The sequence below is a fragment of the Vulpes lagopus genome, chromosome 2, assembly GCF_018345385.1.
Source record: "Vulpes lagopus strain Blue_001 chromosome 2, ASM1834538v1, whole genome shotgun sequence".
NCBI lineage: Eukaryota > Metazoa > Chordata > Mammalia > Carnivora > Canidae > Vulpes > Vulpes lagopus.
In genome coordinates this window covers 9871576-10015754 of record NC_054825.1, presented here as the reverse complement: position 1 = coordinate 10015754, position 144179 = coordinate 9871576, and the positions used below count along the sequence as shown (strand labels likewise).

The following is a 144179-nucleotide window of genomic DNA, read 5'->3' as shown; positions in this document are numbered from 1 at the left end:
ATCCCTAAACAGAGCTCACATTTTGAGGATCCTGGCCTCCAGGGTATCAAACCCACACGTGCCTGGGTTCCGGTTTTGGCCTGGCATACGTTGGCAATTGCAGCTTCTAGTCCTCTGCCACCTTCTAAATTCCCAGAAATCAATATATTTGCATGTTGTTTGGGTAACAATGCAACAGAAACCCCCTCAGGGAAATCAGATTTGGAAGGTATCAGGGCAACTCCAAAACAACACCTTTCTTTTAAAAAAAAAATCCAAATGGCATTGCAAACTGATGCTCTGGTTCAGCCGTTCCCCAGGCCTCTGCTTGAGTGAATACATTAGCCTTTACTCCTTCCAATATAGAGAGGTCAGATTACCTGCTGGGAAGCAAAGGAAGCCCTAAATCATTTGATGCTGGGGGTGGGGGGCTGTTTGGGGGAATAGCCAGGAGACTCTGAGCAAGGAGGGGAGCTTCAGATCTCGGTTAGGGTAGGGTCCCCTTCCTTGGGCAACTTCTGGAGGGCTTTAACTGGAGAACCTCTGGCAGGAAAAAGTATGCTGGGGGAAAAAGTGTGCTGGGGGCTTTGATAAAACAAAAACACACAGACACGTTCCCCTCCCCTTTCAGCAGAACACCCCACCCCATGGTGAGGTTGTGGCCATTGGTTTTTGCCAAGAGCAGGAGATCTGATTACTGTTATCTCTGCTTGCATAACTACAAATGTTATCATTACTGCTCAACTGATATGGCTCTGTTTTACAAACACAAAGGAAGACTGTATGTACACTTGCCCTCTTACCAGAGGGGCTGATTTAAAAGAAAAAAAAAAAAAAAGAGGGAAAGAGAAGGAAAGGGAAGAGGGGGCTGGGAACCGAAAGGGATAGGCCTGCTGAATGAGCCTTTCAGAAAGAATTATGTGATAGGTTTTGTGTGTGTATGTGAGTGTGTGTGTGTGTGTGTGTGTGTGTGCTTTTTTCAAACGCGGCTGCCAAAGCTAAGAATTGAAAAGTATTCAATGGGCATCATGTCAGAAACACAATGATTTATTTTGCTGGTTCATTTTCAAACATGAGCTTTCTCCTTATTCCCTGCAATGTGTTTTGGGCCCAAATCTTCAAAATGTGAGGAACAGAAGTTATGCAGAGAGCCCGGTCTGATTCAAGATAAACAAAGATCCGATTATAAATACGACAGTGGCATATCCCTGGCCTCCAAAGGGCCTCATCTGCTTGCCCAGACTGCAGTTGTTTCTCTACCCAACACTATAGAGGGTAGAAGCGGGGTCCCCTCTGGCGAGACCCAACCCCACCTGCCCCCGCCCCCCACACCCCCCAACTCCCAGCACTGAAGACATGGCTTGTAGGCCCTCCCAGCTCCACCATCACCTGCCCTGTCTGAGGGACTCCTCCTCCTTGAGTTCCTCCAAACCAGGGTTTGCACACATACAGCGGGTTCTACCCTCAGTTTTTCAAGTCAGAAGCACAGGAAATATGCTTTTATTTTCTTGGTGCCATCCCACAACCTTCTAATTCCCACTCTTCCTCCAGGATTGCATTGAAGTTCCTGGAAGCTCACTCAGGCCTGGGTATGGGAGGCAGGCCAGGGAGGAGGGAAGATCTGGTCCGCAAGGGGGCCCTGTCCCCAGACCACAGCTCCTAGCAGGACTGCCTTTGGCTGGCCCTCCGTCCACACCACTCTTGGTCGTACTGGGGTGCATAAAGACTCAGGCAAACACAGCTTCGTTTGGGGCCCTCTCTTGTTTGACTTCTTCTGGAACCCTATGCCTAATTTTTTTTAACATATTTTTCTAATTGAGATCTAATTCGCATACCATACAATCCACCCTTTAAAAGGATATGATTTGGTGGTTTTAGTTATATTTGCGAAGTAGTGCAAGTATCACCACTATCGAATTCCAGAACATTTCCTCACCCCCAAAAGAAATCCTGCCTATACCTAATTTTGAACCCATCCTTTTGAATTGTGTTCTAAAGAGGGTCCCAGGGGCACCTGGGTGGCTCAGTGGTTGAGCATCTCCCTTCGGCTTAAGTTGTGATCCTGGTGTCCTGGGATAGAGTCCTGCATCAGCTCCCTGCAGGACTGTGTCCCTGCCTCTCTGCCTGGGTCTCTGCCTCTCTCTCTGTGTGTGTCTCTCATGAATAAATAAATAAAAATCTTTTAAGAAAATAAATAATAAAGAGGGTCCCAAATTGCTTAAGCTTCAAGCCCCATAAAAACTAAATCCACCCCCAGATCAGAGACCTCCTGCAAAGCAACCTCAGGCCAGCCTCCCACAGGCAGTATTCTCTAGTCCAGAGCCAGATACACTGGGTGAGGCGAGACAGAGATCCCCCGGAACTCAGATGCCCAGCCCAGCTGGGATTTGGGGGTTTGCCACCCTTTCCCCAAGGACACTGGGAGCCTGGAGTCCCTTCTAAAGGACCCACCAAGAGCCTAAACTCTCTTTTCTTCCCTGGGGGTGCTTTCCCAGTCCTGAGAACCACGGGAGGCCCTATCTGTTCATCTATCTCTTCTTTTAAACTCAAAAGGCAAGAATTTGCTTCTTTTGTTCTCTGAATTGCATCTCCTTTCCCTGAGGCTGGGAAGAGAAAGCAGTACCTGCCTCACCAAAGGTCACAAAATAACAGAAAGTAGGGATTACTGAAATCCAACTACTGACCTGAGACTCCGGAAACCACACAGCTCCAGTCTGTAAGAGCTTAAAGGTCTCTCACTGCCCAGACACTTCTAAGACAGAAGAGGGCTAAGGGTGGTGCCAAGTGATTTTGCAGCAGGTGATGCCAAGGGACCTTCTTTGAGAACGATGCCATCTCCCCAAATAAGAAGGTGGCTGTATTATCCATCTTTAAAATTTGGGGAGGGAGGTGACTGAAGCAAGTCCTGGGGCCCTGTCTCCCTGCCACCGCAATCTGGTGACAGTGGAGCCAGGGGTTGTGTCTGTGTGATCCAAACCTTACTTAGGGCAGCAGGGCCCTGGGTCCTGGTCAACCAGAAAATCATCCATTTGGGGTTATTTATTCACTTTCTCACTCTAAACCTCAGTTTACTACGTACAAATCACCAAGCTTGGTACTAACCCTTTGTGAGATCTTGTCTCCCTTGAGGGTAACATTTTATTTATATTTTTATTTGAGTTTATCTAATTTTAAAGACTGAGAAATGCATAAGGCACAAAAGAACTCAGAACCCCCCAAAGATGGCCTAGGTCACCATCTGCTCCTCTAGAAGAAGACTAGAGAAATGATGGTGCCACTCCAGGTAGAAGAGCCCACAGCCAGCCCCTTGATGTCGGAAAGGGCAGCCCTGCAGTTGGAGCCACCATAAAGTGTCCAGATGATGACCACAGTAGCAATGATGATAGCACCAGCTCTGCTGCGTTCGCTTCCTGCCGGGCACTGAGCTGAGCAGTTTCCCTGCAGGGCTCTCAGCATCATTCTATGAGAGAGGTACTCTTGCCATCCTTATTTTGCAGGTAAGGGAAAAACACAATAGAGAGATTGAAAGTTTGAGCAGTGTCATACAACTAGATATTAAGAGAGCAGCATTTTTATACTGTCTGCCTGCCTCTAGAGTCTTGCTCTTCACCACCGCTCTATGCTTCCTCAAGCAGGTAAAACCGAGAATGAGCCACCTTCTGGTTCCAGTGCACAGAGATGCCCCTTTCCAGGCTGGACCAAACAATTAAGCGGATTAGGGTTTCCCTCAGGTCACGACTGAACTTTTACTGCTTTGTTTGCTATGAGAAACTAAGGATATCTGACCTCAAAAGCAACCATCTCAATTATCTAGAGGGGAAAGTGAATCCCTACCTCACACCATATAACTAAATAAATTCCAGTTATACCAAAAATAAACAATATACTGAAATCATAAAAACACCAGAAGATAATATTACAATAATGGAGTAGGGAAGGCTGGTTTAAGTAGTCACTTAGCTCAAAAATCTTAAAAAGAGTGAAGCACATTATCTGGAGAAGAAAAACAACATCACTGATAGAGCTAAAAGGTAAATGACGAGTATATTACAGAGAGAAGCCTCATTTGCTTTACAAATAACTCCTGTTAAAAAAAAAAAAAAAAAGAACAATCATCCAATAGGGAAAAAAAGCAAAGGATATGAAAAATTCATAGCAAAGAAATTCTAAAAGGCTCTTAAGATATATTAAAAGGTGTTCAACCCTGCTCATAATAAGAACATTCCAAATTAAAATTACCCATCTGGTTGGCAAAGATCTACAAAGATTAGCAAGGATGTAGAGAAACATATCCTCATCCAGTGCTGGAAGGCATCCACTCAGCCCCTAGGCAGAGCAATAAGGCAATCAACCTTTGATCCTGCAATTCCATTTTTAGGAATTTAGCCTACAAATATGCCCAGATATGTAGGAAATGACTAAATACAAGAATGCTTATTGTATTATTGTTTTTAGTGGTGAAAGATTGGAAGTAACCCAAATATCTGAGTAGAAACCTGGTCAAATAAATTATGGAACAGATTGCTATGCAGATATTTTAAAGGATTCAAAACAATGAAGTTGGATCTTTACCTCACATTATATACAAATATTACCTCAAAATAGATCAAAGACCTAACTGTAAGAGCTAAAACAATCTCTTAAAAGAAGACGCAGGAGTAACTTTTCATGATCTTGGATTTGGCATTGGATTTTCAGACGTGGCACTAAAAGCACAACCAACAACAACAAAACTAAATAAATTGGACTTCACCAAAATTAAAAATTTTTGTGCATCATAGGATATTATCAAGAAAGTGAAGTGACAATTCACAGAATGGGAGAAAATATTTACCAATCATCTATCTGATAAGAGTCCCATAGACAGAATATATAAAGAACTCTTACAGCTCAACAACAACAAAAGCAACAACCCAATTAAAAACATGGGCAAAAAAAAAAAAAAAGGGCAAGAATCTGAATAGACATTTCTCCAAAGAAGAAACACAGATGGCCAATAAGCACACAGAGAGATATTCAGCATCATTAGTCATTAAGGAAATGTAAATTAAAGCCACAAGAATCTACTTCCCACCACTACTAGGTGGCTGTCATAGTAAGAAAAATGGAAAACAAGTGTTTAGCAAGGAGGTGAAAAATTCGGAACCCTGATACACTGCTAGTGAAATGCGAAATGATACAACTGCTTTGGAAAATAGTTCAATGGTTCCTCAAAAAGTAAAACATCGAATTACCATGTGACCCAGCAATTCTGCTCCTAGGTGATACCCAAGAGACGTGAAAACAGTTGTTCATATAAACTTTTATATATGAATGTATATAGGAGCATTATTCATAATAGCCAAAAAAGTGACAACAACCCAAATGTCAATCAGTGGATGAATGGGAAAACAAAATGTGGTCTATCTATACAATGGCATGTGATTTGGCATTAAAAGGGAATGAAGTTCAGACATCAGCTACGACATGAGTGAAGCTTGTAAACATTATGCAAGTGAGGAAGCCAGACACCAAGGGCCACATAGTGTATGATTTCACATATATGAAATGTCCTGGATAGGCAAATCCATGGAGAAGGAAGGAAGATCAAGGTTTGTTGGGGGTTGGGTAGTGACTGCTTAATGGTTATGAGTTTCATCCTGAGGAGATACTTTCTGGGACTAGTTGCTGGTGGTGATGGCTGCAGAGCTCTGTGAATATACAGAAGCCACTGAATTGTATATTGTTAAATGATTAAATCAAGAAATTTTAGGTTATATAAATTTTACCTCAATTTAAAAAAAAAAAAAGGATGAGGAAGTCTTTTCTGTACCAATGGAAATAATCCCCAAGATATATTTTTAAGTTACAAAAAAAAAAAAAAAAGGCAAGTACACCACTGCAGAACATTAGGTGTCCATGGTATCATTTACTTTATTTTAAATGCACCTGGGTAGCTCAGTTGGTTAAATGTCCAACCCTTGATCTCAGATCAGGTCTTGATCTCAGGGTTGTGAGTTTGAGCCTTGCTCTGGACTCCATGCTGGGTGCAGACTACTAACTAACTAAATAAATAAATAACTAGCTAAAAATAAATAAATAAATAAATAAATAAATAAATAAATACATTAACTGACCAGGTTATTTGGGGTTTTTTTGTTTTTTAAAGTAGGCTCTACACCCAGCGTGGGGCTTGAACTCACAACCCCTAGATCAAGAGTCACATATTCTAATGACTGGGCCAGCCAGGTGTCCCTGATAGACCAAGTTTTAAGATAACCCACCGCCGTGGGAGTAGCAGCAGAGAAACAGACCCACACCTGGGCCATCTCCAGACTTCGGGGAATAATACACCCTCCCCCAAGGGCAGTGTAGCCGCCAGCAGAGGCCTTGCCAAGGCTGGTCTGCCTTGTTTACCCGGGTGCACAATCGGCCATGCTGCCTCCACTCTCCCACACTCACGCTGGGCCGCAGCAGGCAGCACTGGCTGGGGCTCACGCCCTCTGATGCATCCCCAGAGAATCCATCATAACCAGCTGAGCAGAGGGACCTGGCAAGCTGACCAACGTGGAGCCGTGTTGTGTACATTTTCTTTCTCCACAAGCAAAACTGACTGCCAGACAGCCGGTCTGATCCAGTGCAGTTGCTTCTGCTCACAAAAGGTGCAAACACAGCTCTGTTCTGGACTGCGTGCTTGTACCACCACCACCACCACCACCACCACCACCACCACCCCCCGCCGCCAAATTCATGTGCTGAAGCCCTCACTCACAATGGGATGGTTTTAGGATGTGGGGCCTTTGGGAGGTGATTAGGTTCCAGTGAGGTCATGAGGATGGGGCCCCATGAAGAGATGAGTGTCCTTATAACGAGAAAGGAGCTAGAGTTGCTCTCTCCACCACCATGAGGCCACAGCCAGAAGATGCCGCAGAAAACGGGCCCACACTGAATACAGAACCTGCCATCATCCTATTCTTGGATGTGAGGTTCTGGATCAGTGAGAAATAAATGTCTGTTGTTTAAGCCACTCAGCTAATTTTGCATATCAGCCTGCATAGACCAAGACATCCTCTAAGAGTGGCCCAGAGAGAGAACAAAAGGGGCAAAGTTGCATCTGTCCAGCACACGTGTGGAGTCAGCATGAACTGGGAGCCCCAGCCCTGCCCTCCTTTCCTGGGTGTCCCTCTGGTGTGAGTGTCCTACCATGCCAAGTGCCATTTTCATGTCAAAAAATAAGCAGTTTTCGTATATCATGGCCCAAAGTACAAGCCAACAACTTCATGTGGGGCCAAACTGCAAAATAAAAAATCCGATCAATTCCAAAACTGGAGGAAAACTGACTCAAGGGAACTTTTTGAGAGACAGCACAGTACTATACTTCATGGGCACTTTTGGAGATTTTCAAGGATAAATTTGACCCTATGTGATCCTTCATCACATCATGCGATGGCTTTTGAATCTTACCCCTGAGTTAGATATGACTCCACTGTCAGAAGAACAGAGTGCAATCAACTTCTCTGCATGTAGAAGATAAGAAATGGGGACATTTGCTTCCCAAACTTTCCCCCAGTACCTCTCGCCACCCCGTCCTGCAAGTAACCTACTACAATGTTCGTCATGCAAGTAGCGCAAGGAAGAGCCTGCATGTGTTCAACACTTTCTATGTTCCTGGTGATCTTTACACAAATCTCATCCAGATGACAATATCTATAGGAAGGAAATAACATCCTCGTTTTATTAATGGGGACACAGGCTCATATTAAGTGAAGGTAAATGGAAGAGTCAATGATGGTCCCCAGTCTGAGAGATCCAAAGCCCGCCATCTATCTACTTCACCACTAGGCCTTCTTAGGCTGACCAGATCACACTGATTATCTCATTTGCCTGTTCCCCCCCCCCACACACACTAATTTTCTCCTTCAATTTATATGCAATTTAGCTCCTTCTACTCAGACAACTTCCTTGTCTGCAAATGCTCACTGGGGAGATCTTAAGACCACACTTACCCAGAAACTCGTTACCACATGTACCCAAGCCAACCTGCTGAGTCCCTGTAACAATGCTCCTGCAGCACGGATCTCTTTCTCCAGTAGCTTCTAAGTCATTCCACTAACATTTGTAGTCTCTCTCTAATTCCCATGGTATTCCAAATCCTGCTCGCTCCCAAGACTACCTACGGCTCTTATTACTTTCCTGTCATTGATTTCGTGCCGGGGTTTCTAACTAACCAATACAGATCCCATGCTTTCATTTCTTTCTCTGTCCTTGGAATCTGAAACATCTCCCAATTTACTACCATCTGCTCCCTTAATTAATAGGCTGTTTACCTCCCCTGTAAGACCTTGTAGTGATTCTCTTGGACCTCATCCCTAACTTTGTGCACATTGCAGGCTCTCATTAGTCTTGGTTTATAATCCAGTTTTCAATCTATTTGACAGCTCTCATCTCCAAGCCAATTTGAATTACATTTTTCTCATAAGATATCATAAGACACAAATACGCTTTTTCGAACCTGGAACAAATGACATCTACTACATTCCCTCTGTCTACTTCTTTTATAATTTGAAGAATAACCCCCCCCCCCGAAAGAAAGAAAGAAAGAAAGAAAGAAAGAAAGAAAGAAAGAAAGAAAGAAAGAAAGAAAGAAAGAACCATCATTCTGGTTTGTCTGATACAAATTCACTGGTTTTCTCTGTTTCTTGAGGTCTCAGGTTTGTGTGACTATCTCTAAGTAGTTCCCTCTGCCACATAGCATGATATGGCATCTTCTCCAGCCCCTCCTCACCCCAGCACCCTCATTAGCAGATCTGAAATGCACACGACGCAATTGTAACCAAATGCATAACCAAAGATATAAATGAATAAAGTGAGGGCTCTTGGGTGGCTCAGATGGTTAAGCATCTGCCTTCGGCTCGGATCATAATCTCCAGAACCTGGGATGGAGCCCCGCATAGGACTCCCAGCTCAGCGGGGAGTCTGCTTCTCCCTCTCCCTCTGCCTCTCCCCCTGCTTGTGCTCTCTGTCTCTCTTTCAAATGAACAAAAAAAAATCTTTGCAAAAAAAATAAATGAACAAAGTGGATGGTTTTATAACTTGAACTGTCGACACCACTTACAGCTAGAGGTGACCGGTGAGTTCTTCAGAAACCACTTAGTATTTGAATTTTGTTATCATCACACGAAATGTCACTGTTGCATAAAATGCAATCATCCTCTATCCTTTCTTCATAGGTCCAGTGGATGAAGGAAGATTAGCATTTCTTCAGCTCCACCTCTGTATCCAGTCCTGAGTGAGGGGTTGGCTTCATACGCTTGATTTCAGTGATGTTTTAAATGTGGCTTCATGAGCATCACCTGAAGATCTTGGTAAAGCTGCAGCCCTCCAGACCTCACTCCCAGATTTTCTAAATCAGTGGCTCCGGGCTGAAGCTCAGAAATCTGTTCTTCAAAAGTGTCATAGGCCGTTTCTTGATTACTAAGTGCATTTGGGAAGCACCGACTTCTCAAAGCAGCCCAGGAATGTCCATTTCAGCTGTTTTCATCAGTCATTGGATGAGGAAACTAGAACCCAGAGAGCTTAAATAATTTGCCCAACATCAAGGATGAGGAACAGTAAAGCCCAACCTTGAAGATGAGTCTATAGGATTCTGGAGCTCATCCTCTCTCCATGATTCCACAGAGCCTCCATTTTGATGGGAAACTTAATTTTGGGTTGTTGTACTTGGAATACCACAGCCTCATTTTTATGAAAATGAATATTCAGCACTGCCAAAAGACATTTGGTGTACACTAATGTTCATAGCTGCATTATTCATGACAGCCCAGATGCAAAACAACCCAAGTGCCACAAGATGAGTGGAATACATACATTATATTCTACTATATTATATATTATATAAATATATTTATTATTATTATATAATATATATAATATATATAATATATGTGTGTGTACATAATTCCTCCATGTAAAGGAATGAAACTCTGACAGATGCTACAACATGGATGAGCCTTGAAAACATTATGCTAGGGAAATACGTCAGACACAAAAGTTCAGATGTCATATGATTCCACTCCTATGAGGTATCTAGAATGCACAAATCCGTAGAGACAGAGAGAGGATACTTGGGGCGGGGGCCAAGGGGATGGAGAATTACTACTTAAAGGGCACAGGGTTTCTGTTTAGGATCATGAGTGGTGGTGATGTTACATTACACTGTGAATGTACTTGGTGCCACTGAATTTTGCACTTAAAAAATAGTACTTTTTTGTGATATGTATCTTATCACAATAAAAAGGCATGTAAAAGACATCCGGGAGTGATGGGAGATGAAGCCATATATTTATTCCCTCTGGAACTTAGACTAGGAGTAGGACGGAAAGTAAGCCCCTGAGACTGTCTTCTACTTACCCCTAAAGTTGGACAAAAAACATATTTCTGGTTAATTGAAGGTCCCAGTTGGTCATGGCATCACTGCATGTTACTCCTAGCTCACTCTTCCTAAGACAAAGACAGGCGGGAGCATTTTGGCACATAGGGATGAAGTTAGTCTGTTCCTGAGACCCCGCAGCTGCGTGGCTTTTCAGTTCTGGGGCTTACCCCCAACCCTTTGGATAGCATCTGTTTTTGGTGCAGGTTTATGGCACCTTCAATGTGAAGAATCCTGCTGACTATGGTACACATTTGGTCAAATGATTGGTAAAACTTCTTTTTTCTAAAAAGATTTTTAGCTTTATTGAGATATAATTGACAAATGAAAATCATATATACTTACGATGTACAGTTGTTTGATATACATACACATTGTGAAACTACAATCAAGATAATTAAAATATTCATCACTTTACATAGTTACTTGTGTGTGTGTGTGTGTGGTGAGAATACTTAGCATCTACCCTCTTAGCAAATGCAAATACACAAAAAAAGTATTAACTATAGTGGCCATACACTACACTAGATCCCTGGAACTTACTCATCTTGCATAACTAAAAGTTTGTAGCCTTTGACCAACTTCTCCCCATTTTCCCCATTGCACAACCCTGGCAACCACCATCCTGCTCTGTGCTTCTGTAAGTTTGACTACTTTTTCGATCCCACATATGAGTGAAGTCATGAAACATTTGTTCTTCTACATCTAGTTGATGTCACTTAGCATAATGTCCTCTGGATTTATCCACGTTGTCACATATGGCAAGATTTCCTTCTTTTATAAGGCTAAATAATATTCCACCATGTGTGTGGCTCACATTTTCTCTATCCATGTGTCAACAGACATTGCGGAAATCAGAAAAAAAAAAAGAGAGAATTTAAACCCTCTGATCCTGAGAGAAGTCATTCCACATCAATTTAAACCAGATGAAAAGTTGTCCTCTGTGAATGAAGTGTCTCCTCGGAGATACAGAGCGGCTAGCACAGATGATGCTTAGCACTCTGTACAGCTCTGGAAACTTCCCAAAGGCAAGATGAGACCAGGAGATAGAGAAGGGAGAATTATGGAATAATTCAAAATAATGAATTTACGTTTTAAATTCAGTTTGAGGAGTTATTTAAGGGCATGTTCTTCTGTGTTTTTCTAGATGATTTCAGGGAAAATGTGATTGCATCCTCCGGATCAAAGCTGCTGAAAAAAAGATGCCTAAAAGGAAGATTCTAGGTATATGACAGTTAGGGCTTGCATGCTTCCACAATCTGTTCTTCCTGAGGAAGCAAGCAAGCCAAAATCTCCTGGGCAGGCCCAGCACTTAGTCCTAGCAGAGGCAGTTCGAGGCGGAGAAGAAATGCAATGACCGTCAGTCCCCGTTTATCCTACAGCCCTAAGTCTGCTTGATCACAGTGAACATCGCGGTGAGGGACATCCATCCCGGGGGGCGGGAGAGAATGAGCAGGCCAATTTCACATCACACGTGAGCAAAACACCATTAATCTAAGCATGGAATGAATCAACATGAGATCTCCTGAGAGCCGAGAAAAGGGGTAAGGCTCAAGGCAGGACCTGCTAAAGCAGCAGACGTGCCATATAGGCTTTAAGCAACCTGCAGGGTTTGTTGGAAATACTTTTGTCCTCTTTTAATAGTTAACCTGACCCCAGCTCAGGAATCCAAGATACTGAGTCGTCTATTGTGCACCTGGACAAAACTTTCAAAACCTTAATTACTTATAATCTTGGTTTCAGCACTAATCTCAGTAATGCTGGTATAACCTTCCTCTTTTACTGCTCCCAGATGCTCCACACCAACATATATCTTATCTCCAGCAGGAGACTCTGTTTTTTATGATTTTAAGACATAGCTTGAAAATGTCTCCATCTTATCTCAGAGCAGAAGTGGTGTCACTTGCCAGCCCAAATACTCTACTAAGAGTTTCCCCTCTCACTCAGCTGCCACGGCTGCTTCTTTCAGCCCAGCCAGACTCCTGCTGAGATAAAAATGCAACTCATTTAGGTCAATGATTAAATTGAAAGTTATAATATCACTAATTAAGTTTGAGCAAAGAGAGAACCAAGAGAAAAAAAAAACCACCCCAAACAAACAAACAAATTCTTTGAGAGGGTCATGCAGCACCTGTCCTGACAATCAGCACCCCTGCCACCCCCCACCCAAAAGCAGACAGTCTCATGAAAGCATTTGAGAAAGCCTCCTCCGTGCCTCGTCACTAGGGTCTCCGCTTTCAAACTCAGAACAACCACTTATTGTCTCCCAAGCACACTTTTCCCCCCTCAGAGCCTGTGTGCTCATTGGACTGTGGAAAGAACCTTCCAGACTCAAGCGCATTTCCTGAGACTGCCAGCCAGGAAGGAGCTGGGGAGGAAGATGGGTGCCCGGTGAAGAAATTGAGATCGCACTGAGAAGGATTCATAATGCATGGAACTCAGGTGTGGTGAAGTCAGGTGACCTGCCTGGAGGTGAAAATAGCCTGAAGGTAAGGCACCTTGTAGGGACCAGGCCAGCAGTAGGGCGCCAAAGCCCCCCACTTCAGGTGTCAAGCCTGCCCTCCCTGCATTTCCTTGAAACCCGTGCCCAAGGCGCCTCTCTGGCCTCGCCTTAGTCCCAGCCCTAGATCCACCGAAGCCCAGGGACCAAGGACAGCAAAAACAGGTTCCATTCTCCCGACATGACCCGTCTAAAAGAAGGCTTGGGGCGGGGGCAAGGGTGGGGGCCCAGGGGGCGCGTCACAGCAAGCCCGGGCCTGTCTGCCTGAGTCGGCGATAAACTAGCAGTTCTCACACCTGGGCCAGCCACGTCCTCCAACCCATCCCACAATCACCAGACACCTTCCTGCTGATTCCCGCCCCAAGTGGCCTGGAGAGAAGAGCTGGGGCTCCCGCCCAGACCCCCCTCCAGGAGGCTCCCCAGCCGTGGGCTCAGTGGGCCTGCTTCCCTGTGCTGGATGCGGAGGGCCCATTATCCCCGTGATGAGGAGCTGATAGTTCTCAAGCAATTAAACAACGCCAGGAGTCTTTTACACAATCCTCTAATTACCAGTCTTAGCACCAGAATTACACCCTCCAAAGCCTGGCTGATGCTACTGTAGACTTTTGGGAGCTACAGACGCTGGGAGAAAGATCCCAAGAGGACAGCTCGTCTGGGGTCATGATGTGGGAGCGGGTACAGCTTCAGTCAGGCCAGCCAGCAGCTCGGGGGCTTCTGCAGAACCATCCCAGCCCCCAAACCACGGAGCCTCTGGCTAAAATCCAGACTGGCAGCGCTGATGTTTTATTTTGCGTTGCATTTTGAAGAGAAGCTTTAACTTTACAGCAAAATGATTGGGAAGTACAGAGTTCCATCTAACCACGGACCCTCCCTCTTTACTTCCCCCTATTATTAATATCTTGAATTAATGTGGTTCATTTGGTAGAACTGATGCACTGATACTGATACATTATTAACTAAGCTCACATCCGGGCTCACTCTGGATGCTGGATGCGGCAAATGCGTAATGACTACATCCACCATTAGAGAATCATACAGAAGAGTTTCAGTGCCCTATAAATCCCGTGCTCTCCCTATTTATATCCCCTCTCCCCCCACACCAATGGGGATATTTTTTGATCCCAAACTTATTAGAGAAATCTGTATATTTTATTTATACAAATTTATTTATAATTTATTTTCCCTTGAACGTAAATGTTGGTGATTCATTTAGGCCATAGGAGCGTCATAAAGCTGAGCTGGCAAATTCTTGTGAGGATTGCTCAAGGCAGCACAGCACCTCCCGTGTCCCTCTACAGTGTGGAGAACAAGGCCTACTCGCTAGACCAGAGCAGCCTCTCTCAGTGGCAGAGCCAAGCTCGATGGCTGCCCACATTCTAACCCTCGTGTTACCTAACAACAGGTGGGAACGCAAGGAGTCCAGATGATGCTGAAGACAAGCAGTGCCCCGAGGCAGTGAGAATGCCGGGAAGTAGAGCCTACCGACTTAGAGCAGTGGTTCCCAAAGTATTGCCCAGGCACCCCTTCGGGGGTCCCTGAGACCTTTCTGGGGGTTCATGGGTTCAAAACGATTTCCCTAACAACACTCAGAAGGTATTTGTCTTTTTTCACCCTCATTGTCTCAGCAGTGTATGGTGTTTTCCAGAGGCCAGGTGATTTGTGCTATTGTGACACCTCGAAGGCATAAGCAGAAACAAGAATCCAGCTGCCTTCTCTGAAGGCAGGTAATAAAGAGTTGGAGAATGTGAAATAATGCCACTTTTCACCATCCTTTTGTGTTGGAAAACATCGTTAACTTTCATTTTCAAAGTTACGCGTGTCATACGTGATAGGTTTACTATTGCTATTTTATGCGAAATCAATGCTTTTGTCTTTCTCAGTCTTAATTTCTAATATGATAAATATCGATAGCTAGAACCCATGCTGAAAAGAGCTTTTTTTGGAACCCTCAATAATTTTTAAGAGAGTATAGGAGTCCTATGTGAAACAAGTCAGGCAGAAAATGACAAACACCATAGGAGTTCACTCATATATAGGATTTAAGCAACAAAACAGATGCACATAGGGGAAGGGAGGGAAAGATAAAGTAAGATACAAACAGAGAGGGAGGCACATCATAAGAGATTCTGAACAATAGGGGAAACTAAGGGTTGCAGGAGGGGTGGGGGGGCGCTGGGCTAAATGGGTGACAGGGGTTAAGGAGGGCATTTGTTGTGATGAGCACAAGGTGTGACACGTAAGCGATAAATCTCGGAATTCTGCTCCTGAAACCAATACTACACTATATGTTAACTAACTTGAATTTAAATAAAAATTTGGCAGAAGAAAAGAGAGAGAGAGAGAGAGAGTATAGGAGTCCCGAGACCGGAGTTTGAGAACCACTGATTTACAGCAAAGGATTTGGAGTCAGACAGACCTGGGCTGAAAACCCAGTTCTGCCATTTGGATGAGTTATTTACCCCCTTCCCACCCTCCCCCCAACACACACCTAGAGCCTTGGCTGCTTTATCTGTAAATGATGATGATAATGTTTTACTTCATGAGGAGGTTGCAAAGATTAATGACCTGACACACGAAGGAGCACCCTGCCTGGTCCCTGGCAGAGACGAGGCAGGCAACAGGCAGTAGGAGAAGGAGGAGGAAGAGAGTTTAAAACTTAGTTCTCGTTCTCAAAATGTACACACAGTGGGCGGCTCATGTTCTGCTCACGCTGTGCAGGAACATAACCAAAGGGGCCCTCTCCCCCTCTCTGAGCTACAAGCAATGGTAGGCCAAGTGGAGTCTTGAGGGAGGGGGGGGGGCTTAAAGAGCCAGAGAGAAGGACATTCGTCTTCTGCTGTCGCAGGGGTATGGCATGACGGAGGCTCGGAAGGAGCGATGAGCAGAGCCACTCCAGGGGATGTTGAGCAGAGTAGCCAACTGGCTCATGTGCACACCCAGACACCTCCTTGCACACAGCAGATAGTCATGAAAGGGATCACATCCCAGATCAAGCTTCTCACACAACCACGGCCTCATGGACACGCAGTTGCCAACCCTCCTCTCTGTTCCTCCTCATCCCTTGTCTGCTCATCCAAATCCCAGGTCCCGCCCAGGGATCTGGATACACCAGGTCTGACGCAGAATCCAGACTTCTGTGTTTTTATACACACTCCAGATGTGCAACCAGACGAGAGCCCTCCAGGGCATCCTGGGCAGGCACCCAAGAAAGACCTGAGAGTTTCTGCTTCAGGAGCATATCGGTAACATAACTGGAAAGATGAGGCCTAGACAGAGATGGCCATGCCACTCTGCTATGTGTGTGGAAAGCCATGGCCAGGGGAAGCAAGACTGACCAGAAATATCACAGGGAGTGACAAAAGAAGAGATGCTGTGCATTGAGGCATCACTGGGGTCTCAGAAGGAACAAGATGGCACACTGAGGTAGGATCGTTCCAGAAGGGCTGTAGAGTGGCATGAGGGGAACACCAGGAACAGTGCAGGACCGTGGCAACGACACCCTCACCACCACCCCCAGGAGCAGTCACTGTACCCCAGGGGAGCCTCAGGTGGTGAAGCCACCTTGAGAGGACCAGGAACCTGGAATCAAGTGGCAATGCCAGTCTGAGGTGACCTCACAAGGAGGTAGCTAGAGATGTAAATGGAAGACATAAATATCCCAAATTCTTCCTTCCTTTCCTCTGGTCCCAAACTCAATGGAAACCAATGGCCTGCTTGTGTATCCATACATGTTAGCCTCTGGGGCAGAAGCAGGGGGACAGGGTGGAGAGTGGTTCCTGGGAGCAAATGGGAGATGTCAGCACATCTCCAATGGTCAGAGAAGGATCCTGAACAATTATTACACGTTTGCCCAGCTCTGGAGAAGGTGATGTGCTGCTGCCAATACTAAAAGGGCTATTAGCAAGCCTGATCACAGCCCACGAGTGCAGAACACACAAGACTTGCCAGCCTGTGCCAGGCACTTCTCCCAGGGCCCCTGGAGCTCCCACAACCCAAACCAAGTGGAAAGTGTCATGTGTGGACACTGAGGCTCTGAGAAATTAAGCAGTCTGCCCGAACATGCAGAGCCACCACCACGCAGGATTCAAACCCAGGTCTAAAGAATGAGAGCTTGGGCTCTATCACCTGCCTCCTCCCAGAAGAGAAGGTGTGTGAGCATGGAATAAGGAGAATTTTCCTCAGGCATCCTAAAGTTGAAATGCATACGATCCATGAACAATGCAGGGATGACAGGCACTGACCCCCAAGCAGCTAAAAATACGCCTGTAACTTTTGAGTTATAGTTCCCCCAAACTGAAATCCTAATAGCTTAACTGTTGGCGCATATTTCGTGCGTAGTATTATATACTGTACACTTACAATAAAGTAAGCTAGAGAGAGGAAAATACTACTAGAAAATCATAAGGAGCTTCATGTAGCTAGACTGCCTGCCAAAAAAAAAAAAATCATAAGGAGAGATTGTCATGGGTCACACAGTTGGTTGAGGGTCCAACTCTTGGTTTCAGCTCAGATCATGATCTCAGGGCCATGGGATCGAGCCCCACATCAGGCTCCATGCTCGGCGCAGAGATTCTCTCTCTCTCCCTCTGCTGCTCCCCCCAGCTCTCTCTCTCTCTCTCTCTCTCTCTCTCAAATAATCTTTTTTTTAAAACAAAAAAAAAGGAAAGAAAATCATAAGAGAAAATACATTCACAGCACTATTATGTAAAAAATCCATGCATAAGTAGATGAATCTGCACAGTTCAAATTTGTGTTGTGCAAGGATCAACTCATGATTAGTGATTGTACCAGTCAGGAGGAGTTAGGCTGTGATACAGTAAAAAAGAAACCAAGTGTTCTAGAGGCTTAATTCCTAAAACTTTAACTCTCGCTCCTGCCGGGTGTCTCATGCAGGGAGGCAGGGGCCTCTGCTCATTGCAACCGGTGGGGAGCACAGGGATCCACCCCCGCGGGGCTTCCACAGCTGCCATAGAAAGGGGCAGGCAGTCTAGCTACATGAAGCCTTCTAAGTTGCAAAGATCCAATCGCTTCTACACATATTTTATTGGCCAATCACATGGCCCCACGGACCGTCACAGGTGGGGAAGCCCTGTCCTCCCAGCTACCGTGTCCTAACGGCCTCCACGTTAACTTTGGATTCTTACCACAGGCCAGCATCGTGCCAGGCAGTTTACCCGTATCATGTCATTTGTACACAACCTGCGAGGTACAGTGTATTTGTAGCTGCACTTCACGAGACACGAGGAGGTTGAATAATCTGCCAAGGTCACACAGGTAGCAGGAAATTTGAATTTGAATCCGAATCCAAGCAGTCCAACACACTTCACCACTGGACTCTGATCATTTATTGACCACCCAACTACTGAGGACCCAGTGGAGGTCCGGAGAGCCAAAGTCCCTTTGCAGGTGGAACTACAGTGTGGAGGACCATGGGTTCTGATGGATTTCATCTCTTTAAGGCACTGTTAGGATTTTAACCCCAAAGCTGGAAAAAAAAACAATGAAGAACCCAACTCTAAATGCCCCCCATCTCATCTTCATTTCATGTATTGGGGGGACTCTCTGCACCAGCCCCTCCTCCTGCCTGGGGGCCTGGAGTCCTTGTGTCAATACTCCTTTTCTCTCTGGGGACAGCTCAGCGGTCCATAGCGTCGAGCCTTTGATCTCCCCATCCTGGAAAGTGTTACCATGTTCTTTGGATAGAAATCAGATCAGGCGACAATGTTTTGAATGCCCCATGCTGCTCCTGGAAAGAATGAGTTTCTATAAAGAAGACAAAGTTCTGGCGGTCGCCCGGCCTGGCCTCCATGTGGCTGCCTCCACGCCGCTTCTGCCGCTAATGCCCTAGATGCCCATCTCCCTGGTCCCCACCCCTGGCCTCCGCAGCAGGTACACCTCGTAGGCGATATCAGGCAGGCCATCCCTCCAGGCCAGGTGGAGACACAGAGAGGTCAACACCCCTGTTTGTGCCCTGTGATAACGTGTGCCTGCCCTCCTGGAAGAGGATCGCAGACCCCCCTGGGAGAATTATCTCATCAGCTCAAATGTCTCAGGTCTTTCTTCTGGTATTGTAACTTTGTCTTTAAGAGAAAACAGCCAGGGACCACAGGTTACTAAATTTCTTTCTTTTCTTTTCCTTTTTTTCCCCCACATCCTTTTTATCATAAAGAGGAGGCCCAGGCACTAAGATTTGAATTATTGCATCGTTTCTCAAATGGGCTGTGTCGAGGGGCCATGCAATCACAGCGCTCTGAGATACAATGAGATACGCCTCATCCTTTTACATTTATACTCTTTTCTTCTATCCTCACGTCCTCCTAGTGAGAATAGGCATCAGAATTCTATCCATTGTACAGATCAGTAAACTAAGTCTCGGGGAAGTTCAGGAGCCGGCCCAATGTCACACAGCCTTTACTTGCAAGAGCTGGGGCTTGAGCCTCAAGTTCAAACCTATCGTGTTGCCACCGTCCCCATGTGCTTGCCAAATTCTATTTCAAGGAAGCATCGTTTAATGATTTGATGGCCCTAGATGAAAGCAGGATGTTTGCTCGACCAGTATATAAAGGATTTCTGGGCCGGTGCTATTTAGGGGTGAGCCTAGAAAGGTTCAGTGGGTGGGCAAACACGGGGGTCAATGGAGGGAGGGTGCATTCGCCATGTATCCTGACAGTATGCACAGTAGCCCAACTGAAGTGCTAACCACCTGGGTGGGCCCTGGGCAGTTCACTCTGGGTCTGCAGAGAGAGGGATCCTGGGACGGGGATGCAGGAAAGGAGCAGGGTGCTCAGGCCTTTGAGCTGGGACTTTGGAGGGGAGGCGGGATGAAGTTTTGAACAGGCATCAAGGAAGGCTGCTGGGTAAACAGCAGCCAAGGCCCAGGTGGGAAGGGCATTGCCAGAGAATTAAAAGTCTTCATTCGTGGGCACCTGGGTGGCTCAGGGGTTGAGTGTCTGCCTTTGGCTCAGGGCGTGATCCCAGGGTCCTGGGATCAAGTCCCGCATCAGGCTCCCTGCATGGAGCCTGCCTCTCCCTCTGCCTGTGTCTCTGCCTCTCTCTCTCTCTGTCTCTCATGAATAAATAAAATCTTTTAAAAATAAATAAATTGCATAAAATTCTTCATTCTTCATAACTTTGGCCAAGCCAAGAACATGAGAACATGTGACCCCAGAAAGCACCATGAATACCCACCACCCGCCCCGGAAGCAGGTGCCCCATGGAAAAGCCCAGCTGCAAGCAACACCTGACAGGGAGGAAGAGAAAGACAGAACTGGAGACCTCGGCCATGCCTGCGCACACATGCACACACGTGTGTGGGAGCCCACACCCCAACTTCCTTCAGCCTCTTCTGCAGTTTCTGCCTCTTTCAAAAATTCTGGCTTGACTGCTTTTCTGCAAAGATGCAAGGAAGGCCTTGGGTCCATCGGAGGCAGAGAGGTGCCCCCCCGCCCCGAGTCCCTTCACCTACAGCTTTGTATTATTCTGTGTCCTCTTCTCCTCCCTGGTATGGGGAGTAGGATCGTAAGTGCTGGAGGGTCTGCAGAGCTGCCATACAGTAAGTGCTTAATAAACGCAGGCTGGGAGTGGGGGAATGGAAGGGAGGCTGGCCAGGGAGGTGGCTGGGAGGACACTGTGGGTGAGCTGTCGGGACCGCCTTGGGCACTGCCTTCCCCTCTCTGGGTTCAATTTCCCTCTTGAAGTAAAAATGTGGCTCGGGTCATCTCTAAGACCCAGCTCAGCTCAGGCCCCTGAGAGCCCTCAGGTGGCTTCTTCCCTCTTCACCCCAGGAGTGCTCCTCAGCAGGCTGGGGGAGAGTAGATTTGTTCAGCTCCTGCTCGTCCTCTCCTGGCCCTTCCTGCCCCAGAGCTCCAAAGTTCGGACAGTGAGCAGAGGACCCTCGGAATTGGCATGAGTGACCCCCCCACAGCCCCCGCAGGCTGGGGTTCAGCAGGATGGGGGCTGGGCGCCGAAGGAGGGACCTGAGCTCTGTGGCACTGTCGTCTCTCAGCCCTGTCACCACCCCTGGCTTGTCTCTCCATGCCACCTTCCAGGGTGACCCGGTGGCCCGCAACAGACGAGGTCTTCTGGGCTGTCTGCTTAAAAATGCATGTGGGTCCCCCGGAGGAAGAGGAGAAAGACCCACCCCACAGCCAGGAGGATCAGGGGCCTCCCAGGCTCCCCAGCACCCATCTGCGTGCTGCTCTGCCTCGCTGGCATCCAACCCAACATCCACTCCCTCCCCTTCCCTCCAGTGGTAGAGTCCTGACTTCCTCTGGAAACTTGGGTATAATCTGATGAGCTCTCCTTCAAGATGGCCCACCCTGCCCAAGCCAAGAGACGGGCACCTGAGCCCAGCAGAGTTCACCACACAAGTGTTCCTTGGATCTGAATCTGAATCATGGGCAGCGAGACCCAAAGTGGGACTTGACAGGGCTCTTGGTACAGTGGCAGCACCAAGAATGATCTACTGGCTTCCACCAAGACTCTTGGGACAGCCCGGGACCCTGTCCTTTGCCTCAACTCCTACATCTGCCATCTGGTTCTATCCCCTCGTCCTCAATGTCCTGTTCTGATGGCCACATCCAAACTATCTAATTCACCCTCCAGCTCCCAGGGTGAAGGGACAGAGGCCACGCACCTCCATGTATCTCGGGGCAGCGGAGCAAGAAGAACCCTGCCTCCTCTGAGAACCAGGACCACCGGTACAGCAAAACCACCGGTGAGACCAGAGCCCCCAGTCGTGCTGCTGCCTCTCAGCCGTGTGGCAACGGGCTCCAGGCTGGACTTCTCTGAAGCCCGGTTTCCTCATCCCTAAAATAGGGGAATGTGCCTACCAGGTGGGATCGGCGGTGAGGGTCAGGGGGGGTGTTAGTAAAATGCACAGAGTGCCTCGCTTGGGACTGGACACCAGCAGGACACTTAGGGAAGGTGGACTGTTGTCATCCCTTTCGTGCGGATGACAAAGTCTCCTTGCTTCTCATCCGTTAACCCCAGGATGTAAATCCGGTCAGCTTCATCCTGAGTCCCGTGCACTGCAGTCATCACGTTTGCGGTTGCACAAAACAGTGGGGCACCCAGAAAAGCCTTCCCAAGCCCCTTTAGGGAAAGTGCTTCTCTTTCTGACTCGACACAAAAAATGAGGCAATTGCCAAACTGCAATAGCGCATAAACCTTAGAACCCACAGATTTGAGGGAATTCTAATCTTGGCCAAAACTGGCAAGAGTGAGGGGGTGTGGGGGAGGGGGAGGATGAGTCAGAGATTCCACCCTTCAGAGGGGGCAGCCTAATATGGCATTGGGGAGCCATGAGAGACGACTTAGGTATGCCTGGACTTTCAGACCGGAGCCACGACGACGCTGGCCTGGGACCAGCCGTGCCCCCACCCCCACCTACCCTCGCACACACATGGAGCAGAGCCTTGGGTGGCAAAGCACCGGGGTGGGTGGGGTGGAAGCCAAATCATGCGGAAGGAGCCAGCCAAGAAACCAGCAGCTTGACCCCAGAAGAGACAGCAACCCCCCTTTCTCCCAGCGCGCCCTCAGTCTTGAGCCAAAGGTGGACCTGTCTCGTTGGGCAGGACGAGGTCTCTGTTGACCCTACTGTCTTTTAAGTGCAGCCAGCGTTGAGTCTGCGGTATGGCACATAAACATGTGAGTAATAGGGAGGCTTCACCCCACGTAACCTCAGAGTGCATGACATTTATTTTCATCTCTGGAGAGAAGGACCGGGTAGGGCAGGACCTTCAAAAGGTGAGGAGCAAGCTTCTGTTGCTCCAATAGCTTCACAGCTTAATGAAAACACAAATGCCTCTTACACGGTGTGGGTGGAAGCAAAACCTGAATTCTAGTCCTGGGCTTGTCTCCTCTCTAGCTAGGACCTTGGGCAAGCCACCTTGCCTCTTTGGACCTGTTTTGTTGGTTTGTTTTTGCTTTCTTAATCATCTCTAAATTGAGTGAAGTAGAGAAGTGGCTCTCCAACTGGAATGTTCATCAGGATTATCTGGACGGCTTGTTTCCCCGGGCTCTGGCTCAGACACTCTGATTCAGGAGGTCAGGGGTAGGGCCTAAGAATTTGCATTTTTAGCAAGCCTCCGGAGCTACAGGATTCCTCAAGTTATTCAGAGGGAAAAGGGAGTCCCGCTGTCCTGCAGTAAAAGCACTGATTGGACTCATTAAAGCCTCAGGTCCAATGAGTCAACCGGTGACTGCAGCCGGGGGAGCCAGAATGTGCCGACTGGCCTGCCTAGATCATGGGCTCCATCTCTGGGGCCAGGAGGTGAATCCATTTCCCCAGAGTCACCCAGATCGTCAGAACAGAGGGTAGGGATTGTGGAGAAGCATCAAAAGTGGGAATTATGCCGGAGAGACACCTACCTTGGTATTGGAGCCACCATGGGAGCCCAGGTGAGACCTGCTCCCGATTCCTGTTCTTTCCAGCACCTGGCTATTTACCAGTAGGCCCTCTATTTAAGAGGCCAACTCTTGGCATTGTTCACCAGATCCAGGTTTCTGTGGTTGGGTGGAACAGATCTGGGAAGAGTCCGAGTTCAGGTCCCCACCTCCAGGGAAGACTGTACCTAAACATTCCAGACAGCTGAATCCCATCCAAATCCTTCTGGGAAGGAGGCATTTACCTCGGTGATCCTGACTGGTGTCCTAGGGAAACTTCAACCACACGGTACAGTCATGCCGAGTCACTCGTGTATAAGCTTGGGTCCCAGACAAACGTACAGAAACCTATCATTCACACTTGGGCTACCTGACTGGCACCGAGTCTATTTCCTGACCTCAGAAAGACTCCTGAATAATGAGGGTGATGATGAAGATGATGATGAGGGGGTCACTGTGTCTCTGCCTTTGTTCCTGCAGTTCTGACACTCCCTAGGAGGGACCCTTTGGGCTGCAGTCCGAGATGAAAATCTCAGGGCCACGACTGGATCCTGGGTTTGAGTGCCCCCTGTGGCCCTCACCTCAAATTTATCTGGTGGTTGATCAGGGCACTTGACTTGGGATTCATTTACTAGAAAACAGAATAATGTCAGGATTCAGCCAGCAGGCAGGCTCTGTGCTCGGGTAGCCTGAATTTAATCCAGGCTGTGTGACTTGAGTCACTCACATAAACTCTCTGTGCCTCCAGGTGTCTCGTCAGCAAACAGAATTCTAAAACCGCTTATACCTCAAAGGCGGTTGTGAAAATTAAAATGTGTAAAGCACTTGAAATGGTACCTGGTGCATGCTAAGCCCTTTATTAAAAAATATTAACTCTGATTATTCAATTCATGAGACACAGATGGAGCACCTTGTATAGGCCAGACACTATTCTTCCAAGTGTTCAGGATCTAGGGGAAGATAAGATCCAAAGAAAGATAATCCACAATACATTATGACGAATCCTGTTGCTGAGCTTTGAGGAAAGTACTAATTCCACCTAGAAGAGACCAGACAGTTTTCCAAGGGATGTGACATTTAACCTGAGCCTTGAATCCATCTGTCAAGGAAAGGAATCTGGGGGAAGCCATTCTAGATATAGAGACCAGAATGCTGATTCTAGCAAAGGGACTGGTTGTCCATGGAATAATGGGTTCAGAGTGGTAGGAACATAAGGTTCCCAAGGAGGGAATCGTGCATGACAGGTCTGGAAAGTTGGTTAGTACGTCATGCTGCAGTTTGGACTTTATCCTGAGACAGCAGGAGCCAACTAAACTTTTTTAGCAAGAGAATGGAATGGGATAAGATGTGACTTTTTTAGGACTCAAACTGGTAGTAGGGCTGGAGGTTGGCTTGGCTGGTGAGAGAGACTGAGACGGCCAGGCTCTCAGGAGGCTGAGCCCAGGCAAGGGATGGTGAGGATGAGATAAGGTGGTGGTGTGGAAGTGGAAAGGTGGGGGAGCCAAAGTCAAGGTATTTTTATAGGGACAAGGGACAGGAAATGGTAGCTAACTGGATGTTGAGAAGGAGAGAAAGGAGGAATCAGGGTAGCATCTAGTCTCCAGCTTGGAGGAAGGGCGTGGATGGTCTTGACCAAGACCGAGAAGAAGCCAAGAAGAAGAGCAGGCTTGAGTAGGCCGGCATGAATGGAACAAATGGAGACATATGGGGTGAGTTACATATGCAGGCCTCCTCTCTTTACTTAAAATGTCAAGTTATCCTTGAAAAAAGAAAATGAACCAGCAATATAGAGTGGAGTTCAGAATTTTCCCGAGGACAATCGTATCAAGCCTGGAGCCCCATTTCCCAATAATTAAAACAATCAAGATAATCCTGAATATCTGCAAGAGGCCGGGTAAGCGTCAAAACGAGAGCAACAGGCAAAGCCCTACTGGGAAGGCAACCCTCCCCTTAATTCATAATTGAATCATGTCCACTCACTTTGGTCAGTTAGCAGAAATCAACACACTTAGGAGACATCCACCCTAGGACCCTGCCAAGGCCTCATGTCAGCGTGCACCCCAACTGGGAAAGAGAGACAAAGTCCCCTTTTATGTAACCCTCCTCCCCTCTAGAAAAAAAAAAGAGAAAATACCAACTTTAACCATGGAAATAAATATAGGACTTGATGGCTTGAAACTTAAAGGTTGGAAAAATGTCATACAGCAAAATCCAAACCCCAAATGTGGTCTAGTGAGCCGCAAACCACACATATTTGCACTTCAAGAGTGAAAGATCTTTTGAAAGCGTCCTTGAAATAAAGATTCCCAGGTTCCACTGGGGGAGGACCAATTTTGTCCAAAACACATCTTTATGGCTGGGTTTTAAAGCCCAGGAAAGTGTTCCTAATGGAAACGCTGACCAGCCTGTCCACACACCATCCCAGCAAGATCTCTTTAAGAAAATAAGACTTTCCTTTACAGCTAGGTCAGCTGGGAAAGAAAGCAAGAATTTCTTCTGGAAAGTTTGCAGTTTTCAAATGGACATTAGGGAAATAACTCCATTACGGGATGGGACGTCTTAATGGTTTCGCTTTTACCTGCAGCCAGGTTAACCGGTCGAGAGACCCGAGAGGCAGAAAAACAGGAACCATCTGTTGTCCAGACATGATGTCTGATGAACGAGGAGAATTAATGATGCCCAGTAAGCAACTTTTTTTTCCAGACGTCCCAGCCGAGGTCCCCACCGAGCCCAGGCAGGTGCATCAAGGAGCGAGGTGGAGGCTGACCAGGTGGGGCTCATGTGCCGGGTCTGAAGGGAGCAAAAGCAACTCCTCTCCAGCGCCTGCGGCCGGGCAGTGCCAATGTCGCCAATATCTGAATTTCGAAGAGAAGCTTGAAATGTGCAGGTTTATGTGAAATCTTCTGAATTTTAACATTGAGAAACAATTCCAAAAAGTTTTAAAGACAGCATAGGCCCAACACTGCCCAGCTCACCGGCGTCGTTTGGGGTCCGTGCTCTGCTGTGTCTGATCATTATCAAGGGAGAATTTCAACATCAAGAGGAGGGAAGAAAAGAGAGGACATACGTGCTGTTCACAATCTTGATGCCAGAAGTCAGGAAACGCGGCTTCCGGGCTTAGGGCTTTGACCTACTCCTCTGTGTGTCAGGGGGCCAGCCGCCTGCCCTGGTCTCTGGGCCTTGATTCCCCCTTCTCTGAAATGAGGGCGTCTGACAACATGGGCTCCCAGGGCTCGTCCTTCTGCAGCCTAGGAATCTGAGCCCTCGGCTGATAGAAGCCATTCTGTGAGTAAAAGGTATGTTCTGGAACGCAGAGGCAGTCTTGGACTAGTGGTGAATTCAGGGAGATGAGGGCCTCTGTACCACCCTTGGGTTTCCGGTGATTTCTTGTGAGGAAGGAAAAAAACCACACGCTGAAGTCACACTGGGTGCCAGGGATACGGTGACCTGTTTTCCCACCTTGCGGACCCCACACGGGTTTCTGGAGGCGTTGAGACTCCCTGCTCCACCACCGCTCCCATCCTCACAGTCAGCCCTGGTCCAGTTCTTCATCTACATTTTGAAGATGCGGAGGTGGAGGCTCAGAAGTGTTAAGCATCGTACCCGAGGTCACACTGCAAGTAGGAGGCCATGGCAAACTGAGGCCGGTCTCTGGGAGGAAAGGCCACCCTTGTCTAGGCCCCAGGGATCAAATACCGCAGGACGCATGAGCATCCGTGTTAAACAAACAAAAAAGAAAAACAGCAAAAAAACGGGCCATCATCATCGTCAGCGCCTTCCCCACCTGCCCCGACACGAGAAGACAGCGGTGGGCAGCCAACCCCATCCTGGGCCACGTTCTGGAGTGTCGAAGGACTCCTTCAGCCAAGTAGCCCTCCTGCCTGCGTAAATCTGCTCAAATACGAATGAGATTCATTACCTGGAAAGTGAGTTTTTCTCCTTTCTCTTTGATGGCATTTTCCTTCAGAAGCCCAGATGTGAAAGAAGACAGAGGGATACCGTCTGTGCCCCTGTGATGTCTGCAGGGCCCCCCCACCCCAGCACCCCGGCCCCGCAGCGCCCAGGCCGCAGAGAAGACCTCGCCAGCCTGCCTGTGTCTCCAGGGAAAACGGAATGAGCTGCCCGGGCTTGTCCTCCAGAACCTCGTGCCTCGAACAACCAGGAGCTGGAGGGGCTGGAGGGGCTGCCGCTGCCGTGTGTGCCGCAGGGAGCCCCCGGCCATGGCCTGTGCACTGACCGCGGCGCCCCAAGACTCAGCCCCGGGGGCCCGAAGCTCGGCCGGGAACCGGGGTCAGGGCGGAGGCGTCTTCTCCGTGGCCCAGATCCAGGGGTTTCTTATTCGTTTACACACATGCTCACGGTTACCCCTCAGCCCGGTACTGTTTAGCCCCCTCCCAGGGCTTTCCCAAAGTCACCTGGTGACAGTTGTGCCGGGGAGGTGGGGCCAGGGCCTGTGTCACGGCCCTGAGGCCGCTGAGGACAACCTGGGGCTCAAGGGGACCCAGGGGCTTGCCCAGGGCCCTGTGGCTGGGGAGGCTGAGCTGGCTCCGAAGGCTTGTTTCCCACCCCACGGGCCGGGCCGCCCGCTCGCCCTGTGACCTCTTGCCCCGCACCTGAAGCCGGGGGCGGGGGGCTCCCTGGGCGCTGTTCTGTGTGGGCGGGCGGGAGGTGCCAGCCCGGGCTCTGAGGCCACCCGCCAGCTCGGAGAGACCTTTAGGGCCTGCGGCCCTGGTGGTGGCCCGAGGAGGAACCCAGCCCTCGCGTCTCTGCTGGACAATGTCTGAGGGCCGGCGTGAGGCCAGGAAGACAAGGAGAGACGAGGACACAAGAGCTGCTGTGGACGGGACTGTGTCCCTCCCAAACTCCTATGTGGAGGCCCTGTTCCCTCACGTGACCGTATTTGGAGATGGGGCCTTTAGGGAGGGAGGTCACTGAAGGTAAATGAAGTCATGAGGGTAGGGGCCTCATTCGGTAGGACTGGCGGGTTCATATGAACCTGCTCTTCTCCTCCCCTCTCCTCCCAGCTCCTTCTTCCCCTCTCCCCCCAGCTCCCTCCTCCTACTCTCCCTCTTCCCTTCTCCTTTCTCCCCTCTCCCTCTCCCCTCTCCCTCCAGCTTCTCCTCCCACTCTCCCTCCTCCCCTCTCCCTCCTCCCCTCTGCCCCAGCTCCCTCCACTCTTCTTCCTCCCCTTTCCCTCCTCCCACTCTCCCTCCTCCCCTCTCCCCCCTGCTCCCTCCTCCCACTCTCCCTCCTCCCTTCTCCTTCCTCCCCTCTCCCCCTCCCACCTCCGCTCTCTTCCCAGCTCCCTCCTCCCCTCTCCCCCAGCTCCCTCCCACTCCCCTTCCTCCCCTTTCCCTCCTCCCACTCTCCCTCCTCCCCTCTCCCCACTGTCTGCCCAGGCACTGAGGAAAGGTCACAGAAGGTGCCCATCTACCAGCCAGCAAGCGAGCTCTTCCGAGAAACCCAGTCTGCTGAAGCCCCGACTTGGGAGTCGAGCCTCCAGAGCTGTGGGAAATAAGATGCCGCTGTTCAAGCCGCCCGTCCGTGGTGTGTAGCCCCCACCCCCGAGCCGAGACCACACAAACCCAGGAGGAGAGGGAGAAAGGACAACCTCCCCGTGGCTGGTGGTCACCCAGGGCGCGTGACGTTGCCTTGGGTTTCCATGCCTAACGCCCCCCTCCCCCAAACTTCTTCCACCTTCAGGGTGACAAGAGATCCTCGGCCCACTCCACGGAGACCTGGCTGAGGTCCGGCCTGTCAACTCAGGTGACTAACTCTCCTTAAAAACTGACCTCCAGGGGGGCAGATTGCTCAATTGCCCTCCGTGGGCGGGGCTGGGGGGTCCTATCGCTGCTGCCCACCCGAGAATGACCCTCGAGTGTTCCTCTGAGCTGAGGCCACGGCCCTCAGCCTGTTCTATCTTGGAGAAAGCCAGCGTGGGTCCCCCGTCACCCTGACCTCGCCCATCAGGGAGGGACCGAGTGTGGGGCAGTCGTCAGAGGTGCAGGGCTGGAGGGGACTTGGGGATCTGGAACCCAGCAGGTCACTGTGCAGCCCAGCTCTGCCCCGGCAGCGGGTGACAGCGAACAGGCTCAGTGACCCAAGGCACCTGCCCCAGGGCAGTGTCGTGACAGGGAAGTGGGAGAGGATGCTTGGAAGACACCCTCCCCTGGCCCCCCGCCCCCTGCAGCTGAGTTCCCTTCTCATCAGGGCCAGGGAGGGAATGGGTCCTGCTGCTCGCGTCCAGCCAGTACCTGGCACATAGAACCTCTTGGATTAAGTGGAAGCTCCCAGCAAATTAGTTCATGAGTACCAGCCTTGTTCTCCGCCAACCTGATTGTAAAATTATTTGAGAGTGCCGTCAAGTCTCAAATACCTCACCCTCCACTTATGTAGCATGTTGAATAGTGGCCCCCACGAAAGTATGTCCGTGTCCTAACCCCCAAAACTGTGAATCTGAATTTGAGGGGAAACAGGGCCTTTGCAGATATCATGAAACTAAGGGTCTCAAGATGAGATCATCCTGAATCATGTGGTAGTCCCTAAAATTGATGACAAGGGTCCTTATCAGAAACACACAGGAAGAGAGCCACCGTGGAGAAGAGGAGAGGCCATGTGAAGGCAGAGACAGAGTGACAAGCCATAAGCCAAAGAATTTCTGGAGCTACCAGAAGCTAGAAGAAGCAAAGACAGATTCTTCCCTTGCTGAGACCTGGAATTGGGACTCTGGTCCTCAGAATGGCCACAGAATAAACTTGAGTTGTGTTAAGCCACCAAGCCCGTGGCAATTTCTTACAAGAACCATAGGAAAATATAGCACCCTATAGGGCCATTTCGTTAATGAATAATAACTAATACGCCCTCCAGTCCCTAGTGCAGGACTGGGCCCCTAGTACATAACTTGACTGGCTGGTTTGGTCGAGAATGAAAGAATGAGCCTGGAAATTGTCCCCGAGGTCGTCCCCCGACAAAGTGATTTCACAAACTGGCTTACAGAGCCATTTCTGAAGACACTGTCCCCCTTTCTCCTTACCTAATTAATGCCAACTTGTCCCAAATGGCCTTTCCTCCCCCCGGAAGGCGGGTGTGACTACACATTTCCAGAAGGCACCATGACCCTCGGCTCTGCCAAATGTCCAAACACCTGCCTCGTGGGAGCTAGGTTAAACACTCCGCCGGAGCCTCCCTTCGCACGGACTCGATAGCCCTCCAGCTTTCAGGACAGACGGGGTCCTGGGCTCATCACGTGGAGCTGGGTCCAGCAGCTGCGGCTCCAGGCACAGGTGAGGCACGACTTCTTAAGGGAGGGGGAAAGATAGTCCAATGCTCCTTCCTACCTGCGGGGTGGGGGAGGCGGGGTGGTCAGGAGAGGGTAGATGGTGGGGGGTCTGGCTGGCTCCTGGGGAGAAGGGCTTGGGAAGGAAACTGCTCCAGCTAATAGGAGTCTTGGGAGTGGCGGGCCAGGGTGGGTGTGGGGTGGCTTGGTAGTTTGCGACACTCCCCGCCAACCTCCAATTCCTCAAATGCAGCAAAAACAACCAAACCACTGGATTTGCATAAAAGGAGCATGTTTGCTACGTCCAGCAGTTCCAAGTCATTTCTCCAAGTCCCCAAACCCCTTCCATGCCAACTCCAGACCCTCAACTCATCCAACGAAGACATTCTGGAACCACCCAGACCAGCCTCTTCTTCCTCGATAGCTGGCATGCTCTGCTGTAGGTGTGGGGCTGATCTGAGCTCTCCTTCGAAGATGTGCTGGAGATCTTAAATAACCAGGGGGGATTCTGAATGTTGTTATTGTTCTGGAAAGCTGTGAAAGCCGAGTCTACAAGGGTACGTGCGCACACATACACACAAACACACGTACCCGCCCGGCCCCTGCCCGGGAGCCCCTTCTCGGGTTCTCCTTGTGTCCACAGGTGCCATGTAAATCAGGCCAGGCCAACAATGTGTACCTTTCAAGGAACACCCCTTACACCCTTGCCTTCTCCCTCACACTCGTCCCAGCACTTGCAAAGGGTCTAGGCTTTCACCCTGGGGATCTGCCAAAGGCTCGGCTTGCCCAAACAGCTATGCACACCCATCCCGCCTTTCCCCTCATCTCGAGTCTCCTGTACTTGACTAAACTCACCTGCTTTCGGGTCAGAAAAATAACGACTTAGTGTTTGATTTGCTTTAGCCCTCATTCAGGAGACAAGGGAATCACTGAAACCAGATCCACGCGTCTTTATTACCAGTCTCCATGACCTGTATGCATTTATCGCATATGTAGATTTTTCCTGGATCTGTATATGTGGGGGAGTTGCGTGCTGATGCATGGGGCAAGTGGCCCTGTCAGGTCAAGCCTGACCTTCCGAAATGTTTTGAATTCCAGTTATTGGGCAGCAAATAGAAGTCACACCTGGTTGTGTGCGTACAGGTGAGCTAGGGCAGCCCCAACGTGATCTGTCCTGCGATTAGCCTTTGTGTTCATAGAAGAATTTGGACAAGGATGTGTGCCCACCATCTCTTCCATGAAAATCCTAAATCACCCAAGAACACCAGAGTGATGGAAAATAAAACCGGGCCAACGGGATTATGGAGAGGGCCATCCTGCCCCCTGACCTCGGTGTTCCCAGCCCTGCCGAGGCATAGAGCGTTGCGATATGAAGGTGCTCCTTAGCTGGAAGAGATCAGATTTACTCCCTGCCAAACGAGCATCATTCAAATCCGAATGTCAACCTCTCACCTTCCCTCCTTCTGGAAGAACCACACTATTTAGCCCTCGGTCTGTGGATCTCTGTGGCAACCTTGTTTGGAAGAGCACTGGGCATGTTGCTACACGGCGCTCCAGGGGAGAAACGGCGCCAGGAAGGCTCGTTTAGACACATCGCAGTGGCCACTAACTGTCTCCAAAGGAACTTGAAACACCCTGCTTGGCCAAAGGGTGTTTTTCATGATTTTCATCCACACCTTCAGGTCTCTCTTTCAAGTGGACCCCATTCTCAAACACATCAATTTCAGGACCCTGTTATCTGCTACTGTCCTTGCTCACACGCCACCTGCGTGAAGCCTGGCATCTAACGTATGTCGTTATCTTAACCAGGGGTCAGCAAACCTTTTGGTAAAGGATAACAGACAGTAAATATTTTCAGCCTTGCTGGGCCGTGCAGTTTCACCGAAACTCTTCAATTGCTGTCATAGTGCTAAAGCAGCTGCATACGAGGCATAAATGAAGGTGCGTGGCTGTAACCCAAAAAATATTTATGGACATTGAAATTCAAGGTTTATCTCGTTTTCCTGTGTCACAAGATGTATCTCTTTTATTTTTTAATTTAATTTTAAAAAAGATTTTATTTATTTATTTGAGAGAGCAGAAGCAGGGGGAGCAGGAGAGGGAGAAGCAGACTCCCCATTGAGCAGGGAACCAGATGCAGGACTCGACCCCAGGACCCTGAGATCATGACCTGAGCCGAAGGCCAACACTCAACCGACTGAGCCACCCAGGTGTCCCACTTTTTTATTTTCTTTCAACCATTTAACAATGTAAAAGCGCTTTCTTACAGCTCACAGGCAGTACAAAAGCGGGTGGCAGGCTGGATTGGGTCTGTGGGCCACAGTTTGTCCACCTTGACCTACTCAAGAGCAGGAAAGCTCCCCCCCCAACCACACCCAGAATCCTAGTGATATCGCTGCCCATTTTGTGATTTAATGTCTCCACTTTGCCTTTTTTTTTTTTTCCTTCACAGCTGTGGCAGCTACTGAGTGATGGTCAGCAATAAAAGAGGGACTTCTGCATTTTGATTAAATCTAAATCCCATACAAAGCAACCAAAGGGCAGCTAGTCTCATGGGGGCGTAACGACGATGCCAGGAAGGAAACTAGGTTGTGACTTCCTCTCCTGCTGGGTTAGTGTCTACACAGACATACTTAGCCTCTTTCCAGAAAAGGCAATCAAGTCACAGCATAGTTTGCAAGGGCAGCTCTCATCCTGCAGAAACTATCCAGCCATCTCCCATTCCACTCTCCCCGCACTCACTGCAGGAACGAGATAGGCCCGGAGTCGACCAGAACCCTTAATGAACGTGCCCACGGAACAGAACAGAGTGTCTTTCAGCCTCTCCAACCCTGTTGGGTAACTTACACTCGTTTCACAATTCCCAAAGATTCAGTGGGACAGCCCCTAAACAATGCACAACCTTAACCCCAGGAGATCTCTGCATCTGGCCTCTTCTGTTTTTTTCCATGTGATATTTCCTTTTGTCACGGAACCCATTTGGATTTGCTTGTGACAACATCACATGCAGAGCTAGAGAGGAGCTTCCCTTGCAAAAACCCTCCTGACCGTTTGCTTCTGATCTGGTCTGCCTTTCAGACCGTGGTAATTCAACCATCCGCTATCTTGGGCCATACAGTTCTACGCATGTCGAATTGTCCCTTAAGCGCATACAGGGCATTGCCTGGCAGTGTTTATAGAGCAGATTCTTGTTTAAAAGGGGGACATATGGGATGCCTGGGTGGCTCAGTGGTTTAAGCGCCTGCCTTCGGCCCAGCGTGTGATCCTGGAGACCTGGGATCAAGTCCCACATCGGGCTCCCTGCGTGGAGCCTGCTTCTCCCTCTGCCTGGGTCTCCGCCTCTCTCTCTATGTCACTCATGAATAAATGAAATCTTTAAAAATAAATAAATAAAAGGGGATCATAACAGGTTGAATGTTTTAAGTATAATTCCATTTTAAAAATTTTTGACCATTTTCAGTGACTTAAAACTTACATGGTGTTTGTTTACCAAAGTGGGAAGAGACATTGCCCTCATAAAATCCACAATTGTCCAGCAATTTCATCGATCAGTTTCTTCAGTGCTAACTATAAACCTATACACACAGGTTTACTTTTCTGTCTGTTGATCGACATCTGTGTTCGTTTACATCTGTGTCCATTAAAAAAATGATACATATAAACAGCTGCTAAGGGGCACCTAGGTGGCTCAGTCGGTTAAGCATCCAACCCTTGGTTTCAGCTCAGGTCATGATATTAGGGTTGTGGGATCAAGCCCCAGGTTGGGCTCCATGCTCAGCAGGGAGTCTGCTTGAGATTCTCTCTCCCTTGGCCTCCATCTCTAACAAAGAAGTACATCTTAAAAAAAATAAATAAATAAACAGCTGCCAGTATTTGAGGGCTATAGCAGGCACTGGGTTCAGGGCTTCCCAGGTAAAATCTCATTTAATTCAACAATCATTTGAGAAAGAGGTATTTGTCATCCATTTACACAACAGGAATACATTTCCTCCTCTATTCTGAATTTATAAATCCCTCAGCGTTCTCTGCCCCGTTCCAAACACGTCATGCTGCGGACTTTGACTTGAAAGGGATTCAGGCAAGGTTTGGTTAGGCGCCCTAGAAGAGGGAGTTAGGAGACAGAAAGCAACTAAAAAGACACGGCCCAGAGGAGGCAGTGTTCTGAGCCAGAGGAGGAAAGCTCACTCACCTGCCTGCTAGCTTAAGCCCCCCATCCTGTCTCTCAGCTGGTAACAAACTCCTGGATTCAGCTTTGCAAATCAGAAGAACCCCACAGCTTGTTATTTCAAACGTCCCCAGATAATGGCAAGGTGGTCAACACTGATCATTCTCACAGCCACTGTCTTCTTCCTACAGCACCTCGTGTGACCTCGGAGCCGGGACTTAGAGGCAATTTTGGGCAGCCCATCAAAACCCCCAGGACCCTCAGGAAGAAAGGACACAAGAAAGGCCCCTTTCCAGAATGTCACTTAAGCCCTAGACGCCTTCTGCAGCCCGTGCCCCGCCAAGTCACTTCAAGGCTTCCTGGGGATGAAATGTGAGAGAAGATAAACTTTGCTTTCATCTTTAAAAACATCAAAAAATAAATAACATCAAAACGCAGGCTGGATAAGGAGGGCTCCGATGCGCATACATAAGTAATGGTGCATTAATCAGTCCCAGTGGATTGCTCAAGCTCAGCAGACTTCATAAAACTGGGGACACGGGACAGAGAGTCAAGGATTCCAGCCAGAAAGCATGTCTACGCCTTCGTATCACGTGGCAGTGCTTCCTTCCTGTCCCAGCCAAGAGGAGAACGAGAACGATCCATTTCTCAGCCTCCCTCCACTCCACTGAAGCCCCCTCAGCATCTTGGCCATCTTATGAGTGCAAAAGCCGGCCAATCATTTGCAGTAAAGCATTTTGCTCTAGAAAACCCGGTAAGGTATTATGTATCTTTGATTCATGATCTGCGTGACATCTCTTCAGCTCTTAAATCCTTAGGAAGACACTTTACACCCACTAGGATGGCTATAATAAAAAATATGGCCAGTAACAAATGTTGGCAAGGACGCGTAGAAATTGGAACCCTCAGACATTGCTAGTGGGGAATGTACAACAGTGTAACCACTTTGGAAACAGCCTGGCAGTTCTTCAAAAGGTTAAACACAGAGTTACCCTATGACCCAGCAATTCCACTGCCAGGTGTACACCCAAGAGAAAGGAAAAACGTGTACCTGAGTGTGCATAGCAGCACTATTCCTAACAGCCACAAAGTGGGGACCCAAATGTCCATCAACCAAGGAACAGAAAAACAAAATGTGTGTATTTCCACACAATAGAATATAATCTGGCAATAAAAAAAGGAATGGAGTCTGCCCTTCCCCCCCACTGGTGCGCTTTCTCCAACCAATGAATACAATCTTTTTTTTTTTTCTTTTTTCTCAATGAATACAATCTTAAAAAAGAGAGAATGAAGTACTGATACATGCTATAAAATGGGCGAATCTTGAAAACATTACGCTAAGTGGAAGAATGGCCAAACACAAAAGACCATCTCTGGTACCATTCCATGTCTATAAAATGGCTAGAAGAGTCAAATCTATGGATAGGAAGTAGATTGATGATTGTCAGGGCTCCAGGGGAAAAGGAAAATAGGAAGTGACTGCTAATTGGTACAGGGCTTCTTTTTGGAGTAATGAAAATATTCTGGAATTAGGTGGTGGTGATGGTTGCGCATATACTAAAAAAAAAAAAAAACCCACAGAAATACAAATGTACAAAAACAAATTCTTAGAACGCTACGGCATCCCAGAGCTGAGCTAAGCTCCTAGAGGTAGCTCCTCGTTCAGACCACAAGGTTGGTGATCACTCGTTTTACAGTCGAAGAAATCACAGCCCAGATAGAATCCCGGACTTGCCCAACGTCACCCAGCTTTAAGTAAACCAATCCAATGCTGTCCGAGTCCCCCATCGGCTCCATGAGGCTGCAGCCTTACTTAGACCATTCCCAGCCAGGTGACCCTCAGGAACCACAAGTTCCTGATCTGTAGTAACAGCAGAGACCTCTGGACTCCCTCCCGCCTTCTGGAACCTCGGCTGTGCGGTACGAGCTAGCAGACCAACTTGTTTCCGGCTGGTTGGTTGGGTCCTCCATCCGCGGCCGTTCCAATCTGCCAGATGTTTGACTAACTGCACGTTTTAGTTTCCTGTGTGTGGGATCAAGGACCTTTCCACAAGATCTGATGGTGGGAAGCTCCCTGAGGGAAAGAGGGATTGAGAGGCTGAGCAGTGGAGAAGGGGACCCAGCTCAAGGGAATCCACAGAACTCTCTGGAAGGCCCCACTCTTCCACCCTGCTCCTCTGTCCTCTCCAGCCCAGCCCAGCCCACCACCAGCTACTTTGTGAGGTACGGCCTCTTGAATGCACCCTTCCCAGTTGGGAGACAGCAGAGCCAGACACTACCCACTTGTCACCAAGACGCCTGAGACTTTTGGTTCTAAGTAAATGAATCGATCTCACCTCATGAAGCCAAATCACACTGTGGTTCAACCAACCTCCAGTGCTTTCCTTAGGTCATATGGTGGGGGGTGGGGGGATGGATGACACACATAAGCTCCAGGATCCTATCACACCCTGCTTCCATCTATTTAAGTTGGGGCAGGGCTCAAAAAAGAAGTATTTCTCGTTCTTCTCATGGACCATACTGCCTTCTTCCCCCTGATATCCAATCTTTCAAAATAATTCAAAAATCCAAATGGCCAGGAGCCAGCATGGGATTCTAACCTATATGGTCTCCTAGAAAGCCATAAACTGCCCCTTCGGTCTCAAAGGCATAATACGTGCACCACTGATCTTGAGAAGCACGCAGACATGGAGCCTGGCTTCAAACTGCAGCACCAGCTAGTCCTCCCTCCACCCTGGCCAAGGCAGTCCCACCAGCGAAAATGCCCAGTGGGCTGCAGAAGCATCACCCTGTACACAGGTGATTCAAAGCTGCTTTCAGGGCAGCCTGGGTGGTTCAGTGCTTTAGCACTGCCTTCAGCCCAGGGCCTGATCCTGGAGACCTGGGATCGAGTCCCACGTCGGGCTCCCTGCATGGAGCCTGCTTCTCCCTCTGCCTGTGTCTCTGCCTCTCTCTCTTATTTAAAGATAAATAAATCTTTAAAAACAACAACAAAAAGCTGCTTTCAATTATTTCCCAAAGTCACACTCTCTTGGGTGGGATTATATAACTCTGCTCTGCCTATAAATAAATGGTGGGTAGCACCAGAGATTGGCAAACACAGAACCAGGACAGTAGGCCACCCTCCAGATAGCTGGCGAGACCCTCACTCCACTAATAACAGCCTCAAACACCATAAAGAGCCTAAACATGGCACTTTTTTAACCATCAAGTTCTGAGACCTGATATTTGGATGAATTTGAGCTACTTCTGTCTCCCCTTCCTGATACGGAGACCGGCAAGCAGGTATAATGGGACCTTGAGTCATAAATTCATTGTTAGCAGGCAAGACACCATTTCCCTCTTTAGATTCTTGGTAGCATGGAAATAGGTCAAATTATTTTAGAATTTGTTCAAGCTATCTTTTTGAAATGTTGAGGCACATTCTACTCTCTGTATATGAGGAGCCAGCCTAAAAGGCTTCAAGGTCCCTCCCCAGTATCCAGATCTGAACCTCTCTCACCCAGCACCTGCCATCCTCAGGACACTTCCCCCATTTGCAAAGCTTCGCCCATGCCATCTCTCGTTTGCTTTTCTAGAAGTTAAAGCCCAGAAAGATACAACGATACCTTTGGGGCCCCAAGAAGCAACAGAGCCAGAGCTTAAGCAACCAAGCTCCCCTGATTTTCCACTGGATTCACCTGTCCCAGGCCAATCCACTGTGGCAAGTCACCGGTGTGTAGCAGACGAGGGACCTTCACAGCTCTGCCTTTCATGCAATCACACCAAACAGCACTGAGTCAACACCTCCAAGCACAGGAAACCATTTGGTGAGACACGAGTATTAAAAAAATAAGCTGCGTGACATTTATTTTGTCTTGTTAACATTAATATCTGTAGAAACATTTTTATTGTCAGTATAAAAATTAACAGGTTTTATTAAATACTTTCTCCAATTTCGTAACAAGTAGAATCAGTGTAATCTGCGTTCATGTTGCATGGCTACAGCAAAGTGAGTAGGTGTTTCCAAAGCAAAACACAATACTTTAAATACAGAACGCACAACACGGCAACATCGTGTCTGACGTTGGTACGAGGCCCGATCTTTTGGTGAGGTCCTGCCAGAATTAGACAGAAGCAAACCCTTAAAAAGATGGAAGTATCTCCAAAACCATCAGCAGAACAACTCAGCGTTTCAATTTCGACGATGACACGTGAAGATTCTAAAAGGCTTCCCTAACGCCAATGAATCTGGAAGCCATTATCAAAATCCACTGAAGAGAATACAGGCTAATCTGATTAACGTGCAACTCAGGGCAGAAGGCCAGCTGCCGGAGGGGGGTACAGTCTGCTATCATCTCAACTAAGGTCCACCCTCGAGGAATGGATTAAGGCATCTTTTTAAGAGAACGCTGGTACCATTTGTCTTGGGAAGTCCAGTTACGCGCTCCATGGGCCCAATGACAGAGCTGCACAGCAAAACAAAATACTTTCCTATCGATGGGTTTGTTTACTGCTGGCATTTGGGTGGCAGAAGAACAATCATCTGACAGCAGAGTTTAAACAAATAAATCAAAACTTCATTTTCCCCCAAATTAGTCATATTCTGTAAATATTTCTCTTTTCAAAGAATCTGATAACTAGTTAAGTCCAAGCAACAGATTAACTAGTCCGATGTGCTGCCTGCATAGAAATGCCGCTTAAATTACAAAATAAAAACAAAACAAAAACTATAAATGATTAATTGTTTTGTATATTACCAATTCATTAATAAATTAACGTTATACCATTTTTTTTTTCCCTGAAAGCAAAAGTACTTTTCCACCTCTGCTCGGTGAAAAATTAAGAAATTCTGTGTAAGAACAGCATTTAGCAAATAGCTATTAAAAACAAAAGAGAGACCGATTTTCTAGGTGCACTGGGACATCCATTTAAAATCAATACAAAAAATAATTCCTTGTAAATATATAATATATATTTATACATAATTTGAATATATTTACATACATCCAGCACCTATATACTGCAATTGTGCTCTGTAAGTGTGTGCTGACATATATTTTCTCCAATTATTACAAAATTCACAAGGAAGGCAAGAAAGTAGGTTTGCCTTGAGTCCAGCTGGTCCACAGCCAGTACCCACAGCGGGTCATGGGCGCGTGGTGGCCCATGGCAGTCCATTGCCCCAGAAACATTCTTCTTCTCCTGGTGAAGATTATAAGTTTCCAACCGTATAAATTCTTTACACGTGTGCCGATTACTTTTCCAATTATTTACTCCTCTGATCCATATATACAAGCGGAGCCAACCGGCTCCTAAAGGCCTGGCCCCGTTGCTCAGTGTGGCTAGGTCCCTGGTGCTGTCCCATGTGGGGACAGAAGGACAAGCTCATTCATGTTTTAACACTGCCGTTTACATGTGGATACTGAGGAAGGCATGGTTCGTAAGGCATGGGGTCTGGAGAGAAAACAGAATCGTCTCCTGAAGAACACGAACTCCTTGTGTCAGGATAACTAGGTGAATACTGTTCGAGAGGCTGACTGAGGTCCAAGTATTCCTGAAAGAAGGGAAGAGAGACGTTTTATTTCATCTCGGGTCAGGATAACAAGGTGAATACGGTTCGAGAGGTTGACTGAGGTCCAAGTATTCCTGAAAGAAGGGAAGAGAAGACTTTTATTTCAAATGCAGGCTCTCGAGATGCTCTATCAGAGCTGAGATGGGACAGGGGCACCCTTGGAAGATTCAGGGACCCGGCCCACCCAGCTCCCGCAGGCCTCCTGGAGCCCCCCGCCTTGGTTTACTCTAGACTGTCGCCCTTAACTCTTCTCTTACGATCCATCATGAATAAACTAGTGGCAAGGAGGGAACATGAAAAGGTTGAGCAGTCAAGTCCACTGACACAGACCAAACAAGCAGCTTGCTACATGCCTCCGAGAGAGAGAGAGAGAGAGAGAGAGAGAGAGAGAGAGAGAGCGCGCACAGGGTTCAAATCCGAGCTCCGGCAAAATGTAATGTGTTAGGGATTCCTGGGACCCCCTTTAAATAGTTGACACCATGAATTATTTATTTTACAAATTACATTTTACTCTTGCAGTTTCTAGGATAATTTAAGGGGAATATGTCTCCATTCAGCGGGTAATTTCACAGATGTAATTCATTACTCTCAGAAGCTCTCGGAGTTGAAAATGTAAACAGGTTCAGAAAAGGTTCGGATATACTCGTGTATACTAAATCCATAATGGACTGTTAAAGAAGAGTTTGAAATTCAAAAGGGGCTCTTCTGCTCCCTACCAGCATCTGCTGGGGTCGCTAGGGAAGAGAGTCCCTGGGTGACCCGGAATAACGTATCTTCCAGCTTATGGCACTTAGGGGTGAGAGTCCACTGCCTGGTCTGGTACTGCCCATGAGCTAAAAATGGCTTTAAACATTTTTCAAGGGTTGGGGGGGGGGGGGGAGTCAAAAGAAGAATACTACCCCATGGCATTAAAAGTACATAAGATGACATAAAATTCACATAAAATTTAAATATTGGGATCCATCAAATTTTATCCTGAACACAGATGCACTACTCGTGTATGCACTGTCCATAACCGCTTTCTTGCCTTGACGGCAGAACTGAATAATTTAGCTCACAAAGAAAAATATTCCCTATCTGGCCTTTTACTGAAGGGATTCACAGACCCTTGGTCCGAAACTATGGAAAAGATTTCTAAACTGAGGAACTTCTGGGTCTGGCTGCCTCCCCCGAGCTCACTCACTGGGCTTGTTCTGCTCACACACCCTGAAGCCAGTGACATTCCAGGACGTGTGGTTTTGCTGAGAGGGGAGGCAAAAAGTGCAGACCACAGCACAACCAGCCCCGGTGTTATCAGAAAAGAGCCCACAGAATGTTGGCGACTATACATTTTGAAAGACCCCCCCGCAAAAAAAATTTTTTTTAAATATAAAGCACTATAATTCATCACCAGGGTTGGCAAGAGAAAGAGTCCCCATCCCAGAATGGGGGATGTGTCAGTTCCAACAACATCAGCATTAACCACACGCCTGGAAACAAACACGCCCACCACATCAAAAGAGAACTTTTTGCTTACAATGATAAAAATGAAATTTTGTCCTAAATGGAACCATTTTTCTCAAGCATATGGTAATGATTTTCAGAAGGAAAGAAACTTCGATTTTTATATCCGTTAGACAATATGGCATTCTGCTTTTTTATTTTAGGATGCTCGATGAAAATTTCAGTATGAATGGGCCCACTTTAAATACAAGCATATAAATAAAGAGCATTGAGCATGGACATAGGACCATTAAAATGGAACATTAGTGCTTTCCCAGTTTCTAAATGCAGCCACTTAAATGTTCAGATCTGATAGGGCAAAGAATAGGGGTATCAGTGGATTCCAAGTCTAGGGTTAAAGGAACTTACACGAGAAACAACAATTTTGGCAAGAGAAGAAAGTTGCTTTTTTTCCCCTTGAACTGTTCCTTTCCTTTCAACTTCTGAAGGTCAGCTGTATTCATTTAAATGCAATCTCTCCTTTTATCAGCTACAGTTAGACGCACAAGATAATGTTGCTGGCTTAAGGCTTCCCATCACAACATTTGATTATTTAACTCCTTCTAAAACTATTAAATGTATTTTAAAATACGTTAAATGTATTATTTTTATTCAAACAATCTTAACCTCTTTTTGTTGGTTAAGACAACGGTGGGTTTGGGGGACTATTTTTTTTCCCCCTGTTGGAAGGAAGGCTGCTCTCTACACCCTCATTAAATATCTCAAAGTCCTTCATTAACAATTTTTTTTCTTGGGATTTTTTTGAACTTGATGGGTTTTATCATCTTTCCTGCTCAGATCATCCACTCTCCACAACCACAGAGACCACTCTATCGGCATGCTGAAGCACTACCACGGTTGAATTTGGTCAGTGGGTGACAGAGTGTTTCTTTCTTTGGTATGGATTATAAATCTTTTACAGAAAAATATTTTAACAAAAAGTCCAGGTTTTCATTAAAAAAATCACAAGTCCATTGCTCACTTCGGCAGCCCATATACTAAAAAAATCACAAGTCCAGGGGAGCCTGGGTGGCTCAGTCAGTTGATTTCGTCTCAGATCATGATCTCAGGGTCGTGAGATCCAGCCTCATAATGGGCTCTGCTCTCTCGGATTGGGTTCATGAGATCAGCCTCATATCAGGGCCAAGTCTGCTTGAGGTTCTCTCTCTCTCTCTCTCTCCCTCTGCCTCTCCTCACTCTCATTCTCTTGCTCTTTCTCTTTAAAATAAATAAATAAATAAATCTAAAAACCTAAGTCCCTCATTATAGGAAGTTGTGTATACGTTCATATACACATAGATGAAGACCACACGCCACATGCCATTACCAGACAGGAGGGTCATGGCGGAACTTCACTGCTTCCAATGGAGCCCAGTAATGGAACACCAACAGCTCCTCCACTAATCACTAGAGCTCAGAATCCAACCAGCACAAGAGCCCAAGCTCCTCACGTGCAAACCCAAATGCTGCTGTTGGACATTTCTTTCCCTCCCGACTCTCCAACAGACCACAGCCGAGGCCCACCACTCGAAGGCCACAGAGAGCCTCAAGTAGGGCCCTCTGTCTGGTTTCATGAGTCAGACTCTCAAAATGCAGTTCTGAGAAAAATCAAGATTGAGGAGAAACACATATTTTAACTCTGCGTGACCCCTGTGGAAAAATGATCATCTATACCACAGACTCCGACAGGGGAGGTTGCATTGAAAAAGCCGCACTGGCCTCCCAAGAAAGGACCACAGGCTTCTGGAAGAGGGTTCTTACCTCATTGGTTGTGAGAGTGAGAATCCGATCCAAGTCCTCTACCAACTGCTTGAACGTCGGCCTCTGTGAGGGTACAGCATGCCAACAGTCCCTCATCATCATATACCTGAGGAAATGGATTTCCTGGTGAATTAATTTTCTAAGCACTAGGTGCACACGGCTATAAGCCAGTGCTAAGAGGCACTACAAGAATAGGTCCTAAATGATGAAAATGTATCAGAACTTTCTAAATGAGAAGGCAGTTATTTGCCTTCCCCCAAAATTCACTGCTCGGTTCCTCTGAAAGGCACTTGCAGCTACAAAAACATCACTTTATCCCAAAGCTTTGAGGACAGTATCTATGCCATTGGGAAAGCCATTTTTTCTACATGTCATCACTGTTGACTTCTGCATTCCTGTGACAGTGACACAGCACAGTGGGTCTCACACCTTTATGGCACTTTTAGACGCTGCAGGAAAAGCCTTATTGGGTCTCCAGTCTGTCCCCAGCACACCCTCCCTTACCCCCCACTCCTGCCCCCAATCGAAGCTACGACACATTCTTCTCCCTGACACTTTGAGTTTTATTTTAAAGACTGCAGCAAAGGTTCTTCAGTTTAAAAAAAAAAAAAAAAAATTCTTTTTTTTAAACCACAACTTTAAGGTAAGGTTTTTATGAATTAATCTGCCATCACTGGGCTGAACATTAACTTCCTGATTAACTCTTGGACGGGCCTAGGGTCCCAGGCCTTATCTTGATTACGGGTTTCGACAGACCCTCCATATTAGAAAAAGCAATAGGAATGACAGGCAGCACAATAAATACCTTTATATAATATACTATAAAATGTGCCATTCATCAGATGTCCACTGTACAGTGAAAAGCACTCATGGGATTATGGATAGAAAATCCCCATGAAACGACACACAATAGACCACAGTCTCCGGGACAATCACTCTTAGCTAATCCTGGGGGGTTGGGAAGAGAGACTCCTTTTCAAAGCACTGGTTCTACTGCACAAGACGTATGTCACCAACACAACATAATTCCACTTGAAGTGTGGGCTCGGTTTTTCCAGAAACTGGCTTATGGTTTTTACAGTCCGATCTGGGACTCTATGGATGGCACCTGGACACATTTTTAATTCTCTGTGTAGGGGCAAAATATAGGTAACCAGACACTAGCTTGCTCTGAAGAGATGTGGGAAACGTTAATCCCGAAGAGTAATTTTCAATGGTCACGAACAAGTTCTAAAGCATCCATTCCCACTGGCCGTGCTGGGGGTCGACTCCAGCAGTGAAGAAAGGCCGTGCTGGTTCTTTAATGCTACGCTCGGTGGGGGCAGGGCCACGGCTTGCTAGCTTGTGTAGGAGAAAAGGCCAGATCTATCTCCCTGCCTCTCTGAGCAGAGATAATAGCACAGCACAGGGGCCTGGGAAGATCAGCCCGGCTCAGGCTCTCAAGTCAGGAGCCCTGGGGCCTGGCAGCCCAATGCCCTGAGTGAAAGCTCACTCTGTACACCTCACCACGATGCTCTCCCTCTCGGACAGTTATAGCCATCAGAGTAGCCATCCACCTCTGTCCTGGGTCGGGCCCAGAAAAACCTTATTAGCAAAAATGCTTCCTGGGGCCTGTACAGAAAGCCTGGGGCCTTGGGAAACCCAAAAAAAGTCAGGGGAAGAGTTAATGGCATGGGGGCCCGCACTGAACCAGGAGAGACAACGGGCCTTACAGTTCATTGGTGCAGTTTGCTGGCTTGTCCATCCTGTGCCCCTCCTTGAGCAGCTTAAACAGTTCCTCCACCGGAATCCCTGGGTACGGTGAGCCCCCCAGCGTGAAGATCTCCCACATTAACACCCCGAAGGACCAACTGTAAGGAAGAGGGGAAACAGGGTTACTGAACCACCCAATTCACAAAAACCTCAGTGTGCCCAGTTAATACAGCAAACGCCCACTCGCTTCTCCTGTTCCAAGACTAATGGCCTGAAGCCTCCTGCAGGTCATCCCACGTGCCCCTCCCTGCCCCGAAGGAGTATCTTCCCTGCCCCCCCCCCCCCCCCCCCCCCCTCAGTGATGACAACCTGAGACATGTTCCCACAGAATTTCCCATCACCAGACAACAGAGTAGGGATGGAAGCCATCCCTCTTTTTTGGGGGGTGTAGGTTTGGGGTGGTTGCTTTTTTTATTCAGACACTGAATGAGGTTACTCCGCCTTAAAGGCAGTGTGATGTGAGCCATGTGAGGATCTCCACTCCTAAGCTGCAAAACTCCTCATGCTCCTCCTGTTCCAGCTCTTCCACCAGCCTGGGTGCCTGACCCCACCCCCCCAGGCTGTGACCCACCAGTACGGGCGGTTGACAGACTAAGCCCAGAAAGCCAATTCTGCAAGGTAACAGCTGCCCAGTGAGGCCAGTGGAACGTCTGAGGACACAGAAGGTCTGTGACTTACTAAGGTCACAATGGGAGTGAGCATCAGGCTGGGATGAGGATTAAGGAATCCTGTGCCCCAGACAAGCTTCTTACAGCAGAAACTGAAAACATCTCTCAGGGTCCCATGTGCACCTGACCCTGTGGAGACCCACGGTTGGGTCTGAGCCTTGTTCAGGACACTCACAACTCCTGATATAATCAAGCCAAGACTCCTGCATGGACCTATGTCACTGTGGCTTTGGAAAAACAGCCTCACGGACTCTATTCAGGTTTAGGGTGAGACATGAAACTCTAACCAGTTTTGTGTAGAGCAAAAGTGGCAGCATAATGCGGGCAGCTGACTCACTCCTAATGCATTCCTTCTAAACATGACCAGCTGTGACAGCAACGGAATCAGTGCCCACCCCAGAGAGCCTCCCGTTCACATAAATAAAAAATAGATCCACTGATTTTTTTCTTAAATTATTTATTTTGGACTAATTATAGACTCACAGGAACTTGGAAAAAAACAGTTACAGAGAGATGCTCTGTACCTTCCACCCAGTTTCCCACAATGGTAACATGTCGCAACCTAATTTCTAAACCTAAAATCCTAAAATATCAGTTGGAGCCTAACCCTGATAATATTTTTAAGTGTATCATAATAGAGACTGTGCCCCACTCAGCTTCTCCCCACAAGGGCAAACCTATGATGAGGTATGACGAACCACCCTCGGGCAGGAGAAGTTTCAAAATTCCTTCTTTCAGGGAGCAAAGAACATGCCAACAGCCTAGCAAATTAGATAGCGGCCTTGTAGTCAGATGTCCGTGAATTGGGGTAGGGGGGTTTAGGGTGGGGGGCGGTACTTCCGCTCTGGCAGGAGGAGGTCTGCAGTTGCACCTCCCATGTACTTTGAAGCCAGGCAGATTAGTAACAGAGCACTGGTTACCAGCCTACCATAAAATCCGTCCTTTCTAGGGCCGGCTCCTGCACCTTCTAGAATTGTGTGAAATACGGCAGGCCTCAAAGAATGATGAAAGGTGAATACAATATTTTTGCAACTCAACCCAATGGAGAAGCCAGAGAGAAAAGGGAGTTACTTACACGTCACTCTGATGGGTGTACACTCGATCGAAAAGGGCTTCTGGAGCCATCCACTTGACCGGAAGTCGCCCCTGCAAGTGTGGAAAACAGGTAAAAACCACTATATTAAACCAGTTTCCTTTAGCTGGCTTGAGAGGCTGTGCCCTATTTAGAGCTGATTGACTCATGATTTTTCACTGCTCAGTTCTCAGAGCAGAAATAAGCTCCAAGGGGGCCTACACCTAATGTGCAAGATGCACAGATTTGGGCAGGTTAGTAAGATGCCATTTCTTCGGATTCTCATTCTTATCAACCTCTCAAGCACATAAAACACACCCTGACCACCTTCTAGGCAAAGATTAATCCAGAAACTCCCAAGCTCTAGTCCTGGCTAGAGAAGTCCTTGGCAAAGAGCCCGATGAAGACCAGAGAGGGTGCTGATTATTCTATACAGAAGACTGTTTCACATTTACTAAAAGTCTCTTAAATAGAGCTTCAATTTGCTTATTGAGAAGTTTGTCGAGAGTATGGCAAAAGAACAGGGATAAAGGGCAGAGGAATGAGCGCGTATTATCTTTCATCTGGAACATTCCGTGCCACCACCACCACCCCCTCCCTTCCACCACATTGCTGCCATGGACTTACATTTGTGGTCTTTTTGTAATAGTCTATATTGTTGATATCTCTGGCCAGTCCAAAGTCTGCTATTTTCATCACATTGTTTTCTGTTACCAAAACATTTCTGGCTGCTAAATCCCGATGAATACACTGAAATCAAGAAAGGACACATTTCAGAATGTTTCAAGAGTAAAGGGGAAAACATACTCACTTCTAAGAATAGAGAAAGAAAATATACCTTAATCAAAAACTGGTATTCTGTTCTAATTAGAAGTAACTAAAAAAACAAGGCCCCAATCATTTCAAAGAGCAAAGCTACAGCAAGCAGCCAATTCTCTTTTACGCACCATCGACTGTCAATACGGAGTCCTTCCTACGAGATCTGTACTAGATTATTCTAAAATCTTTTCTCTCAACACTTGCTCTCCTGCCCTTTACAGCCAAACTTTCAACGGAGCTGGTTAAACTCCAACACCACATTGTCTTTCCCTCCTGGTCAGTCCGCAAATATTTTGAGTCCATCCCTGCCCCTCCAAAAGTTTATGTCAGACCTAAGGGAGCGCTTCTGATGCCTCAATGTTTCCCTCTGCAGCTCTGGACACTGTGCTCCTTTCAGAAAACGGTCCCCCTCATCCCTTCTCCTGGCTCACCTTCTCCATCTAGCTCCTCTCCTCCCGTGACCCTCGAAATAGGAGAAATGTCCCATTAATTGTGTGTATTTCCACATATCCCCAGAGCTTCCATTCTTAGATACACACAAAAGATCTGCAAATCCTTACCCCTTTCCTAACTTCTCTCCCAGGACCTCGTTGTCATCTTCCACAGGCTACGGGACATTTCGACATTGACATCCCTTTGGCACCTCAAATCCAAGGTCTCTGCTCCCCTAATCCTTACCCTCTTGGTCTCTCTCAGTCCCGAGAGGTAGTCACCAGAGTTCTCTGCACACTCCTCCCCAGTTCTGTTGATGTTGGCTCCCAAATACCTCTGCAATTTGTCTACCCAGCTCTGTCCCCACTGCTAACCACGGAGCCCAGGACATCGCCACTGCCCACCCCCGTCCCCACGGAGAGCCTCACCACCTGCCTGACTGGTCTTCACACTTCCAAACTCAGCCCTACGGTACCTGCTATGCTTCCCACAAGTTGAGTCTCTCAAAGAACTGACCATGTCCTTCCCCGACTCATATCATGACCAACGCCCGTCTACCCACGCCCAGGCCTGGAGGACACCAGCCCACACAAAGGGCCCAACCTAGGTCCGCAAAACACCTGAGTGGGTGGGGTAGGGGTGTGTGTGGGGGGGTGATGCGGACGTGCTCACTACAGGACAGCTAATTTATAGTTCTGTTACTCACCCTGGTCTCAAGAAAGACGTAGTCATTAGAACTCCCCATTTTGTCCTTTCTACAAATGATAGACGTTTGCACAGTGTTACACCTCAATATAACAAGATTTCATCATGACACATGGTAACGAGAATCCCACATCATCATCCCCTATTTCTGGAAAAGGCAAGGCCTAAGGGAGTGAACGAATATCCCTACCAAATGCTTTGACATAGGCTCCTGGCCCAGTCAACTACCAGATGGAGGAGGTCTTATCAGGCCACTTGACAAGGGTCAAACGGGGCTGGTCGTAGACAGGCTCGCCACGAAATGGCCAGGGAAAGGCAGCAAGCCCAACTCTCCCTGAAGAAGAAATTAGGGATTATTTGCTCCTGCCCAGTGCCCAACGATTCCTTGCTTTTCAGACGCTTCTGTGGCCCCCTGGATGGGCGAAGACCAGGGAAGGGGGAGCAGGAAAGCGCCGCAAGTAAGTAGGCCTGTGCTTGGCCAGGACGGAAGCAGGAAACGTGAGAGCTCCCAGAGGCCGCCTGGGGATCCGGCCGGGGCGGGGGCCATGTTCCCGGTTTGGAGGCCTCTTCAAATTGAACTTCCAAGCCCTCGGCCAAACTCTCCCGGCGGCGTGCTCCCTGCCGACACGAGCTCTGTGCGTTTGGCAAGCTGTGTGGTCAGAAGAATCTGGATTCCCACACGCTGGGCTCCCACCGCACAGGAGGGCTCGACTCAGAGATACCACGACAGCGACCTCCATCCCCCTGTTGGCGGGGGCCAGGCCCCAGCACCAACCTCCCACATCCCACGACGCTTGCAGACACTAACGCCCACCCTCGGGGCTGAACAGTGAGAGACTTGGAACCAACGCGCGAGAGAAAGAAAATAATTAACATCAAGCCAAATTCCCATCATCTGCAGAAATTGGAGCTGTTTTCCAGCGCAGAGCAGCCCATTTACATAACTAGGGCCCTCAGCCCGTTTGGGATCCGTTTCTTAAGTGAGTGGAGAGTAACGGGTCACTTAGGGAAGACGACTAACCCCCCCTGCGGCCCAGACAGTGTGATGTCTGATCGAGTTAAAGTCCCATGGCAACCCATGAGATGGGTACGACTGCACCCATTTTACAGATGGGGAAGCTGGCGCCTGCTTGAAAAAACAAAAAACACCCACTTACGCATAACATCTTAGAATGAGTTTTAACTGGTTTTGGGGTCTGGGAAGAAGAAAAATTAGTGTGCTTTGAACTAAAACCAGGAAGAGCTTTCATGATTTATAGAAGGTTCAAATACCCCGTTACCTTGTTGGATTCTGTGTATATCACGGTGTTTCTTTAATGATCCATCCCCCTGGTTCTACACACACACACACACACACACACACACACACACGCAGCTCAAGGACAGGCCCTATACATTTGGGTTTTTTGTTTTGTTTTGTTTTGTTTTTTTAAAGACTTTATTTATTTATTCAGGAAAGAAAGAGAGAGAAAGAGAGAGAGTCAGAGGGAGACGCAGGCTCCATGCAGGGAGCCCGACATGGGACTCTGACGCCGGGTCTCCAGGATCAGGCCCTGGGCTGAAGGCGGTGCTAAACCGCTGAGCCACCCGGGCTGCACGGCCCTACACGTTCATCCCTGTATTCCCAGCACCGAGCATGGACCTCAACCCAGTAAACGTTTGCCGAGCCGGATTCATAATTGCATTCCATCATAATGAGCCAGAGAGCTCACTCGACAGTTTTTAAGCAGGCCTCCAGCAAGCTCATCGCTAGTGGCTGGGAGGCTGAGTGTGAGCAGGCCCGAATCTGGCCCTTGCCCTGCTTCCTCATCCCCCACGGTCAGGAATAAACCCTCCATTTTTGGAGGCAGGGGACCATTTTTAAGATCTTCATCTACCACCAGCTTCAAACCCGTGCCAGGTCTTTAATTAGCAGGAGATCTTCTGCAAAGGGCTTTGGAACCCTTCAAGCCCTAACGAAACGGCTCTGTCCCTTGCAGCCCACTCTGTTAGTGAACAAAGCCCTGGCACAGGGCATCTTCCCGGTTCCCCCTCCATCTGGGGTGAGGCAGGGATTACCCGAGAACAGGGGGGAGGCTGCAGAGCAGTGTGGGTGAGTGGAGAACCAAAGGGCCTGGTCTGGGGCCAGTACTTTTCTCTAGAGACCCAGGAGTGCCCATCTTGGAAACGAGGACAGTGACGCAGACACACCGGGCTCAAAGGTTTCCTGGCACCTCCTAAAGGTCCCCAGCATCCTTAGCCTAAAATCGCACCTACGTCAGAGGTGCTCTCAGGCTAAGGAGGATACCGTACGTAAAATGCTTGTCCTAGGCCTCGTCAATGTTGAGCTCCCAAAAATCAGTGCTGATGACTAATGCCAAGAGTGGCTATTATCACAGCATTAATAAGGGCACTGGCCGTCTGTCATCCTCAAAGGTTTCCATCTGCCCCCTTTCACAAAGTTCATCTGACTCTTGGCTCCCTCATCACTATACTGAACAGCTCCAAGAGAGGAAGGATCCCAGAGTCCTCAGGGCTGGGGCGTCGGGGGGGGGGGGGGGGGTGGGTCTACACGGGCTCCGAGAGCCAGGTGCAACGCACATCCTTCTCTCCTATTCTGAGCAGAGAGATACTCCACCTTCCAGAAACCCGTTCTGGTGCCCCTGTGAACCACATCCTGCCTGGCCTCCTACCCATGGCCCTTCAGCCTCCGCTGCCATCAGGTGCTTTGAGCCAAGCTCTAGGAATTGAGAGTTTTTCCTACTCCCCCTTTTCTCCGCCTCTCCCCTGCTAGATGACCTCCCATGCCCTGGAACTTCCTTTGCTGGCTCCCAAGGTCTCACCCAGCCCCCAGAGCTGCACTCCGCCCTGCGCTTCCTGCCCGGCATGGGCCCTTGAACAGCTCGCACACATATTCAAAGTGCATCCTGAATTGTCCACCAGAATCTATTCCCCTCCCCCTCCCCCACCCACCTCCCACCCGGGAGCCTTCCTCATCCTGATCAGCTGCACCACCACCAGACCTCTCAAGCTGGGAATCACTAACAATTCCAATAGCAAATATATCCAAATCCGTCTTCTCCAGTGCCCATGGGAGCCAATAAGCCCTGGCCCGAAACACCAGCACCCAACTTCCAACCCACCAGCTGCAAGCAGCGCCAGAGCCAGGGAGCTTTACAGCACAAACCTGATCCTATCACTCTCCCTGGGTGGCTTGCCACGCACCAGGGGAACAGTCTAGAGGCCTTGGCCTTGGGTCCGCGAGGCCTTCAATGAGCAGGGCCTGCCTGTGTCCAGCCACATCTCACGCCCTGCTCTCTGCACACTGTGTCCCTCCCTAGATGCTGTACATGCTATCCCTCTGCGGGAGTGCTCACCAGCCACCTTTGCCCCCGAACCCACCACCACCACCCACACTGACCTCACACAATTTGTTTCCTGCACAGCACGCTTCTTAACCTTTCCCTATTTTTTTTAAAGATATTATTTATTTGAGAGAGAGACAGAGACAAAAACAGAGCATGAGCAATGGGGAGGAGGCAGGGGAAAGGGAGAAGCAGACTCCCCACTGAGTAGGAGGACTGATACGGGCTTGATCCCAGGACCCCAAGATCATGACCTGAGTTGGAGGCAGACGCTTAACCGACTGAGCCACCCAGGTGCCCCTCCATACTTATTTTTATTCCCACACTGATTGTTGGTCTCTCCTGCTGTCACACGAGGTTCCTGCTCCAAGAAGTCCAGGACGACTCCCGCTATGGGAGCGTGACCTAGGGCACAAGGCACCAGAGTCCAGAGTGCTCAGGGATATTCACTTGAAGGATTAATAAAATGACCAAGCCAGCTCTCCTACCACTTTTCTATTAGTAACTGAGTCATGCAGAGTCCAAAAACCACTTCCTCGCCCTCATATCGGGAAGGACACAGAGTGACCCGGGCCCAGGGTCACAGCAGGCAGCCTGCAGGCAGGCCATGCTCCCCAGGGTCTTAGCTAGGGATATGTGAAAGCTACAGCAGAGGTGAAGTAGAACAAGGAAGGTCCGTGGATCGCTTGTCACGCTGGCCCTTTCTCTTCACACACAATCTCAGCCCCCAACACACATACTTTTTTCTGCCTAAACTATTTAAAACTGAGCTGCAGGGCACCTCGGTGGCTCGGCTGGCTAAGCGTCTGCCTTCAGGTCAGGTCACAATCCCGGGGTCCTGGGATCGAGTCCCATGCCGGGCTTCCTGCTGAACAGGGAGTCTGCTTCTCCCTCTGCACCTCCCCCTGCCCATGTGCGTGCTCTCCCGCTCTCGAGTAAATAAAAAAAAAATCTTTAAAAACAAACAAATAAATAAATAAGAGTGAGTTGCAGACCTCACTGATACTTCACACCTAAACACTTGAGCAGAGATCCCCTACCCTAACACAAGACCACGATCACCACCTATAGATTTAACATCGATCCAGTCGTATTAGCTAGCGTTGACCATACTCAAACTTCAGTTGTTCATAAAAATGTTCTTTATAAAAGCTGCCCGCCCCAACCCTGAATAAGGCCCAGTCCAGGGTCACACGTGGACACATAGCTGTCCTGTCTCTTAAGCCTCCCTTAATCTGGAACAGTTTCCTCAGTGCTTTTTTTTGTCTCTCATGACACGGACATTTAGAAGCGAAGGCTTGTCAAACGTCTCACCTTCTGGATCTGATCCATTTCCTCATGTCAAAGACTTTTCAGTGGGCAGACTCCCCTGTGTACGTGCATATGCACACAAAACCATTTGTTTTCTAAAATCTATGCATTAAGAGCTTTCCCAGGGGGGAAAAAAATCTGAAAAAGTCTTCAACTCTGGACTGTCTTAAAAATAAGAAACAAATAAAAAAGGAAATTATAAAGAAAACAAAAAGCAGAACGTGTGGTAGTTCTGGCCATGTTCTAACGTGGCCACAGAAGAAGGGGCTGAGGTACAGCCACCCCTCCCTGAAGCCCTGACACCACGTGGTCGGATATGGGCTGCCTCACTCACCCACGTGACTCGGCATGCCCATGACCCAGCTGGGCCCCCCAGTGACAAGGGCTCCATGCCCACAAGAGAATCTCACTTCTTTGGGGAACCCAATCATCAGCATCCAGCTCCGCTGCAGGTAGGAAGTGACCCCACCTCTGCCCAAGGAGGAAGTTCTGCAACCCTCCCCTCGGAAGTGTGAGCTACAGAAGGGTGCGCCTTGGGTCATCCAAAATGCCCCAGAGGACATCGGGGCACCTGTCTAACTGCTTTCAGAATAACTCAGATGTTTAAAGTTCCATTGCAAGTGGTATGCTTGGAATGCAGACAGTTCACCTCAGGGGACCTGGCCAACTTCTAACCAGAGGGTCACCCCGCTAAATGAGACAAAATAAACCCAGAGGATACCCAGGATTCAGTGTTACTAAAATATCCCTCCGCTTGACCTTTATTCTTAGAATTTAATGCCCTTTCAAACTGAAAACCATAAACACAAGAAAGTCTATGTCCAAAAACTCATCACAAAGCAAATAAAGCCCCTCCCCCCAAAACCCATCAGAACTGAAGGTAGCACCCCCTAAACCAGCTGTTGTCTACCGAGAGCTGAATTCCCAGGAGAAGATCTTTTCTGCCCCTCTATGCAGTGTCACTATAGACTTCTGAGGCTGCCCCGGCTCTTGAAGAGTTCACTAAACCCCAATGTGAATAACGCAATACATATTTTCCAGGTTGTACAGGACATGCAAGGGCTTGATTTAGCAAATGAGCACATCCAAACTGCCTGTTTTCTTCACAGACCTTTTTAACTGGAATGCACCCAACTGAGGAGAATGTGAAGGACTCACTTTCTGGGAAGCCAAGTACTCCATGCCTCTCGCCAGCTGGTAGGTACACGACACCAAGTCCTTAAAGGTCATCTGCTCCTCAGGAACGCGGTTAATGTCATAGGAATACTCCATCCCAGGCGGCCTCCGGGCTCGGAGGTATTCACGGAGGTTGCCTTTCGAGGCATACTCCACAATGACGTAGAGTGGGCCTGTGGATGGAGAGGACAAGCTCACTGAGGCTACGCGGCCAGATCTGCCATTGGGAAGCCCAGTATTCTTTCTTACAACCCAGTCCTCCTTTTTTTTTTTTTTATTTCAACATACAGAAAAGCACACACAAAAATAGAACACCTGCATTCTCCCCAAAATGATAATAGACACTTGGGTCAAGAGAGCCTCAAAAGTCTTAGAGAAACAGACACACAATGAGTGTCCTTCCCCAATCACTCTCGTGCTGGCCTGTGCCCTCCTGCAGAGCAATGGTCATCACCAATTTGCCTTTTCCAGTTCATTTTAATGATTTTACATACATATAAGTATCAATAAATGCTATTATTTTTAATCGCATAAATGAATAATAAAGACAGCTTTGCAGCATTTTCCCCCCACTTATTATCTTTGTGGAACCCAGCTTGGCTGATAAAAATAAATCTAGATCATTCCTTTTAAGAGCTATGTGTATCCTATCCTATAAACATACCACACTTTATTTACTCATCTCCCTTTACTTCTGGGCATTTACACTGCTTCCAGGATTGGGCTGTTAACAGCACACAGCGAACATTTCTGTCTGCCTCCTTACACACACGTGCAATCCTTTCTCCGTGGCGTAGACCAGAGGTTGGCAAACTACAGCCTGCAGGGCCAAATCCTGCCCACCGCCTGTTTTTGTAATTAAATTGTATTGGCACACAGCCAGGCCCATTCACTTCTGTATTGTCTGTGGCTGCTTTCTCACTACAATGGCAAAGAGGAGTAGTCGCCACAAAACCCAAAAATATTTACAGTCCCCCTTCACGGAAAGTCTCCCAACTTCTGGTACAGACCTAAAACAGGAGTTGCTGAGGCAAAGAGAGGCGTTTTCAAGTTCATTAATTATCAAGAGAAGTCAGGGCTCTCTCTCCCTTAAGGAAGATAAAGTGTCCCTTCATTCCACGCTCTCCCTCTCCTACCCTATTCTTGGCAACCCATCACTGCTCATAGCAAGACACGGCTTCTTCAATCATCATTTTGAGGGATTCATCAACCAACACATAGGGTCTTTTCCCCCCCTCCTTTTTTTTTTTTTTTTTTAAGATTTTATTAGTTTGAGAGAGAGAAAGACAGAGAGCATGAGCAGGAGGAAAACCGAAAGGAGAGGGACAAGCAGACTCCCCGCTGAGCAGAGGGCCCCTTGTGGGGCTCGATCCCAGGACCCCAGGATCATGACCTGAGCCCAAGTCATACACTTACTCGACTGAGCCACCCAGGCACCCCCATAGTCTTATTTTGAGAAATCCCCTCTTAACGCTACAATACAAAAACAAGGAGACTGTCTTTTCCCAGCACCCTCCGGGTTAGGCCCTAAGAACAGAAGGACTCTATAAGGCCCTCCCATCCAAGTCGCCCAACGCCTACCTTTCCCCAGCCCCCCAGTGCAGCCACAAAGCCCCCTTTGTGTTCACAGCCAGGAACATCTTCCTAAGGGGATTTTAAAGAGAACTTTAAACATGCACTTGAGGCGCCCTAGGAGCAAGATCCAAGAGTCCAACCGTTTCTAAAATGATGTTAACACTGAAGCGTAAATTATTTAGATGAAAGCATTTTTTCCTCCTACTCACCATCCTGAGTACAGGCTCCAAGGAGATTTATGATATTTTTGTGTTTTCCAATCATCTTCATCATCTCCATCTCTGACACTAGATCAGAAAGATCTTTCTCTGTGGCATCGTCTACAAACATGAGGTAAATTAAAAACGAGTTAGTTTTCTCTCACCCATCAGCTGCTGCTGCTAGTTGCCAAAAACTTAGTTGAAAGACCATGAAATTGAATTTTAGAACCAGAAAACACTTTCCAAATCACCTCCCTCATTTTATTGGTAAGGGGGCAAAGGCCCAGCTGGGGAACTGCCCTGATCCGTGTCAAATAGCTAATTTGGGGCCAATGGGGTCAAAAGTCTGAACTAGCATATAGGCGTCTGATGCTAAGGCCAATTCTTTTCCAGCAAACCTCACAAATGTGGGGGTGTTTTAACTTTATTGTGAAATAAGTCCATCTACTGGCAGGTCTAAGCTGCCTCAAAAAAAACCTTATCACCCTTCGAGTGTCTGGAAGCAACTGTGAGTACAACACAAAGGAAGAGGCAGCAGAGGAGAAGAAGCAGAAGGAGGCACCTCAAATCACTACAGGCTTTCTCCAGACCAAATGCTGCTAATCTGAGCCCATATAGAATCTATAGGCAGGTTCAGGGGGCACCTCATAACTGTTTACAAAAGTGTATGTGTACACGTGCATTTTGAGCGGGCAAAGATTCGTGCCCTCCATGGTGGGCTTTCTCAAAGGGGGGCTGTGATTCCAAACCTAAAAAAAATAAAAGTCTTAAAAACCTCTGCTCTGTAATTGCAAGAAAAAAGGCTAGATTCCACATTCAGGGGGATGTAGCTTCTAGAAAGTGGCAAGACTCTTTCCCATGTGCCTCCCTTCGAGTTAATCCAATACAGAAAAATCTGCATGTACTAAAAAAATGAAATAAGGAGATGCACAGGGGCCATGTTGCAAAAAAAGCTCTTTCACTTCACAAAAGGAAGAGCAATGCAATTGGCTGGAAGGCAAGATCCACACAGCGGCCGAGGAGGGCTGTACTTGTGCTGTGAGCCACTCATTGGCTGTAAAAATAGCCAGGGCCCTCCCAGGGCTCTGGGGCTAATGTCCCTCTCCATCCTGAAAGGGAAGGCCAGCCTGAGTATATCCAGAGAAATAAACACCCAGATCTCCAGTTTGGAGCTCCAAAAACCAAACAAAAGTTCTGCCAAAAGAGGCTGGAAGCCCGGGCCTTCCGCACGCTTGCCCCGGTACGTGGCCAGGGGCTGCTGAGGTCGGCTGTTGCAGGGCACGCAGCCCAGCACACCTGCCCCGCAGGAGGGTGAGGGCACACGAGGCAGGCCCTGGCCACGCAGGACAAAAGCCAGAGGGCCACCTCTGTCGGTGGAGGTGGAGCTGAGACACACGGGGTGAGCAAACACAGTCCTCCATGGCATCAAATCCCAAGGGGAAGAGCTCAAAACACCCAAGTTTTCCCTGGGAGCCATTCAGATCAACAGCTAACAAAAATTCATCTTCTCGACTATTTCCACCCTGCTACCTCCCCACTCGAGGACAAACGACCATCACATGGCGGCCCATGAAACAGAAAAAAGCCTAACTCCAGGAGAATCCACAGCCAGTCACCCCCATCCAAGAGCAGGTGTCTCTGCCCAGACACACGGAGAAAACTCTGCCCATTTTTTTTTTTTAACTCTGTCCTTTCTAAGAGCCCTACCGCAGGACTTGGAATGCAACCGTTCCCTGGAGCTCTGCTCACAAAAGAACATTGCGGAGGAGAAAGGTAGAGGTTGAAGAGCTGTAAGCTCCTCGGACACCGGCATGAAGCAGAGCTGCGCGGTCATCACACGAACGTCATGTGATGCTCGCATTTCGGGGTGACTGTTCACACATCCCAGAACGTGCCCGGCCTCCGATCCTGCCACCGATCCCGCTCGTTTCCCTTTTAGCTTTCTAAGGGACTCTCCCAGCCCCGTGTCCACTCTGCTCAGTCTCTTACAAAGGAGAAGGTGTGTCCCCCTCGCCCTTCGCCTCCTCACTCCCTCCACAAGGCCAACCTTCCTTTATTTGTAAGTTAGGGCTTGGGTCCCCAAATGCAACATAGCAGCAGGCATCTAAATGAACCAGTCAAGGTGAGCTGATACCTCTAAGCACATACAAATACAGAGGGAATAAAAAATCACGGTCATCTATAAGGAGCTGATGAAGGACAATCTGGAAGGCTACCACTGTCTACCAAAACTGGCTTTTCTTTCTTGTAAGTACACACAGCTCAAGATGAATCGTCTGTCCAGGATGCTGATTTATACTGAAAACTCCTCAACCCCTAGGTCAACTATGTGCTCTCTGACCCCCTGCCATGATAGAGTTCACATGCCACAAAAGGAACATTCTTGATAAGACTTCCCACCCCGTTCCCACCCCTACCCGTCCCCCGTCCCCCTCCCCACGCACCTTTCAACATCTTCACCGCCACCGTGACTGCTTCCTTGGGCTTCTCTTTGTCAATTCCCACCGCTTCGGCCATGACCACTTGCCCAAAGCAACCTTCCCCCAGAGGTTTGCCCAGCGTCAGCCTAAATGTGTAAATAGGGGATTAGCGCACAGCATCTGGTGAAGGGGAAATTCCAGAACTAAATATAAAAATCTTTCAGCGGCTTGCAAAAAGCATGGAGCATTTATCATATGGAACTAATGAGACCCGGGGTATACACGCGCTCGAGTATTTTCTTAGTGACGTTGTAGAGAATGTCAATTACAGGCGGGACAGCTATTAAATTTCACATTTGTGTTCACGATTTATTTTCTTTGTGGAAGGTATCCTTGCTAGTGAGGTGGTCAGGGTTCTTAAGTGCTAACAATGAGGAGCTTTTGATCTTGAGCCAGTTGAATATTCGCAATTTAGAATGTCTCGAAGAAAAAATGTTAAAGCTGCTCTTATTTTTTTGTCTCTGTGAAGTGACGTCTTTTAAAATCACTATTATTCAAATACCAATGGATTTTACGGTCATGTTCCTGGCCAAGTTACATGATATGAATCTTAAACACATTTCAAGGAATCCCTAATTTTTCCCTAGAGAACAAAGAAAATTCTAGAAATCGAGGGGAATCGTTTTTTGACCTAACAGCTTAGAAACCCCTGAACTACCCAAAATTAATAATGAAGAAAATCCAGAGTGAAACTGTATTTCTAAGCTCAGAAAGCTCGGTGCAATGTCATACTCATAGCCATATATTGTCTTTGGATATCCTAGAAGCTGACAGAATGGAGAAATCTTTGGAATACTCATGAATGTGGGGTTCTTTATTCCACTTAAGCACGACGCAACCAAGTATTTAGTAGCCCTTAGTAAATAAACCGTATTTATGGTAAGTACACAATGGTTTACAAAAGCTAAATAAAGACTTAGGGCAGTGTAGGCTGTGCTGAGGTCATTCTGTTTCTCTCCTGAACTAAAATTAAATTTCATATCTTGGCAGAAAATAAACATTTGCATTGGAAAAATGGCTAATTTATGTCCTATTGCCCTGCTACTACAAGCATAACAATCCTTTCTTTGTACCACTTCTGCCTCCAATCTAATAAACTGCTTCTAAATAGCCTTCATTCACTGGAAATCGGCTCCACCTACGTTTGTGCTCAACTCTGTTCTGAAATGCTTAGCACTCAGATTTTCCGCACTCAGGGACCCCCACCCCCTGCCAGGTAGGAACTAACAGTTACGCACATACAGACTTCCGCTGTTGACTGCAGTGTCACAGCAGCAAAAACCGTGGACTGAACCTGAGAGAGCAGTAACTGTTTTTTTTTTTTTTTAAGATTTGTTTATTCATTCATTCATTCATTTGAGACACACAGAGAGAGGCAGAGACACAGGCAGAGGGAGAAGCGGGCTCCCGGCAGGAAGACCGATGTGGGACTTGATCCCGGACTCCAGGATCACGCCCTGGGCCAAAGGCAGGCACTAAACCACTGAGCCACCCCAGGCATCCTGAGAGCATAATTTCTTAAAACTCCGAGTTCAGCCCTGTGCATGCACACGCATGTGCACACGAACCCTCCTACTTGTACACTCAAAGTTGGGACCAAGGTGACTCCATAAGGAACAACCTCGTTCCGTTCTCTTTCCACATTCTCCAGGTAAAGAAACCATTCTTTCTGTTTTCTCCGATGCCTCCTCCCAGTTGTTCAATAAGCAAATCCTGAATGAAGGAATGATGTTTTCACTAGGGCACACAAATACACTGGAAATTACCTCTATTAACTCTCTTGACAGAGGGGTACCTGTACAATTATTTGGTCCTGGCTTATGGTGCACACCAGTATCTCCAAATCAGCTTTTGGGAGACAAAACTGGCGTGGAGTTGCGGGAAATCAAAATCACAGGGGGCCACGTAAGCTACCTCTCCCAAATAGAGCTCATCAGACTTGGTCTCTAAGGGCATCTGGGTGGCTCAGTGGTTGACCGTCTGCCTTTGGCTCAGGTCACGATCCGGGGGTCCTGGGATCGAGTCCCACAACAGGCCCCCTTCAGGGAGCCTGCTTCTCCCTCTGCCTATGTCTCTGTATCTCTCAAGAATAAATAAATAAAATCTTTAAAAAACAATAAAAATTTTTTAAAACCTTTTTAATTTAAAATAATACTTGGAAAAAAAAATAAAAAAAAATAAAATAAAATAATACTTGGGTCTCTAGAAAAGCTCATCTTGGTACCTCTAAATTTGTGTATGAGTCTCTTCTATTGTAATGAAAACACCTCTCTGACACAATCTCAGGAGATACTACTAATGTCAAGACAAAGCGAGAGGAGAAGCTATAAAGAAGCAAAGCAAAAGCTTATTCCGGTTGATGTGATATAGATGGACAGTCTGTGTTTTCCACCTTCCACTACTCCCAAGGTTCAAATTCGAGGGACTACAAGTGGTACCCCAGAAGTGAGCCAACAGTCTTCAAGGACCATCATGCTTTATTTCGGAAGGTAGGTCTGGGAACTGGTCCCGCCCAGCAGTGGGAGGGCTGGGAGCACAAGATCTGCCTCACACACTCTCCGCCTAGCGCCAGCAAGTTGTCAGGTCTGCAGTTCAGAGCTCCCAGCTCACCACTGCAGGGAGGGAAACAGAAGACAGGGAAACTCAAGAGCCAAGATTTGTACTCAGTCCTGGGAGGCCTGTACTATGATCATCATTTTACAAAAATGAAATTCAGAGAATCAAGGTTGCCCAGCCACTGGGGCAAGCGAAGCCAGGATTCAAATCCAGTCCAGGAGAGCCCAAATACACGGAACTGAAGCCAGGTCAAGAGATAAACAGCTCCCAGTAATGCCTTCAACAGGGCCTGGAGGCTGTGCTTTGAGCATATGACTGAGACACTTCCACATCATCCAATGAAGAATATATGGACCACAGTCAAACCTTCTACAGTACCATATTACATTAACAACCCTTAAAAACAGCAACATGGACTGAAGATTCTTAAGGCCGTTTGTATTTTATACCCAATTTCTCCAAAGAAATGAACTAGAGAACAGTCATGTCATAAGCAGAAGCTGGAATGATGTATCTGTTTTACAAACGGGATATAGTCCTTTTAGTCCATGTGACTGGGTCTTAATTATCTAAAAAAGTGAAAAGGTGCTAACCAGGTACTATCTAGTTTGGGGACTAGCCACGCCTAGTTGCTATTTTAAAGGAGCTAGTAAAAGAGAGAGAGAAAATAAATTCTTTCCTTCTTCAGGAATTGGCTATTTAGAAATACAATCTCACTCACTCCTGTTACCACCGTCAGACGTGATCTTTGCAGTTAAGGATCAGAAAAAGAAAATGTCAATCCAACATTTGTACCAAGATTCCATTTGAGGATGCGTCCAATAGAAGTACTCACTTATCTCTGGGAAACTCCCACTTTGGATCTTCCGGCAGTTCATACTCGGAGACCCCTGCCAGCATGGGGGTGTCTGCTGTTGAGGAGAGGCGCGTGGTTATCCTCACCAGCGGAGTGTTGGAGTTCATAGAGGAGCTGGACTCAGCAGACACCTGGATACAAAATGCAAAGACACAGGTGTAATCCTGGCTCCACCTGAGAAGCCTGGCGGCCGGCCAAAGCCCAGCCAGATGTTCGATTCTTAGAAAGGAAGAGAAGTGGGAGTGCTGGCCAAAGTCAAGAATTTCGGACCAAAACCATTGGATTCCAACTCCTCTGTTCCCATCTAGGCGCTACCAGATTTCACCCACATCCTACATTCCTAAGACCAGGTCTGCAAACATTTTTAGACAGGATCTGAGCAAAATAGAAGTCAGCTTTCTGACCTAATTCCTCAAAACAAGCAGCTGAGGACAGAGCATCAACCCCACGGGATTCATTATTGCCTTTTCGCCTAGAACTGTCCCAGAGCCCTGCATGAGCAATCAATCTCCCTGGAGACTAGCTCAGATCGTGAATCAATTCTGTGCCTATGAAAGTCCATGAAAACATTTTAGAAAATCAGCTCTTCAATATGTTGTCTGCCTTTTGGAAGGAAAAGCCGAATGTCAGCTCTAGGATTTGAATGTGAAGGGCCAGGAGCTCCAAGTGCCTCAATTCCAGGTAACTGGAGACCCAGGCACCAGGGGCCGTTCTCTGCTGCTCCCCAGTCCTTCCGAGAACTGGTGGATGCCCAGGCCATTCGGTGGACATCAACTGCCTCTTGTTAATTTTGCTTTCAGAAACTAGTGGACTGAACGTATGGGATGAAGAGTCAAGGAGCAAAAAAGAAAAAACGAAAACGAAAAAACCCCCACATCCTTGCTTTATCATCTTGTGGGAAAGCTCCTCTCCCACCTGCGGCACACAAGGGCTGCCCCGAGTTTTCTCATTCACCCTCACTCGTTTCCATCTGCATCTGATAAAATGGTTACTTCTTAGAGCGTCTTTCCTGTGCTGGTTTCTGTAAAGGAAAACACACGCGGAGCCTACCTGAAGACTAATTTTGAGAATTACTCACAATCCTGGTACCATCATCGGCTGCTTGACCACTACGTTATTCTAAACCATGAACGAGACTTGGAGTTCACAGAAGTTGGAGCATCAGGTTTAACGTGGCCCAACAAGGCGGCCCACCCTCCCTCCCTGGTTCTGTCCCTTGCGTGACTGCCCTGGTCAATGGGACTCCCCAGCTGTGCTGACAAACACCTTTTAAATTAAGGTGGCAAAGATGGAACGCAGAATAAACTTAGTTGGGGTGACCACTCACAAAGTAGAGCCTGAACCATTCCCACTGGGAACCAGAAGACCTGTACTTACTTCCCGGGGAACGTCCTGCTTGGAATCCCTTCATTCTCTCCTTTGGAAGGCCAAAGTCTCCTTAAGGCAAAGAGAAACCCAAGAAGATGCCCAAGAATGGACTGGGGGAAGAATCCGTTTAGGAATCAGAAGCCAGTTTCCGTATTAAAATCTAGTTGTATGTGCTGTTTAATCCAGGATTTCTATTACCTTTTAAACTGCACAAGAGAATGGGCACCTGTATGGCTCAGTTGGTTAAGCACCTGACTCTTGATTTTGGCTCAGGTTATGATCTCCAGGCCATGAGATGGAGCCCCACGCTGGGTTTCCCACTCAGCCCAGTTTGCTTTGAGGATGCTCTCCTCCCCCTCTGCCCTCCCTCCCATGCTCTTGTTCTCTTTTTAAAATAAATACATAAATCTTTAAAAATAAAAATAAAACATACAAGAGAACATTTCTGAGCAACCTTCTGACGGGGGAGTCACTCCTAAATTTTACTATGCAGACAGTATGAGCAGTGTTAACAAGAGCACTATAAACATTTTCTTTAAAAAGAAGCTAAAGAATCATTAATTTTGGAACTGAGAGAACCTTGTCTATAGATTAGGCTCCAAGAGGCTGAGTGGTTGTGTGTCTGCCTTCAGCTCAGGGCATGATCCGGGGTCCTGGGATCGATTCCTACAGTGGAGTCCCCGCAGGGAGCCTGCTTCTCCCTCTGCCTATGTCTCTGCCTCTTTCTCTGTCTCTCATGAATAAATAAATAAAATCTTATATTTAAAAAAATGGCAGAAGCAAGGAGGAAAGCACAAAAGGTTAACTGTGTGGACTCCCAGAGAACCCACCCCTGCTCCCCACTAACACCAGGGACTAGGCAAGGGACCCCACCCTAGCCAACAGACAACTTGGAACACGCCTCCAGAATCCACACGGGGCCCAACACACTGCACGACACTGACTCAGCTGTAGGACTCATCCAAAACCTGGCCTTTCAAAGAGCATCAAGATCTACAGTCTCCAGTGACCACACGAACATCTTTGCGCTCCATCCATAGAGAAGACACAAAAGATTCAGGACTGAGTTTGGCCAAAGATGTTTCCCCAAATCCTAACATCCCGCATCAAGGCCGTGTGCTATGCACACAAAAAGAAGCTGGTGTTTTCAAAGACAAGAAGGTCTTCTGGAAAGTTCTCCCATGTAGAGAGGCAAAAATCACCATTCACTGCCGCAAGAACTTGGAACTGAGGATCACAGACAACAAGGAGCCGCCACACTAGTAAGTCAGCCTCGCTGATGATACAGACCCCAAATGGCTGTGGTCTGGCACAGTCTGCTGCCATGACTCTCTGCAAGGACAGCTGGGTAGCCTATCACCACTGGACCCATGGGATGTCCAGAATTCCACTATCAGTACCAGATGGGCTGCCATCAGTGGAGAGGAGGGGCAAGCCAATGGGGAAAAAAAACACAGGGGCAGGGTTCTGGGTGAAACAGCAGGTCTTCCAAAACCTCTGCTCATATGGGCAAGGCTTAGAGAGGCTGAAAGCAGCCTTCCCTTGGGCGGGGGGGGGGGGGGGGGGGGGGGGGGGGGGGAGACATAGCGTTGTTTCTGAACTTTCAGGAAGGATACAGAAGACATCTAATGGTGGTCACCTTCAGAGAAGACAGACAGCTGAAGGAAGGGGCAAAATTCATCTTACCTTAGAACTTTCCAAGCCACTTCAATTTCATTACCCTGCATACATAGTTCTTTTTTATTTTAGAAGAAGCACTTCTTTAACATAAAAATATTTTTTAGAAAAGCAGGGATCAGAACTGAGGAAGGTGAAACCGCCACAGGAGGGGGGAAAAAAAAGCAAAGCGCACAGGCTTGAAACACGGGGACTTCAATGAGGAGTCAGGAATGACGAGGACACGGCCCCTGCCTCCTGGGCTACCGGCCTGGGTTTTGCTGCATCTCTGCACCCTCCTGCGTGGGCACCTAGCGACCGGCTCTGGCCAAGCAGCTAACCCGAGATGGTACCTGTCCTCTGCTACCTGTTCACGACACGGGGCCCCAGGCAGGTCGGGGGCCAAGCCCCAGTTCCCATGCTGGCCAACCGTGCGAGCTTCAGGAAGTCATTTATCCATCCTAAACTAGAGTTTCCTACCTGTTAAAAGGAAACCAGGAAAGTTCCCGCTCCACAGAGTGAACTTGAGGGTAAAATGAGGTCACACCCATAAAGCCTTCAGTGCTGAGCTGGGCCCTTGTGATGGGCTCAGTTAGTTTTGCTGTCGACACCACAACTGTTTTTCCTAGCACCTTTTTAGAATCCTGTGCTGCCCAGATTCAAGGGAGTTTATGACTGGCACCTGCCTCTGGGGAATCCAGGAGATCTGGAGCACGCAGCTGCTTTTGTGTGGGTGATGCTGTCCTACTGTGTGCTCAGGGAAGAACGAACCCCCGTTGGCATTAAGGGCTGACTGTACAACAGGACAGGCCTGACGGGTTTGGAAGAGGACACCCTCTGCTCCCAGCCAGCATGGGCTGCGGCTCCAGCAAGTGAAAGAGCAAAGCTAAGAAATTAAGGATCAGGGAGTCAGGGGTCGGTCCCAGGGCAGGGGGAGAGCTGGTGCATGAGAACGTCCTCATGATGAATGTGGCTTAGAGGCTGCTTAAGAACAGAAAGACTTAACGTTGAGCCGGACGTTAACTGCTCTGCGGCTAGCCTATGACCCGAGAGGAATCTCTGCCCACAAACCCATGGCAAAGGTTCACATCCCCTTCCAAACAATCTCAACGAGGTTTTAACGTGAAAGCTTTTAAAACAGAAACCCTTGGCAAACCCTGCCGTTATCATTACTTATGAAAACTTGAAAATCGTGCTTGCAAAAAAGGATTACTTAGGAGAGTTCTGTCCAGATTCGATGTGGAGGTTTAGATTCAAGGCACAATGTGGAAAATACTTTTGCACAAAGGGGGGTGAAAAAAAAAAAAAGGTAAGAAGATGCCAGAAGTATAAGAAACTAGAATCTGGTCATTCTGTCCATGGAGGTATATCTTAATTTTACCTCCATGCATTTTTACTGAGCTTTTAAAATCCCCTCTGGGACTGTAAACCGTGGCTGGCTTTCTCTTCACTCTGCTTCTGCCGAGAGCTAACGTGTTTCCGGGGCTTGGCACCGCCATCCTCTGCTGGCGATTCCTCCGTGAAACGCTGCATCTTGCTGGAGTGTCTTTCCTTCCGAATATGTCCCTCGAGTAATTCCACTGCCCACCCGTGAACCCCTTGACTAACTCAGCACTATTAAATTATCACTTTTTTTTTTTTTTTGGCACAAAATCATGAACTTCCCTATCACATGTTCTATCTACTCTAAAAAATATTCCACTGGTGGTGATAATTAAATTACCAATAAAGAATGAATGCGAGCCCCCTAAAATAAAGCACCCCTCCATCCCAGCAGGCACGTTTCTAGTGCGTATTTGCAGTCTCAACTCCCCACTCTCCAGAATCTCTTTAACACGTGCCATAAATCAAGCTTTTAATGAATTGTGCATTTTGTATACTTCTACAGTATACGTGGGAGATTAAGCAAGGGAGTAGGTAATAGGGGTTTTTTTCCCCCTTTTCTTTTTAAAGGGCCACCAAGAAATAGTGTTATCTCTGCACACTAGGTTAGGACCAAGGTAGGGGACCTCACAGAGAACAGGGCAGGCAGAGGCAAAGAGGGGAGGGGTGACGAATGGCCACGCTAATTCCTAACTCTGAGGCTATGGATCCACGTTCCCAAGCCAGAACTAAGGCCCCAAGCTAACATACTTTTAGCTCTAAGCCCTGCCCACCACTCCCTTGACATCCAAACAAAATGCTTTCACCACTTCCAACCAGGTGCCTGGGATAAAGGTTGAAGGGGTTTCTAGGGTTGGATTCTGTTTCCCTCCATAACATAATTGAAGTCATCAGACAAGGTGGTTTATCACTTTTCTCCAACAGGTCTCTGCCTCCCCCATGAATAAACCCATTGGATCAATGGCTCACCCACCAGTCCTGGACAGGCTGGGTCTTCCTAGAAGATCCCAGTAGCCCAAATCCAAATCAGATCTCATACTGCCCTGTCTGTGGAGGGCTGAGAGGAGAGAGCAGCCCAATGGGGAGGCCAGTGAGGATGAAGCACCCACATGGAAGGGCGGAACCCAGTTAGCCATCCAGAGCTGTCCTCATTACCCAAGTATGTTCTGGAACCAGGGAGGCTTCATTAGACCACCTGACTAGCCAAAACATGGAGAATGTTCCAAGATCATGGTATTTGGCTGCTAGACAGCAAATAAGCTTCTAGGAGTGGAACCCTCCCTCCTCACAGGATCCAGTGTGTTTCATAACCAAGAATGCGCAGCCCCAAGAACTGGCTCCTGAACCACCTGCACCCAGCCAGTCCCCATCTTCTGTCTCGTTCTGGAGGTGCCTGGGAACATGCCACTCACCTCAAAGACACTGTTATAAAAGATAATCTTGATCTACCCGAAACAGCAACCAAGAGGGTGAAACTAAAGTCTCAGAAAAAAATCACCCTCTTGGCCCTTCTCAGAGGCCAGTGGTGGTACAAGTGGGTGCTGCATGCATGTGCGTCCCTACCCAGCAGATGGGTTTATCTGTTTATGGCAAGAGTTAAATCTCCATCCTGCCCTATGGAAACTTCTGGTTCCAGGGAAGGAAGCTGCTGTACCCCCTAAAAAATGGATCCACTGAACCCAGCAATACCGCATGCTTCCTGAGCAAACATCTTTGACCTCCTCTGCATCCCTCCCACCAATACCCAACTGATGTGTTGCAGCACGCAAGAGGTTGAGGCCCTCTCTCGAACTCACGGATGTGCACAGGCTGCTTCCCAGTGACTGTGGCTGTCCACCGGCAGCCCCGGACTCCTACACAAGAGCTGACAAGCTCATGAGGACACCCCCTCTGGCCTAGCCCTCCCGGCCTCCTTGATCACACTGATGCCAAAGGAGCAGGAGCAGGTAAGCCAGTGGCTGGCATGGTATCCAAGCCCCAGCACTGAAAGCATGAGGAGCTCCTGTCAAGGGACACAGAGAGACGCTGTGTGCCACCTGCTTCCCCCAACCAAAAAGTTCTTTTCTCTTTCCTCAAGCATCAAAATGCATAAAGAGCCTAAAAAACTCACACTCACTGGGACATGAACACAAGGAATTTCTTCTTAGCTACCAGAGAAAAGTATTTTTGACTCAAAAAAAAAAAAAAAACTTAAAATGTCTATCTTATGACAGTAAGTCCAGTACAAATTAGTAAATGTCAAGAAGGAAAAATTCACAGTAGGAGAAAGAGAGAAAGAAAGAAAAAAAGAAAAGAAGGAAAAGAAAAAACACGACTCCTCTTGTTCCAAAAAGAGAACAATGATGGATTGAGTTGAGTGAGATATTGTGTGTATGTGTTGGGGGAGGGGCAAGGGTCAGGGCCAAGAAGATAACCCTCCAACTCCATCATGAAAACACTCGGTTACCTGTGTGGTAGAGGAGGCTGGGCAAATACAGCATGGAAAGTGGCCTTGCAAAAAACTAGGAAGAAGCCATCTTCAAGACATCTGATTACAGGTTCACCTGTCGCCAGGTAAAGGCATGCTTGGCATCCCTGTGGTATTTTCTCTGTCATCAACATATCTGTCGGGGCTTTTCATTCCAGCTACAGTCCAATAACCCTCTTTTATCCAGATACCTGATAGACATCTCCTGCCCCGCCAAAGGGGCCGTGCTTACTGATGGAGTGAGTGTGCTCTTTGTAAAGAATCACACAGCCATTTTGACATATATGAGGAGCTGAGGTGTATCCACATTCCTCCAAATAAATTAATCTCTCAGAGATCTGTTTTCTTCCGAGGGACTGGTATTTGACCACTTTCTTCTGCTTCTCTTACTCTACTTGACCCTATGAAAACCCAAGACAACCACATTCCAAATGATGACCCCCAAATAACCTTGGAACCATTGGTGAAGGTGACAGACTATATCTTGCATGGAACCTGGGTTATACCAAGCACTCAGGGAATTATGATAAAGGAATGAAGAAAGGGAGAACAAAGGAGAAAACCTACTGTTCCCTTTGGTTACACAGGGCAAGACCTTTGTATAAGAAGAATGCCCAACTGATGTGGAGACAAAAAAAGGCCAGTCAGCCAAAGAGAAACAAAAGTACGATGACTGGGGTTGAGTCAAGGAGATTTTAAGGGCGGCTATGTCTTTTATATTTGAGTAAAAAGAAGAGCACTTGTAACAGTTGCAGGAGAAAAGATGATGAAATCATGATGGGCCAATGGTCTAGCTACACCAAATTGCAGCTTTCCTCCAGAACGTAGCATTTTCCCCTATTAGAAAAAAAAAAAAAAGAATAATAGAGATCGGAACCATTCCCTTTTAAAGCTCCCCGAGGTCAGGTTCTCAAGATGGTGGCTAGAAGAATGGCCCAGAAGTAACTGGAAAGGAGGAGGGGCGGGTAGGGTTGGCCATAGCACCTGAAGGGCTCCACCTGGCCATGTTAAGAATCACCTTCAGACTGGACTCTCCACTAGAGTCAGGCAAGTGGCCCCATCACTGCTTCTCTAGAAGGCCCCAAGAATGATAGTGGTGTCATTTTAGTAACAATAGCATTTTAGGTGGCAGGAGTGGTCCAACACAATTTGGGCAATCACCTGCACTTGACACACACTCCAAATGCTATCCGTAGCCCCTAAGAGAATAAAAAGCTGCTTAATACATGACTTCAAAGAAGTCAACAAGGACCCATTCAGCTCAGAGCCTGAAGCTGGATTGAGAACACTCAGAGCCATGCCAAAACTGCGGCTGGCCAACTGGTTCCTAATCCGTGCTAATGCCTGATCCAGAAAATGTCATCGCCACCTGAAGTCCCAGGAGGGACTGGGCTGGGATTAACCCAGAGTTTCTCAGACTGCATTTCAGAATCACCTAAAGACCTGCTTAAAATACAGATTCCTGGTCCCATTCTAGATCTACTGAACCAGAATCCCTGGGGCTAAGACTATGGAATCTGCGATTTTAACAAATGCCCTGTAAATTCTACTAAAGCACACACTGCAACAGAGCCAGTGAGTTAGCCATTTCACTTCTTTCAATAGAAATACCTTTACCGGAACAAAGTTCCCAGTACACTTTACTTGTAAACACTTTCCGTTCACATCTACCTTCCCCTTCCACCTCCACGAGCACAGAGAAAGGAGGCAAAGCATATCCTGTCCCACTCAGCTTTGCTGCTTTGGTTTAAAGCAGAGGCAGAGAGGCTCTACCTTGCCCTGTCTCCCCAAAGCAAAATTAACCCAATCAGGAGGCACATGTGAGCAAAAAAGACCAGACATGGGGTTAAGAACAATCTGTTGCTCGTTCAATATAAAAATCATTCTACCACCAAATCCAGAGCCACACTTGTGAACGATTAACAATAACATAATATATGCATACATTTCTATTTTAAGAATCAGAGAGGTCGAGCCAAAACCCAGTTAAGAAAGACATCATAGTCTGTTTTAAATCAAGCAGTAGTTCAGATTCATCTCCAGGGCATAAGTTTCTGACCTTGATTTAAAAAAATAAGTCAAAGAGAACCAGAGTCCCTCCCTTTCCAACTAGTGGCATAAGCCTGTCTCAAAAACAGCATTAGATCACAGAGGACAAATGGCCTATGATTCAAAAAGACCGCTGCACTTGAGCCTCAAACACACAAGGGCATTGCCTCCCCGTGTCATTTCCAGTCCTACCGATTAGCTCCCAGAGTCTCATACTGTCATGCTTTCTTGCCCTTAGAACTTGACTCAGTTGACCCCACTGATGCCCCAAGGCAGGACTCTCTGGGCCCCAATGACTGATTAGAGAGCCACTAAGAGGCACGTCGGGATTGCTCGCACAGTGAAGTTCACAGAAGTAGATGGCATTGTAGCCGAGCAAAAGACCCAAGGGGGGCTGGCTGGGGCATGGGAGAGGAATAAATTTCTTCAAACTCTTTATCTACTTTCTGTTACCTGTCTCCGCAAGGGGATGCGCTTGGTCAGCTTGTGCACAGCTGGCTGGCTGCTGAAGTCTGGCTTCTTGGTTGTGGTCTTCATTCGGCACAGGATGACTGTCACCACCATACAGGCAATTAGGAAGACCCCTATGCAGTAAATGGCTATCTCCAGGTAGTCTGGGGAAGCCGTAATCTCCTTTTCTCTTACAGGAGCTAGAGTGTAAGATCACAGGGGAAGAACAGGTAAGCAGGCCACAAGGTTAGGACATGGGCTTGATGCATCCTGGCAGAGCTAACGAATCACAAGGTGATGACCCTTCCCAATGACTCCATCCTGCAAAATGGCATGGGCTATGGGCCTGCCATGCACCTCTCCCAACTGAAGGTGAGTTACCAAGGGCTCCTCACTTGACCACCAGTGCCCAAGCGGCCGCTATCTCAAGCCTCAATGGGCCTCTGCAATCCAGTTATTGTGATAGGTCAGCTGCCACTAAGACACAAAGGGCAGGCTACAAGGCCACATTCTGTCAGACATTTGGGCAGAGCAGGACAGTCAACCATACCTCCAAAAAAGGGACTGTCTTCTGTGGTGGTCTCTGATGCAAACCAAACTAAAAATTATTAAATATAAATAATGCCCACTTTTCCATCGGAAGAGATGGTACCTCACTCTTATTTGGGTAAGCTCTTCCAGAGGAAGATGTGACAGGGTGATTTACCCCACATGAACACACTTCCATATGAAATGAAATAAATATTCCTCTAGTAGGCTGGTCCGGAAAGGTTTCAAATTTCTTAATACAGTCCAGCTTATTATCCAACTAAATAAACAAATGCATTTGACTTAAAAGACCAAATCGTCTTTAATATAGAATCATTGTGTCCGTGCCACGGAAAGTTTGTAACATTCCTTAATCAATGACCATTTAAGATTTGTGTTTTTGGTTATACTGATGTCACTATAACTTTTCTCTTAAAGAAAAAATAGAAATGGTATTACATGTGAGTAGCCATAAAATTACTTAAGGTAGCATGCTCTTAGATCAACTTCCAATAATATCTGCTCCCTCCTCAGTCCTCAATGGTCATCAAGCTACAAGCAGTGTATTTCCAAACAATATTTTCCTCGAACTGCATCCTTAGTTGCTAGTACTGTCAGGCAAATTGGTTAAGAAGGGCCAATGAGGCACCTGCAGAATGCAGTACTGCAAGTAAAAAGCAAGCTCAACGTAAGAGGCATCTCATTGTCTCAAAGCAAATATTCAGAGCAGACTCACGACAAAAGGAAAAATGGATGCGATGGTATTATTTAAAGCTTATACATTTTAATCGGAAAAATACTTGCAAGATAGTCAAAACTCCTAGCAGCACAGCACAAAATGAAATGATCAATTTCTTTTTACTAGATATAAAATAAGCATGCAGGTAGACACTGTAATCTAAAAAAAATCAGGAATTAATAACTGGAGTGGAACATCATGAGCTAGCAAACCAGTCTAATGCAGTTTCACAAAGGAAATGACAGAGACAGACGCATCAAAGTAGAACGTGATTATCAGGAAGAGTTCAACCAGGACAGAGATGTCAGTTAAAGATTCAGACAGGCAGCAGTATTTAGGCAACAGGGCTTTGCTGACGATTTCCCCACAGGGCGGAAATAACATCAAGCCCAAGATGGCAAGAGCATGCTTTGCAGGAAAGGGGTCCGTTTTATTGCGACATGCGGCAAGCCACCGATTCCCGAGGTAGGTAACACACTGCTTCTGTACGCCCTACATGCAGAGGGGCTTCTCCCCTGGTACCTCAACATACATCCATCTATTTACATAGCATTAAAAAGAGAAAAGTGGAACAAAGTAATAAAAGTACATATGGGATTTTAATGAAATGGAATTCGAAATGAGAAAAAAAAATTACTTTGAATTTTACAAAGTAATTTCAACTTCTTCCTTAAGAGAAACACGATGGGCGAATTTATACATCATCGACTCAGTGACTCAGTAAAAATATAAGATCCCTTTGGGTTTTCGGGATGAAATTTCACTTGATCATAAATGTTGAGTGTGGGATCTCATTGTAAGTGAATTTCCAAAGGCAACTTTCTTATCCCCGGGGGATAATTTCCAACATTTTTAAAAATCTTTATGCCAGGATAAAAGGGGCCATTTCTGAGAACAGAAGCCGTGTTAATTTTATAGCAATCAACCAAGAAAAGGGAAAAAAAACCATGGAGAGAAAGAGCAGTATATACCTGGAAGAACTGTCAACCATGCAGAGTGAAAGGATATCCCAATAGAATTACCCGCCAAGCACGTATATTCCCCAGCATCCTCAAAAGTTACATTCCGAATATAGAGAACCTCAATCTCTTTGTCCGTGGTATTAACACCGGCGGCCTAGAAAACAGGGAAGCAAGAGAAAAGGCTAGACAACACAGGGATGATCGTGGAGGGGGCCGTGGAACCATGAGGCATCGCACCGGGGGCTCCGGCAGGTGCTGGCCACCAGAAGATTCCGATCGCAGCCCGTCCACAAAGCCCACAACCGAGAGACACTGAGCGACACTGAGCAGCTCGCCTCCACAGGCCCGTCACCACACCGGCTTCACCACCTAGACATGCATGCAATCAGACGCATGGAAAAATTGACCCACAGAGATCCGTTCTCTTGGCCTTTGTTTTGCTTTGGATTTGGGGGTGGTTTTCCAAAAGTATGGTACCCAAAGCCCCAGCTGGGTTCTGGTCCTGTTGGCTGCAGACTCCCACCTTGGAAAAAATAAAAGTAAAAAAAAAAGGACGGTTCTGTCTGAATTACTGGGTTATAAAGCAAAGCCCTGGAGACACGCCCCAGCGGACACCTGCACATCCTTCCAGCCCTGTGGGAGCCAACCAGGGTGGAATATTGTGTCAGCCAGCAGACTGATTTTCACTCCCGTGTAACCATTTTGACTCACGTTGCATGAAAGAAAACAGAAGTATGATCATGGTAGCAAAGAAACTGGGTTTTTTTTTTTTTCCTTCTATAGAAACATTTGAACGTGAGTCGTGACAAACTGAGAATGCCAACCTGTTGCCTTCAATGGTGTTCATGTTCATTAAATGGACTGTGTTCCAATTTGGAGATTGCAAGGTCAAGGACAGTATCTCCTATGCCTCAATTATGCAATCAAGGAAAAAATATCGCTGGAAAAATTACATAGTGCCAATATTTCTGTACCAATTTGGGTCAGAAGAAGGTGTTCGATCAGAATTCTGCTAATATGCAAATGTCCCAAATTCAACAGGCATCCCTGTGTGCGTTTAAAATGCTGATGATGTGCAGTAATGATGGGGAATGTGCAGCCCAAACAAGATAAACCAGAAGGAACCACTTAAAAACTGGGTGGGGGAGGGGTGGAGTGTAATCTTTAGAAAAAAATCTGAGCAAGCACTTTGAACATCGTGGGCATTTTTCCATGGCTGCTGGCATCACACCAGCCGCATCACCGAAGAGAGATTATTACAAATATACCAAGGCCACAGAGTCATCCTATAAGCTGCCTGCCGTCTCCCAAAGCACCAAGTCTTTTCAGCTTCTATATCCAGCCTTCTTTTAAAAAAAAAAGGAAAAAAAAAAAAAAAACACAAAACATTGTTACCTTGCTGTTTTGGCAGGACAGTGAGCCAGGCAGACTGGTTGGCCTGCCCTATATAATTGGAGACCTTACATATATACTCCCCAGCATCCTCCTCAGTCACATTGAACAGAGCCAGCACTTCTGCATTGGAACTATTTATTCCCGAGTGCTGGAATAGACACAGGAGAACAATATAACGGCCAACCAGGAAGGACTTTGCACTGCCTAGGGTCCCACCACCAACATACCACAAAAAAAACAAAAACAAAAACATCCTCCATTAGGTCTAAGCAGCTGCCTTCAAGGGTTGTGGGTTTCGATGGAACAAAATACGCCAACTGATGGCAATGGAAGTGACCCAGTGGAGAGGGATGGAATGGTGTACTCGATACCTAGCAAGCTGGTCCTCTTTTTCCAGCTCTTTTGATCATCAGCATTCTCAGCTGAGAAGAATACCTCATTGGTTGAGTTTTTAGTGGAGCTGCCTATGGTTCTACTGGAAGACCGTTCTTTTAAAGGACGTTCTCCACGAGCACCTAGATGCAGCAGACGTGGCAGGCAGTGGCTAAGAAGAGGCTGTACGGACTTAGCTGCTGCTTGCTCTCACCGTCCTGAAGAGCAAGACAGATCTAAAACTTAAAGAGGCCGATGTGATCACCAAGGCCCCTCTTAAATGGGGATTTGCAAGGAACCAAATAAGAAATACCAGGAGAAAGAAAGTTTCCTTGTTCAACATTTCACCGGTGCAAGAACATTTTCTTCAAGTTTATCGTCTAAGCCACATGTGAGTCCATTTGAAAGGCTAAAAGATTTCTTTTAAAAGTAAAATGTAAATCATTTCTGACCGGTGGCTGCTCCAGTTTGAGCCTGACATCGGACAAAGGCGACATCGGCCTAACAGTAGACACTGGTACTGTGCCTCAAGTTTGCAGAGGTCTCCCAGTGCATACCACCCGGTGGACTCTGCACAGCTGCCCCATAGGGGGGGGAACGGCATCACAATCCCCACTTTTATGGATGGGCCACTAAGTCTGCATGTCTTGCCGGACAGTTGAATTATCCTGACCCCCACTTTAATAGCCCCTCCACCACCCCAGAGCTCCCTGTTGCAATTTTACCAGTGAGCCCAATAATCCGCTAATTCCCTAACACACTCCCTCCTGGCCGGTCCAAGAAAGAGAATCATCTTCTCACAGATCCGACAGGAAATCAAAGAACCTGTCCCCAAGTCCACAGCGGAGACCCCAGGCGTGGGTCCCTTCAGATTCAGAAAGTCCTCACCTTGAGAACCTTGAGGTACGGCAACCCGTCGGGCCCGTATTTGCTCCCGTTCTTTTCTACGTGTTTGATCCACTGAATGTGGGGCTGGGCATCGCTGTAAACTTTGCAGACAAACTCCACGTCGCCTCCGACCACGGTGGAGGCGTTTGCCGGCAGCCCAGCTTGGAGGATGGGCCGGTGTGGCGATCGCTCTGGGGAAGAGAGGGAGGGAAGGGGGGAGATGAATAAATAAGTTGTGTTGTCCAGAAGGCTGCTCGTGAACATAAGCCAAAAAGGCCTCAAGTCTGCTGGCTGACTCCTTTGAAATAACACTGCGGCCCAATGCATAACAAAACCGACTTCAAAGAAGACTGCTGGAGCGCGACCCTTGTAAAAAAGAATACTTATTTAGAAAACAGAGAGAAGAACTTCTGATATCTCAAGTTATTGGTTGTCTGTGGCCACCTACCGAACAAGGGGAAAGATGTTATTTTGACGATCGAGAAGACAAATGGCAGGGGAAAGGGGGCCCCTTTATTTGTCCCACGTGGCATAACATCAGAGACTCCCAATGACCATGAGTGTAACATGGAGGGCAGGGGACAAGATTTAGGGCACTCGGAACACCACGATGGCTCCCATACACGGTGTCTCCAGAAATATCTCTAAGCTGCTCGGAGAAGACCTCCGTTTCTTGCTTTGAAAAGAAGAACTGAAAGATGGAGCTCAAGGTTATGAACAGCCTGACTTGAATAAGTGGATTCATCTCCTTACTATGGAATTCACTCTTTTTATTCATCATTCACCCATTCATCTCCTTGATACATATTACGTGTTACCATCTGCCAAATGTTAGATGCACAAATAGACAATCCTTATTCGGATGTGGCACTGAAAGAAACACAACCAGACACCAATTCCCCAATCCTGGTGGTGCTCTAGGCCATGTTCAAGGAAGCCCCATAGAGGTGACTTCCCACCCTTGCTTGCCTTGCCTCTCTCTCTCTCTCTTTCTCTCTCTCAGCAAAAAGTTCTCAACAGGCGACACCTCTTATCTTACACCTAAAAAAAAGTTCCTCTCTGGTTTAGAGGTGGTCTCTACAAAAATCTCGTAGAGGCAGCCACGTCAAGGGACATGAGAAACTGCACACCAGAGTCCTTAAGAATCTGCTAACAGACCAGCCTGCTGCGTGATCCTGTCCACAAAGGCACTAGAATCACAAGCCAACTGCCACCTTCCTACGTGGCAGTTGGGTCAAGAGCCACACATAACCAGTCAGCCAGCCACCCACCAATATATCATCCCATCCCCACGTACCTGCATGTACAAGCCAGCCTCCCTATCTATCTCCCCACCCTGCAGATCCCACTGCCTTCAACCCCCACCTTAAAAAATGACCTAAGGAAAGAAGGAGATCTCAGCCAACCCAACACACCAAGGATGCCTCCACCCTGTACCTGAGTATCCCCATGCACTGGGCTGGAAATAGCAGATTACAATGATAGATATCTAAACCCTTCTATATTTGGGCTTTTCAGATTAAAATATCATTTAGTGGAATTTGTTGGACACAAGCCAAACCATGTGCAAATTGATTTTACTGCAAAAGCCTGTTGGTCTTAGAAAAGAAAGAAAGAAAAGAAAAGAAAAGAAAAGAAAAGAAAAGAAAAGAGAAAAAAAGAAAAGAGAAGAAAAGAAAAAAGAAAAGAGAAAAAAAGAAAAGAGAAGAAAAGAAAAGAAAAGAAAAGAAAAGAAAAGAAAAGAAAAGAAAAGAAAAGAAAAGAAAAGCTAGTGGGTTACCCTTAGCACCTCTCCTTCCAGAATTTCCCATCACTTTACAGACATCTACATTTTCACGTTAAAAAGATAAGGATTTCAGAGCCTCCAAAGAAGTCATTCGTTTGCCCGATATTACCCTGTAGGCTGAGCAGAGAACCGAGAAGTCCTACTTTTGTGGGCAGAAAATCTCAAAGCTAGGATCCCTTCGAACATCACCAGAAAGCCCTTCGTCACCCTTCGGCTGACGCGCCATCCCTGAGATGGGCCACAGTGAGGCTCCTGGTCTGGTCTGGCAGCCAGCTGGATGCCCCGGGGACCCGGCTTGCAGCTGGCAGGGACAGGTCCAGTTTAATCCTGGCTAGCCCCATCCACGTGAGAAGACCAGAGTTAAGTCCACACACAAACTGTCCTCACCAGGCCTCTTCCCAAGAGACTCAGTTGGGGTGGGGTGGGGGGTGCGGAGGATCTGTCCTCTGGGCTGGATGCTGCCGGCCAAGCTCACAAAATAACACTCATTTTATACGTACCTCGTACTGAGGTGGTTTACGCTTTCCCATAGAAAAGTGAATTTTCGGTATCAATTCCTTCTCTGGCTCGGTTCTCCAGTTTTGTGTGTGTGAGTTGGTGTGTTTTAAGATAAATATTTACAGTGGACCTCAGCATTTATTCTTAGAAACAAAGGTACTATAAAATCTTAAATGTCATAAGCCAGATCAACTGAATTTCAAACCAAGTTCTCCTTCTTAAACATACTTGTTTCCAATAAATCGTTTCACAAGCAAACATTGTGCATGTAATACCAAATAATGATGCCCTGGGAACAATGAGCGCTTTCATACCGCCGACATCTCTGGCCTGCGCCAGCCTGCAGCAGGGAACACAGTCACTGGGGCAACACTGGCAGGACCCACTACAGAGCTGCAGCCTTGTTTTACTTGTGGTCAGCGTGCTGCTACGTTCCAGTTATTAAGTTAGCCCATTGCTATCCCGACTATCCCCCCCCCCGCACCCCTCCCCCCAAAAAAGGCCGCTGCAATGGTTTCATGTTATTGCATTTGCAAATTACAGCTTCCCAAATGTTACCGCTCGCAGTCCTGAATGTATCCTTTCAAATTTTCTCACCTTATACAAAATAACCTCTTAGCCACCCCCCACCCTCCCTCCGCCCTTTCTCACTTTTGGTACAAAAACTGCAAGTCGGATTGCTCTGTAATCGAAACCTTACACCGTCTTCCAAAAACTTATTACAGCTGCCTTCGGTATAAAATGAAACCTTAGAGAATGTTATTTAAAATGTTTTTAAAAAGTCAGTAGGCCTCATGTTTCGTTTCTCCACATCAGGCTCTGATTTCCTTTGCAACCTTATTCTCTGCCCTTAAACAAGTCAGAGACCAGGCCCCAAACATTTTGGAAAGGGTCCCGGGATGCCAGCATCTGCAGAGCACCGTGTGCCTCTTCTCAAATCCTTGGGCGATCACGCTCCCCTGGGGTCGGCCAGGCCCGAAAGAACAGTGATCAGCAGTAAAGGGATGACGGAACTTAGAACTCCTGAACCCCTGGGGTGAGAGCAGGGTGCAGGCGGCAGCTCCTGCATGGGGGTGGGACCTCCGTGGCCAGCTCCCCAGGGGCCCCTGGGAAACAGCAGGAACAGGGTGGTGATGATGGGTGACCCCCACTCCCACCCCAACAGCCAACGTGCTCCCCCTGGAACCTGCCCAGACCCTGGGCAGAGCGAACCCCTCAGGTTCCCAATGCGCCGGGCAACAAACTGATATAAAAAGAAGAGGCCGATGAATTATCTCTGGATTAAGAAATAAAACTCCGAGCTGGCCCATCTCTCGGCCATCTTCGTGATACCAAAAATCACAGCTTCTCCACCAGGAAGCCTTGACAGTTTCAGGCAAGGTTCTCCTACGGCATGTTTAACTCTCAGATCTGATAGAAAACAGATTTTTCTCTTTCCAGGGGCCGGGAAATAAATGTATGGAAAGCAGAAAAGCTGACAAGCAGCTCAACCCCTGCGAGCTTACTGCGAGTTTCAAAACACACACTGTGAGCGAAGCAGGTTGCAGGAGGACAGTGCCTGCACACCTTTAAAAGAGCGACACTCAGGCCCCTGCGCGAATTCCAACTCGAGACAGAAGGGAAAGAAGCCCAGAGGGTGCGGTTGCTGCCGATGGGGCAAGTTGGCTGCCCTGCTGGAATGAGGTTCCACCGAATCGATGCGTAGTAAACACAGACTGAAGTGCTTTAAAAAACACATTCTCTCCCTTGAGATTTCTCTCTCTGTGTTTGTGTGTGTGTGTGTGTGTGTGTGTGTCCCTTTTGTCAAGAGCTCCAAGCAAGTCCACTTTATGAAAGCAGAAGGCCCAGCTGCTACGAGTCTAAATTTCAGGACTGACCCTCTCAAGTCCTGCCCTGAAGCTGGGAGCCACAAACAGAAAAAAGCAGGCAGAAAGCAGCCTGCTTCGTTCCAAGAGGTAATTATTGAGCAAGAGAAAAATACCTGAGTGACAAAGAATAAATCTTTGTTAATTGACCACTGAAACTTTATAACATGCCAGTCCTCCTCTGGACATAATAATATGCTTGGCTCATAAGAGATCTACAACTTTTGCTCTGACATAGCAAAGGCCATAAAAAACGTCCGTGGAGCAGAGAGGCCTCATGTCTACAGGCTCAGTAAATACGCATCCCGGGGATCAGAAGGAGACCGGGTTCTTAAATTACACCTATAAATTAATCAAGCCCAGAGTTGCTGGTTTCCCAGCACACATTGGTCTCCTGAGCATTTCTCCCCAAAAGTTCAGCAGAGCTGGCCACAAAGAACCATTTCAAAGCCGTTCTCTCGGCAGCCAAACACCAAGAGACTTGAATCACACTGAGTGCCCAGTATTGATCTGGAAAGAGCACGTCTCCTGCTCTGGGGCACCCATTCATTTAAGGAGTGCAGAGAACCTTGTCTGCCCTGTCCTTAAATTGAAATCAAAATTTAATTACCCTTCCTCTAAAATGGCAGTTTCTTAGCAACTCTGAGGCACTGAATAGGGAAAGAACATTCTACGATTTGGAGGACAAGTGAAAACAACGGAGAAGTCTTTTTCTAAAAGAATTCCCGGCCTAGCTTGTTTTCTAAAGAGTAGGTAGTGGTTGCTTTTGTTGCATAAAAACGCACTAAACCAGTTAGCAAGAGGCGATCAAAGCCCTCTGAAGTCTGAGGAGCCCAATAACCTGCCAAAGACCTCACACTAATTACAATTAGTAGAATGAGTTCATTGCCTTGTCAAGACTCTACCTAATGCACTCAACACAGACAGGAGAGATCTAGTTGGGTTCTGAGTTTTGTTTCCCCTAAACTTCCTCCAGCCTCTAGAAACTAGCACAAAAGGAGGTCAGAATTAAAAATGATCAGTGGGAAAAGGGAAGGTCTGGATGCAAGACAAGAGGAAGTAGCACACTTTTAGAGAGTCCAAGTACCTGGTAGCTGATATTCTGGGCCTGTCACCTTCTAGAACAGATGGGAGTGGCCTGGGATACTGAGCACCCAGAATAACTTAAAAAAAAAAAAAAAAAAAGGAAAAATGCCTTTTTGCAGAGGGTCACTGGTTTGTTGCTCTTTCTCTGTCCTAAGCTTTGCTGAGCCTCATTTTCCTCCTGCCTGGACATTTGACTCTGAAAGTCTTGCGGAACTGGGCTGGGTGGGGATCCAGCTTTCCCCAAAACATACACATTTTTCCTATAGAGAGAGCAACGTCTGCAGACCGAGCCGGTTTGGGGAAAGCCAAAGTGTCTTCCCTCCAGCGCTGAAGTCCCTCAGTGACTTATGGAGGCTGCACCATGTGAAATGCTAGAAGCAAAACACCACTAATTCCTTTGTGCTTGCTCGATGAGGTGGAGAGCGGAGTGAAGTGCTGGCCGAGGCTGGGCGGCCTGGGAAGACCAAAGCAGGTGTAGGCAAAGTGCCTTCCCTAATTAATGTCATAGACTGTATTATGTGGCTGGGGCCCGAGTGGCTTCTACCAGCTGGGTGTCAATTTAGGTCTTCTTGGGCAAATTACAGGAGCAGGGCTGTGTGTTATTTACACCCCAAATGTTTACCATACCCTGAACTCTGTGCCTTCAAAAGTTAAACCAGAACCGAAGACTCTGAGGTGACCACAAAGTCATGTCAAAGTTTAGATTCAAAAGTGCCTTTCCTTTAGTTCAAGAAAGACGTGGCTTTGGGGCGATGGAAAGTTCTGGGGACAGACGGTGGTGATCGTCGTATAACCATGTGAAGGTATTTAATGCCACTAAACTACACCTTCAAAATCGACTGAAATGGTACGTTTTGTTATATATACTTTGCCACTTTTTTTTTTTTTTTTAAGGGGAGAAAAGGCAAAGGTGACACTATCACAGAATGAACAAGATCTATTTCTAGGGTCACGGAAAACCTGCCTCCTCCATTAGTCACGTGTATTTATCTTGTCGCGTTTACTGAGAGCTTTTCTCCGTTCTGACACAAAGACTCCGCACAAAGTCCCTCCCTGTCTTGGGCCTGGGCCTGGCTTCCACGCTGATGTAAAACTCAAACGTCAATCTCCCCAGGCGCGCTCCGACGGCGCTGGGGTAAACACAGCTGAGAGCGGTCACGCTGGGAGCCGCAGCACAAGGCCTCAGCACCCCGCCACTTGCCACGGGGGGTGCAACATCCTTCAGGAATGTACGATTATCAGCTGGTGTCTGCAGAACTGGGTTGCCTCCTTGGGAAGAGCATGCTGGAAGTGTTATTTTAAAGTCCCGGAATTAAACATACCTTTCTGCTAGACTCCAAATCAGAATACTTTCTCTCAAATGATTTGCAAAGAAGCTAAAAACCAAATCACTGGGGAGCCCCCAAAGACAGCACAACTGAAAATGAAGCTCTTCAGGTTGAAAATGTCTCACTGACATCAGGAGGATCCAGTTATCCACCTCTAGAAATCCATCCCAGAAAAATAGTCACCCAGGTGGCCAACAAATAGGTGTGTGCAAAGCCTGCCATGGTAGCCTCGGTTTTGTTTTTTAAAGATACTACTTATTTATTTGAGAGAGAGAAGGTGCACACAAGCAGAGGAGCGGTGGAGGGAGACAGAGAAGCAGACTCCCTGCTGTGCAGGGAGCTCAAAGCAGAGCTGGATCCCACGTCCCTGGGATCATGACTGAAGCTGAAGGTGGACACCTAGCCGACTGAGACACCCAAGGACCTGGCCTCTTTTGTAACTGGAAAACAACCTGGACGCCCACCCAGGGGGGATGTGATTAAATAAATTATACTATCTCCATGATCAAAGAGCATATAGGTCACGAATAAGAATGAAATCATCAACATGTACAGGCATGGAAAGAGGTCTACAAGAATAATGTTCACAAGTTAATCACCTTCCACCATGAAAACGCCTTCCTTCTAGAGGAAGTCTAGAAAAATCTATCACACTAATCTCTTAGATGCTTTATTTTGCTCCCCAGGGTGGTTCAAGCAGAAGTAAAAGCTTTCAGCCATCTGGGCAAACAAGAAATGCCTCCCCGTTAGTACAAACTACATGAGAAGTCAAACGGTAAAACCTCATTTGTTTTCTTAGATGCAAACTCAGTGAAAATAGAAGTGATTCTTGATACTCCTTGCTGTAAGCATCACCTAAAGAAGAAGCTTCCAAATCGTCACCCAGCTCACGAAAGGCTCTGCCTGCTTCTCACTGTCTGACCCTGCTGGGATGCCTCAAGCCACCCAGCCCACTCCCTACTGAACATTCAGTGATGGTTTCATACACGGAATGGTTTTCTTTTTGTTGGCCAAAATGTAAATGCAAAGGACTGAATCCTTTACTTTTTAGCCCTAGTCCAGAGTACCCAAAAATAATGAGGACTCCCTTAGGGGCACCTGGGTGGCTTAGTCGGTTAAGTGTCCAATCTTGATTTCAGCTAAGGTCATGATCTCAGGGTCAGAAGGTTGAGCCCCGTTTTTGGCTCTTTGCTGGGCATGGAGCCTGCTTAAGATTCTTTCTCCCTCTGCCCCTCCACTTGCCCCTGCAACCTGCTCAAGCACTCTCTCTCTCTAAAAAAAAAAAAAAAAAAAAAAAAAAAGGACTTGACTTCATTTTTCAAAGAAAGCACAACTGCCAAATGATCCTTCCAGATACTATCCAGTGCCTGTCTTACAAAATATCACCTTCAACCTGATATGAGGGGAAATATGTCTGGGGCACAATCTGACCTGTTGATCTATACACTTATTTGGGATGGAAAGGATTCCTACAGGAATCCTTATGTGAGAGAACCCTCTAAGGGGGAGGCTCTGGGAGAGAGAGTGAAAACATAGTTCTATCAAGATCCAAAAATCTTGGGACACCTGGGTGGCTCAATGGTTAAGCATCTGCCTTCACCTCAGGGGATGATCCTGGAGTTTCTGGATCGAGTCCCACATCAGGCTCCCTTCATAGAGCCTGCCTCTCCCTCTGCCTATGTCTCTGCCTCTGTGTGTGTGTGTCTCAGGAATAAATACATTAAAAAAAAAAATTAAAAAAAAAAAAGATCCTGAAATCTCCATCCCTATCTATCATCATCTCACTGTGGCAGTATTAGGGTCTTCTGTGCCATGACATGAGTAAAGTCCCTGTCTCAGTCAACTGCCTGCCAGCCCTTAGGCCAACTACAGGCTGCTTCACAGACCAAGGGCTCATCAGAGCAATAGAGTTAACATGGATAGTCCCTTCTAGAGTACTCTGCTCAAGCCAATGAGGTTCTCACCTCCTCACCTCTCTCTTCTCAGAAAGAGAAACAAGAAATCATCCCATTACAATCCCAGTGCCCAGCCATCTCTTCCCCACCTCCTCCTGCGTTTGATGTCACGAACGGTGGAAAGATGGTGGAAGGATGTTGACAGAACTCCAGAAGCTCCCTTTCCTAATCAATCCTGCTCCCTAGGTTGGGAGCACATTCTTCTTACAATACTAGGTCATTCTGCCTCCCGGGTCCTTGATGTGAAAATATACCGAACATGAAGTCAGGTCACCCAGCAGTGGGCTGTTCTGAGGGAGGCACTCTGGTTGGAGTATCCTTGAAAAGAGAAAGAAAATCTCACGGCATTTCTATATTCACATTTTAAGGAAAGTTGACATAATACTTCCCAGCCGGGGTCCTCTGGCTTATAAAGGTGACTGGAAATTGAAGCTGTATTAAGCGTTTAGAGAGAAGCTCTGAAGAGGACTTGCTTCAGGAGTCACCAGACTAAGAACCATGAGCTCTAAAAAATACGTCACACATTAGTGGCACCTGCGTGGCTCAGTCGGTTAAGCATCTGCCCTCGGCTCAAGTCATGATCTCGGGGTCCTGGGATGGAGCCCCACATCGGGCTTCCTGCTCAGTGGGGAGCCTGCTTCTCCCTCTCTCTCTGCCTCTCTCCCCCCTGCTTGTGCTCTCTCCTCTCTCAAATAAATAAATAAAATCTTTAAGGAAAAAAAAAAAGTCACATGTTAAACTGCTTTTCTTCATTTTTCCAACTCAGCACGCACGGATAGAAATCTCAGAAAGTTCTAGCTCATCCTGGGCACCGTGACTATGATCGGCGCCTTCCATTTTCATGCCAAGACCACTCGCCCACTCTTGGACAGCAGCAGCTTTCTGTCCAGCCCGTGCCCCGACCTATACCACCGCCAGGTATGGGTGTGTGTGGGGGGGAGACCATCTTCTTACAAAAGGCTGTAAGACACTAACTGGTCTGTGACACTTCCACATCCTCTCTGCCCACACCACAGACTCAATGCCAAAGATGAGACAAGCGATCAAATATTAGCCTTCTCCCCAGCCACCTCGGCCGGGACCCCTGCCAGAAATTCAAGCAATCAATAAGGCTTCCTTCCTCAACTACGGGGCAGAGGGCAATTGATGGCTTATAGGGAACGTGGCAAGACTGCTGACACCGCAAGGCTCCCACATGCCCCGTCCACGTTGGCTTGTATCTGGCCCCAACCTCAAGTGCGAGCACACAAGACACCACCTGCTCACAGCGCCTGGCAGGAGGAAACTTCTGGCTGGTTTTGGTCCTTTGGGAAAGCACTTATTTGCCGGTCAGTACATCTGGAGTGACGTAGCCACTCACTGACCAGCTTTTGCCCCTGGAATCCCTGTTGTGAAACAGGTATAAAAATCTGCTCATTAACCAGTAGCTCAAAGGAAGTTTTGAAATCTCTGTCCCGGAGGAAAGAAGAGGACAGACCACTTCCTATAACCAGGGCTGCGCTGAGTGCAGGTGCCTCAGCCTAGGGATCCAAGAGGAGGTATGGGACCACCTAACGGGAGTGGCTAACAATCCATCACGCGGTTCTGCTATTTAAAAGCACTGCCCCCTACTACCTCACCGCACCCCACCCCACAGTGGGACAAGGTCATTCCCCCCACTTTACAGAACTGAGGCTCAGAGGTTCCACACCTTCCAAGGTCGCGGAGCTACTACCCAAGCTGGAAACGGAATGGGAACCCCCTCCACCATGTAATTCCCATGAGAACCTCTAGAGGTGCTTCCAGTAAGGGGTGGAGTCCCATGAGGGTTGACACAGTGGCTCCGGTGGGGAAAAAAGGGAGAAATGGCTCTGGAACCACTAAAGCAGCGGCAGGACTTTGCTTCCTACTCAATCCTGCCCAATCCCTTGATTCTAAGGTAACTAAACAAGGTTACATACTTAGCACTCACTGGCACCTATTACCCGGCATGGTACCCCAACCCAGTGTCAACAAGGGGGCTTTCAATCTCCCCCCCAAATGAGATTTCACAACTCTAGAGCTGGCATACAGGTCCAACATCAGGGTAAACACACCAAGTCTTAAACCCAGAGCAAGAAAGGGAAAGAATCAGTTGGCAGCAAGAAGATGAATAAGGCCTGGCCAGGAAACCTCTAGGACCAGAGGCTTCAGGTGCAGAACTGTCGGGGACTCTGTGGAGCTGAGGCTGGTGGATGCCAGGGAAATGCACAAGTGTGGCAACTCTTGATCATGAGAGTCAAGGGTTCCAGGCGTTAAAATCTCTGGGTGCACGGTTTCATGTAGTGCAACACTATCTACACCATCACGGCCACCCCTCATCAGACAGAAACAAAAGCTCTGCCTAGAAGCCCTGGTGTGACGGAAACTAGGACAGACAGGTGTCTTCCGTGAGGAGTGAACAGGCATGATCCTAATGTTGACAGTTTCAGTAACAACCAGTTAATTAATGAGGCCTCCACATCTTCATTTACTTAAATGTGACTTTGTTCCAACCCCTCCTCCCCCCCCCCCCCGCCCACCACCAAAAAAAAGAGACCAAATTTCACCCTGGAGAAGTGTGTGGCTCGAGGGGCTCTAACCTGCATCAGCCCCTCTTCTGCTCAGGGATCACACTGGAGGCTTTGTCTTTGCAGGACAGAGGCTGCCCCAAGCAGTAAGCAATTTATGCAATTTCTCCTTCTCCCACTGAGGATGGGCTGCCAAAAGCTCAGTGCCAGGTGTCAACCCCACAGCCAGGCTTCTCAATCTGTGCTTGGAATAAAAGACTCTTCATTCCTGGTGAGCACACACCAGAGGGGTGGGTTAGCACCGGGACAGATTCCTTCGTGCTTTCAGGCTCCGTCCCATCATGTCCAGGGCCCAGTTACAGCAGATTTTTGTCAAGAACTAGTCAACAGCACCATGCTGGTCTGCCACTGAGCAAGTCAGGGCTGGTGAGGAGGCCTGAGGAACCCCGACCCAGCCAGAGGGATGCCTGGCCGTTGACTGACTCCCAACCATCTACTGAGACCTGGTCTGGTGCTTACAGCTCTTGTCCCAGGAAGGACAAACCTCTGCAAGTCAGACTGACAGAGGACAAGGCATGGCCGGCCTCAGCAAATCCGGAGCCATTGTTTCCAACCTCCCCTGCACTCTGCCCTGCAATAGCCAATGCCAGGTGAAAAGCTAAAAATTATCTCATGGTCTCTGGAATTCCCGAATTGGAGCTTCCAAAGGGAGAAAAAGTTCATAAATCAAAGCCAAAGGGTCTCTATGAGGGAGGAGGAGCAACCGGTCCATTAAATATTTTCATCTCTCTCTCTCTCTGTTGTTTTGAGCATGGGGTGGGGTAACAGCAGCACTCTTTTCAGGGTCTTGCAGGGGTCCCTGCTGGTCCACAGCACAGGACACCTAAAACAGAGACCTCCATGTGAGGTGCACAGAGCATTAATCTAGGTTTCCAGGACACTCAGGTGGAGGCCCTGGCTCTGGTGTTAAGTCCTTGGCAAATAAATCCTTCATCCTGCCCCCCCACCCTAAACCTGATGTTCCTCAATTATCAGTAGGGTGAGAGGGGAGGGTGGAGGCCAGCTTCAGGAACTTGGAACTCTCAAATGCCACAATCCTCTTCTGTGACCGGATGGGTCCTGGGGTGGCACTGACCACCACATTAACCAAAGGTGTAAATCTAGCAGGACACGTGAACGGGAGCCACTGGCCCCTTCTGTCGGTCCCAACACGGCCTTTAGTTTACTTAACAAAACTTCTGATGGAGTCTAATTAAAGCTATTAAAAATGACTTCTAGGGGTGCCTGGGTGACTCAGTTGGTTAAGCGTCTGCCTTCAGGCTCAGGTCATGGTCCCGGGGTCTGGGGTCAGCCTCATATCGGGCTCCCCGCTGGCCTGCCTCTCCCTCTCCCTCTGAGCTTTCTCTTTATCTCTCAAATAAATAAAGTCTTTAAAAAAACAAAAATGCCTTCTAACTCTCCAGAGTCCAGATTTGAAGGGAGAAAACCAGATATATGTTGTCGGCCACCTGATGCCAATTTGGTGCCTTTTTTTTTTTTTAATCTGGTAACCCAAACAGATTCCTCAAAACCGTTATAGTGGGTTGAACTGTGCCCCCCCCCAAAAAAAAGGTAAGTCCATGTCCTACTTAGAGGGTCACATTCCCTGGAGCCTGGGAATGTGACCCTATTTGGAAAGAAGGTGTTTGTAACTAAGTTAGGGATCTTGAGATGAGACCATCCAGATTGAGGGCGGCCCTAAATCCAATGGCAGGTGTCCCTGTAAGAGACACACAGACAGGAAGATCACAGGAAGAGGGAGGCACAGACTGGGGTGTCATGTCCACAAGTCAAGGGCAGGCACCAGCCACCAGAAGCTGGGGAAGAGGCGTGAAACAGACACCCCCCCCCCCCCGCCAGAGTCTCCAGAAGGAACCCACCCCGCTGACACCCTGACTTCAAATGTCTGGCTTCCAGAACAGAGACAGAATAAACTTCCGTTGTTTTAAGCCATCCAGTTTGTGCTCACTTGTCACAGCAGCCCCTAGGAAACAGACACCACCATCACAGGAATGAGCCAAGTACCATCACTGCAACTTCCCTGATGAGGACAGAGAGGCTCAGAAAAGCTAACCGACTTGTCACAATTCACTCGGTGCCCCAGCATGCGGGCTGGCCGACTTGCCACTCTCCCCAGGACACCAGGCTGCCTTTGGCGAAGGCTGGGTGAGTCTCGGCCCCTTCTCATCTGCAGAGACACGGACTGTGACACCAAAAGTTATGGGACGTGTCCCGGGTTGCGGCTTCTTGGTGGCACAGCAATCAAAATCCAACACTTCAGCCTCATTCGCTGATGAACGATGGCCAAGACTCGCCACCTCCCGGAGCCAGCTCTTTCGGGGGAGCCTGTTTTATTACAGTCACAATTACCGAGATGCGGAGCTTCACACTAATTTTCCCTTGCAAGTAAATGGCTGAAAAGTAATGGTGTCAATTTTAATGAGGATCAAGCAAGCAAGGCTCCTAAAAGGGCTCCCATAAACGAGAGCATTTCCCTCACACCCAACAATGGCTGGCTGTTTAATTCCAGAACACAAGAATGTCACTTAAATTACACGGCTTTTACATTAAAGTGCTTATGGGAATGCCTTTCCAAGGAAGAATTTCAATAAAAAGATCTCACCCATTTTGATGCTTCGTAATATCTGAACCGCCAATCTATGTATCATAGCAACAAAAATAAACCCTCGAAGAATGTGAACGAGAGCAGGACCTCACTTTCACTGGGATAGTCTCGGATTTTCTGTGAAACACAGCTGTAGCTGCGAAGCTTGTTATCACGTGGCGGTGTATTACCCTTGGACTGTGGGCCACCAGAAAATCGTGGTTCAAGCCCGAATCCCTTTGGTTGCCACTTGCTGAGATGTTCAGAACGCCCGCCTGCCAACCCTGTAAGTCTGCATGAGGCTCTCGAGCTGACTCAATTCTTATTTTATTAGTGCTTCTCAAAGCAATTACTGGGGTTTTGAGCAAAGATGAGAGTATTTCACACCTCCATCTCTCCTGAAAATGTCTTATACTCCACTGACTCTTGGCTTCTATTTATAAAGAAGGTTCAAGGCTTGGAAAATTATTAGGGGTTGAGCTTTAATGGATATTCCCAACCAGCATTGTGTCATTATTGGCTCACGTCTGGCTGGGCAATCTCCCAAATTTGTGACATAATCGGGCCTTTCTCTGCATTACTCCATACGCTCTATGCTCCCTCTACATTACACCACTGAATCATTCGCTCTTTTCAACAAGACTGATTGCCAGGGGATTAACATTAGACAGCACAATTCCATTATTCAGCAGCCCGATTCAAATCCAGCCCTAAACTGTAAGAGAGATTTCAGGGCTTCACAGAGATGAGCTGCCAGAAAGCTCAAAGGAGAGGTGGGTGAGGGGCTTTTGAATGTTTTACATAACAACTCAACCTAAAACCTGCTATGAGCAAGAGCCCTTGGCTGAGATGGCATCTCAGCCGACTCCCGATTCCTGGAACGGTCCCCAACCAATCCCAGGGAACAATCTGTGGACCTATCCACAGCCAGAATCCCCGCCGACTGCTACAACACAATTATTTTATTCACACGATCAATTACTTAGTTTCAAATTTAAGTGTTTAGAACTTTTAGCCCCAAATCTCCCTTTCCTTAAATAGAAACCCTCTGATGTCAAATTCAGGAGATGTGAGGCCCAATGTGAACTCCACGTTGTGTGCTTCATCAATAGATTTATGGCACGTCAATGCCAAAATAAATGTTCACTGTTCTCTTCTCATATTTGAGTGTTACTTCTTTCTGTCTGATTCGTAAAATATCCGTACATAGCAATTCCCACTAAGAAACCTTCCACAAACACCTCTGTGCAAAAAGAATGTTCCAAAACTCAGTCTTTTATGAATGTCCACAGGATCTACATAATGTCAAGGCTACCAAATTTCACATTAAGGCTCCTGAATAACAAAAATAAAATGTCACAAATACTCTTTTCACTGAATCCTCATATACACATGGAAATGAACAAGATCTCATGTTTTCGAAGAGTTTCTTATGGATTTCATTTGACTTACGATAGACAATCAAAATGGTTTTCCATTTATTTTTCAGTTAACCTAAAACTTCACTTAACCAAAGTCTATGTAATTGGTTAATCAAGCTTTTGGAAGGTTTTTTAATGGTTTTTTTTTTGGGAAATTCAAATTGCTGTGGAGCCTCTCTTCAAAGAGTTTATAGTTTCTTGAAGGAGAAGAAATGGCCACATATGAAATAATGGTAGGGACCCATGCATAGAAAATGATGGAGGAAAGCCTTTGTTCATAGACATGGTGGGTGGGCATGAATCTGTGGAGTTACACAGGGTTGCATTCAGGGAAAATCCAGCAGGGAGAGCCTGGAGTGGAGACCGTTAGCAGGAGCTGGCAATCTGCAAGTGGAGAAGGACAAACTGGTTAGCTAACCCCCAGCCAGGACTCAAAGTCAAGTGGTGATTCTGATGGTTATTCTGAGAGTCCAGGTAGATGACAATACAGAGAAAAAAAATGGATTATACAAAGAAAAGACCTTAGCCCACCATTCCTGCAGCAGTGAGATACACCCTACGTATCACCAACCTTCCAACATGACAGAGAAACATCCTTTCTTTATCAGTTACAACAAAACCCATCACAATAGGCAAGACAGGAAGAAATTTGTATAGCAGGACAACAGGCTATGTGGTCCTAAGATATTTAATTAAGCACTTAGATAAAAAGGTATTCACAAGCCCACATAACAGTTCCCTTTTCACAGAAGACATCGTTTCTAGGAACAAATGCTGAACCTACAGTATTGAATGACTTCCTTCTGATGGAAGTGAAGGGCGCCTTGACACTGACCTTCCTCCAGCCAGCTATGAGCTCAGGGATCGTGATACCTTCCCCGTTACTCTGCGGCTGGCTAGTACAATTGCCCTTCTTTAGATCATGTTGTCTTTCTTTTAAAAAACAAAGTTCTAGGGGCGCCTGGGTAACTCAGTAGGTTAAGCATCCAAATCTTAGTTTTGGCTCAGGTCACAATCTCAGGGGCGTGGGACTGCACCCCACATCGGGCTCTACACTTTGCGTGGAGTCTGCTGAAGATTCTCTCTCCCTCTCCCGCTCCCCCCTGCACTCAATCTCTCACTCTCTCTCAAATAAAGAACTTAAAAAAAAAAAAGACAAACCACAAAGTTCTCCTAGAGCATATCTATACCCTCTCCCTGAAGACACCAACATTTCTCAGAGTAAATCTCAGCTTCCAGAACACCAGCACATTTCATATCATGTCCATTTTGCACAAGATGAAACCAACACGAGGAAACTAAGAGGATCACACAAAATGCATAAAACATGGCTCATCGGGAAACAGAACATTGTCAATCCTCCTCAAATGACAGCTTGTATTTAAGAAAGAAGGAAAAAGACCAACTCTCCTTAAACCACGGGGAGAAACAAGACTCACTTTCACGATGTCAAAGGAGTCAGGCTATAGCAGGCTGGCGTACAGCCGCCCCTCTGGGAGAAGCACACTCACCGACGACGTCGAGGTGGTACGTGTGATTAATGGAGCCATACTCATTCTCTACCACACAGGTGTAATTTCCTTTGTCGGATGGGACCACGCTCTCCATAATAAGGCTCCAGTGCTGGTTTCGTACCTGCAAAGATCAAAGTAAAGGTGCTTATTTCACAATCTTGGCACAAAATACCAGGTGCTTTGCTTCCTTGATTTAACCAGAAGCTGGGGGAGACAAGGAAGGTAGAGAAGAATCACCTTTATTCTAGATTGCCCTCAGATACTGAGTACTCGGAATGGAGACAAAGGAAAATGATCATTATCATCAAGGTGAATGTCTAGCAAGGGATACGAATGTGTTTAGATACGTAAGTGCGTGGAGTGGGTCTGTCACCGTCATGGTTTGAGGGTTCCTCCAGGAGCTACCAAATGGCCGGAGGAACCTGCACATTAGCCTGCAACCCATCAGTGCCCCAGAGCACAGGGGCTAAAAGGTTGCTCAACCACTACGTACCTTCAGGTCCCATAGCACCAATGATCCACTTAGGGCCAACACCAATGAGCACTACTGTATGCCAGGCACTGCTCTGAGCACCCCCATCCGGCCTTAGCAAATGTGATTCTCCCAAGGAGCCCACAAGCTAGATTCTGTACTGTTCCTCGAGGCTTCCAGCTTGCAAGCCTGTCATTTCTTTCCCCATGGCCCTCAGATGCTGTCTAGAAGTCTCGAGAAGTCTCAACTGGAACAAAGGTCTGCCCCTCCCATCTCGGGCAGTGGCCAAATAGATGCTACATATTCCTGAGAGATATACTCAGAATTCCAAATATGGGAGCAATGAATCCTCAGGAAACCTAAGTTGTATATCCGTCTGCTTACAAACTCCTTGAGACTTTTCAAAGATAAGCAGCATATGTGAAAATAAGTTATTGTGACTCCCACCCACAGTTCTGTCAACATGCAAACAGACTAGACTCTAACATTCCCACCTTGCCTTTAAAATATTTTAATAGACTCAAACTTTCAAGCAAGCATGACTTTTCCTGACTAAGGTCAAAATGCAGATTTTATCTTGCCGGTTCTCCAACTCCAAATCACGTTTTAAAGGTATTCTGGGCAAGGCACTCTAAAGAAATGGAGAGAAAAAATAAAAAGCCAGGGCCCTACTAGTCTTAACTATGATTTCAGGAATTTCAACTGACCTTCTGAATGATTCCCTGAGCACTGCAAGTGTTTTCTGCCTTAATCACATAAAAACCGATAATGCCAGCAGAGCCTCTGCAAGCACATGAGTGAGTCAAGGAACTGGAGAATAAAGAAAACCATCTCATGAATGCTCCACGATAAAAATGGGGGAGAGCAGAGCAGCTGTCCACATTGAAAAGTGGCACCAGCAGAGGTAAGAGGTTATCAGAGCCTGTTACCACCCAACTCGTGTCCCGTCAGATGTTCAGCTCTGTGGGAGCCACTGTGACAGAGGGCAGTTCCTGACGCTGAGTTCAAAACCGAGACCACTGCTCATCACGGACAGTCTTATGCAGGATCACGGGGGTGAGGGCTGGACTCTTCTTGTGCAAGCACTGAAGAGTGAGTTCTGGGCAGACAGTCACTTTGTTCTCGCTGCTACCCTCTCACCGCCTCCCCTATATAAATAACCCTGAAGACTGTTTCAATCGAATGTCATGGGGTTGATGATGGGACGTGCATTCTCACTGTCACAGGCGAAAAGTCTGGTGGTAAACTCAATCTGAAGGCATCAGACCCCAAAGGAGAGAGTCTGTCCTCTCCATTGAAGACGTGCTCACTGCTCATGGCCTGGGCCGTAGACTTGTAGGAGAACCAAACCAAGAGGCCAGGTCTCCACTTAGGAGGAATGAGCCTTGCATGCACAGCATATAGAGGGAACGCTGTGAAGAAGACACGGTTGCCAAGCCTTCCAGGGCAATGAGAATTCTCTGCCCAAATCCCGGCCCCCTGAGTGTTACCCGGGAGCTGTGTGCTAAGAGCATGAAAGATGCTGGCAGTAACTCTTTGATTCAGCTTGAGGCAGACGGTCACACACTGAGACCCTCCCTCTCTAAGCTCTCAGGGGCATCAGAAATGGGACTTTCCTGGACTCTGAAGAGCTCATCACACAGAGAGTAACTTAGGGATGAAGCCACAGGCCCTAACGTCACCAAGCCACGTAATCCAGCATTTAGCCCTGCTGTAAATATTCAGTTCTTTGAGCCCCCGCTCAAATGTCATGCCCGTAAGCCCTTAATCACGACTAGTGCCTGTCTCTGGACCCCATCCAAACTGTCAATGTCTTTCTTGCGCCTGGATCCAGATTTGGCACACAGCGCATTCCAAATGGAGCTGAACCTGAACTGCCCAGGGAGGGCATCGTCTGCCTCTGCCCAAGACATTAAATCTTGGCATATGCCGCTCGGCATACCACTGCTGTTTTTAACCCCAGGGCATCATATGGTCAGATCCAATCTCTCGTCGGGGCTGTGGCATTCCACATAAGATTCCCCACTCAAGAGCGTGCGCTCCCTGAATATTATTTACTTCCTGGAGATGCACTACAAATATTAATAAGTTAACATTTATAAAATGCTTTCACAATGAGAGACACATTTACCAAACAAGGTGCTTCTGCCCTTTCAGAGACCTTGGTACTCGATCAATACTGCCCCATGCGATGCTGTTAATATTTATTTTCTTACACCATCGTTCCAGTATTTGATTACTTGACATACCACCAGTCCCAAATTTTATGAGCTGTGGCATTTTCCAAATGGACGCCCTTTGAAGCTGCCAACAGTGGGAATGTCTGACACTTTCACAGGGGATATCCTACTATTAATTAGTGGTTGCTTAATGACAAGCTCAAAGAGTACAAACAGTAACTCTATCAAGATGGGGAACAAAGACTCAAAGACTTCTTGAGTTTCTCTTCTAAGTTCTCCATCTCCATACCACGATTCAGTGTCAACCTAAAGACTCTATCCTTCCAACAAAAGCATAAGACGTCCTCTCCTATATATATATATACATATATATATATATATATTTATTTTTTTTAAATATGCCTCATCTTCTTAGTGCAACAATCCTTCTGGCAGTTAGGTCCCAGTTTGGTAGAAGGCACTTCTTTGCTTTCACAGAAGAGGGAATGTAAATCCCCAATAAACATATGAAAAGATGCTTCACCTCATTAACAATCAGGGAAATGCAAATTAAAACAATAATGAGACACTGTTATTCACCAGCTGATTAACAAAAATTAGGAAGATCCACGTCATTGAGTTCTTAGTGAGGGTGTAGGGAGACAGAGACTCAAATTGAGAACAGGAACAGAGAGAAAAACCTCCCTGTAAAATAATTTGGCAGGGCCTATTAAAATTAGCAACGCATTTTTTTTTTCTTTCTACCCAGTTAATTCCACTTCTAGAAATCTAGCCTACACAGAAAACAGCAGGATTACTTCAAGGCACATGAACAAGACTGTTGCTTCGAGCACTGTTTGTAACAGCAAAAATGAACCATCAGGAAGAGAGTCATTAATAATATACAGCTCATCTTATATGAACGAGTGTGTACTTAATTCATTCCAACAAAATAGCATACAGTCATTAAAAAGAGCGAGGTATTCTTAAATTCAACCTGGTAAGATATCATTAGTAGTTATTGCTACATGGGGCGGGGGATGGGGGAAATACGTGGGATTAAAAAGAAGTGTATTCAGGATCCTGTTTTATAGAAATACACACACACAACCCTACAGGTGCCTACAGCCCTGAATTTATAAGCATGACTGTCTAAACATAGCTAAAATCAGAACAAAAATGTACTAAACTGTTAGCAGTACATTTTACATAATGAAGTGGTAGGATTACGCATGTGTTGACTTTTTTCTCATTTTCACTTTTTGCATTTAAACAGAAATCACACAGTTGACAAAAAAGTAAAATAAAACTGCTCCCCACCCCCCACCTCCCCTTTTCAGTAGTAACCGCTCTGCTGCAAAACCACCGTGTCTGGAACTCTCTGGCAGACTGAGCACGAGGGCCAGGGAGGAGAGAAATCCTGCACCAGCGGCCACATGCACAGTCCTTTCTTCTCATTCCTGCCCATGGCCAAATCTTTGTGGAATTCATCATTATTTTTCATCTGCCAAGGAACAGAATTAGAGAGCATGAGGCTTCAAAACTATGTTCACTAAAGACTTGTAAAAATAACATTTCAATACTGAAACAAAGCAGATTGAAGCGAATGGCCTAAACTCTTTTGCTCCTAACACAAAAAGTGGATTCCACAAACATTCCACACCCGTGGTCACAAAGACCAAAGGTGGCCCAGACAGGTTTTTTCAGAATTCCTCTGCTACCTAAGTCTTCCAAGGTGCATGTCTAAACCCCAGCTATCTTCAGGTGACAACTGGGAATGTAGATTTAGTTTGATACGATACCAAAACACCCTGGTGAAAGGTGAAAGGCCAAAGACCCAGGCTGTCACCTGGATGTTTGGTTTCCACAGTGAAAAAAAAAAAAAAAAAATCTGGACATTTCCAAATACCTAGGTGTTCGATAATAAGCAGAATAAACATCCAGAAGCTGGATGGAAAGTTTTGCTCTATGCCAAGTCAATGAATACTGTGTCCATGTGATGGCCAATACCCCCAAGACTTCCTTTCACCAGTACCAGGGCCCAATTTATAAAGAAAGGCAGCAATCCCTTTGAACCCTGGCCTTTATAAAGGCAGCCCATGAACGACATAAGCCAGTAGTCATTAGGATGCACAGAGCCCTACGATCCCCATGTCAGACCCCATTTTCTAGCAGGTTCCTGGGGTCTCTAAACCAGGGCTCTGGAGGTGTGCACAAACCGAGCTTACACGTGTCAAGGGCTGTGGCACTCACTGCTGCTTATCACCAGGCAGATGTGGAGGCAAATGCCAATCTGATTAATGCTTAAACTCCCGAAGTTTGCTTTTCAGGAGGTGTCCACAGAACAGGGCGAGGTGAGCTCTGACCCTCTAACACCCAACTGCAGAAACTTTCCTGCACTCAGTGAACAATGCATGGGTCTCCCAGAGGAGTCAGAAGAGAATTACAAAATGCAAGGCTGTCCTCAGATGCCTGAAGGGGCTCTGGAAGGTGCTAGGGCGGGGGCGGCAGACTGCCAGCAGGGTCACTGCCTTTCAAATTTAACTCTAAAAACGTCATGACCGGGGCACCTGAGTGGCTCAGAGGTTGAGCATCTGCCTTAGGCTCAGGTCGTGATCCCAGGGTCCTGGGATAGAGTCCCACACTGGGCTCCCCTCAGGGAGCCTGCTTCTTCCCTTCCTCCTCTGCCTATGTCTCTGCCTCTGTGTGTCTCTCATGAATAAATAAAATCTTTAAAAAAAAAATAAAATAAAATAATAAAAATCTCATGATCTTCCTCAAAAAGCTAAATGAAGAATCACCCAATGACCCAGCAATCACACTGCTAGGTATACACCCAAAGGAACTGCAAGCAAGGACTCTGATACCTGTGCCCCCATGTTCATAGCTGAATCGTTCACAAGAGCCAACAGGTGGAAAAATCCCATCAACAGATGAATGGATAAATCAAAGGAGCCTATCCATATAATGGAACATTATCCAGCCCTAAAAAGGAATAAAGGTATGATTTTTGCTACAACACATCTGAACCCAGATGGAAGGACAAATATCCTAGGATCCCACTTGCAGGAAATACAATACCTGCAGCAGGCAAATTGAGAGACAGAAAGATTAGAGGGACCAGGGCCGGGGAAGCGGGGGATGATTGGCAGGAAGAGGAATAGAAAATTATTGCTTAATGGAGAGTGTTTTGCTTCAGGTGAAAAATAAATGACAAAATTTATATTATATTTTACCGCGATTTTGAAAAATCCTACACAGATCATGGACCACATGCTGCACTTTGCTCTCAACAGTGTACCTTGGGCGGACACTTACATGTGCTTTAGGATGCCACTACTACCTCCATGTTTCTAAGAGATCACAGTTGTTTTTTGTTTTGTTTTGTTTTTTTAATAAAAATATGGAACCACATTTGAAGAAAACAGTTTAGTAAGAGCATGAACTTTGGAGGAAAACCACCTGGGTCCAAATGGCAGCTCCACCACTGAGGAGCCACGTGACAAGCCTCATCTGTAAAAGGGACGAAATAACAGTGCCCCCCTCTTTGGGCTGCACGGGGACCCAAAGCCGTGGCAGACGGGAGGGAGGCACCCAGTACAATCACAAGATAGGTGAGCAGTCAGTGCCTGCTGGCTGAAAACAACACACACCAGCTTCCTCATCACAGATGGCCTGATCTGGGATCAAAGCTGAAATGCCTTGGCTGAGAAAAAGAGCTCAACAAGATATAAATATATTGATAAGGACATCAATAGTGATTTTTCCAAATAAACACACTTTGGGATAACATTTTTTTTTTAAAGATTTTATTTATTCATCTGAGAGAGAGAAAGAGCAAAACCAGGGGGAGAAGCAGGCAGGGAGGCACATGGGACCTGGGATCACAACCTGCACTGAAGGCAGACACTTAACTGTCAGAGTCACTCAGGCACCCCAAGATTAGGCATAACATTTAATCAAAAGTCTCTAATACGACATCTAAGTAACCTGGAAAATGTAAATCTCATTAACCTACCCAGCAAAACCACCAGTTTAGTTGTGATTGAAACGGGTTTCACCTCATCTCTCCTTGGACCTGAAACATACCAGGAAACAGACAGTACAGACCCTACAATGCCCCACTCTGCTCAGGGGCTCCATGGGAGTTCTCAGCTCCAGGATGCCTGAAGTTCACCTACTCAGGTGTCACTTCCATGGCCAGCTTGAGGGGGTGCTGTGTTCTGTGATCTCTCTGGGTTCTTCTGAGGTTAGTCAGCAGCACGCAAGGCAGTTTTAATACTACTCTTGCCCTCTATGCTTGAGTCATTACCTAGGAATGAGTTGGGAACTGAGGTGGTCTACTAATTGCCTTGGTCTTCTTGCTTTTCTGCATTAGATTGTAATTACTGTTCAGAGCCCTTTGAAATATCTAGCCTTAAAGGTAACCACTTTCTTTAAAAAAAAAAAAAAATCTGTGTTCTTGTTTATGATAAAAAAAAATGGTTGGTGGTTATGCTACTAAATCACAGTTGGAAGGGATCAGATGTTCAAGACTATCCATCCAAACTTCATTTTAAGGCTAGGCGACCTAAAACAAGGAGAGCTTAAACAACTCGCCCACAGTCAAGATTGATGAAAGAGCCCAGGCATGAGTACAATTAGGGAGATATAGTTATGCTTCAAGTCAACCCTTATCACCGTAAATAATAACATCCCACCAGCCTTTGCCCACATACTAAGAAAACAATAATATGACTGTTAAATCACCTTAGAAGGCTCAGCATGAGGTCTTTGATAAATCAGACTGAACCACAGAATACCAAAGAGCTCTATTGGTCATTTTAATTAAAATGAGCTTTGTCCCATTTCATAATTCCCTTTCTTTTTGTTTTGATGTTTATGTTTGTTCCCTCCTCCCTTCGCTGGCCCCCATATGCACACCATTTCAAAACAAGCTGTAACACAGTGTACAAGGGCCAAGGTGGCTGATCCATAAGCACGCAGAAAGAGCTAGACCGACAGCTGAGCTAGACAGACAGAGCAACCACGGTTTATGGAATGAGATTTATGAAGGAAAAAAAAAATCACAGAAATAACACACATCTGTTTGTGGAAACTTTCAGGTCTTGCTTTCTGGAAAAATACATCTTGGAAAACTTGACACTTTGCTTCTTCGTTAAATAAAGTGGCAAAGGGGATGAGAGGCAGGGGAGAGGGACATTTGGACATCAGGCTGTCCACATGTCAATGGGGTCTCTGCTTCGTGGGGACTGCACTGTACCCTGATTCCCTCAGGTCCAATATTGGGAGAAGCAGAAGTCTCTGTAGGTAACAAAGACCCACCTGTAGCAACCATGCTCCCAACTGCCCCCGGTCAGGCCCTGAAGAGGCCAGCACCAGCCAGACAGCTTGAACTCGTGGTGGGAGCAGGGCTGCTGGCTTCTGTGACGACCCAGGACTCAAGACCTGGGGACCTGTGGTGAGTCCAACACATCAATAGTAAGGCTTAGGCTTTAGGTAACTATGTTTTCCCAGGAGATGAGCAATCTCTTTCCCTTTCGAGTCCCAGAAGCTCAATGGATTTCTAAGGGAACCAGCATCCCCAAATCAATGTCCAATAATGACACAATTGTTGTGAAAACCCTTTCCTAAACCCAGGTTGACCACCTTTGCACTTGATGGAGTGACACCCCCATCACACCCTAGGGGTGCTGAATCATTTCCACAGACCCTTCTCCAGAGAAAGTCCAGCAGGACCAGAAATGTGCCCTCATCACTGCAAGCCAGCATACCACATTCCAAAGGTCAATACTCTGCCCAACTTGCTCTTTTTTTCTCAATGGCAATACATACTTTATTTTTTTAAGATCTTATCTTTTAGGTAATCTCTACATTCAGTGTGGGACTCAAACCCACAACCCCAAGATCAAGAGTTCTTTGCTCCACCAACTTAGCCAGTCAGGTGTCCCTAAGGCAAAAAATACTTGAGATTTTTGTTCCCATGCACTCAAATTCCCATTCTCTCTCACCCCGGAAATGGCTCAAATGGGAAACAAGAAAAATCATTCCATCATCTGCACCTCCAAGGAAACAGGCTAAAGGTATTCCATTGAAGGTCTGCTTTTAGAACAGTGCTCTTCCGTTAGCGCAGTATCGTCCTCGATAATTAAAACTGAACTGCACCTGTTAAAAATCAAGCAGCATTTCCTCATCAGGCACCCTTAGTCTTCTAGCGCATTTATAATCACTAATTCAGATTTGCAAAAAGCTCCTTACCCATAATAATGATGTTGGTCCTATTTATTTTGAGACCAGGAGTTTCTTTCTGGGAGCTCATCAATTCTTCTTCCTTATTTCCAAGGCTGCCTTAAGTGAGGAAACTCATCAACCACCAGGATTTTGACCACTGCTCTTATACTTCAGTTGTATTGAAATGAACCACTGGAACTGCATCAAGTATGTTCTCAGAGAGCATGTGCCTCTTAGAACAGTCCTGAGGCCACAACTGTAGTGGTTTTAACTCCTCCTTTCCAACCAGCACCCACCTAAGGAAATCGCTGTCTAATCATCCTTTATGAAAAAAAAAAAAAGAAAAGAAAAGAAAAAGAAAAGAGCAAGCTAACCCTCTGATCTCACCGTGCCTGGTGTAAGCATTGATCTAAGAGCAAAGAGACAAAGCACCCTCCTGCCTACTGCTCCCGCCAACAAGCAGGAGTCATGCAAGACAGGCACGACTGTGTCTCCTTCCACAGCTTCCAAGCTTCCAAGGCACGAACCTAGCAGCAGATGTGCCTCACATCTGTTTGCACGCACAAACTGCCCCATGCACGCACTTAGAAATTTACTCATAGGCTTTCCTCCCGTGGTCCACTAGGCTTCGGCTACTGGTATTTTCAAATGTTAAAACAAAAGTCAAACATTTTTGAAGCAAACAACCCTTTCAAGATGAGAATTGGGGATGGTGTGTTAGGAAAGGGCTCCAGGGCATTTTTTGGGGAGAGGAGGCCCATTTAATCACATGAGTTATGGGGTCAGAGCTCACGTGCCCTCCCAAGCGACAACAGTGTGGTGGACACAGCTGTAGCAGAGAAGTCCATCCACCAAGAAATCCTCTTCTACCTGGTTCTTAAGGACCTGGAGTCTGGGCTAGAGCATCCTCTATTTTAGCCCCACTGCAGATTGCCCAAATGGCTCCCTGACCCCACCCCCCCCCACCCCCCACCCCCCGTCTTCTGATGTTCATGCCCTTGGGGAATTTGTCTCCTCCCCTAATGATCTGTTTAATAAGAGAACACAGCCAAAGTGGTAGGAGGTCACTTCCACGATTAGGTTACCCAAGGCTGTGACTCGTCTTGTTCACACACTACCTCTTCGTGTCTGTTCTCCCTGAGGGAGCCAGCTACCAGACCAAGAGGCCTGCAGGGCAAGGAGCTGAGGGCAGCCTCCAGCCCACAGTCAGGGAGGAACTAAAGCCCTCGGCCCAACAACCTGCAAATTAGTGAATCCAACAACCACAGGAACGAGTCTGGGAGCGGGTCCTTCCCCGAGGCTGATCCTACAAATCAGACTCCAGACTTAGCTGAAATCTTAGTCCCAGGACAGACCTGGCCATGGAAGGCACAACTAAGCCACACTTGGATTCCTGCCCCACAGAAACCGTGAGATAATAAATGTTGTTTAAAACCACTGCGCCGTGGGGGTAGTTTGTTACACAGTAATAGGTAACTAATGCACCTACGCTTGCTTTCCAAACACACCAAAGAATGTCATAGTGAAGTTCCATAAGCCTTCCTCATAGACTAAATTCCTCAAGGCCTCCCTTCCACGCTAAGCAATGTAGAGAATCCAGGTCTCTCTTCCCCTTCCTTCAAATTCAGCCCAGGAACCCCTCCTGACCTCTATCATCCTTAGCATCCCAGATAGCCAACATATTCCCTCCCTGCACATCCACAGGACAACATGCTCTTCTGGCCTCGGTGCATTCAGATCACAGCTGTCTGGTCGGCCTTCCCAAGGGCAAGGAACCCCTGTGAGATGGGGCTGTGCCTTGTCCACCCTGTATGGTGCCAGCCACAGAGGATGCTCAGCAATGTCCAAATGCATAAGCAAGACCCTGAATGGGGCATTTACAGGCCTCTTTAGGGAGATGGTTGTCCGTTTCCACCTCCCCCTCGAGTGATGAGACTAAACTTCACCACATTCTATGATGGGCCCTCCAGACCCTTGCAGACGGGGACAGAGAGATTGCCTCTGTCACCACAGAAGCACTCTCTCTTAAGAAGTAACATTTCATACCCAGCGTCCACACCAAGTCCATCCACACTCGTACAATCCTGCTCAAACAGGGCAAGTACCCTTACGGTTCTCCGATTCTGCTCCAGTTTCAGTTTTACAGACTATAAAGCATATAAAAAACAGACTCTCAACTTTCTACCCTTCTGTTATTAAACGCTTCTCACATAAAGAACAATGCAAATGGAGATTATGCTTTTCAAGAACATGCGAGTCCAGGAAAACTTTTTAAAAATATCAACCATGGAAATGACCAATTAGGATAATCACTGTTTTGTTTTGTTTTTTTTTAAAATACTCCTTCTGGTTCCTGTTACCTTGCAACTCCTTAAAAAGTGTATTAATAAAAATGGGAGACACAGAACATTGTGAAAACTTCATTCTACCTTATAGCCTCCAATGCGATGTTCCTGCTTAAACTCCTTTCCGTTCTTCAGCCACCTCATAGTTGGTGTTGGATTCCCCCCAGCTGGACAGCGAAACTTGACAGTATTGGCCGCAGGGACAGCGTGCAGACGCTTTTCCATCTTTTCTGTGTTGGTCCAGTAAGGCGCCCCTGGGGTGGAAAACAACGTTACAATGTACAGAGAAGGAGAGCTTCATTTCCATAACAGGGAAGATAATGTTATTTTGTATGTGAGCGAGCTGACAGCCTCAAAAATCCTTGGGTAATATTTACATTAGGAAAAAAATTTTCTGAAGTCTAGCAGATGGCCCAGCAGAAGGTCCCTGGAGATGCACTGCTCGTTAGTCTGTGTCTCTTAACAGGGAAAAAAGTGTTTGAGGTACCTTCTCTCCCTCCTTCCTGGTGCCAGAATATAAATTCATGGGGAAATCATGTTTTCAAATGCTACTTTCTATAAACAGTGATAACACATACAGTAACTAACAACAGCTGAGTCCTCCAAAATGTATCATTTTAGATCAGCACACCTAGCAAGGGTTCACAAACACACAGCGATCACATACACACACCAAGTGTGCTCTTGAGGCCAAGTCAACTTACCCACTGAAGCTGTAAAGGATAATCAATAATATTACTTCCCATACTAATATGATCAATTATTCAAGGAGGCATCATTAATTTCCCAGCACCTTATCACTAAGTAGGTATTAATTTTTTTTAAATGGAGAAAAGATTTTTCGGTGGTTGTGGATGCCATAATTCTATCATCGTGTATCTAAACAGATCAAATTTAGCAGATTCCTACTGATTACATGTTAGGTCAGGTTGAGCCCTCTAAATGGCCTGCAAAGTCCTGGATACAAGCGATTCTTTAAACTCAAGAGAAGAGAGAACTCTTTAAATTGCCAAATGAAGGGCATTTTATCTAAGTAAGAACCACAGCATGGATCCAGAATACCACCATAAATTCTTTACGCCCGCCAACAATGGCTAATGAGCACTATTGACCGAGTGCTTATTTGCAAACAGAGCTCTAGAAACTCTCCCGTGTTTAACATATTAACCCTGACACCAATCTGATGAGAAAAGCATTATTATAATCCTTGTTTACAGACAAGGAAACTGACGCACGGAGAAGCTACAAAGCTGGGAAGAGGTGTGGGCAGATTTGAGCCAAAGCAGTCCGATTCCAGAGCCCACAGTCTTTGCCCCTACTCTCCATGGCTGGTAAGAACCAGCTGCTCCAAGGGGTCGGAATCCATACCTTCAACCCACTCTGATGTTAAAGACCAGAGTTCAGAACAGCCAGCCCGGGCCAAAGGCACACCACCTTCTTTATTACTTGCCCAAAAGTTCCAAGAAATCTCGTATAGCTATTTAACTTTTCACATGTATGTTTCTGTCTCAGCCAACTGGTAGCCAAAATTTCCCTAAAACAAACTTCAACAGGGCCTTGGACGTTCTAGAACATTCTAGAACGCTGGAACTCTAGAAGACAGATTCATAACTGTGTTTACTGCTGATGAGGCTTAGACTGAGCAGCAGCACGCACACTTCACAAGCCAGAGGCAAACAGGTCCAGGCAGGGGTTGTGCCTGTGATGTGGATTTACAAGTCTCCTTTATTCTGTGGATGACACAGCCTGCTCGCCTGCTCCCGGGGTGGGTAACAATCCCGTTCTTAATAGCCAGACTTCCACGGCAGAATTAGAAATTGGAAAAACTGCATTCAAAACACCCAACCCGGGACGCCTGGGTGGCTCGGCAGCTGAGCGTCTGCCTTCGGCTCAGGATGTGATTCTGGAGTTCTGGGATCGAGTCCCACATTGCATGGGGCCTGCTTCTCCTCCCTCTGCCTGTGTCTCTGCCTCTCTCTATGTCTCTCATGAATAAATAAATAAAATTAAAAAAAAAATCCAATCCTGTTTGCCTCACCCTTGCTCTTAAAACCTGGCTATAAAAGGTGGGGCCGAGATTTCTTAACAAGAGCATGTTGTATCTTCTTTATCCTTGTTTATCTAAGTATCAAGGTAGGATATAGATGGTGTCTACCCAATGCCAAGACAGTGCAAGCAAGACAAAACTGAGGTGGTCGGTCATGTGTAGGAGAGAAAGCCAGAGTGGGGCCAGGAGGAGAGCCAAGGGAATAAGAACGGAGCTGCACACTTTCCTCTGAATCCAGTTGTATCTGCAATGAGTAGGCAACTTGGTAGCCATTGGCTTTGGCTGTCAAATGCCCATGAACACACCCATTCTTCTGAGGGTTTACCAGGGAGTACTTGATTGCTATTCATCACAAGACTCCCAGAGCCTGGCATATACTGGAACAATTTCAATAATCTTTCATTTTAAAAGCTTCTACTTAGAAAAATCCATCCACAGCCACAGCCACTAAAAAGAAACCATTAAGAGCACAAAATAAATAATGAGCTTTGTCGCTACACAAAGACTTTTATAAATCTGACCTAAATGAAAAGCATACCTCATGCTGTCAGGTGTCTGTACTCATGTCATTTGTTTAAGTAAACACAATAGCCTATTCATATGAATTAGCTAAATATTAATGTAATAACTCTTTGAGATAACATCAATTATGGCTGCGTTGATCCTTTGGAATGTCTTTTCTTTTTTATATAAAAGAAATCAACAGATATGTGCTTACATTCCACGGGGCAGGATTTTTACATTCCCTAAAATGTTAAAAAGTAGGATTTAGTTAAAGGAACTAGAAATGTTGCTGTGTTCCTCCCTCACTTGGCTAAGCTGTCAGGGAGGCTGTAACCCACATGGGGATCAGCCCAGACCACATGAGCCCGTACGGTCATGGCCTGTGGCAACAGCACACTGGCAACCAACACCTTTGTCTTGGCACCTAAGAAATGATTTAAGGACAAGGGTGAAAGAATTTTGCTGGAATTTCTGGCAGGAAGCCACTTCCCTGGGGTAAAATTTCAATCGTCAAAACTGCACCTATAAAATCTGCTCGTGCAAAAGAGACACACGGCCATGAAGCAGAGTATGGGCACCAAGCTTGTCATCTAAAGCCACAGAGGAAAAAGAGAGAGAGAGAGAGAGAGAGAGAAGAAGAAGAAGAAGAAGAAAAAAGCCACAGAGATGCAAGGTGGGCAGGGCAGTGTACGAGCCAATCAACAGAGTAGAAGCAGACGGCCTACAGGGTTACCTATTTAAACCTACATCTGCAACACTCTCTTTCCCTGAATACCTGTAAATAGTGACTCAACAGATAAGCTGTCAAGTTTTCGAAGTTCTGTGAGGCAGTGATGGGCCACCCCAACGCTCTGCTCCGTCCCACTCTGGCTGAGTGCTAACATCACACGGGACAACACACTTCTGTGACTAGGCTTTCCTGGAAGGTGTTGAGCTCACGAATTGTTTTTAATGAGCATGATGCTGGAAGGGAGGAATTATTTTATACTGGCTCCTCCTGAAATAAACTAGTTTTATGTGAAGTCTGAAGAATCGAGAAGGTCTAGAAAAATAATGAGACTGTGGACTGTGACTAGCCCTAGGTGCGCTTCATCAGTGGCCTCATGTCCTCTGCGAACTTTGTATTCGATATTTCCTGCCATTTTTGCAGTCTGGATACACGGAAACACCAGACACCACTGCTCCCCGCCCCCCCCCCCAACACACACACACACACACACACACACATATACACCAAGCACAATAAAGCAGCTGGTAAGAGGCCAGGACCAGGCTCTTCTACCTGAGTCAGCCTCTTTTCATACAGTGGCTGGTGAACAGTGTTAACTTTCATTTGGAGAAGGAACTCACTTAACAAATCAATGATTTACAAAAGCAAGATGACCCTTGCACATAGTAGGTGCTCAGTACAAACATTTCCTCAACAACTTCATAAAAGATGAAACTGCAAGCAAAGGCTACAACATGTTTCAAAGAAGTGTCTTCTTTGATCCCACTTAATGGGTCTTCTTCCCTGGCATCATCTTAGGGATGGTAAGAGGAATGAATTTAAACTCTCTCAACAGAAAAGGAATGGTGATATAAATCTCAGATGGCATAAAAAAATGAATTCTGCTAAATCAGAGGTAAACAAGTTGAACTATAGTATATGTGGGTCCCTTCTGCTCTGACCTTCTCAGATCTTCCAATGTAACATGAATGATGTTCTCCTAGTCATTGAATACTAACAGTGAGATTAAAGGAACAATAAAACTCAGCCAAAAAAATAATAATACATACAGACATACATACATAAATAAATAATCCCATCAAGGAATACTATACCTACTCAATATCATTTTCCATACAGTTATTGTCTATTAGTGAAAATGCTAATAAAACTTTACTTTTAATATAGCAGTAGTCTCTCAAGATGTGCTGGTTAAACAGAGATGTATAACTCCACAAAAACTTCCCTCGAAGTCTCTTTGACACATCACCTCCACCTCACAGTGAAGATACATCATATTCCTTCGCTGGGCCACCTCTTTGTCATTTATGTGTGTTTCCATCACCACGCTGTCTCCATACTGAAATGTATCTGTTTCAAGGTCTGCTGACCAACAAGAGTAGAGCACCTGGAGGGTACAGCTCGAGTTGTCTTTGGCCCATGGAGAAGACGCTCAAGTGTTTATTGGAAGGATGGATGCATGGATGGATGGATGGACAGACCGACATATGTACCAGCTGGATAACTGTTAAAAGCTTGAGCTATATAATGAGGGAGTTGAACTGAATGTTCTAGTAAGGTCCCTCACCCTCCTAACATTATGTCCCGGTATTCTCTAGGCAGATATTGATTGTGTCAACAAATGGTAGGATTAGAGGGTTTCTTTTGACCATGTAAATGAAAACATGGGCTACCCCCACAGTAGCCCTTACATGCCCCACTACGTATCCCAATATTGACATCTAAGATCTATGGTCTCCTCTCTTTCTGGAATCAAAAAGAGAACACAGCCCAGCGGTTTAAAGGAAAAACAAAGAATCACATTACCACTGTACCAACAGGCCTCAGTGACCATCTGGTCTAATGGCTGATGTGATCAATGTCACCCAGAAAGGTCAAGTGATCTGATCAAGGTTGCATGGCCAAGGCCAGGCTGAGGCTAGAACCAGGCCTCCAGCTCCCTGGGCAATGCTCTTTCAACCATTCCAGCCTGCCCTTTGAACTCTCCCATGGTAATTAAGTCAAAAGTTCAAGATTTATGTGAGCTGTGGACACTGATGACTGCCAACTGTATTTTTATTGATGCAAAAATAAAAAAACATAGCCTGTTTCAGCTCCTAGATTAAGTCTCACAAACTCCCTAAAGCCCTACTAAGGCCTCTGTCTTAAGTCTATAATTAGGGCCTTTAAAAATATCACTAATCAGGACATTTGAATGCTTTGACCCTGACTGGGGTAGGGGTGGGAGGATGTCTCTGAGCTCTACCCCCATCCTTCCAGTAGACTGAGGTTCATCTGTTTTCAGTTTTGCATACACTAAGAGAAAACAACTCTAACAAAATACAGAGATGTGAGTGAGTGCGTGATTATGGGGGCAGCGGGCTTTATTTGAGAATCTCATTAAAAACAACAACTTGCTGACCAGTGAGACACTTGATAAGAAACATATTACAACAAACCAGGCAAGTGACCCTCATTAGAAATGCCTGAGCCCACTGGGAGACCAGCTGCCTGTGGGAGCTCCTAGGATCTGCCTTCAAAAGAAACCCCCCCCCCCACCTCCACTTGTTGGTTATGCTGGTTGACCACAGGGGAGGCCAAAAGAGATAATTCAATCCAACCTTCCAGACAGAACACCATCCCTGGCTTGTGTGATGAAACACGCCAACCAATTCAGGATGAGCTTTTCATTACAAAGGAACATCAAAAAATTGAGGAAGCCTGTGTGCTTTGGGTTAAGTTTAAAATTATTATTATTATTACTACTACTACTATTATTTTCAATTCCTGGAAACTGCAACACAACATTCACCAACTTAGATATAATCTCTACCAAGTAAAAATCCCAATTAGACCAAAGGTAACTGTAACATGTTATTATCAGCAAGTTTATCAATGAAAGGAGTATGGAATCTCAAGCCAAGTCCCTTCATTTTCCCTAGCAAGTTCCAAAAAAAAAAAAAAAAATTGCCTTTCTCCCTGACACGGAGGATGGGCATCTATCTGCAGGTCTCAACAGGAGTGAAACCAAAATAGAAAATTGGGCATGTCTATCTCTTCACTCAAAGAACAACTCTAGGAGCAAAAAAATCTTGATAAAACTGCCTCACCATCAATTCCCTCTAGTTCAGCAGTTAACCTGAACTGTGTCAATCACGACCTTCCCAAGAACGAAGTCTCAAGCTCTTCAGAAACATTAATCACTTAAACACAAGCTTGGGGTAATAAAAAATCACTCGGAGAAAAAAAAAAAATGGACATGAGCGTCTACTCATTGGCTGCCAGATAACCCATTAAGCTACCTGTACCTAGGGGAGGCAAGGACTAATTAAGTTATGCTTTTCCTGCTGACATATAAACTCTGAACTTTTCAAAACCCTCAATCTGGAGGCATTTCAAAAATTAGCATTTGAAATTGTTAACTTTCTGTCCGAGAAAGTCTGTTTCACTGAAGGGCATATGTAAGCAGCATTATTTCCTGGCAGCCAGGCTTGTAATGACATCACGGGATTGTTCCGCTCAGGGAAACGTCCAGCGCTGGTAAGGTGTGAGGTCATCAGCTAGTCAGCTGCTAAAATATGACCTGAGAATGCCCTTCACATCTGTGATGGAAGAACTTGACTTAAAAGGCAAGAGAAAAGTCAGGTCAATCAAATCTGCCCATTGCAGGGATTTTCAAAGCACGTACAACAGGATGTTAATAAATGCTGTATTTTAAAAAGGATCTTATGGTCAATGAGTTTGGAAAACCCTGGATAAGGCCAAAGTTAAACAGATGTTTTACCATTGAACACTGCAGAGTTTGTATTAGCTGATGGACACTGTAAGTCCCTGAGAAAGGGTCAGAGTAGGAGGCACTTTTCAAATTCACTTCAAAAAACAACTCCTTCTTGGCACGGAATTATTCTGCACTAGGGCTCCATGGGACAGACTTTGGGGAACACCAGCTTATTCTCTTAATGTGCAGATCAGACCGGAGCATTACCGTTTGTAATGAGACCCGTAAAAGATGTATGTGAGGACTGTAATTTCATAAAATATTCCCTCAACATCCAAGCTAATCCCTGCCTCCCAAAGTGGTCTACCGGGAAAGGCGGGTCTGAGATACAACGTGATGCCAGCCCGTGACGCTAGAGACACTAGGGAACAGGACAGGTGGATTTTCAAAATCAAGCCACTCAATCAGCTTGTGTAAGCGGGGAAATCTCTACAGGGGAGCCCACTTTTGAGCTGAGCTGTGTTTTGTACAATGGTGTGAGAGTCTGTAAGGTCAACCTGAGTGTTGCAAAACATTCCTATGAAAATCAGATCAGACCTACTTTCATGGCCAACATTCAACAATCTTGCCGTCATTTGGGGCTTAATTTTGCCATTGTATTTGACCACGGTGCTTTTTGTACTCTGTACAAAATTTAAGAACCCCACCAGGCAGATAAGCTTACCTTCTTACAGCTAACCACCCAAATTAGATAAACAAAAATCTAGCACACCAGCAGAGGGAATGACCCACGCAATGTAGTTTTCAAGCTGATGGCTGCAGAACTAACGTCTAGCAACCCAAAAAGAGAAAAAAAAACTTCAGACAAGCCCAGAAATGTCCCTGTCAGCACAGGGTCACTGGAGCATCATTTGTTAACTTCAATGAAGAGGAACTTTCAAACACACCCCAGTGGCATTTCCAGACAATCAGAAGGCACCAAAGGAATCGATCTGGACACATGGGTGTTTTCCAGGTGGCTGAAAATGCATGGAATTTGGTGCTTCTACAATTTTCCCTATTAATCAGGTCAGGCATTTGACACTGGAGGTGGCAAAAAATTGTTTTAATGGCAACATCCCCTTCCCCGCCTTGCCAATTACCCTGGCCATGGCATTCCTCTGTCCACACAGGCCACAGCTGCTTAATCTCTGCTGCCCCAGGCTGCACCTGTGAATCAGACCAGCCTAATCACACTAACAGATGGCAGAGGCCAAGTAGCCAGCTAAGAACTGCTATCACTTTAAATCGCATCTAATGTTTCACAGGCACCAAACAGAGGCAGTTCCCAACAGCAGTATCTCCCTGGTACAGCTAACACCAGCCCTTAATCACTGCAGAGCACCCAACTCGGGGCGGACTTGGTGTCATTCGAGAGCTAATTACATAGAACCCTGGTCGCAGGGTGAAGGCATGGCATTCATTAAGTGTGCTCCACTCCCTGGACCGTCTGCACAGGCACTGGGGGCAGTTAGGAGCAGTGTTCAGGAGGTCCTGGAGGTCCATGGCAGGTAATCCTCCCCAATCACCAGAAAGAGCTTCAGGTCACTCAGCCTACTTGTTACGTAACCTATACCTTGCTGTTACATGTTACTCCTTCCCAAGTATTCCTGGTAACCAGGACACGGTACTGATGACCAGGACAATGCAATTCGCAGGCATGCCAACACAACCCAGCTGCCTCCAGATTCTGACATGGGGGCACCACTTGAGAGCTACGAACAGCAGGCAAGCATCTCACTGCACCCCCGTCGTCACCCTGGGGACCCAAAGAGGGCCCTTGTGATTCGACATGCAACAAAGCCTTCAAACGAATGGTAGCTTTGCCTTCTGCTCACTGAATCATGGATTTCCAATCAATTAAACAGGAATAGCACCTCTCTCTACCTTATGGTGTTGGGGTGCGCGTTGGGGGCACTACCTGAGCCAGCAACCAGCACGGAGCCTGCCCAAAGCAGGACCTCCAAAGCCGGGTCATTCACTGCCTCCCCTGCTATAGCCTAAGAACTAATGGGGAGTGAGGACGTACCAGGATTTAATTATTAAGTACTAATCATAATAACTTTGTTAGAGGGTTGGTACAAATCACAGCAGAAGACCATTTCACTCACCCACTGCTTTATAAAGAAGAGCTCTAACAGTAAACTCCTGCTCAAGGCGCATCAACATGTGAATCCCTAAATCAGAGTTTCTCATTCTTCGTTGTATAAGAGAACCACCCCCAGAGTTTCTAATTCAGTGCATCTGGGGTGGGGCCTTGGCATATGCATTTCTAATAAGCTCTTAGAGATGATGCTAATGTTAGTGGTCCAGGCCCTAAGTTTTCTCTTGCCAAAACAATGAAAACTACAGACCAAAATATTTCCCTTTTTGCCTAAGCTACTAGGAGACTCGCAGACAAATGCAATTCCCCACTTACCACATTAACCAGGTCCCTAACAGCATCAGTTTCCTCATCTTCCCTCAAACAGCTCTGCGCCTATTTTAGCAACTAATTGTCTTATTGTTTAGGCCTTGTTTATTAAATGTATTGAACTGACTAAAATCCTTTTGAAAAAATGTAGACTCTAACACCTGAGCCAAGAATGCTGGTGACCAGTGTTAAGATCACTTTGGGAGCACGCAAGCCATGTTATTGGAAATACATCTAAGGCTCTGTTTTATCTTCTTTATTGAACAAACTCACACACTCCTCTGAGCGCTGTACAAATACAAACTCATCTAATCCTCGTAGCAACCCCATCAGACACTGTTACTATTCCCATTTTACAGCTGAAGAAACTGAGGCATGAAGTTGAAGTACTTGCCCAGGGCCACCCAACTCAGAAGTGATAAAGTTAGGCCACGTGCTTCTACCCCAAGGCCGCCCTGTGTCACTGCTCGGCATTAACCGCCTTTAAAAAGCAAACAGCACTTGCAGACTCGCTTCTCTATCACTGTCTGCAAAATAAGGCAAACTCCCCAATACTTCCTCTCGGCACGCAGTAATGTTTAAAAAGGCCACGGTTTCCCAACCTCAGCACTACTGACATTTTGGACCAGATCCTTCTTTGTTATGGGCTGTCCTGTACATCGCAGGATGTTTATGAGCAGCACCCCCGGCTTCCACCCACTGGATGCCATTGGCATCCCTCCTCCCCCTGTTGAGATAACCAAACATTGCCCAATGTCCCCCAGGGGAGGGAGAACCACGAAGCTAAGCCGCAGACCGTCAAAGCAAACCAAGAGGGCATGTGGTTCTACTCGGGTCATGTCTCCGAACCGAACCGTGAGAAACCAGAGAGAAAAAGAGAATCGAGGAAAGAGAAATCGTGACTGCTTTCCGAAGAGAGGGGCTTCTGACACAATAAGAAAGGACAAACAGTAGAAAAGGGTGTACAGTAACACTGGTTTATTCTCAGATTAGAAAGTCAGGAGAGTAGACACAGCGGAGAAAGGCGAGGGCCGCAGGACACAGCATCCCGAAGAGTGGGCAAGACGACAGGTTAGAGTCTGGACTTCCCACCAGGCTCTGCTCTCTCGGGGACCTTCCGAGACGGCCACTACTTACTCTTGTTGTTACTGTTCTCACTGACAAAATCCTCGGAGCCATCTGTGTCGTCCTCATCATCTCCGGATGAGATGGCATCTGTATTCAAAAGAATATATCCATGGTTGTGTTTTTGCAAAGCAAAAGGCTGCAATCACGTACAACTTAGTTCTTCTGGATAGGGCATTCCGCAACCCAGGAGCCCACGCAAAAAGTCTGAGACCGTGTTTAGTGAAGATGGTTTTAATGGCTTAAATTTTCTCTCCGTGGTGACAGTTGGTCTGTATTACGATTCGCCAGGCTTTCTGCTTTCACGTTCTTTAAACATACTGTCAAGTTGGATATATTGAAACTGGGTTTTCAGCTTCAAACAACATTCAAGTCCCCAGCAGACTCACTGATTGTGCTATTATCCAAAGATTCTTTCCAACACCACCCTTCGGTGCTCAGGATCCCCCTTCGAGAAGGGGATTAGTCCCTAGCCAAACTCAGCCCCTGTGTGGCCTTCCATCCGTTTACTAACTTCTGAAAGCAAACCTTGAACCCCGGCCACAAAGGGGGCCCGGTGCAGTTCCCCCCAACTGCACGGCAGAAAAAAATTAAAAATCAAGGAGAGAAACTCAAATTTTAACAAACGGAATCGGAAATCTTCCACATTGAATTTTAATCCTGTATTCTAAATGCCAAGGATGCCAGGCAGTATGGGCGGGGGGCATGGGGGCAGAAAGCTGGGTTTTTACTTCTAGAAAAGCGTACTGTCTTAAATGTAGAATGTTACTTTGCACAGGAGAATCGTGTCATTTTTAACGACCAGCCCCTCTGGTTGAGCTGGTCCGGGGAAAGAACTTCAACTATGAAGCTCTGTGCGTGGCATCCGATTAGCAGCTCCTGCTATGATTTTGCTTGTCCGATACAATTTGACCCAGAAAACTGGCTACAGAGGAGAGAGAGCAGAGGGCGCGCAGGCCAACTCACCTGTGACATTCACCATGAAGTAGACAGCCTCGCTGTCTACCGGCCTAGCCGCCGTGCAAGCATAGAGGCCGGAGTCTCTAGGTGTGGCACCTTTTATCTGCAAGTATTCCCCAATAAGCACTGTCCTATTGTTGGGCCCCAAGTGTACCCCATCCTTAGTCCAAATGATCGTGGCGGCATCTCTCAACAGACAGCGCAACTCTAGCGATTCCCCAGGCGCGGCCACGTAAACTTCAGGTTGGGAGATTTGGTATTTGGTTGGCGGCTCTGCAGAAAGGCAGGAGAGAGAAGATGGAGACAGATGGGAAGGAGGAAAAGGAGAGAACGTCCAACAAAGGTCAGTGGCGGCCCAGTTTATTCCTCCGAGAGGCAGTTCTTGGTTTGCAAATGGTACCCGGGAAGCCAGGAAGCAGCCTCGTGCACAGAGCGGGCTGTGTCTGAGACGTGACCAGAGGAGGCCCCAGCAGAAGCTGCCCCACCGAGTCTGCACGGGACCCGACACCCAGCATGGAATGAGAGCGTACAAGGAAACTTTGCAGTTGACTGCTCATCCAAAGCGTGCTCGCAACTGTCACACCCGGGAAGTTCTATTTGTGTGGCTGGCTTTTTTTTTTTTTTTTTTTAATTCGTAAGGACGTGTGTTTTACCATTTTTTTCACTCGATGCGATTGCATGGCTGTGTGTCTACATCTACGTGCACACACGCACACACACACACACACACCTGTTTATTTTTTGCTAGACTTTGTCATCTCAAAACTGAGCTTCTTAACATGAAATGCCTCAAACTCAAGGGAAACTAATGGCTCCTTCTACAAAACTCTCAAACTCAGAGTATTTTGCTGGTCTGGAGACTTAATTCTATGCTAGGTAAGTTGGATCGCTCATTTTTTTTTTTTTTTTTAAGACCAAAAAGAACAAAACGCCCACCAGACAGCCAAGAGGTAGCTTCCATATTGCACAGAAATGGATCTGGAAATGAAGCCGCTGAGCCCGGCACACCTGACCCTCCAACACAGTCATAGCCGGGTCCCTTCCTGCCCACCAGGCCCCCACCACACATCCTCGGTTCCAGCCTCCTCAGGCCTCTGCCTCTCTTGTCCTTTTAGTGGTACTCCTTCCTCCCTCATCTCCCCATTTACCCAACTCATCCTTCCAGGCTCGTATCATCCTGCTGGATGGGAGTTTGCCAACCATCCCGCGGCCTGGGGTGAAGTGGATCTCCCCTCTTCATTCACCTGCCAGCTTCGCCCGCTTCTGGGGAAGCACCACATATCACACAGCCATGTTCTGACTCCCAGGGAGATGGCAAGATCTAGATGGAGAGTTCAGGTGTCCTTGAGCGTCCCTCCCCACCCCAAGGCATACACATGGAAGGGGTCCGTGCTGAACATGACTGCATCCCCAGGACAAGAGGGCACTCAGGCAGTGTGTGCAAGCAGAGGTGAGAGGAAGCCACAGGCCTACTGTATGGAGAGTTGCTGGAGGCACTGGCTGGGACCCATGAGGACCCATGAATGGGTTTTCATCCTTCACAATGGGAACTATGAATGGTACCCAGAGTCCCAGGCCCAGGAAACATCAAGCTTCCCCGCTCTGGGAAGCTCTTCCATTTGCTGCCTCCAAATCTCACAAGGCAACTGTTTTGTCCTTTCGTGCGTCGTCTGGACACATCTCCCATGTAACAATGGAATAAAGTCCCTTTGTGCCTTAGGCCCACTGTTGAAGGAACAGTGAGGACCGTGTGCATCTGGTTCTAGAAATTCCTCCTCCACACCACCATCACTAGCCAACATGGGAGGGCGAGGGACCCCCAAAGGGGTGTCTCCAAAAACACATACACGCCAAGATGGGCCCAGAAACTGAATAGGACAGAGACATAAAAAGATAATCCCAGCAAAAAATAAGAAAACAGAAGTCAGGGGCACTGGGTGGCTCAGTGGTTGAGCGTCTGCCTTCAGCTCAGGGCATGATCCTGAAGTCCTGGGATCGAGACCCAGGACCAAAGGGTGCCTGCTCTTCCCTCTGCCTGTGTCTCTGCCTTAATCTGTGTGTCTCTCATGAAAAAATAAAAATCTTTAAAAAATAAAAAAGAAAGAAAGAAAATGGAAGTCAAATTTAACAACAATCAACACACCTGGAAACAAAGGCAGAAAACCCCAGCTCACAGGCAGGTTACATTTCCCAAGTACGTTTGTTTTTCTCGTTCAACACCTACTGAACCCCGACTATGGGCCACGCTTCACTCTGGAGGCTCAGGATGCAACAGGGACGATGAAATCCTGGCAACGCTGGCGGAACTTTACTTACAGCAGGGGCGACAGACAATAAATTTTTTTAAAAATCACCAAAAAAAATCTGAAGTACAGGAGGTGGTCTTAAGTGTCAGGAAGCCAAACACAGCAAGACAGCGGCACAAGCACACTCGGTCGGGGAGCGCTCGTTCTAAAGCAGGAGCTGCCTACGGCCCCCAGGCCAAACCCAGCCATCGCCCGACTTCGTGAACCGTTTCGCTGGCGCTCAGCCACGTTCATTCCTCAAGCATCTCCTGGGCAGCTGATGCGTTATGGTGACAGATACCCTATGTCCTGCAAAGCCTTGCCCTTTACAGAAAGTTGGCCAACCCCTGCTTAAGGGGATGATCAGAGGAGGATGCTCTGGGGAGTGACGGGCAAAGTGATGTTGCTGGGAACTCTGCTGGACGGTCCTTGGGCCACTCTTCCTGAGGCAGCAGAAGGCCTCTTGCAGCTAAATGGGGGGACTAATAGAAAGTTCTTGAGCTCTGAGGCCTGAGCAGGAAAGGAAAAGGAGGAAAAACGTGGGAAAGCGGGGGAAGGAAGAAGAGGAAGAAAAAGCAATTCAGCTTGGCCCCTGGAGTCACAGAACTGATGGTGTCCCAAAGGCCATCTGGCCCGACACCCCTTCGGAGCTGGTCAGAGCAAGGATCGGGTGTCATCTGGGTCCCCTATAACCAAAAAATACTTAACTCAAGCAGCACCCACAGCGTTAGAACAAACTGACAGCGGATTAGCCTGGGTCATAAAATAATCAATGTTTATGATTATGACCAATATTTATCATCAGCAAGTCACTGAGAATATTACAAAATCTGCTTTCCTGTGAGCCAAAACTGGTCATCAGGAGATGACTGAGCAGGAGAAGCTGGACCCAAACCTCAGTGCTCCCCCACCCCTCTTCAGGAAAGACTGGGACCCATGCGGCCAGCCTGCCTCTGCCCTGGCCCTCATCTCATGCAGGCAGTGGAATGTGCTGACACAGCTTAAAAAATAATAATAATAAGCAAGATACCTGCACGTATGATGCAGAAAAATCTCTCCCCTGGCAAAGGTAGAGTTATGATTTCTCCGTCTCTAAAGGAATGCATCTTCACTGAGAATCCTTTGCGTCATCGGAAATAGGTAAATCACTTAAGTGTCGTTGAAACCAGAGGTGCCAGTTGTAGGAGGAACAGGACACAGTGAGGCCGCAAGGGCCACAGGAGCTGTTGGGCACACAGGTGCCGTCCTGCATCGAAGGGGATGGAGCCCTGAGGCCCCATTCCACTCTGTTCCTGCTTCCTCTCCCCACCCCGGGTCCCTCAGCCACTGAAAAGCAGGAAGGCCCACAGAACACAGTGTCACCTGCGAGGACCCAACGAGACAACCAACAGGAACCTCACTGTCCAAACTCTAACTGGTGGGGCACATGACAGGCACAACTGCTGTCACCCTTCAAGGCTGAAGGCTCTCGCAGTGACTCGAGCACCACTGTTCCCAGAGGCTACGCAGAGACCATCTAGATGAGTGGATCTCCACAGAACGCAGGACAGTTTTACTGACGGGCTCCCATCTCAATGGAAGAGGACTTCTCCTAAAAGTGGTTTTTATTTCTAGTAAAACCAGGTCAAAACCATCACCCAGTTTTCCAGGTGGGCGAAAAGCTTCAAGGATAGTAAAATAACCCCCCCACCCCATACGTCAAGAACAATGTTCACCGGTAAGATTAAGCCACCTGACTTCAATGCTGAACCCCTAACTACCACACAGGAAATTCAGAAAGCACAGGCTCCTCCCTCACCTGAGGATCAGGTCACAGAAAGTTCAGGCAAGGCTCAGGGAGAAAGAACAGGTGAATAAAAAGAAGGGGAGGGTGAAGGAAGTTTGGGAAGCAGAGGGAGGAGGAGGTGAGCACGGGGAGGGAAGGGGTGCCACACAGGTCCACTGCCACACCACCCAGGAGCACCCCCGCCCGGCTTGTGGGCTCCTGCATCAAACGCACCTTGGGACAAGGTGCCAAGGTCATGGGTGCCTTGCCTGGAACCCCAACAGCTGGCACTGTGGAGGCCACTCTGTCCCCGCCCATCCCCAAGAGGCCACTGGGGGCTTGGGCTTCTCTTCTGTGCCTGAATCCTACAGGTGACCTTCTTGCCCGCACCCTGCACACATGCTCCCTGCCTGCTCTGCCCACACCTGCACAGGGCATCTCTCTGACACGGCTCTGTGGGGAGCCAAGTCCTCTGACACCCTCGATGATGCATCTGTGATGCCCTGGTAGCCTCCCACTGAGGTCGATCAGCTTCCACGGACACGATCCGGTGCCTCCCCTTGACTCCCAACAAGCTGCTTGGCCTGGTCTGTAAAACACGACAGTTGACATAGGGCAAAGTATTCCCCGGAGACTTAAACAATACCTTTTATAGTCATATTAACATTTCCTCAATTTTTTTTTTCTGGTGCTACAGCTTACTTTTAACCTTTCTTACGGTGGGGGGGGAGGGGGGGAAGCCACCTGGAGCGCATAGCCCAATGCTGTCCCTCATCTGATCTTGCCAAAACACAACAGGGGGAAGGTTCCAGAAGCCATTCTGCTCCACACACACCGAATACTCTTTCACAGTCAGGGAACGTTCCCACCTATATTTCAGGATAGAAGTTCAAGTTTACGAGGACGTGAGAAAGTGAGCACAGACCCACACTATAGCGCCGCACACTGTTTGTCACTGTCACCTGAAAGGGCAAGAGGATGAGATGAGGCCCTGGGATGGCTCACCACCGTGCTGGTTTCTACGCACCCCATGCACACTGTGGGTGCACCGATGTCAACGTGCTCCCCTCAAGTTTCAAACCCTGAGAAGTGTCAGCAGCAGGTGGTCACAAGGCTTCTTCTCCATAAAGTGACCGCTGGGATGGTAAGAAATGAGCGGGGGGACGCTCCTGCAGCTTGCCACCAAACGAGCGGCGTCCCCCGCGTGCTGTCTGTGCCGTCCCCACCCTCAGGAAGGCCTCGTGCCCTCACTCCTGGGGAGCTGAGGGGCCTCCTCTGGGCAGAGAAGGAAACTGAGGCAGGGGCCAGCGCTCAGCAGGTCAGGGCAGGGGCCGTGAGCTTCGGCAGCAGCATCAGCTGACGTCACTAGCCACACGCCACAGGTGTCAACCCCTGGGTAAGTAAGCCCAGGGAAGCAAATCCCGGCTGGGGGGGGCGGGGGGGGACACATCCCGTGAAAGTCAGGCCGGGACTGTCACGACTCCCCGGGGCCCGTCCCTGGACCCCTCGCAGTGTCACCAGCAGGCCCGCCTGGGGACCGCTGACGGGGAGGGGGTCTGGAACAGGAAGCTATTTCAGGTAACGCTCTCCGTTGCCAAGCCAGCCGGAGCAGCACTTCAGACTGTCACTTTTTATAACGTTTGCCTATAAACTTGCCCGTGTGGTTTTTGAAATGGCGCCCGAAGGCAAACAGGGAACAGATGGGAGCCGCTCGGCCGCCCGGGGCGCGCACGGTGGACGCGGACGTCAGCTCCGACGGGCCAACAAGGCGGCTTCTGCCAGCGGGACGACCACGACGTCACACCGCGCCAATTAAGCCTTTCGTGGGGTTTCCGCGGGGCGGTGGCTTCCCCGATGTCAAGATCATCGCGGCTGCAGTCAAATGGGGGTCCCGGGGGGCTCAGCGGTGGAGCGCCTGCGTCGGTGGTCCCAGGGTCCCGGGGTCGAGTCCCGCATCGGGCTCCCTGCATGGAGCCTGCTTCTCCCTCTGCCTGTGTCTCTGCCTCTCTCTCTGTGTGTCTCTTATGAATAAATAAAATCTTAAAAAAAAAAAAAAAAAGGATCATCGTGGCTAAGAGACAGGAACCCGGCTCTGAGGATGCGCAGGGGCAACCCCTGGATCGCAGCCCCCCGCATTTCCGATAGTCCCGGGTGGCTGAGCTCCAAACACATCCCCCAGAAAGGGTTAAAAAGGGACAGAGAGAGAGAGAGAACTGCAGAATCAGATCCCACCCCACCCCCGGGGGTGTGGCCTGAGCAGAGGCCTGGGGTGCAGGGACAAACCCACCCTGCTGGGCTCAGCTCCAGGCTCCCCCCCACCAAGGTCACAGCAGCCCTGGGGGCAAGAGCAGTAAAAGAGCCCGGGCTTCCTGGTGCCCTCTCCCAGGCAGCCCTCAGCCCTCCGCCCGCGCAGGAGGGAGTATCACCGACAGGACACTGCACACAGACCGAAGCTGCAAATGTCACGGCAACGTCACAGGGCACGAGACACGTGGAAGTTAAGTGGCGGCTGAGCCCGTCCGGTCCGGTTCGCCCGGGCTCGCCCTCGGGGTCTCGGATGGCCTGGAGCGGCCACGCTGTGGTCCGGGGAAGGAGCTGTAACTGGCCCGACCCCAACTTTCTGTCCACGGGAATGGAACACAAACCCCCTCGTGCGAGACAGGGCTCCTGAAGCATTTTTACAAGCTGGAATCGGGGGAGTCTGGGCAGTCAGGACGCTGGGCATCACGGCACAGCTTTTCCGCGAGCCCCGGAGGGCGATGGCACAGACCAGTCTGCCTGGCGCCGAGACGCACCCACGGGACGACATAAAGGTACCGGGATCCCCCCCCCCCAGTGACGTCGGGAACGGCCGCCCCTGCGGGCCCCAGCCCGGGGGCTGTGCAGACCCCTGCACACACAGCCAAGGCGCGGACGTCCTCAGAGCTCCCCGTCCGCAAGAACAGCAGAAGACAAAACCCGGGACATCCAGCGGAGGCCTTATAAGGCATGGGCGCTACTTGTGCTTTAAGAGGCAGGAGGGAGAGCCGAGGAGGCTGCACAATATAAAGATGAAAGTTCCCTACCTCGGGAAATACTGCCAACATAAAACGGGGGTACAAGGAAGTCACAGCAACGGAACGCAGATACGTAAACAGTCTGGAAGGCTGCAGATTCCTCTCTCGGACCAATTGTCAGGGTGTCTCAGAGACACACGTCAGCACTTAAAACTCTCCTTGTCGGTTCCACGGGGGCCGTAACAACCACTAATAGCTACCTCTGCCACAGTAGCTTGCCTGTTCCAGAAATTCTGGACTGGCTCACATTCCTCATGATCAGAAGGGATAATGGCATATGGTTCCAATATGGTAACCATTAAAAATTATATATTTAGGCACACCCCTCATATAATTTAGCTGTATCTTGGAGATACACGGCGAACAGCTTTCCAAGCTTGGAAAGAAATGCTGTTTGGTGCCCATGAGAAAAATCAAAATGTAGAAACAGCGAAGTGCCTAGGAATGCACTCATCTCCGGAGTCATCACCATCACCCAAGATTTGGACCCAAAGTGGAAATGGTCACTCCCCGTTTTGTTGTCTGCAGCTCCTCTCCTTTTGATCCCGACGTTTTAGGCTGCTAATTGTCACGTTTTCCAAAGAGGAGAGAGAGGAAGCCACCTTCCTTCATATTTGGGGGACACCCAAAGGAAGGTTTTCTCCCCGGTCACAACACATACAGCAAAGTCTTCTGTTCAGGAGAGCAGTTTCCACCAGACCACCGGGATGCAGGTACGATCGAGGTCATCTCCATCAAGGTCCCAGCAGCTCTGCTTGAGCAAGAGCCTCAAAACTGAGCCCTCTGGTCAAAAAGCACTTCCCAAACATGCCATTAGATTATCTGAAGCAGAAACTGGCACTACAAGTTATGTCACAGGAGCCCGCACCCCCCAGTCGGATGTACAACGAGGAGTCTACATGCTCGACCGCCTGGTCAGCGGGCCCGAGCCTCCTGCCTTCCGGAAGCACACTTGCCAGGCGTTTCTCAAGATCTTCAGGGCTTCCTTGGGCATGATGATGCTGGTGGCCCTACCAACTGACCCATAATCCTAACATTTCTTGGGGGGGGGGGGGGCGGTTTGTACTCCCTGGATCAGGAAGGGAACCAGGGGGCAATGGGGGGAAAGGGGCTTCAGGAGAAGGTACAGAGTAAAGGAATGAATGGGATTTGCCTGACCTTTATCATTTATCAACACAATCTTTAAGATTACAAGTGGCCTTGGGCACCTCACGGGTGGCTCAGTGATTGAGTGTCTGCCTTTGGCTCAGGGTGTGATCCCAGGGTCCTGGGATAGAGTCCCTCATCGGGCTCCCCACAGGGATCCTGTTTCTCCCTCTGCCTCTCTATCTCTCATGAATAAATAAAGGAAATCTTAAAAAAAAAAAAAATCAGGAGTGGCCTTGCAGAGGTATCGCCTCTAAAATGAGCACATCTCCGGCTCTGAAAACCTCTCTGCCTCCACAGTGTTTTCAGCACCCCCGAGCCCTGACAACAGCACAGCCCTCTTCCTCATATAAAGGGGTTAAGCCACCTTCCTAACTGGATACTCCTTCGATTCCCATAGCTGGTCCCTGAGCGCTTCCTGGAGCCCTGGCATTTAGGCTCCGGGACCATCTCTGTCCCCTCCCTGATGACTCTTCACACAAGGACACACTGGAGATGTTAAAAGGACACAGTGAGCACAGACCTAAGTCCCCATTTGCCACTTACAAACTGTGTGACCTGAGAGGAGCCTCTCTGCTTTTGTCATCACTTCCTGTTTCTTCACCTGCAAACCAAGAACATAATAAAAGAGAGAGCAGGCAAAAAGCATCCAGCTCGGCACAGGCACTCAGCAAGAACATGAGTGTATCCCCCAGCAGGGAGACCTCCCAGCTGAAATCACCGCTCCTGAGGCAGCATGAAAGACAGAAAAGCCACCTAACCAGGTGCTCTCAACATGCAAGGATGGGGATGGAAGAAAACAGAGGGGAACCTTCTATTATATTTCTAGTGCCCTTGACACCCTAGTTTAGTGTTAAGCATCTATAGTGTCCTTCTGTTTTCTGCTTATGCGCATGTGTCAGTGCTCCTAAGAACAGAGCCCTGGGGTGGAGTTCTTGCCTTCCTGGGACCTCCTCCTTCCACACCCCTTATATCTACGAATATGTGCACAATCCCACTCCTGGCTCCTGTGGTCCCTTCCCTACACTCCATTCCCCTCCATCTCTGCGGCTTTTCCTACCCACTACTCCAGGTCAATGACACTCAAGACCCTGCTCACAGGTTCCCACTCCCACCTGCCTGAGGGAGCACATCACCTGCATGTCTACAGAGGTGCTACCCAAATCAAGCAAAGGCCCTGCCACTTCCTCCCCTCCTGCAGCCTCTTGCTGAATAGAATCACCACATAATGTGGACTCAAGCTCCAAGTAGGCCCTCAAGCCCTACTTCTCCGTCCTGCCTTCCATCTATTAGGCCCCACATCTGCTCTCCTGTTAATTCTGAAACAACTCTGGGACGCCTGGGTGCCTCAAGGGTTGAGGGTCTGCCTTCGGCTCAGGGCATGATCCTGGGGTCCTGGGATTGAGTCCCACATCAGGCTCCCTGCAGGGAGCCTGATTCTCCCTCTGCCTGTGTCTCTGTCTCTCATGGATAAATAAAATCTTAAAAAAAAAAAAAATTGAAACAGCTCTGAAAAGAGAGCAAGGCCAAGACCTCTACAACTCCCTGCCATGGTCCAGAGTAAGCTTCTGAAAGCAAATCTGACGGGGGGGGGGGGGGGGGGGGGGGGGGGGGAGGCAGAGACCACTCTCCACTCTGACAGAGTGAAACCCAAAGAACATCATCCACAATAAGGCCTTGGCCCAGGCCCCAGATCCTTCTCCACCTTCTCCCTCACATCCTAGACTTGTCTGTTCTAATGGGCACTCTTTCCTCGACCTGTACACCCTACCTCCACTACTCTGCCTAGCAAGCTCCTATTTAGCCTTCAAAGCCCAGCTCGAACATCATCTCCTCTGTGAAAATTCCTGATCCCCACTAACACCGCTCTCATCTCCAAGACACTACAGCCTTTGTTTATACATCTAGTACATACCCAGCCAAATACAGCCTGCCTCCCCACCCACCCTCTCCAACTGAGCTTCTTGCGGGAGGGGATCAGCGCTGTGCTTCTCAGACTTCATTTTGCATAAAGACCACTTGGATGGAATATTAAAACACAGTTCCTTGGCCCCCATTTCCACAGTTTCTGCATCAGTAGACGTGGAGTGGGGTCTGAGGGTCTGAATTTCCCACAAGCTCCCAGATAGTGGTCATGCATGCGGCTGATCCAAAGCCCACTCTGGGAGAAGTTCAGTGCCAGCGTCCAAGGACAAGTCTGAACTCCAGTTTTGCAGTGACATGGACTTGGGCAGCTCCTTCCCATTGCGGAGCCTGAGTCCTAGTTTACAGGAAAACACCTCCGGGCTAGCCTGCTGCTGGTCAAGGTCATCATGGAGGACGAACCAAGAGGCCACTTAGGGAAGGCCTTTGTAAATCCTAAAGCCGGGTTGGGGCTTGGGGGACATGGGACATGTGAGCAAAAGCACCTCTCCCCCGGGCTCTGGCCAGGGCCAGCCTGGGTGCCTCCAGGTGGGTTGCAGCTTGATCCTAACTGAGCAGCAGATCTTGTTTTCTCCCCAGCCACATGGGAACCCTGATTTGCAGTCCTCAGACCTAAAGACAGGTTTTCTTTCAAACGCGCAAATCTGTCACCTCGTATCTATATAGGTTACCTAAGTGGGGATTTCTAGAATGTTCTCTAATGGAACTAAACCCCGAAGCACCTTGCAAAAGAGCAACACCAATGACACCTGTTTGATGGCTTTACTGAGGGAAGAGGCCCGCTGCTTATTAAAATAGCATCTACTGTTCATCCATCCAACAAATCGGGGATACTTGATATTTACATGCAGGGCACAGAAGCCCCAGCAGGGCTCCCTTCCCAAGATGCCTCATCACAAGCCCACAGCATGCCAGGAGTCACCCTGAACAGCAAACCCCTCGGGCAAGGGGCCCAAGCCGAGCCCTGCACAGCTCCCAAGCCTGAGGAGCCAGGTTACAGCAAGTGGGGTAACTGGCCGGCTTTCCAGAGAGCATGCCCCAAAGCCAGCATGCTGATCACATTCCAGAAGCAAGAGTTCAGGGGTGGCAAGTCACCTTTCCACACTCCCGTGAGTTACCCCTGGCTCCTAGAAGCTTCTCTGGGACCAGGTCACATGCGGACATGAGCATCAATAGCCCACGGTACACATTAAAATGGGTACATTTGCCCTGCGAGTCCCTGGAAAGTCAGATAGAGGCCAAAGCCTATGTGACATTTTCGCCCAGGCCTTCTCTCCCGGGAGTACTCTGGGATACGGGAGTACAGTTCCCCAGGGACAAAAGAAAAGGCAAAGAGGGTGGAATAAGAGTTACTCCATGAGGGCCTGGCGGCCTCCTGCTCAGCTGGGGGGGGGGCGGGGTGGGGGAGCCTTTGCCTTTGCTGGTACCGGTCAGCAAGTTTACTTAAAGGGCTGGACCATTCCCTCTCAGCAGGACCCCAGCTCCAACACTTGTTCAGAGTCTGCAGCTGTGTCCCAGGACTGGTCGGTCCCCCCCAACCAGCAGCATCCCGGCCATTTACAAATGAAGAGACAGCAGCTGCATACGGGGAAACAGATGGCCCTCCTCATTTGAATGGGTTTGATCTGGCAACGCAGGCCTCAGCAAGTTCGGGCCCAGCCGGGGCAGAAATCCTGCTCTGGCTGAAGGCACAGATTCATAGCCCGAGGGCTCTTTAGCAGGCAGCTGGGTCGGAATGACCTCTTGGAGGTTTGCTGAAGTCAAAGGGGGCAGGGAGCCTCTGCGGTGGGCGGGGCCCATCCCCAGGGGGCTTCGCCCCACAGGACCAAGAACTACAGGTCCACGCCCCTAGGATACTTTCCTCCAGTGATTGACAGAGAAAAGGAAATGTTCCCCTAGGGCGATCCTGTGCCCTGTGCCCCAGGACTGAAACCACATTCATTCAGGAAATTCCAAATTAAGACAGGTGTCACCAGGGTTATTAACCTTACTCCTAGGCCCTAAGCTGTGTATTTGCATAGAAATAAAGCCTTCTCCAAAACAAACCTGGAAGAGATCACGCTTCTCCAGGCAGAGCCCCTGGCAAAACCCACCAGAGCATCTCATCTGTGCTGGGACCCCAAGCATCTTGGCTTGCTGTGGAGAACACACCCGGGGGTCATCAGGGGAGGCCCCACAATCAGTGTTCACTACCCAGGCCAGGTCCACTGGGCTCCCCTACCCTCCACCATCTCCCTGCTTCCACGTTAGCCTGGTAAGAAACCACAGCTCCAGACACACGAGGAAGAGGCTGGGAGCTAGCCCTGACCACCTGTTCACAGGCCCTACCTTTAAGGGTGAGCACCTCTCAGCAACACGTGAAGGCTGGCGGACAGCCTCAGCGGACAGCAGAGGGGCCAAGCTCCGGACAGTTCTCAAGCTGTGCAGGAATCATCTGGCTGATACTGACTAGGGCCGATGTGGGGTTCGGGGAGATGCTGATCAATCAAGGTGGTGCCCACCTCCCCAGGAAGAGTAGCCTCAGGAAGCTGCATAGTCGGAGGACCCAGAAAAATCCTCAACATGGCCCACAGGCCTCCCAGCCTAGCGCGGCCTCCTTCTCTAGCCTCACACAAGCCCCTGGCCCCCATCGCAGCAGCACTCGGGCCTCCTTAGGGTTCCTGCCTCCCTGTGAGACTCCCCACGCTGCTCTTCAGGGCACCTGCATCCCAGATTGGAACTGGAGCCCCATTTTTGTAGTTACGTGACAAAGGTCTGTGTCCACCCACTCAACGGCACTTGAGACTACTTCTGGCTTGCCGTGCTCTCCCCACAGAACCCAGCACACAGTAGGGATTCAAAAAATATATCTGGGGGGACAAAGAAGCCATGCAATTATGCTCCTGTTGCCTCTGCCAGGCTCTGAGAGGTGTCACCCCACCAGGGCTGCAGGCTGAGAGGGAAAGCTGCACGGTCTCCTCCGGCCAAGTTCTCAGAACCTTCTGTCGTACACTGAGGCCCTCTTCTCAATGCCACGACCCCTGGGCCTTCTGCAGTCACTGTACAAGTTCACTGCAAAGTCCAGCAGACTAAAACCAGCCCCAATTCACCTCCACGTCCAGCAAGCTCCACTCAGAAGTTCTTTTTAAATATATTTTAAGATATTTTTATTATTTATTTATTCATGAGAGACACAGAAAGAGGGGCAGAGACATAGGCAGAGGGAGAAGCAGGCTCCCTGCCGGGAGCCCGATGTGGGACTCCATCCCAGGACCCTGGGATCATGCCCTGAGCCAACGCAGAAGCTCAACGACTGAGCCACCCAGGCGTCTCAGAAATTACCTTTTTTTAACCACCCAAAATGAACTTTGTTTGCTTTCAAGATCCTCTACTCCTCAGCCTCTTCCTCCCTTTGGGCTGCCCCTCGTAGCCAACAGAAAAGATCTAGGTATTATTTCTTCTGGCCTTTCATTCTTAGATTTTTTTCCCCCTTTCCCACTTTTTTTTTTCTTTTCCTAGTTTCTGACATCTGCCAGGTAGGTAGGCCTTGGCATTTGGCATTTCCCTGACTGCAGGTGGTAGGAGCCTCGGGTACACCAGTCTGTGCAGGTGGGTCTTGACCCAATCGAAAATCAGACATGCTGAAGAAAAGCTTGACATACTATCAAAGTGACAACCAAAAAGGCAAACAGTTAGCAGTGCCAGGGCAAACCGCCAGAAAATGGGCAAATACCAGAGCGGCCAGACCTACCTGCCCAGACTCCTGCCGTGTGACTCAGCCTGGGTCACTAACCAGGACTCTCAGCATCTCCCTCCAGTCTACTGGGCAGGAGAAGGGTTGAGTTTTCACTAATAAGCTACATAACCACCGGAGGCCATTCTAGAAGAATGACAAAGGGGTAATTATTGGAGAGGTTTTATCGCCCAAGACTTTTCTTTAAATAGCTTTAGGAAGATAGGTGTGGATGTGTGGAGAAGTGACAATGGAGAAGTGCAACCGACCAGCAGCGTGTTCCTTGCATGTTTAATAGTCAAATGACAGATCTAGGAAAGAATGAGGGGGCCACCACATATCCCACAAAAGATTCTCCTGCTCAGGAAAAAGAAGGAAAATCCAATGATAAAGTCTTTGTGACTGACACAAATAAATTCACCCAAATGCCTGGGCCCAAGCTAACAATGAGGTCTTGGAAGAAACATTTCATCTCCAAGAGTCTTGGTCAAGGGTCTCCTCCATAAAATGGGACTATGGATACCTGGGGCCAGCTGGATTATTAAGATTAGAGATGACAGTGGAGGAAAGTGTTCACAAGGTACAAACTTCTAGTTGTAACACAAGCACTAGGCACATAACACAAGCATGACAGCTGTAATCACCAGGCTGTTCCGTGCATGTGCCTGTGGATCAGGGAATAGATCTTAGGAGTTCTCATCACAATGAAAAATATTTTGTGTGTGTCTAGAGGAGATAACAGATATTAAAGTTACTGTGATCATCATTTCATGATATAAATAAGTCAAATCATCATGCTGTATGCCTTACACTTACACAGTGCTCTACGTCTAATTGTATCTCAATAAAACGGGGGGAAGAAAAGACGAGACACAGTGCAGGTCAAGGTACCTAGCTAGCACTGTGTCTGACACATGGCAGGCACTTAATAAATGGTACTGAGTTACTGTTACCATCTTCATCCTTATCCTCTCGAGGAATGGGCTAAAGAATATGACCCCATCCATCCAACTGACCACTTCCCCCTCACACCCCCACCTGTCCTATCAAGTGACCCCATCAGGGTGTAACATGCAAAGGACTGTTCAGCTCCTCTCCCTTAGCAGTAGGGTCCCCTCACAATTTCCTTACCTTCCCTAAGTTCTGGAAGCCCAGCTACCTGTGCACCAAGCAATGCCCAGCAGGCTGTCCAGGGGAAGTCACTACGGGCAAACATGGCAGGAGGTCCATAATGGTGCTCCCCTCACTGGCTTGAGCAAAAGCAGAGCATGCTACACCCCAACCCCACCCCTTGACCCCAAAACCCAGTCTCCATCGTTCTTCACAGGGCTTAATCACAATCTTTTGGAGGCCTCCAACAGAAAACTCTCTCCTTGCCAAAATATACTGCTCTCCACAAAGCGCGGGTCCCACCATGACTGCAGAGCTACAACTGTGTTTTTTCAACAGGGAAAATATAGGTCAACCCTGAACCATCTGGACTGCAACCAGCAAAGTGATCAGATCACATTTCTCAAGTCCAGACTCACAATTACCCAAGATAATAACAAGGGATGGATAAAGCAGGGCCTGGAGCATAATTAAAGTAAATGTCTCTCATCAGAAGATTTATCATTGTACGTTGCAGGGTAACTATACCTGAAATATTAGTTTTAAATCCTCTATCAGAGGATCCTGGGGGGCTCAGGTGGTTAAGTGTCCAACTCTTGATCTCAGCTCAGGTCATGATCTCAGAGTCATGAGATGGAGCCCCACATCATTGGGCTCCACGCTGGGCATGGCTCCTGCATAAGATTCTCTCCCTCTCCCTCTGGCCTTCCCCCTCCCACTTTAAGAAATAAAACATTTGAATTTTTTTTTTAATCCTGTATCAGGTTTTTACATTGCCAAGAAAGTGGGGATGGGTAGAGAGAAAAGTAGCATTTACTAAGCACCTCACCTCTTCTAGGCCAGGAACTACAGTAAGGATTCTACGTCTATTTGCATTTAATCTTCATATCTCGCCTTCACATAGATATTATCAGCACCATTTTAGATAAAAGGAAGCTCAGAGAAATTATCTATCTGATCCAAGGTCACAGCATCAGTAGATAAGGCAGTGATTCAAGCCTGAGTTGCCCAACTCTAGGCCAAATTCCTTGTCTCCAAAAGCACAATACATGCTATTCAAAATTATTTCATTCATTTTTATGGGGGAAACAATGTCAGCTGAAAATTTTAAGTTAATTTTATAGAGGCTTTTTGGTCTTTTAAAGATCTGAATGATTTTAAATTTGAAACATCCGTAACATTTAGGATCCATATTCAATTGTGCACCTACCTCTCCCGAAAGCTAAGAATGCAACATGTTTTGGTGGAAACCCAGGAGGCTTGACAGACAAAGAGGTGGCCCTTAAAGGCAGGCACACTCCTATGGGGCAATCTCACCGTTAACTGTCAACTAAGAATCTGAAGTTTGAGTTTTCCAAAAGAGTTTAAACCAAAGACTTAGCACAGTAAAGATACTGAAAATAGCAAAGATCCTATTTTCATTCTATGGCCCCTGCCCACCCCGCTCCCCACCAAGCTGGCCTTGATGGTGTCTACATATTCTTAAAGCATTACAACTTTATGGTCATGTATGGAAAACCTGAACGGTAAACAGCCATATGTAAAAAGAGACCACATAGAATAAAAAAGGACTTCTTCTGTTAGAATATAAATATGACAATTCATGGAGAGTTTCTCAGTATCAGAGCTCAGAACAGAGTTTCTTTCTTTCTAGGAAAGGTGATACATAAATCATACAAATAAATATGTCCCTTGTCCTTATTCCCGAATAGATCAGAACTTTCCTTATAGGCTGCTTTTTTACCTCCTCATAAAACATATTCACTAGAACCTGAAATTTCAAATATGTGCATTCCATTCGTACAGGACTTGGAATTCGCCATTCTTCAGTTGGACAAAGGGTTAAAAGAAAGAATATGTCACAGCTTAGCTCCCTGACTCCGTCTAAGAAGAATCTGAGATTTTCAATATTCACATGAAGTGGCAAAAATCCAGAATGGGGCGTAATTACTTATGTATTCCAAAGTGGAATAAATGACAACGGTTCACACCCAACATCTTACAACTCCATCATGGTGCAAAGTTTCCCAGAACCAAAATCACGGAAAACCTAAAGCATGCTATTTTACATAACATACACACTTGAAGGACACAACCACAGTCTGTCCCAATAATTAAATATCCTTTTGCATGAATACATAAGTAGTAAAACCTTGAAGTTACATAACTTTCATAAAGCCTAGTGAAAGCCCAAAAGCACCACACAGCATTGAGCCAGCTACCATTTTGGATTTTCTATCCTGGCCTTTTAGAAAAGAGTAGTCACAGATCAGAGCAAGGAAGGGGAAAAGAAAAAAAAAAAAAAAAACACTTGGGAAAAGTGTGACCTTTGTTAATTTCAGGAGGAGACACCTCCAAGACACATGGGATCATTATAGTAAAGTGGCCAACAGCTTGTTCAACCAGACTTCATTAAAGAGCCTGGCCTCAGGCTCCCTACCCTCCCTCCCCTTGACACATTCTCAAATTCAAGGAGGCCACAGCTGAACCAGCAGGGTCACTCCAGGTCTACCTGGGGAAGCAGAAGGAAGTGGCCGATTTGTGGAGACTCCACGGCTGCCAGAAAGCCTTAAGGCTTCGCGTGAAGATAAACATTTTCCCCAAAATGGAACATGAGTTATACATAGCTTTAAAATCTCACATCCGGGACCCTTAGTTGGCTCAATGTGTAGAACACATGACTCTTGATCTCAAGGTCATGAGCTCAAGGCCCATGTTGGGTCTAGAGCTTACATTAAAACAATAATAATAATAAGTAAGTAAATAAATAAATAAATAAATAATAAAATAAACAATAAAATAAAATAAAAATTATAAAATCTCAAGTCCAAGAGCCTCTAACATGTCAAAGCTGTGTTCTTAGGCGTTTGCTCATCTTGGATACAACGATGCTCACCTTGGATATGACGACGCTGCAGCGTAGCTGCTCAGACCAACTCCCCTTTTCAGTGGAGGCCAAAGGTTCAGCCCCTACATCAGGTTCACTGCTCAGCCAAGTACAGGCTTGAACAGGGTCACCGTCAATTAAGAGAAACCCCTCTAAAAGGGCAAGTCAGAGCGAGGAACCTGGGGCAAAGGTGTGGCAGGGTGTGCAACATCAAGCATTTCTGTGCCATTAAAGCTGAAAAAGCAGAGCCTTCGCTAAATCTAAGTGGACACAGCAAATAGATAAAAAGAATTCAGAACCTAAGGCTAAAGTCATCCCCCCTCAAAGAAAACAAATAATAAAATTGTGGGTATTTCCGCACAGCGACGTAAAAACCAACGGATGGGAATCATTTGTGGGATCACCTGAAAAACTTGCCAAAAATAATCTGAGTTGCCTACGGAGGCAAGTCACCATGCTAAGAATCCAATCAGGACAGCAGAATCCAATGAGCACACTGGCTGTACTTCCTACCTGGCACCCAAAAGCCAATTTCTCATGTTCTCCTTGAAAGACTAAATTCAGACAGCTTCCACAGAAATGGAAAATCAAGCCAGACCCTGATGAGAAGGAATGGTAGCCTTTTAACAATTACCCAAACAACACCCAAACAAGAAGATGCAGGCTGCAGGGCTACTGGATACATTTTATGCAGAATGTGAACACTGAACAAGACTCTTCCTGTCTAAAGGGGAGCCTAGGTATTCCATAACCACTAATCCTTCACTCAGTCTGATACTGGAAACATCTCCTATTGGATGGCTCTGGTTATCTGAATTCTCACCCTCAGCTGGGTCCCAAGGACTTGGAACAGAACCACTCACGGTTCCTTTGTGGGGGGAGAGGGGGGCTTGTCCCCATAGTAGGTATTCACTGTTTTGATTGGTTCAAATAAACAGAACACACACACACACACACACACACACACACACACACACTGAATTCAGAGAGAGCGAGTATAGAAAATACACAAATGCCAGTTCTCTCAGCTTGCCCAATTATAGCTCTCGAAGTAATATTAAGCACAGTTCTTTGTCTCTGAGTTGTGAAATACTTTATACACAAATAAAGAATGTGTACTTCACTGTGTCTGTAACTGCATAAGCCTGCATCTGGTTTAGCTGACCAAGAGCTCAGTCCTTGTTCCTCGACTAACTCTCAAATTCTAGGCAACTCTTAAATATTAACACTCGTGCTGAGAAACAAAGATGCAGATAATACAAAACAGAAGATTATTCTAAATCATTCACTCTTGGTATGCGGATATATCCTTTTTTTCTTTTAAACTTGCAATTAAATGCGTATGGCTGATGTTATGGCATGCACAAGACTTCTAACAAAGGACTAAGCCATGCTGGAAAAATCTGACTTAGAATGTTCTCCGTGTGCATCCTTCGCTCACCCACTCTGCCACTGAGCTTTGGACCAACTCGCATTGGTCCGGGACAGCATCACCTCTTAGAAGGTGGCCAAAAAATTGGTTTAAAAAAAGAAAAAAATGCAAACTACTTTCTTCCCAGGTTGTTGCTTTCCAGAATCACACTTTGTGGAGGGTGGGAAAGTAATTAGGGGTTTGGGGTTGGAAAAGCCCTTTTATTTTAGCTCCTACTGGGCTAGTGTAAACAAAGATATCATTAATGTCAACAAGGACTTAATTAACCGGAGTAGGTGACAACGTCAGAAAGGACTTGAAAGAGTCACCTCCTCCCCAGGATAATCAAGCTTGACTATTCTTTAAATAATTAGAATATTAATCAACAGAACAGTACTTGGCATTGACGACTGCCCCCCCCCCCCCCCCCCCCGCCCTTTGAGTCAATAACTGAGTTTATAGCCTTCAGCCATTCCCCTCCAACAAATGAATGACCAACTGAAAATATTCTTTTTTAATCTGGGATATTAACTAAAATCTCCTGGAGATTATTTTCTTGTCAAGTCAGTTGAGTAGATCCAACCCTACTGTTATCACTTCACAGTGTCCAGAAGACAAATGGTATGTGATAGATGATATGATAGGATGATATAGGATAATATTGTACAAAGCCGAGAAGACTCCAAAAGGATCCTCAAGTATTAGGGCTCCAGACTCCTTCCTGGAACTTACTCGCATTTTTCTCTGGACACATTTTCCTTTGGTCCAGCCCAATAGACATCATCTAATATGAGCCTCCAAATTAACAAACCAAAAAGTCTTCCAAGATGGGGCCTGGCACAGTAGAAGTTTAAGGCTGAATTTATGTTACCCAAAGCTATCGTTAATACTGGCCACACAGGACACACTGGGATTAACACACACTCATCCATCCATCCTCCCTCCCACCCTCTTTCCCCCCAGTTCGGCAGGACCATGGCCTAAACTGGAGCAGTCCCAGTCAGTTGGTCGGCTTCCACTTAAGTCCTTTTTCATCTGGAATTAGACTGACACCAAAGCAAAACTCCTGCAATGGAAGAAGTCAAATGGGTTGCCAATATGGTGCTAGCAGACCAGGACAGCACAGACCCTACAGAAAGCAAACACAGCTGCCTGCAGACACGAAGGGCCTTCTCCGTTAGAACTTTCTTCTCAGCTGTCCCCCAAAGCCTCCACATTTCCTGATGTTTTAGCAACTGGCACACCTGGCCCCCAAGGGGCAGAGCAGACACATGTGCCCATGTCACCGGGAACAAGGATGATAACGTGTCCCGGGTGCTCAGGAGATGCCAGGCCGAGTGCTGACTGCTGTCTGCTAACAGGGACCCTGAAATCTCCTGGTGACCTTTTGAGGTGAGGAACCAGAAAAGCTCCCAAGGACATTAATATACATTTAACATTAATGAAGACCTTCATGGTCATCTTAGCAAACCACTGGATGACAGAGAGGCAAACGGGTACAGGGGTTCGCATGCTTTTCCGAAGCCACCCCTCTGCAGGTCCGCGTCTTCCGCTTAAAACGTCTCACAACCCTGGACACAAACTTCACAGAAGCTGTGAACCCAGAAAAATGCACGAAATGACTTTTGCAAAGTTATTTCCTATAATTTGGGGGAATTCGCAAACCCCCCTCCCCCACAACCCCCCAGAGTATCCACAGATCCCGCTTGGGAAGACCTGCTTTCAACAATACTCCCATTGTTGGTCATGATTTTTTTCCACACAAAGAACCGTTGGGGGGACTTTATCACTGTGCACAGTTTCTTCCCCTCTCTGCCCCACCTCTTTCTTCCTGAAGATTTTAGACTTTCTTCAGTAATTAAGGACGATAAAAAAAAGTCCTCCAGGACCCTTTCGCATTTTCTGTTGAGATAAACTCCCCATAATGCCGCCCTGAAGGTAAAAATGAAAAATGACAGTTTCTTCCTACCCTGGACCATTCCTGGGCTCCCCCGGTAGGAAATCCTGGCTCAGCTGCCTCGCTATGTGCTGAGCCATGCACTCAAGGGAAAACCAGCAATTAGGAAGCACATCTATTTTAATTATTAGCAGAATTAAAGAAGTACAGGCATGACTTTCAGAAACCAGGACCCTTTTCTCTCACATGAAGCCCTTTAAAAAGACATCGCCTTTGCAAATCATATGCGTGTTCAAGTCACAGCACATGTCACAAGGTGGCTGTCCCATAATCACCGTAGCTGGAGCCTGTAAGTGCCACAGACAGAAACCCTCGCCAGACTCCCCCTCCCGGAGACATCTGTGACATCACCGCACCTGTTCTGGTAAAGCCTCCAAGCCTCTGCATGACACAGGGCCCCCCAGCCTCAATCTCACCGGTGCTTGACCACTTTGGGTAATCACAGCTATTTTAGGAAAACAGCTACCCTATCTTTTCACAACCTGTGTGCGGGGTCTCACTGGAAGCCCCCTTCTCAGTGCTCTCATCTAAAGGGGAATGCAGCCCTCCTTCCCCTGTTGTCCCCAAGCAGCTCTCTGTCCTTCTCTGGCCTGTGGCACGGGGTGCTTTGCCAGAACAGCTGAGCTGACCCCAGACCACTCAGGACCCACGGCGGCCCCCAAAGCTAAGCAAGCACCAGGTGGGCTCTCAGCAAACAGGTTCATTAAGTGGCGATGAGTGCTGGGATCTGCCGTTTTATTCTCGGATTACCACTCGAAAAATAACTCAGCTACCAATATTCCCTGCTGATGACAGATTTCAATGCCGCCCCAAGTAGAGGCTTGGCTACTGTCGTCTCCCCCCAAAGACCCGGGAAGGAGGTTCCAAACCTGCCCAGCTGAGTAATTCAGCCCCATTGAGTGTTCACAACTGGCTTTCTGCCTTTACAATTAAAATTTCCAAAGCTGAAATACCAGTGTGTGGCCTCTTCGATCTGGAAGTTCTCACAGACGTGGGAGACGCCCATGCACCTCCACTTGCAAATTTACCTAAAACAGAATTTGCAGCTTCTGTGACGTATTGCTTAGGTATTGGGAATTACAATGACTTAAAAAAAAAAAAAAAAGTAATAGGTCAAGCATCTCTGTGAACTTCAGAAGCTTCTTTTTTCTCCTTAGACAATGAAAATAAAACGTCAGCATTTCAGATGATGGCAATTTCCCTTCAGGGCTCCTTTTGCGGGAAAACAGCAATTCTTTACATCCTAAGCAAGACTCTCCCTCCACTAAGAATGCTCCTGCAGGAAGGCTCTAGATGGCATTCACCTGCAGGCTCCCCTCCCACAGCTCTCCCGGGCCACTGGAAAAAGGTGAAGTGCCGGCTGCCTCCCTCACCCAGGGCAGAGAAACGCACACACCAAGAAACCACCAAACTCTAGCGTTCTGCCTGCAGTGTCACAGCAAGGAACCTTCTCTCAATCTCTGACTTAGGGGTTGGTGGGGGGGAGGCAGGCAGCAATCTCGGACTTGCAGGGGAGCAGAGAGCCCCCTCTCCTTGCTCTACAGAGACTCACTTACAATGCAAGGGCAGCTGATTCCCCAAACAGGCCTTGACCTAAAGTGCCACTTCCGCAGACACCTCCCCAAACAAACTTGGCACCCCGAAAGGTGGGGCGAAGCAACTTACCTTCCGGCTCTAACGTGGTGTCCTCCACTAAATTGAAGGAGGGCCGGGCCAGGGACAAGGTTGCCATGGTGACCGCGGCCAGGCAGACGAAGCGGGCCCAGCTGACCATGGCCGCGGCGGTGCCAATCCCCCGTCCTCTTCCGTATCTCCATGTGGACGTCACTCCCATCTGCACACCTCCTCTGCGAGCATGGACTGCCAGCAACGCCTCCAGCCTGCGGTGGGCTACAGAGCCAAGGTGCTGCCGCAGCCGCTGCAGCCTCTAGGGGAGACAGAGTCGGCGAGTCAGTGAAATCCTCCTCCCCGAGGCCAATTCATTGAGACCCAAGGGGCTAAAACAGTTTCTGGGCCTCTTCAAACAGATATGCGCCAGCAGTTCCTCTGCATCAGCGGCAAATGCACGCGTGCCTCGGGGTCGTGGGTGCTCCCACCAGGCCGGCCCACCCCGGGGCGGGCTGATCTCCAGGAAGCAGACTTTTCAGAAGCGGAGATGAAAGAGTAGCCCCAGGACGCGGCTCCGGCTCGGAGCGGCCACTTCACTTAGGCAAAGTGCACTCTCTTCTGCCATCCGCTGTCACCTCCACAGCCCTCCGAACGCAGAAGCAACGTGACCTTAGTTTCAAGGGCAACTACAAAGGCAAGTGACCAAGGCTCGGGTTGGCAGAGCCGGCCCTGCTAACCTCTCTTAGGCCAACTGGGCCTTTTCAGACAGCTGGATGGGGACGGCGGAGGCGGCTGCTTTGCAGACTTATTCCTGGGGCTGCACCGTAGTACCCAGCAAGAAAGGGGACCGGCGAAATAAAAGGGACCCCAGGAAGGCTACCAAAAAGCCCCACCAGTTTACACTGGTCAGGATTCATTTTCCAATGCGGAAATGTATTGCAACCGTTCGCCAAGCAGCCACTTACGGAGAATGAACGGGTCGGCAAATACATTCAAGGCGGCGGATTCCCAAAAGGGGATCAGAGCCTGAATCCCCTTCCACTGTCACTACCGGCAGCCAGGGCCTCGAAAATGTCTTCAGCCCATACAGGCTGGGTTAGCCAAAGGAGAGGAGCGGGTGCGAACTGCGAGGACGAACGCAGGTGTTTATTAGCGAGGATGGTGATATGTAAATTACTGTCGTGGTGCGTGATTGGGCCGACAACTTTCAAAACGCTCACCAATTGGCTAAAACCTCAGAGTAGATGTTACAGGGGGTGCTGCTCCACTTGCTGGTCTGTTCACCCATGTGACCCAAAAGCAAAGAGAATCGTCCAAGCTTAAGGATTCCAAATAACTTTAAATGTGTTCATTATCCGCAATTACTAGGTGCAGAACCAAAATGCACAAACTTGAGAAAAGCTGAAAAGAATCACAGATTCTGTGAACTACATTTTAAGATCGGGGTGGGAGGGGTGGGGGTGGGGGTTGTTGAGGGTGAGACCTCTAATATAACAATCTCTAAAGCCCGGGCTTTTGGCATGCCAACTTGATGTTTCAAATCCTGCCGTAAGATTTCATCATTGCCTGAGCCTCTCCGAAGCTACATCAGAAAAACTGTTCCTGTTAGCCTTGACTAGGGATTAGAATGGGAAAAGAGAATGCTGTAACCAGTTCCTGAGAAGAAGAAAGAAGAAAAAAAAAAAAAAAAACCCTCGGCTTCAGAAGAGAGCACATGTGAAACGGTGTGATTCACAGGAAAAGCAAGGAAAGCGTGTGCATGTGAGCACACCCTCCTATTTTCAGATTGCTTGAAGGATGTTGTTTTCCCCTAAATCTTCTTTCCTCTTGAAGTTAAGAGCCTCAAAAGATAACTCGTATCTATTTCTACATACGTGTGGGAGGAGAGTACACAAGCGCTCTCATTGATTTACTAAGCATTTCCAGAATGCATGGGAACGTTCTGCCTCTGACACAACTTTGTGCACAATCTTCAGTCCTAGTAGATTTCATCCCAGGCTGCTTCCCTGGCCTCATCACCCACCTGTCCCAGCCCAGAGGGGCTTCCTCTGCTCCAGGCAGAGAAAGCTGGCCAGTGACCCAAATCAGCTAAATCTCAGCCCATTCATTCAGCCCATCAGTTTGCACCAGAAACTTGAGTTTTAGCCACTACCAGGTCCAGGCCGCAGGCCGCCCCCTGCCCAAACCTCTAGGAGGCAGAGGCCTAAGGCAACAGGTCTGCACAACTCCTCACCGGAGAGGACACAGGCACGGAGGGACCTCCTAGGCAGGATAATTAGGTCCCGAGGCTCGGTGTTGGGAACACAGGCCCAGCAGGCTGCTGGCGGCCACAATCTCGGCTTCCTGCCTTCAATACCATAATCCTTCCTGGAGTCTGAGCCTCAGTGAAAGCCCCAGCGTGTTTATTTTTCCCCTTGAAAGGGAACTCTCTTCTCAGCCTGGGCCCCGGGAGGAGCTGTCACCCTCCCTATGATGGACGGCTGGCTCTTGACGGCCACCCGCTCCCCTGGTCCGTTTTCACCTGGGCACAAGCCTGCCCCCAAAGACAGGCAAAGTGACAAGCAAGAGAGCCTGGGGGGCGAGTGGTCCCCATGCCAGGTTTGTGCTGGGCTCCTCAATCAGCCAAAATACCCCCAAAGCCCCCACGCTCCAAGAAGGCAAACCGACGCGGCGCCTGCTTCGACTGAGCTTCTACCACTGAGCGGTGATCTGGCCTCCGCTGGCTCAGCCGCGCTGAGCACTTGGGCGCTTTGTTCCCGGCAGATTTTACATCAGGAAAGTCAACAGCGCCAAGCAAGGTTGGGATGCCGGGGTCCCCCCCAGGGGGCAGACCTATCTCGGAGCTCAAAGCCTCCCTACTGCTCCCCTTGTCTTTGGAGCTGAGTAATGGAGGGAGCTATCAAGGGGTCAAATCTGGGCGGCGGAGGCGAGAGGGGGTGGAGAGGAGGGTCCTCAACATCCCGAAATCTCAAAAAAACACAACATACAGGCTGACCCGGGCCGACAACCCACCCCTCGGTGAACGCCAGCAAGCCAGCGAGAACTTGCAGCAGCTTTGGGGAACTCCTAACCACCAGCAGGTCCGCTTCCATTGTAGCATTTCTTTCATTTGTTGGCCTGGAATATCCTGTTTTTCTCCCCCTTCTTGGGGCGCTAAAGAGCTCAGAGAAATCTGCATTTTAATTGACATTCCAGGGAGAGGGAGAGGGAGAGGGAGAGGAGGGAGAGGGGCGCCTGATTGCTTTTCTATTCAAACTAAACAGGCTTTTCAGATGAAAATGAGTTGCGGCCAGTAGAAGATTTACAGGGATTTGGGACCAGGGGGACAATGGGGTTTTAAATGTTGATAGCGTTTCACACCAAACACATAATGGGTGCCCCGAGTGTGAAAGCAGGTTTGCTTTTAAGGCTGGGTTTTATTGAATCGGGCCGGAGGAAGGCAGGCCCGCAGGAGGGTTTGGCGAGAGCGCGGCTTGGAGGGGACGGCGGCGGCGGGGCGCGCCCGGCCGGGACCCCCCGAGCCCCACCGGCGCCTCCCGGGCCCGGCCTGGCTCCCCCGCGCGGCTCCGGCGCTGCAAGAACCAGCGCGCAAGTTCGAACTCGCCTGCGCGTTCAACCCCCGCGAGCTGCCGCGGCTGAGCTGGGAAAAGTCGGTCCAGCTCGCCCCCTAGCCCCAGGCGCGCTGCGCCCCCTCCGGGAGCACCGACGGCGGCGGCGAGGGGCGCCGGTCCTGAAGCCCGCGAGCCCCAGCGGCCTCCTGCCCCAACGGTGCCCCCACCCCGTGCCCAGCCGGCCCCCCTGCAGCGGCTCCCTCCGGGGTGGGGGTGGGGGGTGGACACGGGCCCCCGCCCCCGCCCGGCCCGGGTGGGACAGGGCGCGCGGACCCCGGAACGGGGCGCCCCGAGGATGCGCCCCCCCGGGCCCCGGGCCTGCCTGCGGGGCCGAACCACCAGCCGGGCGGTGGGCTCGCCCCGGGGTCGCAGGATCGCGCCGGCCGGAGTTTGACAGGGAGGGGGGTGGGTGTCGCGCCACAGGCAGATGTCAGCATCCGGACGGGGCGATGCGTGGGAGGCAGAGCTGGCCGTGCCCGCCGTCAGCACGCCCCCCGCGCCCCCGTGCCCGTGCAGCCCGGGAGGGAGGGCAGGGACCCGGCTGCACCGTGCCGGCCCCCCGCGCCCTCCGCTCCGGGGCCGGGGCTCCCGCGGCGCCTGCCTCCCCGGCGGCGGATGCTCCGAGGCTCCCCGAGGCTCCCCGGGGCTCCCCGGGGCCCCCGACGCGGCGATTACCTTGAATGGCAACGCTCCTCGGCGGCCGGTCGGGATGCAGCAAGCGACGAAGTCGGGGGAAACTCCAAAAAAAGGGAAAAAAAAAAAAAAAAAAAGGAGAGTGTTGGCTCCTCGGGTCCTGCGCGCGCCCCGGCTCCGAGGCTTCAGGCGCACCGCGGGCTGCGGGGGAGCGCGGGCATGACGCCGCCGGCTGCCCTCGGGTCCGGGAGCGCGACGGAGGGAGCGGGCAGGCTCCGCGCCTCCGCCGCCAAACTTGGCTCGCGACTCGCGAAGGCTCCGAGCGGCCCGCGAAGCCGCGGCCCCGGGGCGCCCGGCCCCGCCGGCCCGCAGAGCAGCCGCCGCGCTCACCCCGCGGCGCCCGAGCTCCGAGGCGGCCGCGCTCCCTGCCCGCTGCGCACCCGCCGCCCGCCCGCTCGGCTCTCGCCGCGCTCGCCGCCGCCGCCGCCGCCCCCTCCCCGCGGGTCACGCCCCCGCTGAAACCCGACCCGTTTCCTGGACGGCGGCGCCCGCTCGGCCAATCAGCGCCGCGCACCCGCCGCCCCGACTCCGCGCGGCTCCCGACGCCCGCGCGCCGCCCGAGACCGCGGCCGCCGGGCCCGGGAGGTGCCCGGGAGGTGCCCGAGAGGCGCCCCGAGAGGTGCGGCCGCGGCCCCTTCTTCCCGGGGGACGCGGACCGACGGCCCCGCCGGCGGGTCGCGCTGCCTTGCGTTAGTTCAAGTCCCAAAAAACAGATGCCTCCTGCCTGCCCTGCCCTGCCCTGCCCTGCCCGGCCCGGCCCGGCCCGGCCCTGCCCTGCCCCTAAAGCCACTGCACCGCCGTGGGGGGCGGCGGGGGAGGGGGGTGCGCGGAGAAATTTAATGCAACTGAAACTTTTGGAGGAGAGGAAGCAACCTGGGAACGTCTGCAGGACGTTGCATTTTTCTGTCCTGCAAAACAATAGCAGTGAGAGAAGAAACCAGCACCAGCTAAACG

General features: G+C 48.0%; 1 protein-coding gene and 1 long non-coding RNA gene across 15 annotated transcripts; one reads left to right on the top strand and one right to left on the bottom strand.

The window, feature by feature from the left end:
* Positions 1-12679: 12679 nt before the first annotated feature.
* LOC121485049 lies at positions 12680-14637 on the top strand. The gene is made up of 2 exons (XR_005986188.1): positions 12680-12876; positions 14290-14637. It is a non-coding gene; the product is annotated as an uncharacterized LOC121485049 (long non-coding RNA).
* A 23949-nt stretch (positions 14638-38586) lies between these two features.
* FGFR2 (fibroblast growth factor receptor 2) lies at positions 38587-143608 on the bottom strand. Of its 14 annotated transcripts, none has more exons than XM_041743385.1 (19): positions 143208-143608; positions 138979-139240; positions 138267-138341; positions 116068-116334; positions 115114-115191; positions 104631-104800; positions 93337-93460; positions 76715-76905; positions 75455-75602; positions 71828-72030; positions 62437-62588; positions 59010-59131; positions 56575-56685; positions 54773-54963; positions 47631-47753; positions 47007-47077; positions 45224-45361; positions 43512-43617; positions 38587-40250 (listed from the first exon to the last, which is right to left on the bottom strand). In XM_041743385.1, the coding sequence occupies exons 2-19, from the start codon at positions 139145-139147 to the stop codon at positions 40086-40088; spliced, it is 2604 nt and encodes an 867-aa protein (XP_041599319.1). In that variant the 5' UTR covers positions 139148-139240; positions 143208-143608; the 3' UTR covers positions 38587-40085. The 14 variants fall into 14 exon arrangements, with proteins under 14 accessions (XP_041599319.1, XP_041599313.1, XP_041599312.1 ...); XM_041743379.1 differs by having other exon boundaries at positions 71834-72030; positions 143208-143342; XM_041743378.1 differs by lacking the exon at positions 75455-75602 and adding an exon at positions 74069-74213 and having other exon boundaries at positions 143208-143342.
* Positions 143609-144179: the final 571 nt, after the last annotated feature.

Coding starts and splice junctions, on each gene's coding strand:
- FGFR2 (XM_041743385.1), bottom strand. CDS start 139,147: ATGGGAGTGACGTCCACATGGAGATACGGAAGAGGACGGGGGATTGGC. Junction 72,031..75,454: donor TGTCCTGCCAAAACAGCAAG/GTAACAATGTTT, acceptor CTTACACTCTAG/CTCCTGTAAGAGAAAAGGAG. Junction 40,251..43,511: donor TCACTCTCACAACCAATGAG/GTAAGAACCCTC, acceptor CCCTTCTTTCAG/GAATACTTGGACCTCAGTCA.